This window comes from Coenobita brevimanus, chromosome 24, assembly GCF_032717465.1.
Source record: "Coenobita brevimanus isolate Jiangsu-jjx chromosome 24, ASM3271746v2, whole genome shotgun sequence".
Taxonomy (NCBI): Eukaryota; Metazoa; Arthropoda; class Malacostraca; order Decapoda; family Coenobitidae; genus Coenobita; species Coenobita brevimanus.
The window spans coordinates 2,719,566-2,834,642 of record NC_136977.1 but is presented as its reverse complement, the minus strand read 5'-3'; the positions used below and the strand labels follow the sequence as shown (position 1 = coordinate 2,834,642).

The following is a 115,077-nucleotide window of genomic DNA, read 5'->3' as shown; positions in this document are numbered from 1 at the left end:
AGATTTCATCGAGGCCCTATGCATCCCGTGCGGTGCCACAGGAAATGATTGCTTGATTGATGTATATATATATATCTTGGTAGATGGGGGCGCTCACCATCCACTCACTCGATGTAGTGCTGCTCTGGGTGTCTGCCCTTTCCTATCTTCCTTCCCTCCTTTTCTGTCTTTCATTCCTTCATTTTCCTCTTCCTTCTGCCTTCGGGTGACTTGACACTCCCTCTTCTGTCTTTGTTTCTTTCACTCTTTCCCCTTCCTTCTGCCTATGGATGACTCTACACTTAGTGACAAGCCAAATGGTTTCCTGTACACCAGGAAACCATTTACTATGCTGGGTGGTAACCATACAACCAATTTTGGTGCCTGGTGGTTTAGTGGATAATTAAGGCCCTCCAATCAGATTGGGCTGGTTAAGGTTTATATCCAAGGTGTGGTTGGGGTTTATTGCTCATGTAATGCCACTCAGGGGTGAGTGAATCTGGTCACTCTCATCTTAAGTGTCAGGATCAACTTTCCTTGCCCTGGACTCCTACAGTTCTCATGGGGCAGCATAGGATTGAATGATGGATGGATGGATGGATAGATAGAAAGGTAGGTAGGTAGACAGATAGATAATATAGAAAATCATGTCACAACTTACACAAGGGTTATGTTTCCAAGGCCTTGCTCAGTCTTTCAGCTATGTACAGTAGACATCAAAATACACAAGGAAATATCCAGTATAATGCTAGACACTAAGAAAACAATGCATAAACAGTAAAAATCCACAAATACCCTTCCTATATGTACAGAACCCCTCCTGATTGTGGCAGTGTTCGTCAGCCTTTCAGGTATGTAGATATCGAAACATACATGGGAATATCCAGTATACTGTAATGCTAGACACTAAGAAAACAATGCACAAGCAACAAAAATCCACAAAAAAAATCAATGAAGACAACGGTTCCAGGAAGAATTTTAATCCTCTTGGGAACAATATGTTTTCAGTAAGTTTCTGGGACACCTACAGAGCCGAGAACCCAGCTACGGCTGCTTCCGCACACATGAAGAAGAACATTTTCATGGCCAAATTTGCACCGGAAAATTGGTTTTATTGGTATAAATTGTATACCATCATCTTCGCGGGCATTGATACTATGAGATAAGCTCATAAAAACACACAAAACTGATGAGTAAAAGTACAGAAATGCAGTGAGAATAAACATGTTCAAGAGTAAAAATAGCTTCAATTACCTAAGCTGGTTTCTGCTGAGTGATGATGCAGTATCTATGGTTTCTGATGACTTTAAGGGATTAATTCAGGGAGTTAATCCCAGGTGTTGGAAACCACTCTTTCTTCACCTAGCCTCAGGACCTCTTTCCACAAGCCCATATTAGGTCTCTCTGTGATACATGTTTCTTTTATATTGTGTCCTTTTCATCAGTTTCTTTTAACCTAACCATGCCTATGTGTTTCTGATACTTATCATAACAGTATGTATGTGAGTACAGTACCAGTATGTATTTAATGGGCATAAATTATTGTAAAAGGCAAACTTTGGCTTCATGAGTGGGATGCCCAGTATCAATTTGGAAAAGTCCCATAGGCTCTGTGCTTTCCTTGTACAATTTCATTATCACACACACTAGGCTCAGTACCAGTTACTGTAGAAAGAAAAGTAATAAAAAGTGACAGGAAGTCATCATCATCATCATCATCATCCGGACCTCCTTTCCCACTCAAGGGCAGGGAGGTCCGGATGATGATGATGATGACTTCCTGTCACTTTTTATTACTCTTCTTTCTACAGTAACTGGTACCGAGCCTAGTGTGTGTGATAACGAAATTGCACAATGAAAGCACAGAGCCTATGGGAAGTATGGGAATAATGGGAAGAGAGGAGGGCAGACGCAGAGAAAGAATGACATATGCGAAAGGAGTAGACAGCACTATATCAAGTAAGTGGATGGTGGGCACCCCCATCTATGACCATGTCAGCATTAGTAAAAACAAAAATGAAGGAATGCTCAGTCCACAACACAGGGTGTACTCTGTATTTAACCCCTTCGGTCTAGTGATGATTTTTTTATTTTATTGTTATTTACAGATAATTTTATTCAGCTTAGGAAAAACAACAAGCTCATGAGGTTAGATATGGCCTTACATTATATTCTTCACTGCAAGACATCTATCTCTATGTTGAACTAAATACATTTGTCTGATGGTACTTTAAAACAAAATTACCTCCTCATTACTGCGAGAGTTGAGTAACAGAAATTCAGGCTTCTGAATGCAACCATATGCCTATATCTGTATATCAAGCTGCAATACTGGATTACTGCTCATTTATCTTTGACATTGCTAGTGTTCCCAATGCTTATAACATTACCATTGGTAACAGTCAGTTCATTTGTATGAATTACACTCATCAACATGTTTCTGGCCTCAAATGGACACATCTTTGAATGTGGTTTCCTGTTAAGTAAGACCTTGTTGTAGCTTACCAAGCACTGCATATCAAATTTTGTGTTAGAATTATGAATTTTTAGTCAGATTTGAAACAATTATGAATTTTTAGTCAAGTCTGGCACATTATTGTACACTGTAAGTACTAAATATCATAAGTGATGCAAACACTTGTACATTAATAAAATTTATTTGAGAATTTCCTACACTGCTGCATCAGCTGAAGTAAAATATATCTGGTATATAACCACATTTGCTGAGAACAGCTGGATGTGAGGTGGGATGTATCTCTGACAATGGATGATTCTTAGAATCACCAAACTATACAAGTGTACATCAGTATAATACACAATTTGTACATTCTACAGTGGTGAACCATTAATATCTGATCTTCTTCAGCTCGGTATCACAGGTGCTAAGATCAAAGACAACTGTGAACCTCAGCACTTAATTAAAACGATATACTCTTGCCACTGGTATCAGTGAATGAGTACTGTATAGCTAATTCATTTATAGAAATTAAACTCCTTTGCAATTATTGAAAAATAATATGCAGTACAGTACAGATAAGAATGCATATATATATATATATATATATATATATATATATAACTACAATGTATGCATAAACAAGTGAAAAATATTCTTGAAAGCCATGTTACAGTATCCTTTCTTGACCTACAATGTACAGAACAGACCAACACAAAATGCTGAACAACCGTAACTTATCATTCTGGCAAATCTGACAGTAGTGTAAAATTGCATCTCGTAGACAGAAATTTCACACCAGTATAGCCTGTTCCATGAAAATACAATACTGTATGCTGTTAACAATATCTATATAAATATTGACATAAAAGGAAAAAGTAATGGTTTTAGAAGACTTTGCATTTGCACTGTTGTCTGTATATAGTACTCAAAATATATATATATATATATATATATATATATATATATAGATATATATATATATATATATATATATATATATATAGATAGATAGATAGATAGATATATGTATATATATACAGTATATATACAGTATATACACACACATGCACACACATACACACACACACAGTACATACTGTATATCGTTGGCTCAAAAGTACAGAAATAACAATGATTTGGTGGATGTGTAGTGCTTGGGGAAGGTGGTGGCTCAATCGGTAGAGATGTGGCTTGCGGTCCTACCGAACCCAGGTTCAAATCCCCACTGGGGCAGGGACCAGTTTAAGGATTTGAATTTCATTACGGCAGACTTTACCGATCTACCAGAAGACCCGCCGACATGTCATAAAAATACCCCCGCTAATACCAATACACCAGTCCTGTATGAGACAGCCCTAGCATGTATGCAATATGGACGGTGGGTGTTAGCACCGAAGTGGTGAATTGTAGAGGTGTACGATATGTAGGAGGACTACTGGGCCTTGGGAGCAGGCCGAGAAGCCTATGCCCAGAGTTGACCACATTATTAAAAAAAAAAAAAAAAAAAAAAAAAAATCCATGGATGTGAGGCCCAGGGGGCTAAGATTGCAACTGAAGAGTTGAGTTGAAGGATGGGACTGTAGAACAATGGTATTGTGATGAGGAGGGGTAGCTTGAGATAGTTTGGGCATATTGAGAGGAAGGAGGATAATAACTGGGTGCAGAGGGTGAGAAGTGTGAATGTCAGACAGGGTTGTGGGAGGCAGACTGAAAAAGACCAGAGTGAAGGTCATAGAGTATGACCTCAGGGATAAGGGACTGAATAGGAAGGCTGCCAGAGACCAAGCAGGGTGGAGAACCACCATTAGGTGACCAAGGCTGACATATGCAAGCATGTTGGAGCCTTTGTATTGCAAATGATACAAACTGACTCTGTGTGTGTGGGTGTGTGTTTTAATGCGAGGAAGAAGGAACCAAAGGCCGTGGGCCCGCTATTATTGTTCCTTCCAAGAGAAAAACAAAAGACAAGAGACAGCCAAATTTAAGATCTGATCATTTTAAGAGGAAGAATGAAAAAGAACCACATGCCATTAAAGGAGAGCCATGAAAGGCAGAATTTACTTAATAGGGGAAAAAAAAAAAAAACATGGAATAATGATTTAGGTAAAATTAAGGTAAATTACTGCTAATAAAAAAATGTCTTCCATTAAATTTTTTGTAGTGTACGCCAGTGGTACAAAACAATGGCAAAAAACTCTTTTAGTAATTCATGAGTATGTACTGCTTGGTCATCCAATGTTGCTGTGTGTACTGTACTAATGAATCCAATATAAAATGCCCAGGATGAATAAGAAATATCAGTGTTCCACAAAGCAATAAAACTTAGAATTATTGGCTTTTATAATTTTGCAAATGCTAAGTAAATACAGTACAGTATTGTATAAAAAAGTGGAATGTGAAGAAAATGAAAAAGAAGGTTCTTGAAGAGTTAAGCAGACAATACAGCAGCCTAAAAGCCATTTTAATTTGCTATAGTGGAATTTTCTTCAGTATTATACAGTTCACTATCAAAATATGATGTTCACTTTAACTAAACACATTATTGGTTTTTGTATTTCATTTGAATAAATTATTATATTATGCTGTACTACACTGTTTTAGTTTTTTATAGAAAGTATGGTGAGTTACACTACAGAGCTCAACACAAGTTAATTACCTATACTGTTCACCTCTTCCGTTATTCATATAACCCTGTGTCTGGTGGAGGTTCATTCCTATGGGGTATGAAAGTAATTATAATAGACCCTCACTATAACAAACTAATTGGAGGGAAGTCAGGCTTAAAGCTGAAAGTTTGATAAATCTGAGGCCCCCCCCCCTCCCAGGTGGGAATTCAAGCACATGTTTGAAAATAAATGAATACAGTATCCTATCCTACAGTACTACTAAAAATGAAAACCATACTAACTTGCCCCATAATTTTGCCCTTTTGCAATTTATCGATATTTCACATCCATGTCATAACACAGCTTGCTGACTGGTACAGCATTACTATATATTATTACAACTCGGCAGTCACAATGGGGAGAGGGCAGTTGCAGGCCATGCTGAAGCAGAAAGAGTGGGAAACAAATGTACATTGTATCTGTTCACAATCACAATGGAAAAACATTTGGCAAAGTCAAGATGTGTGACGTGACTGCGGTTGTCTGATTGCAACAAAAGACGCGCAAGACTGAGACTAGTCACATGTGATACAGTGTGTCAACAGACTTATGCTCCCACCCAAGCCTACCCAAAGTAGCACCAGAATAATTCAACTCGTCACCTATTCCTACCAGCAGGTCTGCAACATAGCCCACGTGGATGGGGGAAACTGCTGCCAACCTTGGCAACTATGTTGTAAGCCACCCCGCACGTGAGTTGAGAAGGGTCGTGTAATGCACCCCATTTATTGACCATTATTCAGTATGGCCGAAAAACAGTTCAGTGGGCTCAAGGGGCATTTTGAGGGGATGCATGATGTGCTCTATTTATTGATCATTATTTGGTACAGCTGGCAATTGTCCAGTGGGCTCTGAGGTGTTTGATAAATCCAAAATCCATTATATCAAGGTTTGATATAATGAACGTCTAATGCACTGAATGAAAACATCAAAAATACTCATCCAAGGCAACTTGAATGGAAGAATTATGTCAAAATTAATATAACTTTCAGTTTTGTAACTGCTGCTGCACTGCACTTATCATTCACTAAATTTACAGCTTGTCAAATCCTGGTAGGCTACATTTTACACTTCAGGATGCAATAAAGCCATGCACCTGGATGTGAAGACAGCACATTGATTACAGGCTATATGTACAAGAGAAATGCTTCCACTCTGTTGTTACCTAATGACCTTAGCTGACATGACAAATAATTATTTTGGTCACTGTGCTGTGTTCATAATGTAAAATGATTCCTGTTGTGCATTGCAGATATACACCAGGTAAGGTGGGGTCAACCATCAGTCATGACTTTTTATGTCCATAACATATAAGGGTGATACATTTGCTTGATAGGTCACTAAATTTTAGACACATTGCTCACTCATGATTTTTGTTTCACCTCTGTACAGCTTACCGAGTTTTATTCCCCTGTGCTTATTTATGATAAACATTTCATGCCACAGTTTGGCCAAGAATCAATGCAACAAGAGGTTAACCCGGCTATTTGTTGTTACATGGGGAAAGAAAGACTTAATTTATCCAGCTTGAGCAGCTATTCGTAGTTCCATGGGGAAGGAAAGGCTTAGGTTATCCACCTTTGATCCTTTCACCAAGCATTCATTGCTTCTATGCCAGTTTTATTAATGTGTGCATCTCTGCATGCTGGAAATGCTTCGGCATTATATTTAATACTATTTTATGCCTCATGGGATGAACTGCTACCTGGGCTAGCTACATGCTGTACAGCTTCCCCAGAAGCTTACAAGATGTGTGTAGTGGAAGAAAAGCTTTCATGTTCACTGAGTGTTTTAAAGATGCTGACTTTTTAGACTCTTATGGTTTCCCATCATGATGTATTCTGAAGTGCATGAAGGCAACTACCCGCCAACCTGTACCACACAGGACATCCACAACACTGAGACACCCTTCTTAAGGCAGTGATGTGAACAAGAGAATCATCCTTCTATACACACATATCTGTACACTTAACAGGCATGAATCTTACACTCATCCAAATTGCAGGCCTTAACCAATCAGTCCCTTTAGAGAGAGATCCCAAAATGTTTGAACTCAAACTGGAAATGTATACTGTACGATCATTTCTCTGCAGTAATTCTCTGCTAACCATGATACCTGCAGCATATCATAAACCATAAGAACAAACCTAATAATTACAATTATAAGGTACTGTATTTAACACTACCCCAGGGTATGGTAAACAGTAACTTTTGTTACGTAAATATAAAGCCATAAGAGGTACCACAGGGCTAATAAATGTGTGTGTCACCTTTGGTTTAACAAGATGGAGAGCATCCAGTAAGACTACTCCTGATGACAGGATAGTTGTAGTTATAGGGTACAGTACCGTAATTCCCTCACCTTGGAGATAGATTTTCAACCCCTTCAATCCAGTGTTGTTGTTTTACTGGTTTATAGTTGCAGCTACCAGATGATTTCATTCAGTTTAGGAGCGCTCTCTTGAAGACAGAAAATTAATGAAGGCTATACCTAACTTCTCCAGTCTGAAAGAAAGTGAAGAATTTGTCAAGGGGTAGAACAAAATGAGCACTGTCACTGGACTGAAAGGGTTAGTGGTATTCCAGCAGAGCTCCATCACAAGGAACACCTTATATCTTGGGGTATCTAGCAGTGAACAGTCTGGATACTCAGTGAAATACAATTCTTCATGTAGAGTACCAAAGTGGTCTTTGCAATACTGAAGAATTAATGAGAAAGGCCAGTGCTATTTGTTCAAATACTGTGTTGCACTGAACAATATTAATGAACTTATAACAGTATCTCCCTATTTATGTGATAATAACGAGTGTAAATCACCATGCTACTTGATCAGCAATGTATAACAGTACTGGTACACGTATGTGTGTGCAGTGTGCAATATATTCATACCTACTGGTATATACATTATATTATACACACACAGTAGGTCATTATGTTAATACACACAATTTACAGTATAAGATCAAGGGGACTTTATAATTCCTGGTAAATCCCATCAACCATACTGTACTTGTAAATCCAAGATGTTAAATATATCTTGGGCCTGGACAGATAATATAACCAGTTCCAAATTTACACGGCATTTTCCCAGTGTTATCTAAGTAGAGGAATTTTTGCTGAATTAAATGTCATAAATTTCAGATTTTTCTTAATTTACCTACAACATATTACTGTGCTAGTTAATCTCCTATTCATATAAAGGGTACTAGCAGGGCAATGTTAACACCAGTAAAGATACAAAATACAATAAATGTAAGCACAACCAGTCAAGGTGGTTGGTGGTAATGACAATCATCCATTCACCTGATGTAGTGCTGCATACTTCTTCCCTCACCAATATCATTCTTTTTCTGTGTCTGCCCTCCTCTCTTTCTATCTATCCCATTTTTCCTGTCATTTTTTATTACTCTTCTTTCCTTTTGAGGTGGCTTTATATTGAGTGACAAGCCTAATGGTTTCCTGTAAGCCAGGAAGCCATTTACAGTGCACTGTGGTAACCATATGACCAACCTATAGGTGTTCCCTGCATGTGAATAAATGGGCTAGGGGAAGGTTAGTGCCCATCCCTGTAAAACAACAAACTCAAAAACAAATGGCCACTCCTTACAGGATTATGGCATCTGGCTATAAACAGACAGACAATCAGTTAAAAGGGAAAGAGTACACTGTTCCTATGTAGTAAGCATGAGTGAAATGACAATGACCAGCAGTACAGTAGTATGGAAGAAAAGTGCTGCCACCCTTCTGTGGCCCTTCCACTGTGTGAGAATAAAAATCTGACATGGCACTAACTACCAAGTCTGTTTAAGTAGGGTTAGGTTAGTTACATCACTTCCCAGTTAGCTGCAAATGTTAGGTTGTATTTATGTGGTTTATCTCTTAGCATTTTGGAGATTATGTGGATTTTGCACTAAATCTAGAAATCTCCAAAATGAGAAAAGATAGCTATTCAGACCCAGCCTAACAGATCTAACATAATCATGAAGCAGTGTGACTGTAACTTAACTTTGTTTAAATCTATATCTATTGTCTCTTAGTTTATTTCCACACATAATGGAAGGTCTGCAGATTCCCATCTTTTTCCATGGACAGATAGCAGAGTTATTGCTTCCATATAACAGAGCAAGACATTGACTCCTGTGAGGCTGACTGACAGAATAATACACTACAGAAACAAGGAGGGCATGCATGACAGGAAATGCTTGACACAAACCTGTATTAACCATGAGTGCAAAAGTGTTAGCATGCCTGACACATTTTATGAGCATTTACAAAACTCTTGTACCATAATTGTTACATGTGATCAGCCTGAGCCCATTACAAAGTGTAGTCAGCAAAGGTTTAGAAAGGATGGACATATTGTACCACAATCATATGTTTAAGAAATTATTGTTAAAAAACTGAGTTTGCTCACACTTTCATTGTTTTAATACCTGTAGTGAAACATGGCCCTTGAAACTAAAGGAGACAGATATATGATATTGCAGAAAAGAAATACTGAAAAAATAATGCTGGTAATGTAATGGCTAAAAGTGGAAGGAAGGTCTTTGTCACATAATGGAGTGTTGGAATATAAAGCATTATCCTATGTGAAAATTATATAAAGATGTACAGTATATTACAATGTTTGGATTAAATGTTTAGGAAACACTGACTAATGATTATTAATGATTATAAGGTATGTTGTTTTGTTCCTTTCTGTCATTAACCCATACACTGTGATGATGTACTTTATTTTTTATTCCTGTTACCAGACAATGGTACTCAAGTTATGAAGGTGCCCAAGTAGCAAAGGAGTATATATAGGCTTTATATAATTCCTTCACTCTATAGTGTCCATCCTATGGGAACTAAAATTGCTAACAAAGTTGCAGACATAAACTAGAAATATGTTATAAGATTCAAAGAGTTAAGTAGAAGGTATATATACTGTAGTGAAATTACTGTTCATTTTCATTGTCACCTATAGATTTCATCTGCAAGTTTCCCCCATTTCAGAATACCAGTTACAGTGTATGGAAAAAGTTTTAGTATTTTGAAATCCAACCATCACTTAAAATGAGGAATGCTAGTAGGGAAATTGAATGAAATCTTGAAGAACAGTAGTTTTACTCCAATCCTGGCATCACTGAAATGTCAGCCTCTTCAGTATGGTGATGTCTATCTATCTATCTATCTATCTATCTACTGTATAGCCCGACGCCCTAATCCCGCAAAGGGTGGCCGCAGACAAAACGCCTCCAAGTCACTCTGTCACCCACCATTTGACTCCCCTCCCCCCAACTCACCCCCCCCTCCCTCATATACCTCTCAACTCCATCCCTCCACCTCATCCTCGGTCTACCTCTCCCTCTCCCTCCCTCCACCTCACCTACATACACCCTCTTAGTCAGTCTTTCATTCTCCATTCTCTCCACATGTCCAAACCACCTCAGTGTATTTCTCCTAATCTTTTCAACCACATCCACATCTACCCCACAACGTTCCTTCACTTCTTCATTCGTCAACCTGTCCCTCCACATGCTCCTCTCAAGTAACTCATTTCCACTGCTCTCACTCTTGACTTGTTCCCCTCTTGCAAGGTCCACGCCTCGCTTCCATACGTCAGGGTAGGGATCACAATACCATCATGCAGTGACTTCTTAACTTCCATACTCACCTCCCTATTTCTCATCACTGCTTTCAGTGTACCAACAACCTTTCTTCCCTGCTGTACCCTTTCACGTACTTCATCCCCCAAAGTTCCATCCTTACTCATCACACTACCTAAGTACTTGAATGCACTCACATTCTCCATATCCTCACCATCCAATCTCACTGCACACTCTGTGACTTCATTCCTCTCAAACACCATAACTTTACTTTTGTTTACATTAACTTTCAGCTTCCTCCTCCTACACACTGTCCCAAATTCATTCACCAAACCTTGCAACTCCCATTCATCTTCACTCAACAATACTGTATCATCAGCAAACAGCAACACCGGAAGCTTCCAAATCTCACCCTCATTCATTAGGCCACCCCCACATCCACTGCCCTACCTTGCACCTCCTTTACAACCCCATCCATATATATATTAAACAGCCATGGAGACATCACACACCCCTGTTTCAGTCCCACATTGAGATCAAAGAACTCACTCAGCTCACCATCCACTCGCACCGTAGCCCTAGCTCCCTCGTACATGCTCTTCACAGCACTCAACAATTTCCCCTCCACTCCATATATTCTCAATACCTTCCACATACCTTGCCTATCTATTCTGTCATAAGCTTTCTCCAAGTCCACGAAGGCAGCATACACTTTCCTTCCCTTCTCTAGATACTTCTCCACTAAACATCTTAGAACAAATATCTGATCTACACACCCTTTTCCCTTCCTAAATCCCCCTTGTTCTTCTCCAACTAGCTCCTCTGTCATATGCCTAACCCTATCAATGAGTATTCTACCATATATTTTACCAGTCACACTAAGAAGGCAAATACCCCTGTGGTTACCACATACTTCTCTCTCCCTTTTTCCTTTGTACAGAGGAACAATTATACCTGATTTCCAGTCCTCTGGAACCCTTCCCTCTTCCCAAGCCAATCTACACAACTTCCATATCCACTCCACAACAATCTCACCCCCATACCTAAGCATTTCACCACACACTCCATCAATTCCTGAGGCCTTTCCCAGCTTAATCTTCTTGTATTTATTTATTTATTTATTCTTGCTCTCTTCTGCTATATTGCCTCATGGGCTATTCATCCATTATGCCTCATCCAAGTACTTTCAACAAAGGCTACAAGCAACCAGATAAGTGAAAATCTCTGATAATCAAAGAAAGGCTGTGAAACTCAAGCACTCTTGGGGATGTGGTGGTCAAGTGGTTAGAGACGTGTTTTGCTGTCTAAAAGGAATGTAAGATCAATCCCAGGCTGGAGGAAGAAATAGTAGTGATTACTTGAATTTCATGAAAACAGACACCTGATTTTTCACACAGCCAACCATGTCATAAAAACATCACTAATACCATTACACCAGTCCTGAAAGAGACAACCCTAACATGTACTGTTTTCAGTGTTAACAGTGAGTATTATTGCTAAAGTGGTAATATGTGAGGGTGTGTGGCATGTAAGAACACTGCTGGGCCTCTGGTAATGGACATACACACACACACACACAAATAAATTTTAACAATAAAAAATGGACAATTAAGGTGATATGGCACTGCAGAATAAGGTGAGAGACAGCTGGCTAGCAGTCCCACACATACACTACTGATAAATATGATCTATGAGGTCATTTCAGTTATTTTGAGGGATGACAGGTTGTCTTCTGCTACCTGGATAGGATTTTACATCAGTTAACACATACATACATAATTAATTGTAGTATGATGGCCTTCAACAGCTAGTAAATACCCAAAGGAAGGCAGTTCTGGAAGGTATTTGCTATGAGCAAATGTAGTTGTGGTGTATCACAAGATGGAATACAGTTATTTGTTGCAGTAATTACAATACTCTGGGATCCACAGGTGGAGGAGATTATGTCAGCTGCCTATGATTACTATATTTCAAGTTGGCAAGTGTACTGGCCAAATGGAATTGGCAGCCCTTAAGGCAATGCATTAACTGTCATCCCTCATGGCAGTGGTTCAGAGAGAAAGATGGAGTGGAAATTGACAGTATCAGCTACTGGGAGACAGTACCAAACACTTGCCAAAACAGAGTATAACAGCCAATGTGGCACCTCAGTGTAGGGGAAATTAAATGATTATGTGTAGGAATGGTAGTGGAAGTCAGAGTACAAGACAGGTACTTTTTTTTAAACGTGCCACCCATAAAATGGAAGTACAATACAAACAAGTATGTAGCTATCTATATTATGGTATAATCTCTTTGCATGGGAAGCAAAAGACAGCATGACCTCTTGAGAACAAATGTAATCACTAGGAAATTGATGTAGTAAAATGACAAGGGGATAATACAGTACCAATATGTAGTGCCAAATATACCATAATCATGTACTGATGAAAATGGGAAAGATATGAGAAGGGCACCAGGCAAGCCTGCAATTTAATTAACCAACACTTAGCACACTTAAAACCATCACTAAAGTTAATTATCAATAATAATAATAAATGAATAAATAAATAAATACTACTGTACAATATGTGTTACTGAAATTATCAATATCACATATTTGTTTCATGAGTTTGACAGCTACACCCAATTACATTTAAACTCATGTCAGAGAGAAGATGTGATAGCTTCCAGTGCTGTTAGCAGCTTCAGTGTGATGATGTATTTTTCATTCTATTATTGCTATCCCTACCTTCAGATACCAGTAATTTCATTTAGCTCGGGGGAGACTTTCCAGACTGGAGGAGTTTGCCAGAGCCTTCATTAACTCATTCAATATGAGACACTTTTACCAAGTTGAATAAAATCATCTGGGGGTTTTAAGAGTTAACAGACTGGGGGGCTGAGGGATTCCCAGGAAAACAGGATTTCTTTTTGAAATACAGTAGCTACTGTACAAGCCTTTCTAGCACAATATGGTACATGCCGTACATTCACTGATCTCTTCACAAACTTGTTAGCTACAGAGTACCTATAAATTTTATATGGTATTTTTTTTAGCCTAATTATCAAAACATTTTACTCAGTGCTGTTGCTGCCTTTAATTAAAACCTCTTTGATCAAGGGACATTTCCACTTTAGTCTTTCAAATCAGCCTACAGATGACATTATTAAGCTTTGGAGAGACTCCAGACTGGAGGAGTTAGGTACTAGAATAATCTTCGTTATGTCTCACTATAGGGGCTGTCTCCTAGACTGAATAAAGTCATCTGGAGATAGTGTGAATAAAGCTTAAAAATATGTCTGGGCTGAGTTAAAATACTGATACAGTACTACTGTAGTTTTTTTTTTTTCTATGTATTGTATGACAGACAGTACAGTATTCTAAAACCATCTTTTCACTTAAAAAATTAAGGCAATGTGACTTCTGAAACTATAATGGTATTAGCTACGTTACATTCGTTCCTCGAGCATCAGTAAGTAGCACTGCATAAAATCATTGTGACCTGAGGTTCATAAGATAGTCTAGTACAGCATTCACTGTTAATACAGTACCTCTATAAATAAAACATGGCTGGCACATTAAAAAATAAAAGTCAAACCTTCCAAAGCAATTACAGTACCTGAAACCAATGTCACAATGAATATGGTGTTGAAGCATTTTAAACATTTTTCCACTAATTGTTCTGTTAAGTAAATGTAACACTTTCACAAATGTCAACAAATTAACAGTTCACTATTTTGCTACCAGCAACCTATGAGTAGCTGCTGTCTAACAGGAAAGGAAAATAGGTATTTACAAGATATATCACCTTTCAGTATGATACAGTACTCCCTTTGTTTTAACCCACTGAGGTAAGGGACATCTCTTGTTTTTTCGTGGTACCTGACAATTTCCTTCAGCTCAAGATAAAATTTTTGAACTGGAGGGGTCAGATATAGCCCTATTTAAACCCTTTCATTCCTTTTGTCATATTTAATAAAGTTATTGACCAGCAGCAAGAATGAAATGAAAATTATGCCACAGGATTCAAGGGGTTAATACTGTAGTCTACAAGTCTCATTATATTCAGAGAGAAAATACGATACAATCAAAATACACAGCTTACAGATATCTTACATTACCGGTACGGTACTGGTACACAGTGGTAGCCTACATATACTACACACCACCATGCCACTCAGCTGTCAAATTCTCATATGATGGAAAAAACTAAGTCAGCTTCACCATGTCTACCCAGCTTCACAAAATTAGTTAAAGAAACATGCAATCAACTGGTGCAAAAAAAGCAGACACTATAATGCATGAAAGGTGTTACAGAAATTAGAAAATGATGCAGGGTAGACACAGGTTGAACTGACTGAGCTGTTCCCACAACATACAAGAATTCACCATACAAAAGACAAGGAAGGTGCAGTATATGTATTATGAACCACCATGTATATTGGACCCACCCAACTGCCTCCAAGGATGACATAGGAACTGAAAGTACTCTATTACAGCATTTCACTTCTTTTATTTTTAAAATCCTTGCAAATAAAACTGAAAATCTATTATTACACATATATCAAATACAGCAGCCAATTTATGACTCATTGTTGTACACTATCTAATCAGAATTAATTATCATACAATATTATGCATAAGGTATAGCATAACATGTGAAAATATATGGTATTAAAAGTAATTTTTAATGAAGTACAATAATTGACTAAACAGTACCTAAGCAGACTCAGTAGTTCAAATTAAATCTGGCAGGCTGTTCACTACCAATCTGTCAGTGTACAGTATACAGTACACTGCACATCAAATGGTAAAGTTTAAAAAGATAAAAAACATTAAAATAATTAGTGTCGAAAAAATATTTTGGAAAATATAGCCCTATTGGCCCAATACCAAACAAGCACTGTATACAGGTGTCCCAGGACTTTATTCTTCAGATAGCTACTTTGGGGGTAAAAAAAAAATCCTATATCAATATGCGTCCAAATCTAGTCCATTATGGAATTACTATACAATTAATGATGACCTGAGGGGAATAAATGGTCTCCCTCACAATTCAGCAAAAGGTCACTAGTAATTGTAGTTTTGTAAGGGCTGAGACTTGAACCCATGTTCCTATTTTTTTTTTTTTTTCCCCACTCAAAATTAGCTAAAGAATCATGTCTTAAGGTTAGTATCTCAAGGCCATATATAACGCTCCTCTTCCACTCCACTAGGTGATTTCTTGTACATTATCAGTGTCTATCCTGCTTCAATTATTCATTTCCTACTCCCACTCCTACACCCTGCCCACTCCAGCTGACAGAGCCATCCTCACAACACATAAATACCAGCAGATGAGTTTCTTATGGAGCACTATACACAAGCTGCCCTGTACACACTGTTTTATATATATATATATATATATATATATATATATATATATATTGGTATATATATTTATATATACATATGTACCGTATACTGTAAAGATGGTATTTGTGGTCATTATTCATGTTCACTGTACCGGTAAATTAAAATGATCTAATAAATTACTGTAACCCTCAAATCCCATGATGTATTCTAAGTTTGTTCTTGCTACCTCCAGGCAATTTTATTAATCTAAATGAATACCGTACTCTTTTGGTGAAAGGGTCAGTGAAAGCTATAACTAACCCACCAGTTCAAAAAGCCACTTTTACACACAATAAAATTTTCTTGAGGTACCGTATGAGAGCAAAAACTTAATAAAGAATCCATCACCAGACTGAAGAGGTAACAAAATGCTGCAATAAATCATCCAAGTACCTGTAAACTTCTTCAGAAGAAAACATAAAAACCTGCACTGACCAATAATTTCAAAACCTCAGCTATGACCAATAATTTTAACACCTCAGCTACAAGTTAAAATAACTACAGCGGTGAGAAATCTTGACAGGTTACCGGTATACATTTTCCCACAAAATATTCTCTCAAAACATGTAAAACATGAAATCACACCTTACAAAATTTATATTTGGCAAAAGAAGTACAATACCATAATGCTCATAAGATAAACCCCAACGGCTGTCTCAGGAAAAAATAATTTAACTACATTTAACATAGAGGATTGCACTTACTACCCTGAGTTTTTTAAAAGCCAACAAGATGTCATCAGTCATTCATATCGTCAACAAACACAGCAACAAGCAATAAACAATGAAGTAATCTTGGTAATACAATACTGTAACTCAAGCATTAAAATGACATACTTCCATAAAATAAATTACAAAAATCCATCCAGCATTATGGAGGACATGATTTTGATAATCCATGAGAGATTGGAGTTTGTCAATAAACAGCAGGGGGCTGGGGGGAAGTAAATGGGCTACAGTATATGTAAAATCCGTAAGAAATAACTACAAAATGAAATACAAAACAACAGTACAGTACCGGTATACTGTACTCTACTGACAGTAACAGCACTTCAAAAATTTACAATTAATATTATTGTATTAACTTTCAATAATCCATCATTACTGTATTGTAATACCAATATATACAAAGAAACTGACTACTGGAATTGATTTACATAAAATGAAAAATCTATAATCATTACAACTGCAAATTTCATGATCCTACATGCTAGAGTTATCACCGGGAAAAATATTATGCCAATGTTAGCACAGTACTGACTGTATCTGACTGAACTAAGTTTAATTAAAATTACTGTACAGTACTGCTTGTAAGTAAATGCATGAACCTCTTATTAAATGAAAAAGTATACAGATTAAGACACCAACATTTTTACAACAAATGATGTGCCTTACAATTAGGAATGTGCAACAGAATACTGATAAGTATTACGGTACAAAAAGGGGACACTACAGCCCACCATATTCTGGATGGTCAATTTAGAAACATACAGTATTTCCTTTAGAAACAAAGGAGTGGATTCCCGTCCTAAATGGAAATTACTGTTTTTAAAGATTTTCAACACTGTCTGATAAATGAATATAACATACTGAAATTTGTATTTCACTCATTTTACATGGCTAAAATTTCCAGTATCTGGACAAGTTCTACCTCTGCTATATATCCACATCTACATCACTGTTGTCTGGGTCACTGTTGGATGTTGATCTATCATCGTTGATGAGGAGATGCGCTGGTACTGAGGTGAGGGCCAGACTGACTGGTTTGACTGACAAACTAGCCACAGGGTTGACACCAAGGCCAGATGGCAATGGAGCCTGAACCATTCCACTGCTAAGACTTATCAACTGATGAACCCCTCCAGCAACAGCCTGGACATTGCTAACGCCATGCACAGCCTGTACGGCATGCATGGCCTGCATTGCTCGGATGGTTTGAGGTAACGTTGTGTTTGTGATTACAGTTGAGGATGTGGGTGGAGATGGCATGATGGTGGTGGTGCAGGTGGTGGTGGTGGTGGTGCCTGGGATAGCGGCAGAAGTGGTACGGCCATGGACTGGCTGCACCTGGTGGATTTGTATATTAGCCAGCTGGGGGATTACAGGTCGCACTTTTTTCCCTCCTGGACGGTGTGGGTTTCTACAGCCACGACACCGACACTCTATGCACGCTTTTGCCTCCACATAACACGGACATCTCTGCCCACAGCATGTTAGTTTCCCTGGGGTTGCTGTTGCATTGCCACACCGACAACCCTTACGCTTTGGCTTGGGTTTGGGTTTAGGCTTCGGCTTTCTTATTAATTCCTGATTGCCAGGGGGTACGGTTTCCGGTTCAATGGCAACTGACTTATTGGTATTATCACTTTCTGGTGGCTTTCTTTTGATGGTTATTTTTGTACTATCACCTTCTGCAAATAAAACAGAGTACATAGAAGAGCCATTGTTCACTGAGGAATTGTGCTTTGGGTATGGTACTTCTTTCACAACACTATGCTTAACTACATTTGTACTTGGGAATATTGTACCTGGGGGGAAAGTCAACCCAGATGTACCACCGACAGTTGTGGTAATGGTAGTTGTTGTCGCAGCAACTGTTTGTAGAGGAAAGTGATGAGTCGGCTGCATAATCGGTGGTGCTGTAGGTATAACAGGTTTTGTCGGACTCAACGAGGGGCCCGACTGACAGGAAACTGATGCTAACGTAGTAGTAGTGACTGGCTGCAGCAAGGAGGATACTTGTGCCACACTAAGAGTTATTGTCGATGGTGCACTAGCCTGAGGCGCTGGAGGAGCTGGAGCTGGAACTGAAGGAACCGGAACTGGAACTGCAACTGGAATTGGTGAAGCTGAAGCTGGAACCAGAGCTGAAGCTGGAACCGGAGCTGAAACCGAGACTACAGGAGCAGGAGGAGCCTGAGGAGAAGTCTGAGTCTGTATAGACCAACTCTGCTGTCTCACAGGGGACAGTGACATACCAACCGTTGTACCATGGATGCCTGACTCGGTACTATGAGGTACAGCAATCCCATCCTTGTCATCACTTTCATATTCCACCGGTACATGTATATTGTTTGTTTCGTCACATTTATTATTTTCTGCAGTACTCTCAATTGCCTCATTTATCATATCAACAAGACTGAACTGGCCTCCATTACTGTATATAGAGCACAGTTTACAATATATGGGTGTAAACTTAATATATTCACAAAGTTTTCTGTAGCACTGTAACACCAGTTTAATTTGAACATTGTCAACATACATGCTGTAGTCCTTACACCAACTGCAGGATGGCTTGAGGCGTTTTTTCCCACCGATACACTTTCTGCAGACATGATGCTGACAGCTGGTTTCTGTGGGTGTGTACGGCTCAGCAAGTAATTTTCCACACACGGTACAGGAAAGGGACTGGCGAAGGTAAGGCAACAACTTGTACAGCTCTGTCCAACTATCACGATTTTCCGGATCGGCCTGCATGACCAGCCGACAAGTGGTCACATAGAGGTTAGTGGCGTTCATGTTTCATCCACCATTAAAACTACCATGGTCCATTAATGACGCCAGTTTGCAATTCAAATCCAAATTCGAAGCATCTCCTAGAATGTCTCATCCTTGTAAACAAAACAAAGGTAAATACTCGATCTTATAGGTGGGGCGAAAAGGGTAGCGAACAAAAGAGGATCGTCTATAGTCACTTAACACTCCCGAATCCCTATAACTATCTGGGTGGGAAATATATGAATGGGTTTATATAAGACAGGACAATAGATGGGTGGCCGGGGTAAATATCAGGGTAGCTATAGCAAGCAGCAGCATCAGTGAGTGTGGTTGTGTGGGACACAAGGGTGTAGATGTGGTGGTGGAGCTCTTGCCTGTGAATCCCCTTGCCTCGGGTGCCTCGGCTGTGACAAGTACGGGGTATTGTCTTCTTATTGTCGTATTAAACCCTTAAACAAGATGACGTATTTTGTATTTTATTCTTGCTATTCCTTAAACTGTTGTATTCAACTTAGGGGTGACTTCCAACTGGAGAGGTAGTCTCCTTATTCCTCCACTGCTGGGTATTATTCCGAAGTTGGATAAGTATCGTAAAGGGTTGCTAGAATAAACCTAAATACGTCCTTGTTGTCAAGGGGTTAAACGTTTAATGATGATTAAATAACAGTGCTTGAGAATATTGACAGTTTGACGTTTGAGACAACTGCACATTATTTCTGTAATGAAGACTAGAATATTGGTAATTTTTACATCAGCAGACAGAAGCACAATATATGGATTGAAAAAAACGACTGTACAAACATAGTAAATCATCATTGTCATCCGGACCACCTTTCCCACCCTAGGGCAGGGAGAGGAGTAGCAATGTCCAGATAGCCCAAATTTGCCCAGTCCAATGGGCAACACTTCCATTCACTTATCATTCAAGCCCCCGGAATCTTGGCTTTGTCTCATATGCCAAAAACATTGACCATATTCTGTCGGTGCACATAAATGTATCCAATAGAGTCAGTTCAGACTCTGTCACATAAAAAAGGGATGCCAAATCTCGTATCATGCACTGCCTCTCACAACATTCATCCAGCCAGCACATCTCTTGTCAGTCCCCTAGCCTCACTGACTTCCATACCTCTTTTCCTAACACTCATCCACCATATCTTTCCACCTTCTTGGCCTACCTTGCCTCCTTCCTCCTTTGGATTTGCTCAGATATACCTTTTTCACCACTCTCTTGTTATCCATTCTCTCTACATGACTATACCATCTCAGTACACTGTCTTCGATTCTGGTGTCCACAGATTTCCTCACCCCACATATTTCACGAATCACATTATTTTGTATTCTGTCCACTCTCCGTAATCCACATACATTCCTAAGTAGTCCCATCTCCACTGCTCTCACTCTTGACTTTTCATTTACATGCCACACCATAGTCTCACATCCATACGTTAAAGTTGGCTCTAACACTTCTTCGTGTAAGCCTCGTGCAGCTGCAACACTTAAGCCTCTGTTTCTTATCAAGGCCTTCATAGCACCAGCTACCTTCCTTCCTTATGTCACTCTACTTTCCACTTGTTTTGCACATTTTCCTCTCATTTCTGTCACTGTACCCAGGTATTTGAACTCTCACCAATTCCAGTTGTTCTTCATTCACTGTAACATCACAATGAGATTCACCTTCTCTTTTGATTACCATTATTTTACTCATTTCTACATTTACTTGTAAGGCACGATGCACACAGACATTAGCAAAACTCTGCACTAGTCTACCAAGTTCTTTGCGGTATTTGCAAGTACAGTAGTACTGTACTGCATCATCAGCATACGACAAACTTGAGATATTCCCTCCATCACTATTCATTACCAATGCCATCCCTCTCTCTATTACTCATGTTTTTACTTCTCTCATCACCCCATCCATACTGTACAGTATATACTGTACATTGAACAACCACTGGGACATCACACAACCTTCTTGCACCCCGACACCGATCATGAACCTTTCACTTACATGCCCATTTACCCTTACACATGCTTCACTACCATTATAAAAACTCTTGATGGCACCTAGCAGCTTACCTTCAACACTGTACATGTGTAAAACCTTCCACAATCCTTCCTTGTCTACTTTGTCGTACGGTATGCTTTTTCCAGATCCATGAATGCCGTAAACACCTTATGATCCATCTCACAAGCCTTCTCCATTATCTGTCTCACTACAAATATTTGATCCACACATCCTTTACCACATTTACAGCCACCTTGTTCATCACTCACTAGGACTTCTGATAGCTCTCTTACCGTACTTTATAATAATTCTTCCATATACCGGTACCCTCCTTACCACATGCAGTAAACTTATGCCATGATAATTCTTGCACTCACTTCGCTCATCTTTATTTTTGTACAGGGGTACAATCACAGCCTTCTTCCACTCTGCAGACACAGTTTCACATATCCATGCCTTTTTACGTATCTCCAGCAGGCACTTCATTCTGTTCTTCCCACTAGCCATAATCATCTTTGTATACACCTCATCAACCCTAGCTGCTTTCCCGTTTTTCAGCCACTTCACAGCATTCTTCGCCTGTGCGAGTGCTACGTTTCCTGGCACTACATTGGTTCACTGCACACCCCCAAAACTGATCATGTTTACAGTGGCACTGCTCTCTCAGTTCCTATTCATCAGGCTTTCAAAATATTCTTTCCATCTGGTCCTTACTTCATCCCCATGGGTCACTGTCACTTATATATTTCTGCTCCTCTTTTCAGAATAACTTCCTATTTTTAGAGTAATTTGCATTCATTTTTCTTACTAAATCATCATTTACCTCCTTTTTCCTCTTCACTAGTCTGTTTCCATGCTCTCAGTATAGTCAGTTCTTACTGCAGTTGAACCCCTGTCCTGTAACCACTCTAGCCACTTCTTCCTCTTTTCCTCTGCTGCTCTCTTAATCTCTTCATCCCACCATGCTGTACCTTTCTTCTTTGTTGTTACTCTTTCAGCACCACACACCACTTACAGCATTCCTAACTAAGCAGTGTCAATATGTATTCCACATGCAGTCCAGATCCTTTTCATTCCAATTCATAGTAAATATTGTTTCATATCAAGAGACTATCAGAGAGGAGCATTGTAATTTATATAAACTTACAGAAATCAGTTTGGTGTTGCTGATCATCCAGTGAATATTAAACCATATTTGAATATGTCATCAGTTATATAACATAAATTTGATGAATCCATCCATTTATCATTTAAGCCTTTTCAACCCTGTCGGGAACATAAGGCCCGGGACTAGGCAACTCCATCTTGACATTTAAGATGAGTGACCAACCTCACTTGCCCTTGAATGGCATTATGTGAGCAGTAAACTCCAGCCATCCTTCAGATGTAAACCCTTCCGGTCTTAATCTGCTTAACCCCTAAAAGTTGGCCATCAGAATGTTTTGACATTGGCTACACTCAGGACGGTCATAATCGGCAGGTGCGATATGGTGGGGGGTTTGTGGGGGGAGGTGGTAGTGTGTGTACAGGGAGTGGGGGGTTGTGGGGTGGTATAGGGAGGGGGGGGCTGGGTGCTTGGGGGAGGTGAGGTGAGGGTGTGGGGGGGTGATGGGTGGGGATGGGAAGTGGGGGGTGGGGGGAAAAGGGTGGGGGTGGCAGTGGGCATTGGAGGGGTGGGGTGGTTTAGAGGTGAGGGGGGGTGGGGGATAGTAGGGGATGGGTGGTAGGGGTGGGAGATAGTAGGGGATGGGTGGTAGGGGTGGGGGAGTGGGAATGGTTAGGGGATGGGGGATTGTGGGGGGTGGGTGTGGGAAGGATGGGGTTGTTGGGAGGGTGGGGGTTAAGGGTGGTAGGGGGTGTTTGGGGGCAGTGGGAGTTTGGGGGTGGGGTGGTGGGTGTGGGGGGAGATGGCAGTGGGGCTGGGATGGGGTGGTGGGGTGACAGTGGGAGGGTGAGGGTGGGGATGAGTGGGGGTTGGTGTTTGGGTGGGAGGTGGGGGGCCATGACAGCATATGCGGACACCCATCTTTTAGGGGTTAAAGCACCTTAACCCACAAGACCACTAGGCTTCATACGGGTGTGGTCACCACCCAGTGTAGTAAATGGTGTTCTGGTTAACGGGAAACCATTTGGTTCATCATTCAGTGTAGAGTCACCCAAAGGCAGCACTACATCCAGTATTATAATACAGTATTTGCAGCAGGTGTTTCGCTAGTTTTTCAGGTGTCTGAGGTTTATTGACAACAGAATGAAGCTCAGATTTGAGCAGCTGGTCATTCATGCCTTACATGTCTGAGCTGAGTATTTGGGATAGGCTCCTATGCTGTTAATGGTGAAAACAAGAGTTCCCTGTAAAAAGAGTTAACAGGCTGCTTCATCTCTGTCCTCATTTAATATTTTCCTGAACTTTATGTCATTTTATTGTGCTGGATTTGAAATCATGTAAATACTACTGAAAGCTACGGACATCATTACCAAATGCTGTTTGCTTCAGATATAGGCTATATAGAGCATTGGTGATGTTGCCTGTGGTCTGAAGAAACATGTCAGCAGTTTTGAACCACTGCACAAAGTTATGATCAAGGAAATGTTAACCTTAGACATCACACCAGTTTATGTCTAGCTGTGTGTCAAAACAGGTCTGTGTACTGTACTTGGCCACTGGCTAGGAGTTGCATAAAACACTGGTCCACCTTCCCTCCTTTTTCTTTTATTACAGTTGCTTACATATATTCTTCTGTTGCATTCTGTTGTTTAAAGTTTCGTTTACTGTTAATGTCACTAAGAATATTCTCACATATTTTCATTTTCATCTTTCCTCTTAATTTTTCTGTATTCTGTTGAACATAATACTGATGGTAGAGGTTTATTTGCATTGTAATTACAACCTGATGCTTCTTCAGTAATGTAATCTTTTGTTAGCAGGGATAAAAGTTTCGTAAATGCAGCCATTAGGCTGAACCAATCTACTTGATAGTAATACATATGGGATAGCTGTACAGCTTTGTGCTACATTGGTTATTGTTATGCTCTTAAACTGTATGGGAAGCCAGTTGCATTGTTATTAACGAATACAACTATGTCATCAGTTGGTGTGAAAATTAATTGTGATCTGTTCTTTCAGATGTCATTCCCTTTCCAGCTGAAGTTATCCACATGAAGTGCTTCATAAGAAAAATGAGCTTCAGTCACCTCTAATGATGAGTCATTGTGCACGAAAGAATAGGTGGCATAGCCTAATGGGTAGGAGTAGCTAGTAGTACCATAAATACAGTTATATCTCTCAAGTTTTCTGCCAAGAGAAAACTAAATACTGTACCATATTGTGGTTAGCTGATGGCATTAACATAGCAACTAGAAATTGTTATATATAGCTAATGCTGGCAAGATCTTGAGTAATGTACTAACTGAAGAATTGTAAAGAAACCAAACTATAACTCCATTGCTGTATGTAACTGTATTAAAAAAAAAAGTTCAAAATGGCTGAAATTGACAAGGAATACATCAGAGGTTTAATTGCAAAAGGGAATAGATTTGAGGCTATGAATTTATTTATACAAAGTAAATTTGGAAAACCCAGCAGCTCTGTAGACAGTGTTAAGATCAAAAGAGAAAATGGTGAACCATTCCTCAAGGGTCGAAAAAGTAGGGGTACCGATAAGAACAAGGACAACAGTGAAAGCGACAGTGATGGGAGCAGTGACAGCGATAGCAGTCGCAGCAGTCATGGAAGTACAAATGTTCCTCGTAGTGAAGCCTTAGTACCAGAGGTGGAGCTTAAGGAGGATGAAAATTTGGACGTGGACATTGAAACCATCGACCCCCTCTGCGATGCTTTGTTGCCTAGACCTCATGTTGACCAACCTGGCCCAACTCACATGACCCATCCACAGCCAAATATGCAAGGTACCTGGTGCTGTATTGCCATTATATCACTGGGGGAAAAAATGTAAGTGGTTGTGCTAGGTTGGAATCTGCCTGCATGAGATGGCTAATTTCTTTCAGACAGGTTACAGTTTTCCCTACCCCTGCCTTTCAACCACTGCCTCTTGTCCTTCACTACTCCGCACCTTTTTTCTGCTGCCCCCTTCATATCCTCACCCTCTACTACCTCCTACCCTCCATAACTGACCTGTTCAGTTATTATAAAGAATCCAGTTAGTTAAGACAGATTTCAACACAGTGTAATTACTTCATTTCTCCACAAGTTCACAACTGTACCATCGTAGATGTGGAAGGATTCAGTACTTTATTAGTGTATGGTAAGCCCTCATTTCCTGCATGCTATTAAGTCCAATTAATAAAAGAAATTACCATAGTCATTAAAATTCTGTTGCTGCCTGTAAAGCTGGTTTATCATTTTCTCACAAGTTACAGTATCATTTATACAGAAAATATTGTATTATTTTGTAACACATCTCTGACAAGGACAGGCTACCTCTGTTTTTAAAAGTCATCCAAATTTTAAGCTCTGTTCCAGTAAGGAAAGACCTCAATGAAGTTCAGGTTTTTAGTTTGAGGCAATTCATCCACCCTCCTGGCCTGGAAGGCAGAGTATTTTAAGCAGGATTGACAGTACTCTAGATAAATTTAAGGGGTACCAGTATCTAGCAGGCAATAGATATGGTACGGTACTGTAATTAGTTTTTTGTCAGCTAGGAATTATTCTTCACAAGGATGGCAGTACCCCTGCCATGGTCATGTCTGCTGTAGTACCAGTATCTTATTTCAGGCAACACTAGATGCTTTTATTCAGCAGGAAGTTAGTCATAGGAGCCTGAGCCACTCTTAATCCTTTCTTGGTCAGGATAACTCTTGTACAGTATATTTTTCCATCTAATACCTTATAGTTCTATTTAGCTCAGTGTGTAGAATTAATGTAGTGTAGAGTTAATGTAAAGGAATCTGGCATACAGGCATAAGCCTTTCAGCCAGATAACTCAGTATGAAGGAGAGTCATATGAGCCTCAGAATGTTAATTTGTCTATGATTTCATTCCAGGTTATGGGCCCATGGGAGGAATGCCTCAATACTGTGGTCCTCCTGGTGGATCCTATGGTCCATACTGTGTTCAGATCCCACAATATGGACCAAGGGGGGATGGACCTCCGCAGAACAACTCCCTCTGGATAGACCCAAATTCCCAGCAGCAGCAGCAACACCCATCATTACATCAGCACCCACAGCTTCACCCACATCAGCACCAACAGCACCCACACCCTCATCACCACCAGCACCAAAACCATCATCCTCAGCAACAGCAACATCAACAACAGGAGCAGCAGCAACAACATCAGCAACAACTCCAAGAGCAGGACAGTTATGTAAGTGTTCAGAATATCATTACCGGGTATTCTCATTAGTATGAAAGGGAAGAGAATCGAGTGACTTTTTTATCATCATCATCTAATCCTGTGTTCCCCCATGAGGAGGGGCTAGGCAAGTTGCTCCTGACATTTAAGATGGGTGACCAGCCTCACTCATCACTGAGTGGCATTATATGAGCAATAAACCCCAACCACTCCTTGGATATAAACCGACACAGGCTTAATCTTGTTGGAGCGCCTTACCTGCCAAACCACCAGGTGCTATAGTTTGGTTTTATGGTTACCACTCAGCATAGTAAATGGTTTCCTGGTTTACAGGAAACCATTTGGCTTGTCACTTGGTGTAGTCATACGTACACAGAAAGGAAGAGGAAAAGGAAATTATTATTTATTTTAGCTATTATGGAAAAAAAGGGGACACTGCATTAAAAAAAAAAAAAAAAAAAAAATCATATTATTCATGGTAGTAAATACTTTTTGAACCGAAGAGGTCAGATGTAGCCCTCATTAACTCCAGTACAAGAGATCTCCTCTGAGTAAAATAAAATCATCAGGAGGAAATGGGTAAAGTTAAAAGGTTGAGGCAGATACAATGAGGCCCCGTAGGCCATGCTGCTTATCTCCATAATTTAGACCTTTGAGTTCGTGGTGGGTTATTCAACAACTGTTCTGTGATAGTCACATCATCATGCAGGTTGATCACAGTTAACTTCCCTCAGTCTTACAAGAGGTATTTCATTTACTTGCCAGCCTCCACAGTGGGTAGATGGATACTTGAGTCAAGTGGTGCCAGCTGCCCATACCAGGATTCAAACCTGAACACTATAAGGCTGGCCGCTTTGTGTTAACCACTGAGCAACTGCAGAGGTGGTGCATGCATATGATCTGCATCTTCATATCAGAGGAGGTTTTGAACTGGACCAAAAATATTGTCTTCCTACTATATAAACATTTTTATATGTGGATACATTTCTGTTATTATATATATTGTTCATTTTGCAGGTGCCAAGAATTCAGCGTGAAAAGCAGAATGTCCCAAATGATCTACACAAGAAGACACATCAGAAGTTCTTCAGAGACCAGGGCCGCCCATATATATCTCGTGCAACTGGCAAAGAGATAAGAGGCAGAGCAATGGGGCCTCCATGCAACTGCAAGAAGAAATGCTGGTCGAAAATAGAACATGGGGCAAATGAAATTTTCTCAGCCTTCTGGGATATGGGTAACTTTGACGACCAGAATGTTTATCTATATGGCAACATCTCAATCAAGCCTGTGAGCCGCCATTATGTGAAAGGCTCCAACAGAAGGACTTATACCTTTACCTATTGGTGTAAAGTCCGTGGCAAGCATGTAGAAGTTTGTAAAGAAATGTTTATGGGTGTGCATGGCCTTCAGAACAGCAGAGGAAGAATAGGCAACCTGATGAAACAAATGAAAGATGGTAACCTACTGCCAAAACCAGACCAGCGAGGAAAACATAACAATCGGCCCAACAAATACTCTGATCAGTCACTCCAGGCAGCTCGAAGACATATTGAAATGTATATAAACAGAAACATGACTCTGAAGAAAATGTACAGAGATTTCTATATCCCATGGTGTGATGAGCATAAAATTGTTCCAGTTAGTGAAGACAAATACAGAAGAATCTACTCTGAAGAATACAAAGTTTCTTAATGTGAGAAGTGTGTAGTAGAAGTTTTAATGATGTTACAAGGTACAAGATACTCATCATTCAAACATTGTTCATTAATGTAAATATTCATCCTTCATTTTGTAATTTTTTTTTAAGAGTTTATTAAATATTGTTTTATCATCCTTGAAGGTATTAGTTAATGTGAAGCCTGTGGTGAAGAAAAAAGAAGGCAGTTAACAAATTTTATCCTAACCATATTCTTAAAGAAGCAAAAGTTTTAAAGTTTTTTAATTCCTTCAGTCCAGTGATGTAATTTTTCATTATTTGGTACCTCAAACATTGAGATGGTTTTAATAAATTTATGGAGTACCTCCAGCTGTGGAAATGTTATGTAATGTATCTAACCTTTCCACTTTGGAAAGTCTCTCCTAAACTGTGTAAAATTGTCTGAAGGTAGGAGTGAAATGAAAAAGGAGTCATTGGATTGAGGTTATGTAATTTAAAGGGGATTTACTAGGGTAGTAATAAACCATAGTTAATTACCCTGTCACATTGTAGTAAGGACAGCTAATGTCATGCATATTACATTCCACTGACAGCTGTGTATCATGTAATTTGTTTATGGCTATCCATGTAAGAAGGATTTTTAAACAGCAAATTGTTCAAAAATCATAATATTTATGGAAAGTTAAGTTTGATTTCTACTGAAATACTCGCTGGTAGTACTTAATATTAGTTACTATAATTGTGAAGCAAATTCAGGCTGCAGCAGATAAAATATTTGAATTTGAAACTGATATATTTTTTCAAAATTATATATGAATAATCATGTGAAATCTCTCTTACCTCTTTACCCCATCACAAGGAATCACTGTAGATACAGGGATGCATAGATCCTAGTGCCCACCAATTGTAGTCCCAGAACCCATTTAAGCTTGTTAATTCAAGGGGAAGTTTTAGAACAAACTTATGCTCTTAGTCCTTCCCCCTACTTTGTGTACTGGTATCATAAAAGTTAAACTGTTGCACCTTTCAATTCAAAAGGAATGTTGAGGTCACAATCACATCACAGCACACACTTCTACTGCACTTTACTGTGTGTTTCCTTGGCACAGATTTGGTGTTGCAAGTCATTCAGTTCAGAATTGTTTCAGGCAGTTTAGGTCATTTCAGATTATTGTAGGTCCATCAGGTCAGTTTAGGTCAATAATAATTTTAGGTCATGTCTGTTAACGGATGTGCCAAAAATCAACCCTGTAGGTGTAACTTTTTGCAAGGTATGACTGTTCAAGTCTTTCATGTCTCAATGTCCATCAGAAAAACTTCCATAAAAACAGACCATTCCAGGTCATGCTTCGCAATACATGTGGCAGAAATCAGGCCAACTGGTGCTATGTATTTGAGGACTCAGTTTAAGTCTTTTCATCTTTGAGTGGCTAGGCAAAGACGAACAGGCAAGATGGGCTGGGATGTGGGTCGCTTCCCATAAAGTAAAAGCATGAATATGGGCATTACTGGTCAGCTGGTAGTCAAGTTTTGTGTGTGTGTGTGTGTAATTCACCGGGTCGGTCAGGATCACTTGATGGTTGTGATTGTCAGCTTTTACCCTCCCGGAAGGGAGCTGAGAGCTCATATAGTCCGATCTAAGGGCAAGGCTGTGCCCTTCACGCATGCACACACCCGTCCCCTTGCTCAAGGGGGACAGTAACCACCCACTTCGTCAGTGAAACTTTTCGCAACCTAAGCGAGGCTCGAACTCCCGTCCACCAGTTGGCAAGCGAGAACGTTACCACTGCACCAGCGAGTGGTGTGTGTGTGTGTGTGTGTGTGTGTGTGTGTGTGTGTGTGTGTGTGTGTGTGTGTGTGTGTGTGCGCGCGTGCGTGCGTGCGTGCGCGCGCGCATAGGCTTCACAGCCTGCTGTCAAGGCCCAGCAAATGATCCCACATACCATAGACCTCTACAGGTCACCACTTCGGTACTAACACCGACCGTCCATATTGAATACATGCTAGGGCTGTCTCATACAGGACAGGTGTATTGGTATTAGCCCTTTAACCGCGGGCATTGTTTTGCCCCGACTGGCCTCTCCCGCGGGGGTTCCAGCCAAATGTAAACAAACCTTTAAACCTTAATAACTCTGCACAGAATAAAGCTAGAGCAAAAAATAAGGTACCATTAGAAAGTACTAACCTTCAGCTTTGCAGTGATGTAGGTTTCAAGACTTTGTGGACTTTCACAGGACGGGCAGTGCCGTTAGAAGTGAGGGGTGTAAAATCACTATTTTACGCCCCACACACCAGTACCAAATGCCAACCACTCTCTGATAATAGTACTATAAACATATATGAACACTGCACATACGATAAACACCCACTCTGTGTTCACTGAGGTAGGTAAAAGGCACTTTAATTGCCCGCACGTCACTGCGGCATCACACGCTCACTGACGTTTGGTTAGCGGCGATGTTTTCAGTATTTCTAACTTCTATTACTATTTTACATATAATCTGGGCAATATACATTATATTTACACTGCACTTAATACTATATTGCGTCACTGTCGCACCACAGAAATACAGCAGTGCCGCAGATTTTCTTATTACCATATCACTTATATACTGGCCATATTTACATAATTTTCTAGGTAAAATATCTCTTATTACTATATTATACAATTATTGGTAAAGCACATCACTGTCGCATAACAGAATCACAGCAGTGCCGCAGATTTTCCTATTACCATATCACATATACTTGCCATATTTACATAATTTTCTAGGTAAAATATCTCTTTTTACTATATTATACAATTATTGGTAAAGCACGTCACTGTCGCATCACAGAATCACAGCAGTGCCGCAGATTTTCTTATTACAATATCACTTATTATACTGGTCAATATTTACATTGTTTTCTGGGCAAAATATCCCTTATTACTACATTATCCCTTATACAATTATTGGTAAAGCACGTCACTGTCGCATCACTATATCGCTGTCACTGTCACTATTTACTCAGAGAGTGGTACTCGGCAAAGCACGGAGTCACACAGAGAGCGACTTGGCATTCCTGGCACTGGTGTGTGCTTATTTTTCTCGCCCGAGGCCTCCGTGTGGTGTTATGACACACACTGCAGCGGCCCTGTGACAACCTGCCGCCTGCGGTGAGAGGCAATTTCACAAGCTGGTGCCGGCGGCACTCAAGACGGTCAGATTGTGTCAGAGTGTCGCCTCGGGACCAATGCCGTCACCTGACCAAATCGTGCAAGCAGCTGCTGCACGACAGTCTTGGAGAACTGTCTCATGGATGGTTGCCTAATGCCCCCGACTTGTGTCTTGTAGAGGAGGAAGGCGTTGAGCATGCACATATCGAGCATGTGGAGGCAAGCCTTCCTGTACCATCGGGTGTTTCTCCTGAGACACTCTATCTCGCCAATCATCATGTCAGACTTATCAACGAGTCTCATGTTGATATTATAGTCAATGACGGCATCGGGCTTCATGATTGGCTCTCCCGTCCTGTGGCTGACCTTCCCAGTTCTCTGCAATTCCCCTTTGTGGATGGTGCTGAGCATATTCACGACCTTCTTGTCGTGCCACCTGATCGCCAGAAGCTTGTCAGACTTCTTCAGGTGCACATCTCCCTTGGATGAGGATGATGCTTCAGGGAAACTTGGCCACTCTTTCCTGTGGCTCCGTACAGTGCCAACAGTGCCGATGCCGTGTTCAGCCAGGTATTTGGCGAGTTTCGGTGCTGTGTAGTACAGCACATGATTCCCACCAAAATACCTCTCCATCAGCACTTTTACTACGGAGCCAGAGAAGCCAAGTGGGTCTTTCCTGTCCACGTCCATTGTGCCTGCAGAGTAGATCACGAAATCAAGCATATACCCCGTCTCACAGTCACACAGCACAAAGAACTTTATCCCAAAGCGGTGGCGTTTGCTGGGGATGTACTGCATGAATTTGAGACGTCCTCTGAACAATACCAAGGATTCATCTATGACGACTTTTTGCATAGGACGGAAAAATCGCATAAATCGATCCCTAATCCTGTTGAGGAAATCCCTCACTTTCCACAAAGGGTCAGTTTGGGACGGGTTTTCATTGTCAGCGAAGTGCAGGTATCCTAGCAGCTGTCGGAACCGATCTCGTGACATGTATTTGCCGAATGTTGGGATTGAAGTGATGTCATCAACCAGCCAGTACTCCTCCAACTCATGTCTCTTGATATGGGGCATCAAGAACATGAGAGCAAAGAACACATACAGCTCTCTGATCCCGACAGGCAACCACGACACTTGTTTTGGTGAGCTAATAGGTCCCAGCCCTTCTGTTGCACACTGAGCTGCATACCTATTGGTCTCATCGCTGACAAATTGCACGATTTCGTCATCCATGAAGGCCAGGAAGTAGTCTACAAAGTCATCTCCTTCGTTGCATGGGAAGGCAGGCTGTATTCCCGCGTTTGTCATGTCAAACGGCGGATTGTGTGGCTGAAAATCAGCACCGTCAGACCAGACAAATGCATCCACTTTCCCGGTGCGTGGTTCAGTGGCAGTGGCAGGTCGCATTGCACTCTTTTTCCCGGTGAGGAGGAGTTGAGGTGGAGGCAATGGGTGAGGCAGGAGGTGAGCGGGAGTGGGGTAAGTTGGGGGGTGGTGAGTGGGGGGGTGGCAAGGGTGAGGGAGCTGGGCGGGGGGCAGGCGGGGGGGATACTGACCTGGTGTGTGGTGAAATCTGACCCTTTCTTCCCCGCTTATCACCCCGCTTTGCCCTCCTGCTGCCACGCATCCCCTTTGTTCTAGGCCGGCCTGCCCTGCTTACCCTGCCTGCACGGCCTGCCTTCCCTCGCTGTGCAGGCTCTGGGAATTCATATTCCTCAGATGATGTAGACTGAGGAGAGGGCACGGCAGAAGATGAAGATGATGTGAGGGCAATAGGGCTAGGGGAACAGGAAAGTGGTGGGAAATGCTTGCTAGGGCCGGGTGTAGGAGACGTAAGTTTCCACTTCACTCCCTTCCCACGTGCTACACCAATTTTCCCCATGGGCGCCTTCCCTTTCCCAGAGTAAGTTGTGGGCAGTGGGGGGGAGACCATGTTCACTTCATCACTGTCACTGTCAATCATAAACGGTTCACCACCAATAACTGCATAGTCATCACTACTACTTGCGGTAAGTGTATCACTCTCACTGCCACAATCCAGAGTTGTACGTACAGTTTTATCCAGCTCTCTCTAATTTCTGGGGTGCTCAACCCCTTCTGCTTCGCCGTTGGCAGTTCCTTCTTCGGTGTAGAGGTTGAAGGCACACTAGCACTAGGAATTTCCGAGGAGGAAGCAAGCGATGATGACTCGGGACGGAGCGCCATTATCAAGCACAGAGCTGTACAGATACTGACTGATGCATGTCAGGGCAGGGGTGGGGGGGGCCCCTGGGGGGTGGGAGGAGGGAGGTGTGGGAGGGCTGGCGTGAAAAAACTCAAAACCTACTCTTGCGTGAAACAATTTGCGCACAGGAAAAACGCGCGGTGTTCAAAATATTCACGAACATTCCAGAATGACACCCGCGGTTTGGTCCAGTTTTTTCAATGTCATTCTGGAATGACACCCGTGGTTAAAAGGTTAACGGCGGTATTTTTACGATATGTCGGCGGGTCTTCTGGTAGATCAGTAAAGCCTGATTTAATGAAATTCAAGTCCTTAAACTGTTCCCTGCCCCAGCCAGGATTTGAACCTGGGTCCATTTAGACTGCAGGCCACCTCTCTACTGATTGAGCTACCGCCTCTATCTATCTGTTGCCAGATGCCTTAATCCCGTAAGGGGTGGCCACAAACGAATCGACTCCTTGTCGCCCTGTCCCCTGCCATTTCATTGCCCTGCTCCCATCTCACCCCCCCTTCTCTCATATCTCTCTCCACTCCATCTCTCCATCTCATCCTTGGCCTCCCCCTCCCTCTCCCCCCCCCCTCCACCTCACTCACATACACTCTCCTTGTCAGTCTCTCGCTCTCCATCCTCTCCATATGTCCAAACCACCTCAGTGTGTTTCTCCTAACGTTTCCTATCACATCCACACCACAACTCTCCTTCACTTCCTTATTTGTCAGTCTGTCTCTCCAAGTGACTCCACATTCACATGCTCCTCTCAAATAACTCATTTCCACTGCTCTTACTCTTGACTTGTGTCCCTCCAACAAGGTCCAATCTTCACTTCCATACGTTAGAGTTGGTATCACAACCCTGTCATGTAGTAGCTTTTTCACTTCCATGCTCACTTCCCTGTTTCTTATCACTGCTTTCAGGGAACCAGCAACCTTTCTTCCCTGTTGCACCCTTTCAAGCACTTCATCCTCTAAACTTCCGTCCTTACTCATCACACTACCCAAGTACTTAAACGCACTCACATTTTCCATTTCCTCCTCATCCAGCCTCACTGTACATTCACTGACTTCCTTTCTCTCGAAGATCATAACTTTACTCTTCCCTACATTCACCTTTAGATTCCATTTCTTACTCTCCCAAACTCATGCACCAAGCCTTGCAGCTCCCCTTCATCTTCACTTAACAGCACAGTATCACCTGCAAACAACAGTACAGGTAGTTTCCAAACATTGCCCTCTCTTACTAGGGCCGCTCCAACAACCACTGCTCTACCTTGTATCTCTTTTATAACCCCATCCATATACAGATTGAACAACCATGGAGACATGACATTCTTGTTTCAATCCAACCTTCAAATAGAAAAATTCACTCAGTTCACTATTCACACGCACTGCAGCCATAGCACCCTCATGCATACTCTTCACGGCCATCAACAACTTCCCATCTACTCCAAATATTCTTAATACACTCCACAATCTTTGTCTATCTACCCTGTCATATGCTTTCTCCAAGTCCATGAAGGCTGCATACAACTTCTTTCCCTTCTTTAGAAACTTTTCCACTAAATATCTAAGAATGAATATCTGATCTACTGTACACAACCTCTTCCCTTCCTAAAATCTCCCTGTTCTTCTCAAACTATTTCCTCTGTTATTTCCCTAACTCTGTCAATAAGCATCCTACCATATACTTCTCCTGTTACACTAAGAAGACAAATGCTCCTGTGATTACCACACACTTCTTTTTCACCTTTTCCTTTGTACAGGGGAATAATTATACCTGACTTCCAATCCTCCGCGGCTCTACCTTCCTCCCAGGCCAATCTGCACATTATCCACATCCATTCTACTACTATCTCTCCCCCATGTTTCAGCAATTCACCACACACTCAATCAATTCCTGGAGCTTTCCCCATTTTAACTTTCTTCATTGCTTCCAGAACTTCCTCCCCACTAATTTCTTCCTCTTCTCACATCCCTCCTTCTCCCAGCCACTTATACTTGCATTACTTTCATTCTCTATGTTAAACAATTCCTTAAAGTGTTCTTTCCATCTGCTCACTTTTTCTCCCTTCTCCACTAGTAATCTACCATTTTTATCTTTCACTCCCCAGCTAATTTCTTCGGCACTCCGTCACTTAGGCCTATAATACTGTATTCACTACATTCAAGTGGGTAGATAGGCGTGGGAAGGGTGGACTGGAATGATGGTGGGTAGTTTGGCATACCATGGGAACTATGTGTTGCAAGAAATGCCACTGCAAGCAAGTTGTTAAGGAACAAGTCAAAGCATGGTATACCAAAAAGTTAATGAAATGTGCAGAAAGGATTGGGAGGCAGGGTGGGGGGGGGGGAATTGTTACTGGTAACAAAACACTAGATTCTGGGACCAGGGGACACCTGAAGAACTTACACATATTTAGTAAATATTCTTAACGATTACATATATATATATATATATATATATATATATATATATAATAATATATTGGTGGGGGCACTCACAGTCCACTCACTGGATGTGGTGCTGCCCTCGGGTGTCTGCCCTTTCCTCTCTTCCTTCTTTCCTTCCTTCCTCTTCTGTCTTTCCTTCATTCTTTCCTCTTCCTTTTGTCCATGGGTGACTCTACACTGAGTAACAAGTCAAATGGTTTCCTGTACTCCAGAAAACCATTTACTATGCTGGGTGGTCACCATATAACCAAATTATGGCACCTGGTGCTCTAGTGGGCAATTAAGGTGCTCCAATCAGATTGAGCTGGTGCAGGTTTATATCCAAGGGATGGTTGGGGTTTATTGCTCACATAATGTCGCTCAGGGATGAGTGAGGTTGGTCACTCTCATCTTTAAATGTCAAGACCAACCTGCCTAGCCCTGGGCTCCTACACTTCTCATGGGGCAACACTAGATTAGATGATGAATGAATGAATATAATATGCTTGACCATCTGTTCACACACACATGGAACACATTATATCATCAGAATGTACTCCCACCCTTTTCTAAATAATGGGGAGAAAATTAATATTGGTTGTGTGAAGCATATGAGAGGGTGGATAGACAAGGATTGTGGAAAGTATTAAGAAAATATGGAGTAGATGGGAAGTTGTTGAATGCTGTGAAAAGTATGTATGAGGGTGCTAAGGCTGCAGTGCATGTGGACAGTGAACTGAGTGAATTTTTCTACTTGAAGGTTGGATTGAAACAGGGATGTGTCATGTCTCCATGGTTGTTCATTCTGCACATGGATGGGGTTATAAAAGAGATAAAGGTAGGGCAGTGGATGTTGGAGTGGCCCTAATGAGAGAGGGCAGTGTTTGGAAACTCCCTGTACTCTTGTTTGCAGATGATACTGTGTTGTTAAATGAAGACGAAGGGGAACTGTGAGACTTGATGGATGAGTTTGGGAGTGTGTGTAAGAAACGGAATCTAAAGGTGAATGTTGGGAAGAGTAAAGTTATGGTCTTTGAGAGAAGTGAAGTCAGTGAATGTACAGTGAAGTTGGATGAGGAGGAAATGGAAAATGTGAGTGCATTTAAGTACTTGGGTAGTGTGATGAATAAGGATGAAAGTTTGGAGGGTGAAGTGCTTGAAAGGGTACAACAAGGAAGAAAGGTTGCTGGTTCCTTGAAAGCAGTGATAAGAAACAGGGCATAAGAGCATGGAAGTGAAAAAGTTATTTTATGACAGTATTGTGATACCAACTCTAACTTATGGAAGTGAAGCATGGACCTTGTTGGAGGGACAAAAGAGTGAGAGCAGTGGAAATGAGTCATTTGAGAGGAACATGTGGAATCACATGGAGAGAGAGATTGACAAATGAGGAAGTGAAGGATTGTTGTGGTGTGGATGTGGACTTGATAGGAAGCGTTAGGAAAAACACACTGAGGAGGTTTGACCACATGGAGAGGATGGAGAGTCAAAACTGACGAGGAGAGTGTAGGTGAGTGAAGTGAAAGGGGGGAGAGGGAGGGGGAGGCCAAGGATGAGATGGAGGGATGGAGTGGAGAGGTATATGAGAGAGGGGGGTGTGAGATGGGAGCAGGGCAGTGAAATGGCGGGGGACAGGGCGACATGGAGACAATTTGTTTGTAGCCACCCCTTACGAGATTAAGGCGTCTGGCAATAGATAGATAGACAGTGTGAAGACTCTGTGTGAAGAGGGCATTAGATGCAAGAGGGATGTCTGTAGAGAATGGAAGAATGACTGCACATAATAGGGATGACTGGAGAGAAACTGAATGAATTAATGGTGATGCAGCCCCGAGGGGGTATTCTCCTGCATTTGGTCTCATCAGCTAATAGTGTAAAGGGGTGAGTCCATTATGATGTGGCAGGGGTAAACCAGCTCTGCTGGCGGGCCCTGCTGCGGATTTCATTGACTGAACTGTGCACCCTCGTGTGATGTGGTGCGGTGAGGATCTGTCCCTTCTCCCCTTGGGGCTAAGTATGAATAAATGTGTGTGTGGATGAGTAAATTGGGAGTGTGCCATCCTGTCTTGGCTATCCTCCCTTCTTTTTGGGAAAGCAGGCTAGGTAAATAGATGGTGAAGGCTCAGGGACTCACAATTTTCAGTAGTGTCAGGGCCCCATGGTGTGATGGACTAAGAAGGTGGTTGGACTGGTTGGGCTGAACCAATCCCTGTAAAGAGGAATATTGTATGGGGGACAGTGTTAGTGATGACAAGATATCTTCAGAAATTTAGTGCGTTGGAACATGGAGTGGGGGGGGGGGGAATGAACAAGGATGGTGGTGGAACAAGACAGGGTATGACACCATGATGCTGGGCATTGTATGGCCAGTATGTGTGTGGGAATGGTTTTATTCAAACTTTTTTTACAACCAGAACAACAAGTGTGCACCACTCCCATATACCTGGCAACTAATGATGCAAGTTAAAATGCTTCATATATACTATACTGTACAAAACATAATTATATTCTGTTCTGCAGTTCTATGGGGATTAACTCTGAATATGAGTTATGACTTGGAAAACTGGGGTAACATCCATAACATGTCATTATACATCCACATATGTCAATAACAAAGCGTCTCAGTCTAGATGTTCATTGATATGATTTTGTTACCCCAGGCTCATCAGGATGTGAACCTGGTGGACTGCATACTGCCCTTCTGGAGTTCACCATCCTTCTTTTGGGCGTAAAGAAGGAGTTAAGGAATGTTTGTAAAGCCAGGCTGTGAAACTGCTCAGTTACATCCGTGCCACTATATGAAGGCTCCCTCTCCAGCACATGTACTGTTAATGACACAAGTATACACATATACTGTTAATGACACAAGTATAATCCAATCAGACAATACTAACAAACAACATACTGTACTACTGTATACAGTACTGGCAGTCAGTGAGATTGCTTAATATTTTAGTCAAATGACTACTGTACACAATATATTTTAGTCAAATGACTACTGTACACAATATATGCAACATCTTCATTTTATAAAGCACATCTGAGAGTTTTCATTATACCATTATGACTCTCTACCTATAATCCACACAGCACCTGCAAGACTGCCAATACATAAATACAGTATATACATTGCACATTTCAGCATAGACAAGTATTCTAATCTGTTAACCTGCAGTCTGGGACTAGATGCATTCTGTATTTAAAAAGCAATATATTGCACAAGTTCCTTGATTTAAAAAAAAAAAAAAAAAAAAAAAAAAAATTATACCATACTATACATGTCACAGGGATGTGGCATGTTCACTGCTCACCAACTACAGTGCAAGCAGCCTCATCACTTCAACAACACAAAACAGTTTGTCAGGGAGGAGCTGAAAGAACTGGAATACTTTTCTAAACATCAGAGCTTTGCTGCAGTTACAAACCTACTCCTTTATCATACAAACTACAAGGATACTTGCAACATATGTAGTGGATGATGGGAGTCACTATATCCCTTCACTAATATAAGGTGTAAAGTTGACTCACCTCCTGCTCCCATACTAGTAATTTTTAAAACATTAGGTATCCCCCAAAATTCTGATATGCATTATTCCTGTATTTTGTCCAATGGGGGGAACTTTGTACAAGAAATCAAGAAGCAGTCTGGGTTCAACTTTTCATATTTTTCACAAGTACCAATAATTTACACGGATTTTCTTCCCAGTCCCTGCAATGGCTTAATGCTTTTTGCTAGTTCATTAATCTCATGTAGAGAGCCAGCTTTCAGTACATACTAGTTTTTAAATAATAATGCAGTTTAACATGCCCTCCTGATTTAGCTTCATCTTAGTGATCAGGCATATGATTCATACAAATATAAAATGAACTTTCTATTTCTGAAGACAGTAACAAAAATGTCTTTCAAAGTACCATAGCTTACCATCTGAGTTACTATATCAGTGCAGTACTGTATATCGTTTTACTGTGACATCCCTGAAGTATAACGAGAATTATATAAGATACAGATGACCCTGAGCTGACGTGGCACTATGACTGCACAGCGATAGCAGACCTGTATACACATGAGCCCTGGATAAATTATGGAACACATATAGCATTAAACAACTGATAATCATATCAACCATCCAATCCTAGCTTCAATAATGCAATGAGGTAGGCAGATTCCAGAAACATTCCCAAGCGATGTTGTGACCTGTGGCTCGACTAGGTGTTCATGTACACCTGTGACCAAAGGTTCCTGCATCTCTCCCCCTGACTAAAAGGAGGTTGTAGTTAGTGCTTCACACACAACAAAGACCTGTTGTTGGTACTTTTTCAAGCTTTTCCAGACTGCATGGGATACAGTATGACCATGAACTGTTCTTGGTGTACTGCAGTCTACCAAGTCCTTGAATTACCTTTTGAACACTGGACAAAAGGTCTTTGGTGTGAAACCCTCGCTACAAATTCTTTTCACTTAGGTGTAGAATGGCTCAAGACAGCCCACTGAAAAGGATTATTCATTCAGACACAATTCGTCTTAAATTCTGGCCACCATCATACAGTTTATACCATCTATATCCACTGTATCTTCATATTACAGTAGGTAAATTTAGAGCCATTCTGTTTGGAATCTGGTGGTAGTGGTAGTAGCAGTAGCAGCAGTACAAGCAATACTACTAGTAGTAGCAGTGCTAGTAGCACTAGTAGTGGTACAGTAGCAGTAGTAGTAGTAGTAGTAGTAGTAGTAGCAGCAGCTGCAAAACATGTTCCCAGTGGACTACAGATTGAAGCTGCCCTCCTGCAGTCCATCCTCCCTCTCTTAATGGATAGGATAGGAGGTGATGGACATTTTTACAATCAGGCAGGGATGGCATCCCTCTCCAGCACAGCAATATCAGGTTAGAAAAAGATGAAACCTTTATCACACATTTCATGCTACATCCATTCTCTACTAATTTAAGTGATTCTCCATTTATCACCTCATTACATCCTGAGTTACCTTTCTCTTTATGAATAATCATTTTACTCATAAACAAATGCACTTTGCCATCACTGCTTTTAAACATCAACTAAACTCTGGACACTGAGCACACAAAAGAAAAACTGCAATATCTTTTATATATATATATATATATATATATATATATATATATATATATATAGTGTGTGCGTTTTGTACACAGGTGAGCCAGGGTTTGCGACCCGCCAGGGTAATAAACTTTGGGTGTGTTCACCCGGCCATGTACTGCATTGGCAGACACAAGGGGTGCTGTGGTTGAACCAGCAATGCTTACTATAAAGTACGCTTGCACCCAGTCGGCTTGCGTGGGTCGATTACACTTGGTTCACAGACTACACACACATCCAAAGTCACTCCAACACTATAATTACACTTACAAGCACGTCTCGCCCTACATACAATCTCTACCAGACAGCCGAAGCCACTTGGTAGAGATAAATTGGCTGCATCGTCCCGACTTCAGTCGGGATAGGCCGGTCCTGCAGTGGATACTCAAGCAGGTGACATATATATATATATATATATATACAGTATATATATTAATACTTCTACAATTTTCCAGAATATATACAGGGGTTGTAGGGATTTTATACTAAGTTTGTACAACATAGCAGGTGGTTGACTATCATCAATCCTGGGAGGTACAAGCACCATCAAAAGTTAAATAAACCTTTCCCTTCCGGATGAAGGAAGGAATAATGAACTAGCATCAAGCCAAAATATGGCTACTGTACGAGGTGCTACCCAAAAGTTCCAGTAATTTGAACAGAGTGAGCCAACTGTTTGCAGTTTTGCCTTTTGCTGCTAGGAGGAGTCAGCAGCACCCCTTGTGTGTCAGTGTGGCCCTGGCCGTGTCTGTAAGTGGACGTGTTGTTGAGCTACACTTACTATTGTAACGTGGTGTGTAGGTGGTTTGGCGGTTTTGCAATGGCAGACCTCACGGAACAAAGTACCTGCATCAAGTTCTGCTTCAAGATCAACAAGACAGGTGCAGAAACTCACCAGTTGCTTCAGCAAGCTTTTGGTGACAATGCCATGTCCCAAAGCAGAACATTTTTCTGGTACAAGCGGTTCAAGGAAGGACGAAAGTCTGTCGAAGACGATGACCATTCTGGACAACCATCAACGGCAACAACATCAGAAAACATTGGAAATGTTTGTCAGGCTATCCTTGCAGATCGCAAACGAATTATCCATGATGTTTGTGATATCATTGGACTGTCGTACGGAAGCGTGCAACGCATTTTGTCGGACATATAGGACATGAAACGCATTGCTGCAAAATTTGTGCCAAGACTGCTGAGTAACGAGCAGAAGGCACATCACTTTGCATTTTGCAGGGAGCTCAAGAATCAGGTCAGAGATGACGCCACCTTCATCTCCAGGGTCATAACTGGTGATGAATCATGGGTTTATGGTTATGACCCGGAGACAAAGCAGCAGTCACTGCAATGGAAGTCTCCTAATTCACCGTGGCCGAAAAAAGCACATCAAACTTGCAGCAATGTTGATGTTGATAGTTTTCTTCAATATCCAAGGGATTGTTCACCAGGAATTCGTCCCACCTGGTCAATCTGTCAGTGGAAAGTTTTACTGTGAAGTTTTGGAACGTCTGAGGGAGAACATCCGCCGCAAACGTCCAGAACAGTGGAAGAACAAGGACTGGGTCCTACATCATGACAACGCCCCTACCCACACATCAATTGTTGTCCGGCAGTTCCTGGCTCCCACTTACACAGTAGTCATTCCCCACCCACCCTATTTGCCTGACCTTGCCCCCTGCAGCTTTTTCCTGTTTCCCAAGCTGAAATTATGACTGAAAGGGAGTCGATTTGACTTGACTGATGAGATCCAAACAGAATCACAGGAGGTGCTCAAGACCATCACACCTGAAGCCTTCCAGGGATGCATGGACTTGTGGAAAAAACACTGGGACCACTGTATACATGCCCAGCTGTCTGGACGATGCTACTCCTCACCCTGCTCTAGGGTGGGAAAGGAGGTCTGGATGATGATCATGACTGTGCCTCCAATAATAATGGAGGAGGGAAGAGCTCAATTGAAATACTATTTTAGCGATGTTGGCTGGTAGTTGGTGGCGTCCTCGAGGAGGGATTGTGTCGCACTGAACTGAAAGGATCTGGTGATTCTGTTCTGGGAGAATGAGTTTGATGTCTTCAGTGCAGTCAGTGAAGTTTCTATTTCCAAAAGACTAGTAAGAAGAAAGTTGGACAGTGCCTGTTGCTGAATTAAATTGTACATCTGGAAAGACAGACTGGATTGCCTGATGGGTCAACTAAAGGTATGACTTTTTTTGCTTGAGCTGCATTTTGTACTTTTGAGGAGATGAGAGCCATTAGGTCATACAGAGAATGTAATATCGGAACCTACTTGTTGTAACAGTCAGACATGAAGTGAGAAGTCATTGTCTTGGGAACTGTTGTTAAAATATTGAGACCAGGTCTATGGTCCAAAAAGATAGGTGGTCAAGACAAGGTTAGTGAGTCGGGAAGCAGTATAAGGACAAGACGAAGAAGCCGAAGAAACAAGCAAGGGAGGAGAGGGTGGAGGGAGATAAGGTTCAAATGTTCCTATAGAAGATGAACTGGTACAAAGACTTGTACATGGAAGGGACTACAAGGCAGGAGATGGTGTAGTTAAGCAGGATGAAACAGGTAGAGAAACAGCGGAAAGAGCCAGAGAAGTACCTGGAAGAGAAGCCGGAGTTGCCATCAGCATAAAAAAATCAGCAGAACCAGTGGAGCGGGAACCAGAAACAATTTCCATAATTTCCTTTGGGAAGGAAACAGCTCACCATGACTGTTGAAAAGAAAGTATTATTTGGGCAGAAGCTGGAGTCCAGAGGCCTGGCCAATAACCTAAGTAGGGATTAAGCTCCAAGCATGTACTCCCTACTCTAGCCAAAAAAGGATAGCAACACTGTATGGGAGAGCAAAGTCTCCCACCTCAGTGATAGGCTACTGGCTATTGGACGAGAGTCCTACCACTAAGTAACAGCACCCCTGGATCTAAAAGCTGCAGCTCAGCAGCAGTTCCACTCTTGCAGATGTACACTTCTCCAAAGGTCCACACACTAGGGTGGTGCCGAACCACCATGATCCCTACAATTGGCAATACCAATCACCCACGGGCATACCCCAATCCTTCCTGTTGCACCTTACTAAAGGTCACTGATGAGAATTTTGATGAATGTGGAAATTTCCACTCTACTTAATGCCAACAACAGAATAGAAAGGACAGGAGAAAAGGAAGAAGCAACAATAGAAGAACAGAGCCTTACAAAATTAGCTGAGGCAGCAACAGGGACCCACAGGGAGGGGAGAGGGCAGAGCAGAGTGGAGATGCAAGTGCAGCATCCACCTAGCAACCAAACTTCCACACACACAGGAATTCATTAAGGTACCCTGCTATGGCCCTCCTACACATCAAGTCCCAATCGACGTCTCTGAAGGCCCCCACAACAACGAGCAAGGAAATGGGGGGGGGAGCCTCAGAAAGGGGGTTCCTTATGATGAAGAATAATATATATATACAGGTATATATATATATATATATATATATATATACAGTATATATATAAAATTTGCCTCAAATAAGTGATGATAAAGTATAAATGATACTCTCAAACATTCTTAGTTCCAATGGTGCAGATTAAAAGATTTGTACTGTAATAATTATAGTTGGCTAGCTTGCTGCTGCTGTTGTAGCCCCAAGCTCATCTAAAAATGAACCCAGTGGACTGCAAGGAACTGCCACTTCAACTGTGCACTCATAGAGATTTTTCTCTGAGGCTGTGTTGAAGGATTGTCTGTGTTGTAATAATGAAACTCACGAGGTGAGTAAGGATGCTATGGTGTGGTGGGGTTGCATTATAGTGAGGCCACAGTGCACAGCCTGTGAGTTGTATTTTGTGCTTGGCTTGGACAGCTATATCAAGTAAGCCTGATTTTCATTAGCCCACTGAGCCCCAAGACATCTACATAGTATTCTTGCTCTCTCCAAACAATTTCACTTCACTTACACAAGACCCTTTGCACAAAATGGGTTACATGTAGTCTTCATTAACCCCTTCATTAGGATATATCTTTCCAAAGTCAAATTAAATCACTGGGAAGTTGCAAGAATAACTAAACTAAAAAATACATCACCAGAGTCAGAGGGCTGGGGAAAAAAAAGAAAAAAAGACAGCTAATCACTGCCATCCTCTTATGGCTTCAGTGTGACTCTAAAAATAAACTCTGCACATTAATAGTAAAATAAACAAGTGCTTGTGGGCCCTTCGGGCCCATCACACTTGCTCCTTCAGAGGGCTCTCGTGCTGGTATTGTTTATTTTAGTTGTACCTATGGGCAAAAATTTCTAAGGAGATCCTATGCCGGGTGCCTGGAGTGCTGTTTTTCGATCAAAATGTGATCGCTCATTAAACACAGTAAAAGTTTTTCAATCGTGATGAGACTAAGTTTTTTCACATCAGCAAATTTTTTGTGACTTCTTGTGCCAATTTTGGTGCGATTTGAATGTGTAGTTTCGGCTGCCCAAAATACACACACACACACACACACACACACACACACACACACACACACACACACACACGGCTACTGCTACAGTATATTAGAAAAATGGATGCAGTGGTTGGTGGGGGCACTCACCATCCACTCACTTGATGCAGTGCTGCTTTCAAGTGCCTGCCCTTTGTTCTCTTCCTTCTTTCCATCCTTCCTCTTCTGTCTTTCTTTGCTTCATTCATTACTCTTCCTTCTGTCTACAGGTGACTCTACAGTGAGTGACAAGCAAAATCGTTTCCTGTACACCAGGAAACCATTTACTACTGTACACTGGGTGGTAACCATATAACCAAATTATGGCACCTGGTGGTTCAGTGGGCAGATAAGGCAGGCCAATTGGATTGAGCCAGTGCAGGTTTATCCCCAAGGGGTGGTTGTGGGTTATTGCTCATGTACTGTCACTCAGGGATAAGTAAGCCTGGTCACTCTCATCATAAATGTCAGGACCGACTTGCCTAGCCTCGGGCTTCTATGCTTCTTGTGGGGCAGCACTGGATTAAATGATGAATGAATGAATGAATAAGTAATATTTCAAAACATTAGCCTGGTTAACCCTCTCAAACTCTTTCACCACAACCTGCGGCCAACTGTTTCCGAGTATTGCATGAAGACCCTAAACACCACACATCCCTCACCCAGCAAGTGCACTTCAGAAAATGTTTCCATTCAGCTTGCTCCCCTGCTACATGTTATAAATGAATAAATGATCTTAATTAAAAAAATATATATATATATATTGTTCACTCATTTATTCAACGCTGATTTCTCAGATATATAAAAATTTCATCAATGCTTGTTGACAAAGTTGCAAAGCATTTACTTGTGATGATTTTCATTAAAAAATGACACATCTAGCTCTATTAGAAAGATTTTTGTGGCATATAGAACAGAAATGTCTTACGGTCTTTGACCACACCCAGCCACTCTAGTAGCAGCTGGCTCAACATCGTAAAATGTTTCCAATTATTTCATTCCCCTGCCCTTATTTGTAACTATATTGTTATGAAATTGCTACATGTTATAAATGAATAAATGATCTTCCTAATGAAAGAAGAAAATCCATCCATCATCTATTCCTGTGTTGCCCCATGAGAAGCACAGGAGCCCGGGACTAGGCACATTGGTCCCAACATCTAAGAAAAGAGTGGCCAGCCTCACTCATCCCTGAGTGACATTATGTGAGCAATAAACCCCAACCACCCCCTGGATATAAACCTACATAGGCTCAATCTGACTCGAGCATCTTAATTACCCACCAAACCACCAGGTGCCATAAAAGAAGAAAAAAGAAAAAAAAAAAGTACCACATTTTTTCTTTCACTCACTAATTCAACACCGATTCTTTAGAGATACAGAAATACCTCAACTTACTAACATAACTGGTTGCAAGAGGCTGTTTGCAAGTTGATTTTGTTCACAAAATGAAAATCCCTTACAGTACTACACATAGGCTACAAAATAAAATACAGTAATCACTCTAATATCCGGACGCCCAATAACCGAACATCCCCACTAACCGAACCTTATCGTCCTGGGATCAAACATTCCCAAAATGGTCCGAAAATCCAAAAAAATTTTTTAAAAATCGATTTTTTGCCGTCTGTAATTTGAACTTGCCGCGCGTGCCGCGTGAGCATTGTTTTGGTTCGTCATTCCTCCGACGTCCGATAGAGCGCCGCTGCATCCTCCCCACTTCCCGCCTGTCTCTCACCGCGACTGGACCTACGCTGTTCGCCATGGCTGCCCACGTGCTCGCTTTTGTGGTGGTGCCGTACTTGCTGCAAGGCCTCCTGCTGCTCTCTGCCCTACTTTTAGTGTGTGTGATGATGGCCCCGCCTCCTGAGAAAAGGAAGAGAGTGGTGTTGACTCTGGAGAAGAAACGGGAGATATTGGAGTAAGTTGATGCGGGATGGTCTTCTTCACGCATTCTCCGCGAGTTCAACCTGGCCCGGTCAACTTTGTTCGATATCAAGCATTCCCGAGACAAGCTCATGCAGTACACGGCTGACTTCTCGTCGAGATGCAAACGCAACGTGGAGAGGAAGGTTATGTTTACCCCCAAGTATGCAGAAATCGACCGTTCCACGTTGATTTGGTATCGACAGCAACGTGCAGCTGGTGTGATGGTACGTGGAACGGAGCTGAAGGCTGCTGCTGAGAAGTTTGCAAGGCTTCACGACGCCCTAGACTTCAAGGCATCCGAGGGTTGGCTCTTCGCGTTCAAGTTGCGACATAGCCTTACTAACCGTAAAGCACATGGCGAAGCATTGGACGCTAACGAGGATGGAGTGGACGAGTTTCGGCACAAGGTGAAAGGCTTGATCGACAGGGAGGGCCTCACTCTCGGTCAAGTCTATAACGCTGACGAAACTGGCCTATTCTATCGCTCGGTGCCAACGAACACTCTAGCCGATGAGACGGAGAAGCGTGTACCTGGCCGCAAGCTTTCTAAGGAACGGATATCTGCTTTGGGTTGTGCCAATGCTAACGGCATGCACCGGCTTAAGCCCGTTATTGTTGGCCGTGCAAAGCAGCCTCGGTGCCTTCGTGGGGTGATGGATGTCCTTCCTGTCGTATGGTACCATTCTTTGAAAGCATGGTTCACAGCTGTGATTTTCAAAGACTGGTTTCACCGTCACTTCGTCAAGGAGGTCATCCAGTACCAGACGAAGACACTGGGAATTCCTCGCGACCAGGTAAAGGCTCTCCTTCTCCTCGACAATGTACCTGCCCACCCGTGCGACAAGGACTTGGTTGCTGAGAATGGCCGTATTAGGTGCATGTTTCTGCCACCTAATACGACTGCTCTCATTCAACCAATGGACCAAGGAGTGATCGTGGCAACAAAGCGCCTGTACCGTCGGAAGTTCCTGGACGAGGTGATGGTTGTTCTCGAGGACGAGGACGAGCGCAGGGAAGGACGTGACACTCGAGGCAAGCGGACTTTGGAAAACCTTCGCCGCTACAACATCAAGTCTGCGCTATTCAACTGGGCTAGTGCATGGAAGGAAGTCCCTGTGAAAACTCTTGAAAATGGTTGGTCTCGTCTGCTTCTCAGAACAGATGTGGAGTACGATTTCCTAGGGTTTGACGTGGATGACTTCCATGCACGGCTGCGTACGCACGGCGACGATGTTGATGTGGACGATGTTCGTGAGTGGTTGGACGACGACGAGGGCGATCCTGGGTATCAGACGTTGTCTGATATCGAGATCGGGTCTTCGGTTGCTGGTGTCAGTCCCGAACTTGAAGATTCCGATGACGAAGGCGATGATAATGTGGACTCCTCTCAGCAGGACACTACTCCAGCCATCCCCAAGCTGAGCACACTCCGGGAACATCTAGAGTTTGTCCTAGACTACCTGGAACACCCGGACTGCGACAGGGAGATGGGGCCCTTGGGACTCGTGGAGGAAGTGCGTGCTTTCCGGCAGCGCATCATCAATCGCCAGAATCGTCGGTCCTTGCATCAGTCAACGATTGACAGTTTTTTCAGGCCTGTGACCCCAGCGTGCCAAGCCCTGATTCCACTCCGTTGCCTCCCCAAGACAGGCCCTCATGCTCCGAGCCACAGCCCAGCACATCAGCTACAGTGGAGTCACCGCTCGATGTGAGTTTGCAGCTATCTTCAGAGTCTTCTGTAGTCGGTACGCCATCACCACGACCCACCGATGCATCCCTCGGTCGCCTGCCAGTGATACTCTCGGACTCTGACAGCGAATAAACAGCAAGAACTTCTCCACTAGACCACACGGGAATTTTGAGTGTTGTGCAGTGAAAAAAACGGTGTGTTGTGTTAAGGTTTTCGAAATGAGAGAAAAGACTCAGTAGAAAAGAAATTTAACGTAACTAACCTTCTTTGTTTTGGCTTTGGAAAATGGAAAAAACTTGGGAAAAGTTAATGTGCAACACTTAAATTTAATGGAACATTATTTCGACTAAAGTGAACACTGTGAAGAGAACGGACTTCTGTGTGTTATTGACTAAGTTCAGTGCAAGACTTCAGGAAGAGTGTAGTGCAAGTGCTTCAGGAAATCGTTCTTACTGTCAGAGTCCGAGAGGAGGCGGTTATTCATCGAGGTGGCCAGGGACTTGCTGTAAGTAGCCAGAATGTTTCATATTGTACTATTTTCCATACTATACTTACCAGAATGTTTCATATTGTACTTTTTTCCATACTATACTTACCAGAATGTGTCATACTGTACTTTTTTCCATACTATACTTACCTCATGCATGTGCAGTAGGAATGTGTTTTTCAGAGTTGGGTTCGGTTAGAGTCCATAAGTACCAGAATGTTTATTAATGTATGAACATACTTCTAAACCCACATTTTATGTTTCTTTTGCATTTATTTCAGTCATTTATGTGCCTTATTGGTGTGAATTGGGTGTTAAATAGGTGCTATGCATGTCCGGAGGGAGTTGTATAGGTGTTTCTCTGAGTTAGGGTCCATAAGTACAAGTCCATAAGCTGGGGCCCAATATCCGGACGAAACCAATATCCGAACCTACCGATGGCTCTATTGATCCGGATATTGGAGGGGTTACTGTACACTGTACCGTTCACTGATCTGTCGGCAGGGTTTTAAATGTTCTTAGGAAGTTTATATTGTATTATGAAACAGAAATGCATAAATTAACACAAGAAATACACAAGAAAAATATACAGTTTAAGACACAACTCTGTTCCTGCTATTGTCCAATGTCTATTGACAACTGACGAAAGATGATGGTACGTTTACCACCTGCGAAGATATGGATGTGGCAAGCATTTCATTTTGTTTCATTAGTTGTAAATATACATCAGACATAAGTGATAACAGAGTTATTTCATAAACATTACTGTAGCTCATCTGAGGGCAAACATAGCAGGACTTGCAGGAAGTGAGAGGAGGCAGGTGGTGGAGTGTAGTTAGTTGGAAGATGCGGTGAGGAGAGAGCAGTGGGTGAGTTGGGATTTTCGGGAGAAGCAGGCTGAACACGCTTTAATATTTCGAGTTTTTGCTTTAATATTTTGAGTTTTTGTTCCACTGAGATGGCATGTCACTTCCTACATGAGCCAAAAGCACCACTATCAACACACTTGCATTTATCAGCCATATTAGATGGAGTGAAAGTACTACAAGCACAATGAGCAGTGATCCTCTCTGCTCCAGGTGAACAAAACAAAAACAACAGATGGCGGGTTAGCCGCCTGGTGACCCGCCTTGCAACTACAGTACTGTCACCTGCCACATTCAAAAGCAGTGGCAACGGGCCGCCACAAGCTAAATTAGTTTTTCATGGTTATGTTCGTACCTGTGAAATGTTCGTTATTTTTTTTGTGTTCGCATCTTTGAAATTTGTGGTAGGTGGTGGCAACCATCATCCTCTCACTTGATGTAGTGCCACCTACTTTCTTAGCTTTTATCATACTTTTTCTGTGCCTGCCCTCCTCTCTTCCTATTTCTCCTATCTTTCCTGTCACTTCTTATTCCTTTTCTTTCCTTTACAGGTGGCTTTACATTGAGTGACAAGCCAAATGGTTTCCTGTAAGCCAAGAAACCATTTACAATGCTGGGTGGTAACCATATAAGCAAACCATACATCCTCCCTACGTGTCAACAAGTGGGTTGGTGGAGGGTTGGTGCTCCTCTCTGTAAAACAACTAACTCAGTGTCAAATGGCCACCCTTTGCGGGATTAAGGTATCTGGCGATAGATAGATAGATCTTTGAAATGCTCAGATCTTGAATGTTTGTAAGTTGATGTATTTCTGTAAATAGTACTGTATTTCGTTAATGCTTGCTGAGAGAAAGGTGTAGAGCATTTATCTGCAATGATTTTCATTTAAAAATGACTCTTCTAGCTCTATTAGAAAGATTATTATGGCATACAGAATAGAAATATCTTACGCTTCTTCAATGCACACTTCCATCACCCAGCAGACTTGGCTCAATATCCACATGGCCCGGACCCGCGCTGTGTCCACGGCCCAGGTTAGGACACAACCGAAAATCATGGCGAAAAAATACCACAACCTATATGGATGGACGCAACCTACGATGAAAAAGTGAGAGTGGTTGGATTTCACTTGAAAGCAACCTGCATCGAAAAGGTGCAAGTGGTTGGATTTTTTACTGTGCCCCTGAGTATGAGAGGGTTAATAAACATACTGTACATAACGAACAGCATTTGTGCCATTCACTGCCTCTTGGTGAGAAGCTAAGGCATCGTCTGTATTTAGAGGACTTTACTGAAACATGTAACACGTTGCAAATGGGGGCTGTATCATACATGGCATAGGAAGCTTCTTAGAACATCTTTCTCAGTTATTTATTTTGTATATTACACCTCAATACTCTTGTAGGCGATCTGATATACTGCTGTAATGATGAAAGGGTTTGCATCAATAATAAGCATGAGGATAACAAGTTGCAGTTTAGATTAATCACTTACACTGATGTGTTAAGAGATCTCCATGGCCATTTATACAACCTTCGGTGGCCTTCTTGACATCGATCAATGGCCCTTGGGTGGGATCAATCACTCAACCCTTTGATAAACAGTACTCTAACCAATCAGACCATTGTTGCTAAAAGAATATACATAATAGAACCTCTCACATATGATGGCATTATGACAACACACAGGCAGTCCTTCCCAGAAGTCAGGGATATGTTTCATATATCACATCTTTCATACAAATGGTTTGGCCAATCAGGGGGAACTGGCAAACCAACTTTATAGGTACCAATGAAACTTTAAGAGGTAATTTCTCTGTAACTTACAATTATGTAAAAAAAAAAAAAAAAAAAAAAAAAAAAAAAAAAAAAAAAAGTGACTTATAACAAGGACCTACTGTAAATATAAAAATTATTCCTTGAAGGGACTGTAATAAATAATTCAATGAGATGTTAAATAAATGCAGACACAGGCAACAACTCAAATACAACCTGAATATGTATAGCTACACTTGACAGGACGTAAGTTACACTAGTACCCAGTATTAGAATAAAAGATGAATAAATGTACTCATTCTGAGGTGTAGAAGTAAAGGACAATCTATATTACTCACTCTGAGGAGTCTGAAGTGTAGGAACTGAGGTTCAGCTACCAAGGTACAGTACATTTAAGGAAAGATGACTAGCCTACTCCCCAGGGTGGCTTTACTTAATTCACCTCTTGGGGACAGAACCTATGTAAGGCTGGCACTCCAACAGGTGTTCTAACCACTAGACCACAAGAGTTACAGGTGAAAAGAATAAAAACCACTTAACCTTCCATACCTCAACCACTTTTCTATCTGATTACCTGCTAATCCATCTTCTGTTTCAAAACTGATTGCAGAAAGCTTTATAAAACTTCATACAAATTGGAATTGCAATGTATCTGCCTGAAGAAACATCCACATACTGTATACCCTTATTAAGACACAGTGCAATAACTTTCAGACATCTGCTTGTAATAAATTCGCTCATTAATACTGAAGGTATGGTCTGCTATATATGGCCATATTCTACATGGCACAGAAATCTTAGTTGCAACTTTTCCTTAACAATGTATTTTGCATACTACAGCATTTTTTTTTTTATATATACTTTTAATATCAACAAGTTTTGCATTAACCCCTTGCTTGCTGCAAGCATCTGATAAGGACCGGTCGACACATTGCTAATAACCTCTCAGAAGGCTCTTAACGAATGTTAACGGAAAATAGCAGCACCAGGGCATGACTTAGCTCAGAGCTCTCAGCAGCCTAGGGGTTAAGAACATATGGTGTACAGTGCGGAAGTGCAACGAAGTCTTCTATACCACCTAGCTACCTGAAATACTACCCAAAGTGTATTAGTGACATGATGCAAACAGGGTAAACAAGATAGTTCAATCATGCCAATAAGAAGTCAAATGGATGAGGAGGATTATGGATATGAATGTTGAAAGCAGAGTACCAAACAGCAGACCTCAGACAAAGACCTCAGGATAAAAGGCCTAACCTGAGATGCTGCAAAAGACTGAGCAATCAGGAAAGCAGCCATTAAGGAACCAAGGTATTTGATCCCTTCAATCCAATTATTTTCATTATATTCTTCTTATTAACAGATGATTTTACTCGGCATAGGAGAGGATATTGCAATACATAAGTTAAATACTGTTTTTCACCTATTCTTTTGCTACAACTCTTTAGCCTGAACAGAATCATCTGACAGCTGCTAGTATACACTATAAAATACATTACTGGACTGAGTTAAAACATGTAAATGTATGTTGGTGTTTAATCTGCAGATGTACAGTATTCAATTGGTTATTGTGCAAAACTGGTATCGTGCCTACTGTGTGATAACAATACTGCATGATAATAAAAGCACATAACTTATGGGATTTATCCTAACTGGTACGTGAGTTCGTTTAAGTACTTGGGTAGTGTGATGAGTAAGGATGGAGGTTTGGAGGGTGAAGTGCTTCAAAGGGTACAGCAGGGAAGAAAGGTTGCTGGTTCTTTGAAAGCAGTGATAAGAAACAGGGAAGTGAGCATGGAAGTGAAAAAGTTACTACATGTTGGTATTGTGATACCAACTCTAAGGTACAGATGTGAAGCTTGGACGTTGTTGGAAGGACACGAGTCAAGAGTGAGAGCAGTGGAAATGAGTTATTTAAGAGGAGCCTGTGGAGTCACATGGAGAGACAGGCTGACGAATAAGGATATAAAGAAGCGTTGTGGTGTGGATGTGGATGTGATAGGAAGCGTTATGAACAAACTGAGGTGGTTTGGCCATGTGGAGAGGATGGAGGGTGAAAGACTGACGAAGAGAGTGTATGTGAGTGAGGTGGAGGGGGGAAGAGGGAAGGGGAGGCCGAGGATGAGATGGAGGGATGGGGTGGAGAGGTATATGAAAGAAGGGGGTGTGAGTTGGGAGCAGGGCAGTGAAATGGCGGGGGACAGGTCGACTTGGAGGCGATTTGTTTGTGGCCACCCCAAACAGGATTGAGGCGTCTGGCAATAGATAGATAGGTACTAGGCACCCCATTCCTTAAACCTAAATTTTCCCATATACTACAATTAATACCTTTTAATCCCTGCCATGCTCATCTCCTCATATGAGGCAATGTGCAGGCCTCCCCTGGCCGTGCTGATCACCTCATACGAGGCGATGGGTCTCGGCACCATAATTTCAAGCATGAAGAGGCGTCAGTGCTTTCCACGGGAACGTTGAGTCTCCCTCTACACCATCAGAGCTGTTGCCAAGCCCTGCCAAACCCCAACTGTCAAATACTGCATATTTAATAATTCAGATATGCAGGCCACCCCTGGCCACGCTGATCGCCTCATATGAGGCAATGGGTCTCGGTGCCATAATTTCATGCATGAGGAAGCGTCAGTGGTTTCCATGGGAACATTGAGTCTCCCTCTACAGCATCAGGGCTGTTGCCAAACCCTGCCACACCATAGTTGCCAAATACCGCATATTTAGTAATGCACTTCTCGTTTGTAGCCCGACAATGGCAGATTCGCACCCATCTACCTCCCATGGTGCTGGCGACTTATTGCCACCCTCATACCCACCCAAGAGGTGTTAATTACAAAAAGACGCGGGTGACGAAGACTTCAAGCTCAGAAACACGACCTGATGACAAAAAATCTACTTAATATTAAAATAAAAAGTCCAAAAAAATGACTCAGGGAAGGTAATCAGGTTGATAAGAATCAGCACGACGGGTTATATACAGTACATTCATACTGTTATGGTAGGTATCAGAAACACACATACGCATAGTTAGGTTGACAAAATAAAATGGGCACAATAAGCAGGAAACAAATGCAGTACCACAGAGAAACCTGAGACAGGCTTGAGGTAAGGAGTTCTGGGGCCAGGGGATGGAGAGAGAGTGGCCTCCGCTACCAATGATTAACTCCTCAAGTTGGGCCTCATCTTTGAATCCCAAGAAGCCATAAGAAATCACAGATACTACACCATCATTGTCAGCAGAAACCAGCTCAGGTGTGCAATAACGATGCTTTTTTGCTGAAAAATGCATGATAACAGAAGGCGCGCTGATTTTCATCTTGCAGTGATAACGAAAGTCGCAATAACCAACTGTTTGATATGCAAGGGATCACTGTACACAGGTCATTTTCAGCCTTAAAACATGATTATGTTTGGCTAAGGAGTGATTGACCATAGACCAGTAAACAAGACCCAATATGATTAGGGCAGCTTCTATTTTATTTTATTTTATTTTTTTTAGAGAGAGAGAAACTGCTTTATACAGGTCATCATGACAAAACAAGTACAACACTGTATTTCACTACTGTAATTCTGATAATTATGTAATACGAAAAGGGCTGAACCTCAAAATGAGTCAAATTATGTTAAGTTCAGTGCACAGCCTAAAACATATCAAGGAAAGAATTTTCAAATGCAGCACTTTACAAAACAGTACTGAAAATAGTTACCAGTGGGGCAACAAGTTAGCAAACTGCATAACATTTCCCAAAATTTGCTTTTGGTATAGTATGCCCATATTGGCTAACTCAAGATCCATTTTTCTCCCACACATTTATAACAGGCAAGAGGGAAAGTTCAAATAAACCTGCCCTGTACAATAATCATAATCTAAGCAAGCTAAACAAAACACATACTTTTACTGGGATGGTTGTTTTAGTGTCTGGCAGTTTCATGCCATTCTGTTAACTTTCTGAGCTATGAAATAATTTTAAAGGCCTAAATCAGATATGAAAACAGAGAGAACACCAACACCAAGGAAAAAAAAATACAGGGTACACATTTCTCTTTGCGAGATTAAATAAAACTGAGTATAACTGTCATTTATGATGAATTCAAAAATAAAATTCCCAGGTAATCCTTTGTGCAGTAAAAAGAAAAATATTAAACTTACCAGAATTATATTTACAACTAAATGAAGTACCATCAACTGAAATTTTTAACCCATTCAATTCAGGTAACCTTTTTTTTTTTCCTGCCACCTGAAGATTTTTTTTTTTAATGGATGGGGAAGGTACAAATTTAATGATCCCCTTAGAAAACAAAAGGCCTTCCGTAAGGTGAGTAAAATAATCTGATAGCAGCAAGAATAAACTAAGAACAACATCAAATGGAAGCATATAGCAAACCTCTTGAATCCAGTGACAGGTTGTTTTTTTAGTTTATTCTTTCTCTCAAGATTACATTTAGCTTAGGAGGGATTTTTCAAACTGGAGTGGTTAGATATAGCCTTCACTAACCTCTTCACCACAAGAGGTCTGTCCAGTTGAATAAACTAATCACCTGGTATATAGCACCTCACAACAGGAATTCAGTTTTGCACTTGTCCGCAATCATCTTGGCAATGGATAGAGAAGAGGTAGCCCCAGGGGAGGGAGCATTGCGGCAGTGAAGGATGCGTGACCCTAGGGGTGTATTGGTCTCCCTATGAAACACAAAGTCATCCTCCAATGACCCATCTACATTCATAGCCTGAGCTCTCACACCAGCGGGTCCTCGGGTAATGTCTGCAGCAGTGATCTCAGGGATGTATTTGCGCAGTGTTGCCACCTGTCAAAAAAAAAAAAAAAAAAAAAAAAGTAAATTGGTATATAATCATGATACCTGTAATACTGTAGTAAGTAACCCTATCATACTCTATGGATGAGTTTAAATTTACTTAACTCAGGTAGCCAGTGCTATAGCAGAATGCATTCACAAGGTTACATCAACACAGCCAGGTGACTGCTGCCATTCATACAAATTTCCCTCAACTCACTCCCTATCCCCTTGAAGCAGCATGGTGACCCAAACTGCAGTCCACCAGGTTCATGTCCTGGGGCCACAACAATAAAAAAAAATCATGTTACATAATGACTGCTCAGCTGAGGATATTTCTTGGTTGTCCAAGGGTTTTAAACTATCTTAAACAACTTTTGGATTTCTAGACATTCCCTCATCTGAACAAAATGGTCTGGGCGTGGCCTGAACAAAATACCTAAGTGCATCTAACACGATATGACCTGAAGAAAATACTCAGGTGCATCCACTGCATCTGAATGGTAAACAAAGAGATGGGAAATCTTCCTTAGTTTTCAATCATATGAAAACTACTTACTTATCTCTGATAAAGCTATTTTCAAACTTTTTCTTTTTTTAGCCAGTGTTCTTAATTAAGAAAAGCACTAATATCACTACTCTATACACCAGTACAGTATTATAATTAGTACTACACTACCACAACTAACGTGCAACTGGTTTCCTGATGACTGCTAAAACTATCATTACACAACCCTAACTACCACTATTACACATGCACTGAGAACACTACCACAACTACCCCTACCACTATCATCAGTAATACAACTACTGCAACTCTTATCATCAGACTCTTGGAATAAACTGTGCTTTTTCCTTTGCCGATCTTCACCAGCAGTACAACTGAGGTCCTGGATGTAGCATGAACTATTGCAGATAGTATTCAACAGGAAGATTGGGAAAACAAAAATTGACTGCATTAATGAACCTATCATGGTCAACAAGCATTAACCCTAATCCACAGGTAAGTAACTGATTTTGTGTGACCATCCTACAGACACAGTGTAGTACATACACCAAGCAGGGATCTGGCACCCTACTGTGGTAGACAGTACCTCACCAGAAATGGATCAGGGTTCTTCCCACACTGATGTGCAGAGAAATATGAGAAGATATGGCTCATGGATGGAAGCCACAACTGCCCCACCTAGGGTGCACAATGCCTTCATGTGTAGGCTCCTCCTTGTTGCAAACAACAGCAGCAATCCAAGGATGGCAATGTTTTAACATCAAGCTTACTCCATAGGTAATTCCTATTTACTATGTTAACCAGAAAGTGGTACAGTTAAATTATTTACTTTTTATTACTATTCATCATTCAATGTTATAGTTGATAACCATGTCTGACTATGGTCAAATACCAACTGACAGTTAGTCCATGTTACTTTCTTCTCTGATGCATCATATTGCCACCTTCCTCTCTGATGCATCATATAAAACAAAATTAACCCTGGGCAAAGAAACACATCAAAACTCTCTCAACTTAGGAATATTAGCCAGGAGAGAAAAGTGAAAAGCAGGAGAGGTGAAACAGAAGGCAAACTTTTGTTCCTGACTGCACATGCAGATGAATTTAATTTAGCTCAGTATTGTAACCAGCAGTACCTGACTCATGATCTAGAGTTATTTAAGTTTTCAATGGGGTAACTGACTTTGGACACAGTGGGTCATCTCCTGCATATACCACCTCTCTAGCCAATCCATCTTACACTAGCATCGTAAGGTATGGCTTACTCGATCTGAAAGTAGAGGCCCAGTTCTGAAATGAACCACTTACCAAGTAACCATGATGATTATGATTAACAGTTCATAAATCCATCAGGCAGTCTGTTAGGAGGTTATTTTTGAACAGAAGGGATTGAAGGAAAGAGTTCTGATGCATCCAAGTGCTGCCCCATATTCAGTGCAAGACTATATCCATGGTAAAATACTTCAAGTTCAAAATAATTTGGTAATACATCACCTTTCTCCTAAATTAAGGCACACTTATAACCTTTTTCCAGTCATCTGGCACCCCTCTTCCTTGTTCCCATGATTCCTGAAATTTCAGACTTCAAAAATTCACCAAGAGCCTTCCCCAACTTGGGCTTCTTCAAAGTTGCCATTACTTGCTCACATCTACTTGCACTCTCGCCATTTCTTCCTTCCACAACTGTCATTCTGAAAAGTTCCTCTGGCAACAGAATGACTGACTACTCAAAGTATATCATACACTACTTCAGGACAGCATGATGAATATTTGAAAAGAATACAAATTTTTTTTGTTAAACCATATCCCTCAGCTTTCCCTGCATATAACAAATATGATATGGATATCATGGGTAAACGAAATATAAATTTACATGATTTTAAAGATAAAAGGATGCTTAACTAGCTGAGAAGATGCTGGTAAGTTGAGTGACTGATTAAATTAGGTTTGGAAGTTCAGACTATAAAAAGTTACAAATGAAAGAAGCTGCACAGAAAAAAGTGTTCTTGAAATGGAAGATGGCTGCTGACTTAACCACACCATGAAGTGGATGTGGGAATTTGGAGGGAATACACTTCATACAACTCTCTTCTTTACAAGTCAAAGCCACATCAGCCTATCCCTATGTAATACCTTGATAAAAACTCTCTATACCTATGCCTTAACTCAACATTTCAGTGACACAATAAATCCATCTAGCCATTTTAATTTTCATTGCACTGATGTCTCTATTTGTCGTTCCTCCTGAGTACCCTTTCAGTACTGAACATCACATTTCTTAACCCACCCCGTCCCGACGACGTATGGGTACGTCACCACGATTTGCATTTGCCAGTCCCGGCGACGTACCAGTACGTCGTGCAATTGCAATGTGCATAATTTCGACAATTTTCAAATTTCGCGCTTGATTTGCGGTACATACCCTCGCCTGACCTTCCCCTACCTGCCACCAGGCGGGGACACTCGGCGACCCCGCACGACCCGCGCTAGCCCGCCGCTCGTCCACTCACCTGGTAGCCACGGTCCTGCTCAGACATGGCTAAGAGAGGTCTCTCAGAGAGCGAAATTCAAGTCGCCCTGGACACCTTTACCGGCGACAGTGATTCCCCACTGGATGACGAGGAGATGGACAAAGATTATGTGCAGCCAGACGAGGAAGAAACCACCAGCAGTGACGAGAAGTTCCGTCACCAAGGAAAACGGCAGTACGTGACTTACCGTGCTGCTAGAGAGGGCAGGAGGCAAAGAAGGCACGTGGTATGTCATATCCCTATCCCCAGCGTGCCTTGGAAGCCGTCGAGGTCGAGGACGAGGACGAGTACGAGGACGGAGAGACGTGGGACGTGCTGCCACGTGGTATGGGCGGGGAGGTGATTACGCATCGTGGCCCAGAGCGCACACCACGTCGTCTAAGCAGGTATGGGCCAAGCATTCTGTTTGGGGCGGTAGGAAGTGAAGTGGAGGGAGTGGGGAGTGAAATGGACATTCCTGGGATTAGGGAAAGTGAGAGTGAGGTGGGTGAGTCATTGCTCTCCCTACGCAGTGTGAGGCAGCAGAGTGGATCACGTGGGCCAGTGCGGGTGCGTTCCTTATCACGTGGGGTTGTGAGGGAGGGGGAAGGTGGGGAGGAACCACTCCAAAGCACGTCTTATGCTCCCCAATATCCCCTAACACGTGGTCGAGCAAGGTTGCGTGAGAGAGCACGTGGTGTGGTAATGGAGGGGAAGGTGGGAGGAACCACTCCCCAGCACGTCTTCTGCTCCCCAATATCAAACTATTTCATCCCCACAGCCCCCTAATGTTCCTCAAGGCCGTAAGGGTAAGGGAAAGGGAAAGGGTAAAGGCAGAGGGAAGAGGAGTGACAGTGGGGAAGCCCTCCGTACTCCTTCTCCCCAACCTCCCCAACCAGGATCTCCTCCCCACCCAGACGAAGGCGGTGATGGGGACGAGGGATTTGTGTCGTGGGATTGGGAGGATGGGAGTGATTTTTCTCCCTCATTCACCCCTTCACTGAGCAGGGGCGATCTGGCTGCATTGCACCAGGTATTCACTGTAATTCAAGCAGGTTGGATTTTTTCCACCTGTTTTTCAGTGAGGCCTTCGTTGATCAGATCGTGCTTCAAACAAACCTGTTTGCAAGCGGCCAGCGGCTAGAAAGTGAAAGATTGGGAACAAGGAGTAGGCATTCAATGATTTATGATTACCCTGTCTCCATTCCAGAAATGTTCTTATTTTTGCCCTTGTCCTTTTGATGGGTATAATAAGAAAAAATAGAATTCCTGCTTACTGGACTAGGGACCCTGTTATGTTTACCCCCATATTTGGTCAAGTGATGAGCCGTAATCGGTTTCAACAAATTCTAAGTCGCCTCCATTTTTATGATGCTAATGACCCTGCAAATACAAACAACACGGACAAAATGAGGCGAATTAGGCTGGTCTTTGATCACCTCAGGCAAACCTTTCGATCCTCATTCTATCCCTATAGAGATCTCGTCATGAGACGAGAGTCTCGTGTTGTGGAGAGAGGCAATATTTCATTCAGACAGTATATACCCAGCAAAAGGCACCGTTTTGGGTTCAAGATCTTTGTTATGTGTGACTGTAGGACTGGATACGTGCAAGACATAGTCTTGTACACCGGTGCACAGACAGGCATAATAGAAGATCGAAGTATAGGACTTTCTGGAGCAGTGGTAAAGACGATGATACAAGACTACCTTCATCGTGGTCACGTTCTCTACCTCGACAACTGGTACACTAGCCCTCTTCTCGCTCGTTATCTTCACAGACATGAAACGGGAGTATGTGGAACCGTAAAGGTGAACCGGCGTCACATGGTCAAGGTAGGGCGGAAACTTGCAAGGAGTGAGGTTGTCTTCTTCAAAGCAAACAACATCCTTGCAACAATGTGGAACCACAACAGAGAAGTAAGCCTCTTGTCCACGGTTCACCGCCCCTTGATGCACCGTACTGATTCTGTTGATTACCATAGCGAGAGCAGGCGTCGTGTTTGGAAACCTGAATGTGTCATGGACTATAATATAAACATGCGCCTCGTGGACCAGTCAGACTCCATGATATCGACGGTAGAGTGTGCCAGGACCACGATGAAGTGGTATAAGAAACTGTTCTTTCACTTGCTAGATATCACTGCTCTGAATTGCCACCACCTTCACGCCATGACCACAGGAGTTCAGGAAACCTTTGAAGGGTTTGTGAGGGAGCTCACACGAGAAATCTTTGCAAAATATGCGGTTGAAAGGCCCCAACAGCGCCCCGCACTGCCCCTATTACCCACACTCCCCAGAGAATATCCGCCCGCCATTTCCCCACTCCTATCCCGCCCCAGCCCAACAGACCTAGGCCCCAGCGCAGGTGTCACGTGTGCAGTAATTCCCAGGTGCGACTCACGACACAGAGGAAGGACACCCGCTATGAGTGCGTGCAGTGTGACGTGGGTCTGTGTATTCACCCATGTTTTAGTGAATACCACACGTTGCTGCAATTTTAGCATGGTGTGATTGCGAAAAGGACGCAGAAATTATGATGTAAATGCGACAGACAGACGCTCTGTGAAAAAATCAGTCATGTGGATCGCCAAATATTAGTATAAAGTGCCTACGGGTAGAACATAAGTGCAAACATTGGGTGTAAGTATATAAATCTGCCCTAAGTTGAAACTTACATAGAGAGGGTTGTTTGATGCGATATTCTGTCGCTCAGTGCAATAAATACGGCCCCTTATTATATATTTTCTATTATGTGACATTCTTACTGGTATAATATAAGTTCAAATTATTGTATATGATGATGTATTTCCTAAGTCAAATATTCATAGCGTGTCTATAAAGATAAGATTTCCTGACGCCTAGTCGAATGAATAAGGCACGTATTAGTCAAAATAAAAGTCAGCAAGTGATAAAGTGAATAATTAGTATATAAGTGTGTGCGTGAATTAGTATATAAGTGTGTGAGTATTATGTATGACGTAACATTCCTTGCGAGGGTATTTTCAGGCGATATTCTCACGCTCACTTGAATAAATAATGGCAGTAAGTATGTACAGTGCATTGGAGGGTGTAAACGTGTGTAATGTAAGTGGGAAAATATAATTGGAGTGAATAAATAAAGTAGATGATGAAACACGAGTGTTTGAGATCGTGGTTGCTACGTGAATAGGCGCTAGCATATCGCTAAATGCCCTCGTAATGAATGAAAATAATTGAAAACCTTCACAGTGGTGGGGGAAAGGTTCTATGTAAATGGGAAAATAATTAGAAAGTGATAAAACAATTTGGTATGTTGAAATACGAGACATAGCGAGTGCGCTTACTAAGCTGATGTGCGCTAAACTTATGCTGCATGTCATCAAAATGAATGAAAACATCTGAAATCACTTACAAACAGTTGTAATTAGTAAATTGTCATTGAAACAGAAGTATACAAGTAGAAAAAATGATCGGTAGACTCATAACAGAAAATTAGCAGATAGCATGATACGACTCGGACCCTAACTCGCTATGCTCGCGCGATGGTACAATGCTTATTTTTCCTATATATGTGTCTGAAATCCATTATATTGTTACTGTTATTGTTTATTAGTACAAATTCAATAAATGTAGAGGTGTTGTGTGTTGTTTGTCCCATTACTCCTTACCATAGAAAACGTTTACGCATATCCAGCCCATTACAGAATATGATACCTGCGGGGGGAAACCGCACCTGTATAGACCACTTATAGACTGCAGAGACAACTTTCTTCAAGATTTTCCATAGTTTCTCGACCTAAGCGGAAGTTTCATAAGAAAAAATTTTTTTCCAAAAAGGCTCGGGACTGGGGGATGTCATAGGTGCGGAAAGGCTCGGGACGTGACGGGTTAAGAAAGCTGCATTTCCCTAAACTTTTGCCAAATACTCTGAATTCTTGCTAGGTTGGAAGTTTTGGTACTTACACCAGCACTAAGTCTGTTTCAAAGATACGGAAAGAAAATATATCCATAATCTTGTCTATCGATCCTAACAGGGTGTTGAAAACACTGTATCTCCAGGCAGTAACATCTCACAGTCTATACCTAATGCCACTGCACCTCTTGATTACCCACTTGTTATAATATTCACAAAGTACAGCAAGTCCTTCACATATATAAGGGACACATTCCAAAATACAATTTATTTATTTATTTTTTTTCACACAAACAGTACTGTAAATTAGGGGACCTGATACAGCACATACGTTTTACAGGTTGTAATGGAACTTTACTAATCAATCTTTCATTTACTGTGGCCTTAACTCCAAAGTGGTCATTGAAAAAAGGTAATGTATTAAGATGGCTTACTGTACTGAATCCATAACGCTTCTTCATGTAACTGTTGCAACAATGGTACTACGAGGGTCTTGATACATAACAGATGACCAAGTACTGAGGCTACAAGATAACTGCATGGTGTGTTATTGCCCTTGTTCAGAGTCTCAACCTGAATATGTGTTTTTCTCTTGTTATTGCAAAAAGACAGAGCAATTATATGCAACTTAGGAAAGACCTGTAGCACTGAATGGAAAAATGAAGGCTGCATCTAACCCCTCCAGTTCAGAAAGTTCCCTCTAAGCTAAATAGAACTACTCCATTTGTGGTAGCACAAATAAAATACAAAATACACCACCTAGCTGAAGAGGTCAATATATGGTAGCAAGATTATGGTATGGTCTGAGTTTGAAAAATTCAAGTGAGAACTACGGAAATGTGATTGTTCACAAATGTGAGCTGAATAGGCAGGACAGGATAAGCTATACAGATGCGTGTGAACTAAACAATAAGAGAGTTTATTAATTAAATGGTAGCAGAGAGTAGTTATTCATATATACAATATGGATATGAACAGGGTGGTGAAAAAAACTATTGGTGAGTAAGTTTGCCGGTGTAAGATGGGGCAGATCAGGAAAAAATGGCTGAAGATACTAAACATATGGGTGTAAGAAAGTACGGCACGTAAACTGAAAAGAAATAAGGGAGGGGGGTGACTACAAAATGATAAATGACTTATAAAAGGAAATGCATATGCCAATGGGATGTACTGGTACCCTTTTCAAAATATTTAGCAATGAAAAAGAAAAGCGTGACTGGTTTGTCTGTGAGATGTAGGAAAGAATTCTGAAGGCCTGAATGATAAAAAGATGTCATATCATTTATAAGGGCTCCAACATGCTTGTGTCCATCAGTCTCAGTCACCTAACAGGGGTTCTCCATGCTGCTAGAACTCTGATAGCCTCTTATCCTGAGGTCACAGTCTATGACCTTGTCCCAGGACTTTCTCTGTTCACCTTTTGCAGCAATATCCCCGACATTCACAGTTCTCACATTCCGTACCCAACTGTCATCCTCCATTCCCTCCACACGCCCAAACCATCTCCATCACAATACCAATATATTCCAATCCCATCCTTCCTCTCAACTCTTCAATCATAAACCTAGCCCCCCCCCCCAAGACCTTGCATTCAAGGATGCATCACATCATCATCATCATCATCTAGAACTCCTTTCTCACCCTAGGGCAGGGTGAGGAGTAGCACGTCCAGACAGCCCAAGTCTGCCCAGTCCAATGGGCCACATTTCCATTCACTCATCATTAAAGCCCCAGGAATCCTGGCCCTATCTGATACGCCAAAAACATTCACCACGTTCTGTAGCTTCACATAAACATATCCGATAAAGTCAATCCAGATGCTGTCACGTTAAAAAGGGGTGCCAAATCCCTGATCATGCACTGCTTCTCACACATTCATCCAGCCAGCTCAATCTCTTGTCAGTCCCCTAGCCTCACCAACTTCCATACTTTTCTTCCTCACACACTCATCCACCATATCCTTCCACCTTCTCCTTGGCCTACCTTGCCTCCTTCCTCCTTCAAATTTGCTCAGATATACCTTTTTCACCACTCTATTGTTATCCATTCTCTCCACATGACCATACCATCTCGGTATACTCTCTTCGATTCCGGTGTCCACAGACTTCCTCACTCCACACCTTTCACAAATCATATTCTTTTGTTATCCTATCCACTCTCTGTACTCCACATACATTCCTCAGCAGTCTCATCTCCACTGCTCTCACTCTTGACTTTTCATTTTCATGTCACACCATAGTATCACATCCATACGTTAAAGTTGTCACTAACACTCCTTCATGTAAGCCTTGTGCAGCTGCAACACTCAAGCCTCTGTTTCTTATCAGGGCCATCATAGCACCAGCTACTTTCCTTCCTTGTGTCACTCTACTTTCCATTTCTCTTGCACATTTTCCTCTCTTTTCTATCACTGTACCCAGGTATTTGAACTCTCTCACCAATTCAAGTCTCTCTCCATTCACTGTAACATCATACTGGGATTCACCTTCTCTCTCAATAGCCATCACTTTACTCTTTTCTACATTTACTCTCAAGACATGATGCTAAGACATTAGCAGAACTCTGCACTAGTCTACCAAGATCTTGTGTGGTATTTGCAAGCAGTACTGCAACATCTGCATACAATAAAGTTTAGATACTCCATCCATTACCATTCCTTACCAATGCCATCCCTCTCTCCATTACTCATGTTTTTAGTTCTCTCAACACCCCATCCATACATATATTGAACAACCATGGGGATATCACACAACCTTGTCACACATCCACGCCAATCAAGAACCATTCACTTAGATGTCCATTTACCCTTACACATGCTTCACTATCATCATAAAAACTCCTCACGGCACCTTTCAGCTTACCATCTATACCATACATGCACAAAACCTTCCACAATCATTCTCTGCCTACTTTGTCGTACGCCTTATCCAGATCCATGAATGCCATAAGCACATTATGGTCCTTCTCACAAGCCTTCTCCACTATCTGTCTTACCACAAATATTTGATCCACACATCCTCTACCACTCCTAAAGCCACTCTGTTCATCACTCATTAAGACTTCTGATATCTCTCTTACTTTCTCAATAATAATTCTTCCATATACCTTCCCTACCACACTCAATAAACTTATGCCATGATAATTCTTGCACACACTTCGCTCACCTTTATTTTTGTACAGGGGTAGAATCACAGCCTTTTTCCACTCTGCTGGCACAGTTTCACTCATCCATATGTTTTTACATATCTCCAACAAGCACTTCGTTCTGCTCTCTCCCCTAGCCTTAATGATCTCTGCATACACCTCATCAACCCCAGCTGCTTTCCCATTTTTCAGCCACTTCACAGCCTTCTTCACCTGTGCGAGTGTTATGTTTCCTGGCACTGCACTGTTTCTCTGCACACCCCCAAAACCAATCGTGTTTACAGCCGCTCTGCTCTCTCTATTCCCATTCATCAGGCTTTCAAAATATTCTTTCCATCTGGTCCTTACTTCATCCCCATGGGTTAATAATCAACGACTTACATTCATTACACATCCATCTAAATCACCGTTATTTCTGTATGTTTGAGCCTACAAATATCCTCTTCCTTTACAGTCCTGGTCTCACTACCATACCGCATTACACTCCTAACACACACCGGACATTGACAGTGGAAGAGCTCTGTGCTGATCATGGGGAAATAATGCTAAACCAACAGTGAAAAGAAGGCCTGTCTATTGTGATTACCCTGTATGTGAACTGAATGCGTGTGGTGATCCCGTCTGAATTTTGTATTTAAAAAAAAAAAAAAAAAAAAAAAAAAAAAAAAAAGAGGAGGAGGAATCGGTCACATAGGAGTACAACAGAGTGACGGTTTAAGTTTTTGTACGTTACCGATTTGCATCATGACGGAAGGAAACATCATTGTTTACATCTAAAAAAAGCAAATTCACAGGATTCTATAATGAAGACCAGGGCAAAAGGTGCATTAAACTGAACCAAACAAGAGTAGGTGTGGGGAAAGTGGCTGAGAGAAATGCTCAGGAATTACAACAGGTATAGGCAGTAATTAACCCTTTCAATGCGGATTGTCGCAAAAGCGACGATCGCCAAAAAGGACATAACATCAGATTGTTGCGTTTGCGATTCGAGTTAATTTTGAATAAACGTGGGCAAGGATGTTCCAGCTGGTATTGTCTATCAGTACCGCCACCCTTTAGCTACAATTAGCATACTTGACCTTTGTACTACTGACCTCCGTTGTTGCCAAGTATCGCGTTTATCCCCCCCCCCCCACCACGGCCTGGCCAGCCTGGCTGTGATATATGGCAGTGCGCTGACTGCTCAGAACTGTAAATCTGCGCTCTCCTCTCACAAGCAGTTTATGCTAATAGGAAACGCTTGTTTCCCCAGTTGTCACACTAGCTTTTTTTCGCGCGGTTTTCCCCTGTTTAGCGTCAGTTTACCACAGGCTTTCAAAGTGACATTATGGCGAGTTCTAGCTCTTCTGAGTCAGTGCGAGCAGCCGACAGGAACGAGAATAAAGTGACGGGCGTAAGGCAGTATAAAAGCGCGCCGCGGTGGGTTTTTGGGAAGTACTATGATTGAAAATAATGTAGTATATGTGTTTTTAGCTGTGAAAATGGAAATGTTTGTTGGGTGACGGGAAGACCGTCGCCGCGCGGCATGTCGGCTGTACACTCTGATGATTTTAGCCTTATTTTCAGTGCTTATTGTACAAATACGGATTCCAAACTACCTGTACGTTGTAGTATAAAGTTTACTGTGACAGAATGAGGCTGTGGTAGAGGGGAAACCGGGTTGCTGGAGGTGTGAAAGTGAAGATTTTGTTACCCAACTTTGCAAGTCTCCACATGTTCTTGGGTAGTCCATGAAGGCTCAACACCTGTCTCTGGAGAAAGCTGAATGTAAGTACTATCTGCCATACCAAGTATAATGTTCTAAGGTTAATCTATGGTTTTTGGCTAATATTTTCCTACAGGTACTCAGATTGCGATCCAACCCCGCCACCCGAGGGGGGGGGTCGGCTGTCCATGGCCGTGTTTTAGGGGTTAAAGAGTTACAGGAATGGACCTCAGAACACGGGAGGGAGATGAAGGTGTTGAAAAATGAGTTGGAGAGAGTCTGCTCAGGAAGTGCTGACCAAGAGAGAAAGAGAGAGAGAGAGAGGTAACAGAGTTAAAAGTGAGAACCGAATCAGCCACAAATAAAATAAAACAGCTCAAGAGGAAGAATAAGCAGCTGGATGAGGAAAGGGACAGGATGAAAATTAAACTTGATGAGTATGAATAAAAACAAGGATGCATGATGAACACATCAGGGAAATCAAAGAAGAGCACATGGGGTGGAAGAAAATTCAGGAGGAAGAAAAAATAAACCTAAAGGAGATTTTAGAACAGGAGAGAAAGGAAAACCAGGAAAAGGTGGAGAAGGGAGTGGTTAAGGTACTGAAAAAAGGAGAATCTCTAGTCAGATGTGTAGCAAATAAGAAAAAAATGTGTGATAATTTCAGGACTGAAAGAAAAACCTATGTCAGTAAGATCAGAAAGGCCAAAGTAAATGAGATCATTAACAGGACATGGAAACTTGCTGACAAGGAAGGGTTCAAGAATGTTTGGATAAGGAGAGATGCAAATGAGGAAGAAAGAGCTAAAATAAAGGAGCTGATCAACGAAGCCAGGGAAAAAAAACGACCAGAGAATGGATGAACAGAAGACGGAGTTCTAGTGGAGAGGTATGGATCAGAAATTGAGAAACTGGTACTGATGGACAGAGGAAGGAAGAAGGACGGAATAAAAAAACAATGTATAAAGACTGAAAGTGGCATAGGCTAAGACAGATGGCTTAATCTCAGCAAGGGTAGAAATCAATGATTTCTTGAGGATGAATGAGCCAGGTATTATATGCTTTGTAAAGGCCACGTTAAGAGAGGATAATGATATCCAGGTGAGAGATGGCAAAGACAAACTACGGAGAAGGGATAGAAAAGAAAAAAATGGGAGAAGTGATGTTAGCAGTGAAGAACATCATAAATGTAGATAATGCAGAACTGTAGGGCAGAAGTGATAAATATGAAACTAGAAGCCCAGGGGAATGGCAAGAGACATTGCAGTAGCATATGTTCCCCCTAAGACAAGGGCAAGGCATGAGGCTGAATACCAGGAGATGTTGTCAGACATGGTTAGACACCTACAGAAAGTGACTGAGAAATCCATCCATCATCCAATGCTACATTGCCCCATGAGGAGCATAGGAGCCCGGGGCTAGGCAGTTGGTCTCGACATTTAAGATGAGAGTGACCAGCCGCACTCATCCCTGAGTGGTATTACATGAGCAATCAACCCCAACCACCCCTTGGATATAAACTTTCACCGGCTCAATCCGATTGGAGCGCAATAATTACCCACTGAAACCATCAGGCGCCAAAATCTGGGTATATGGTTACCACCCAGCGTACTAAATCGTTTCCTGGTGTACAGGAAACCATTTGGCTTGTCACTCAGTGTACAGTAGAGTCACCCACAGGCTGAAGGATGAGGAAAGAATGAAGGAAAGAAAGACAGAAGAGGGAGTGCAACAATATAATCCTGGTGGGTGACTATAACTGTAAAGAGGTGAACTGGGAGGAGTGAAACTCAGGAGGTAGTGATGCTTCGTGGGTCAGTTCGTTTCGTTTCGTTTTTAAAGGCTCCAACATGCTTGCGTGCATCAGCCTTGGTCACCTAATGGCGGCTTTCCACGCTGAACGATCCATTGCAGCCTCCCTGTTCAGTCCCTTAACCCTGAGGTCACACTTAATGACCTTGTCCCATGTCTTTCTCGGTCTACCCCTAACCCCACCCCCAATATTAACATTTCTCACCTTCCTCACCCAATTATCATCCCCCATCCTCTCCACATGTCCAAACCATCTCAATCAACCTCTCCTCATCACAACATCAATACACTCCAGTCTCATCCTGCCTCTCAACTCTTCCATCGTAAACCCAGTAAAAGCTCGATTAACCGGAATGCATGGGGACTCTTCCATTCCGGATATGGAATTTTTTGGATAACCGAATGTTACCCTTACAAATTTTCAAACAAATGAAATAGGATCAAACTTGGGACTTTATTTCATAAAGTACATAATCCAGTATTACTGTAAATACAGTACTGGTACACTACAATACTGTACACAAAAAAGACAGCAAGAGAAACTGTACAGGACTGAACACAAGCAGTACTGCATTACCAAAAATTATTTAAAGAAAAATTTAGCAAATGTTCCAGGCCAAAATAATTTTGAAAACTTAGCTGCATACATTACTTTATCCTGTACTGTACAGAACTAATCAAGAATTATAGGGGGATCATCAGGATCATGAGATGAGGATTCAGACAGTGGAGAAAGAGAAGTGGAAGGAACAAGGTCAGAAGCTGAAGAAGAGGAAGGAACTGGGTCAGGAGCTGAAGAAGTGGAAGGAACAGGATCAGGAGATGAAGACGTAGAAGGAACAGGGTCAGATAAACGGTATCCGGAATATTTTCAACTACATGCCAGATCAAATATGTGTTTTGGTTATACGGATGTGCCGATGCATTGGATGCCGGTTAACTGAGCTTTTACTGTATAGAGCAATGAATAATGTAATGACCCAGTGGGTCAAAGAAGAGACATGATTTGGAGATGACACACCAATAAGACTAGATTTACTAATAACCAAAGAACCTGACGTAACTGAATCTCTGAAATACTGTATCTGTGTCCTATAGGAAAAATTGATCAAGTAGTTACTGAGTTCCAACTGATGGAAGGGAATGTGGCACTAAGAGATGAACTATACAGGCATGGATGATGCAACTTTGGGAAAGCAAACTTTACAGGACTGGAGACATTTTTCGAAGAAGCAGTGTGGAGAGAATTCAGAGAACCAAGCGAGATGCAGAAGAAGTGGGATATCTTTCTAGGCTTTTACAACTCGGGTGTGGAAAAATATGTGCCAAGAGTATGTAGGAGAGAGAACTGGAAAAAGGATTGGTACAACAGAAGAAGTATGATAGCAAAAAGAGAAAGGGATGTGGCATGGAACAAATGGAGAAAGAGAGGTAACAATAGAACAAAGGAAGAATACAAACGAACAAGATATGAATATACAAGAATCCGAAGAGAGGTAGAAAGAAACTTTGAGAGATATGACTGGCAAATGTACGAAGGAACCTAAATTGTTTTATAGGTTTGTCTAAGGCGAACTGAAACACAAAGAAGGAATCAATAAACTGAACGTAGAAGGAAAGGTCTACAAAGATGTGGTAATGCAAGCTGAAATAATGAACAAAACTTTCCAATCAGTTTTCACTAAGGAAAGTAATTTTGTGGAGGGGGAGGGAGTGACTAGAAATATAATGTTAAAAGATAACGTGGAAGTGCACGAAGTGTATAAATTACTGGAAACTCAAGATGTAAGGAAGGCCCCAGGGCCTGATGGGATCTCTAATTGGATACAAAAGGAATGCAGTGAACAACTGGCAGATAAGATTCACAGTTTAATTATGTGTCTCTGGAAGAAGGGAGTGTGCCTCAGGAATGGAACAGGGCCAATGTGTTACCAATTTACAAAGAAGGGTAAATACATGTGTAAAAACTGTTTAAGTTCATTATGTAGAGGTAAACATTAGTATAAGAAAAATTTAATGAAAATAAACATTTAAAAAATCAAAACTAATAAAGTTTTAAAAATTTAAAAATAACACCTTGAACCCTTGAATCCAGCCATATCTATATACTGTAGATATTTTTAAATTCTTGCTGCTGCCAAACCAATTTATGCAGTTCTGGGGAGCCTATCTGAAGAGGAAGGTTGAAGATAACCTTAACTAGCCCCTTATCTACTATAAATCATTCCCATGCTATATAAAACTGTCTGTCAATTGCAAGATTTTAGAAAAATTTGTCAACACATTCAAGGGGTTAAGTAGCATACCTGAAGCTGTGGGATAGCTGATCGCATGACCTCCTTAAAGCCAAAGCCGACATACTTAAGAGCAAGTTTTTGGAAGCCTCGATATGTAACAGACTCCCATAATTCCTTGGCATCTATATCAATCCATCTGTAACAGTGGGTGGCAGATAATATATGGTATCTTATATCCATAAATTAATAGATACAGCATAAATATGCAACAGAGACAGAATTTACAGTTCAAATAGCAATATTACTTGTCTATATATTCTTCTAGTACTACATGTTTATCTTACTTTATGATACTGGAAATTAAGATAGCATGATGTTATCATTATATGGGTAAAGGTAAAGGTGAGGGCAGACGACATGAGTCACTTAGCAGCAGTGTTCATCACTGCAACATAGGCCTACGGCAGGTTATTAACCCACTATCCTGGGATACAAGACCATTACCTCATCATGGTTACCACACTTATTTCCCTTAGATGCTATACTAGGTACTCTTTTTACCTGCCAACCCATAAATCATAAGTTAATTCTTTACTGCAATACTAACAGGCAGCTGTATGTGAAGAACATGTTACAAAAAAATAAATTAAAATAAAAAACAGAATCACACAGATGGTTAGGTCTGTGAGGGAGCTAGGATTCCAGGGACTTAAATGGAGTGCAGTGGAGTGTTTAGCCAATTTCACAAGGCATGCTGTTGAAAGTTTTCCCACTTTTGCACTTTATCTTTCCTTGTCTTCTGGGGACTATCCCACCCCATCCTTTTTGGGAAAAACTGATGATGATGATGATGGTGATGACTGATGACGACGACGATAATGATGATGAAAAAAAGAGCTGGAAAACTGTTAAGAACCAATAACTGACCTATATCCTTCGCGCTTGAGGGCAAATATTGCGTTAGGTCCCAGCCATATGTCACCGTTCATTCTGGGAGTGAAGTGGACTCCCAGGAAAGGGAAGCGAGGGTCAGGTACCTACAACATGGATGTATAATTACCATCAGAACTGCGATATGTCTGGTTCCTCTCTCTAAAACAGTTTTCCCAAGGGCCACATGTAATACAAATTACACAGACTCAACATCTTACGATACTGTATACACAATATGGAAGACAAAATACTTGTAATATATATATATATATATATATATATATATATATATATATATATATATATATATATATATATATATATATATATATATATATATATATATATATATATATATATATATATATATATATATATATATATATATATATATATATAGATATATATAAATATATATATATATATATATATATATATATATATATATATATAGATATAGATATAGATATATAAAATATATATAAAATATATATATATATATATATATATATATATATATATATATATATATATATAGATAGATAGATATATAAAATATATATAAAATATATATATATATATATATATATATATATATATATATATATATATATATATATATACACACACATATATGTGGTAGATGGGGACGTTCACCATCCACTCACTCAATGTAGTGCTGCTCTCGGGTGTCTGCCCTTTCCTCTCCATCCTTCTTTCCTTCCATTCTCTTCTCTCTTTCTTTCCTTCATTCTTTCCTTGTCCTTCTGCCTATGGGTGACTTTACACTCCCTCTTCTGTCTTTCTTTCCTTCATTCTTTCCTCTCCCTTCAGCCTGTGGGTATCTCTACACTGAGTGACAAGCCAAATGGTTTCCTGTACACCAGGAAACCATTTACTATGCTGGGTGGTAACCATATAACCAAATTTTGGCGCCTGGTGGTTTAGTGGGTAATTATTGCATTCCAATCGGATTGAGCCGGTGAAGCTTTATATCCAAGGGATGGTTGGGGTTGACTGCTCATGTAGTGCCACTCAGGGATGAGTGAGGCTGGTCACTCTCATCTTAAACGTCAAGACCAACTTCCTAGCCCCGGGCTCCTACGCTCCTCATGGGGCAATGTAGGATTGGATGATGGATATATATATATACAGTATACTGTATATACATATAATATATATATATATATATATATATGGTGTATATATATATACAGTATATACTGTATATATATACACAATAATAACTCACGTATCCAAACCTGCATTACAGGTATACGAACCTCAACATTTTCCACACCTCCATACTGAATAATTAAACTTAATAAATAACAAATACAGTAATCCCTCGATTTTCCAGACGTCCATTATCCAAGTAAGCCATTACCCAGACGCTGTGATCTAGCTGTTCAACACGACTACTCGTACGTATTTCTGATTTATCTGGACAAAATGCTTGCATCAGGGTGGAAATTATGGCCACACAAACATTTTCGTCCGGCCGGGCAGGAATAGCCTGGTGGCGCTGCATTGTCTGGCTAGGTAGTCCACCAAGTGTCTGCCAGAGACCCCCTTGGTCATTCCCAGTTCCCGTGCAGCAACCACGTAGTGAACAGCTCCTCTCGAAGTTGTTTCAGCGGCGCACATGGTGGCTTTTGTGGATGTTCCCTATCTGCTTCAGGCATTGCCATTCCTTTATGCCTCTTCCAAGGGTGTGTGATGATGGCCCCTCCACCAGGGAAAAGGAAGAGGGTAGTCCTGACACTAGAAATGAAGCAGGAGATCCTGGGTAAGACTGAAGTAGGATGGTTGACTTCCCGCATCTTAAAGGAGTACAGAATTATTTTCCATGTTTGTCCATGGTAGTTGCTTGGCTGTGTTTTACAGTTCTGCTTGACCAGATAGAGTAGTGTTAAACAACAGGAACAAGCATTGTATGATGTACTGTAGTGACCTTTTACACAGGCTTTCAAAGTTAGGTTATGCACAAAGGCGGGCCAGGGGGGAAGTCCATTATCTGGATGGATCCACTTTCCAGATATGCCTTTGGCTCTGTTACATCGAATGATCGAGGGATTACTGGACACAAAAGAAAGAAATTTTAATTTCACACACCATGCAGCCAACCATCCACCTCAACAGCACCTCATCCAACCACAATACCCATAAGTGACGATGACAGAGAGGATGGGACTGAGGAGCCAGGCTTGTAAATTAGTGAGTACTATAATGTACCTTAATGCATCTATACTGTACAGACAGTTGTGTCTAAAACACTATATTTGTTATTATCCAAATTGTTTGCATTATCTGACCCTCCTCTGGCCACTACACAAGGTGTAATGCAGCACTATCTACCAAATATTAACCCCCTTATGTCATGCCCTGAATAAAAGAAAACTGAAAAATTATGTGACCACCACTTCACATTTCATTTTCCCTCTCCTACCTACCCTCCCTCACTTCGCCCCTGCACAATCACTCATCCCCTCACCCACCTTCCCTTCTCTCTCTGGTCCCTCCCTCTCAGCCCCTCTTACTCCAGTGTGACTTGCCACGCATAAAGGAGCCAGCCTGAGGCACAGGGTACGGGAAGATAGGTGATTACTTACGGCCATGACAGTACACATATACAGTACATATCATCATTCATTCATCATCGAATCTTACACTGCCCCATGAGAAGCATAGGAGCCCAGGGCTAGGCAAGTAGGTCCTGACATTTAAGATGAGAGTGACCAGCCACAATCATCCCTGAGTGGCATTACGTGAGCAATAAACCCCAACCACTCCTTGGACAAAAACCTTCACCAGCTCAATCTGACTGGAGTGCCATAATTAATCACCAAACCACCAGGCGCCAAATTTGGTTATATGATTACCACCCAGCATAGTAAATGATTTGCTGGTGTACAGGAAACCATTTGGCTTGTCACTCAGTGTAGAGTCACCCACAGGCAGAAGGAAGAGGAAAGAATGAAGGAAAGAAAGACAGAAGAGGGAGTGTAAAGTCACCCATAGGCTGAAGGATGAGGAAAGAATGAAGGAAAGAAAGACAGAAGAGGATGGAAGGAAAGAAGGATGGAGAAGAGGAAAGGGCAGACACCCGAGAGCAGCACTACATCAAGTGAGTGGATGGTAAGCACCCCCACCTACCACATATATATATATATATATATACTGTACTGTATATATATATATATATATATATATATATATATATATATATATATATATACTGTATATATGGAGCCTCTGTGGTACAGTGTGCGTTTTGCACACTGGTGAGCATGGGTTCGCCTCCCGCCAGAGTTTTAACTTTGGGAAGCATTCACCAAGCCACTTGCTACTTTGGCGGACACAAGGGGTGCTGTGGTTGAACCAGTGTCGCATACTAGTATGCTTGCACCCAATCGGCTTAAGGCGGGCCGATTACACTTGGTTCACAGACTACACACACATCCAAAGCCACTACAATCACACTCACAAGCACTTCTCACCCTACATATAGTCTCTACCATACAGCCTAAGCCACTAGGTAGAGATACATTGGCTGTATCGTCCCTGCTTCGGTAGGGATAGGCCGATCCTGCAGTGGACCTCAACAGCTGATGATGATGATGATGAGAGGTGGCCTGCAATCCTACCAGACCCAGGTTCAAATCCCGGCTGGGGCAGGGAACAGTTTAAGGATTTGAATTTCTTAAAATCAGACTTTACTGATAAACCAGAAGACCCATGGACATGTCGTAAAAATACCCCTGCTAATATCAATACACCAGTCCTGTGTGAGACAGCCCTAGTATGTATGCAATATGGACGGTGGGTGTTAACGCCGACCTGGTGACATGTAGAGGTGTATGGTATGTAGGAGGACTACTGGGCCTTGGGAGCAGGCTGTGAAGCCTATGCCCAGAGTTGGACACATAAAAATATATATATATATATATATATATATATATATATATATATATATCACTTCTTATTGCTTTTCTTTCCTTTACAGGTGGCTTTACATTGAGTGACAAGCCAAATGGTTTCCTGTAAGCCAGGAAACCATTTACAACGCTGAGTGGCAACCATATAACCAAACCATACATGTTCTCTACGTGTCAACAAGTGGGTTGGTGGAGGGTTAGTGCCCCTCCCCGTAAAACAACTAACTCAAAGTCAAATGGCCACCTCTTACAGGATTATGGCGTCTGGCAATAGATAAATAGATATATATATGTGTGTGTGTGTGTAAAACACATGTTCATTCTTTCTATGGACACATCATTTTATTTAGGATACAATAAGGCAATTTTGCTTGTAAAGAAAATTATGCTCATAAATGGATTAAAAACACACTCAGTTAGACTTCGGAATACTCAGATTTTCCTTCCCTCCATAAAATAATACAGATTAAACCTGATTATAATATCCACTGGCAATCACATTACCTAAACGGCTAACTTTATACTTGAAATATGACCCATTACTGTACTACTTACTGGATAAATATTCCCTCGAACCAAATGAGTTTTTTCTTTCTTCAGTAGCAAATACTCTCCACGGAAGGGCACAATCCTGGGGTCCTCACAGCACCCAGACATCTTGGCCAGCTTGTCCGACTGCAGCCCACCGCACGTTAGCACATATTTGCACCGTACACCCTATAGAGTAAGTCACTAGAAAGGAGGACTAAAACCGCAATATGAATGTCAGTATGAATTATTCTTTTCCATCAACAAATTTCTTACATGTGACACAGCAGGAAGCCTTACCATCAGGTTTATATGAAATTTATGTAAACAGTGCAACATGCAAAAAATTATACAAAAAGCCCTTTATATATTGATTGCTATGAAGGGGATGGGAAAAAAAGACAATCTAAATATCACACAATCAGCTTCATAGTACTGCATAATACTGTACAGGGCTGAAAGCCATGGCTCAGCAAACCAAGTAACACAGTCCTTATAAACTACCATCTTGGCAATAAAACACTAATCTTCTGAGGGGAAAAAAAAAAAAAAAAAGGTACATCATTCTTGAAACCCCTGTCCTGAGACTGAACATCACATTACACAGACATACTGCAACCTATCCTGTAACCACCAAAGCAGCTTTACTTACCTTACCATCACTGACCACTCTGACAGGGTACTCTGAGCCTGTCTCCCCATCCTTCTTAGCTTCCCCCACCAGCTGGAAATCAGTGACATTGAAATCGAGGTAGATACTGCCACCCATGTCCCTGAAGTTCTTTCCATAGTGCTCCGTCACAAGACCCCAGTCCACAATGCCCGTGTGTGGGGACCAAATTGCCTTAACACCCTGAGACAACATTCATATTTTTTTAGGTTTTGTCCTTTCTTGAGCAGTAGTGAAATATTTATGGTTACAAAAGACTTCACAGCCTTAACACTCTGAGGAACATTTCTACTTTTTCAGCTTCTGTCCATCCTTGAGCAACAGGGAAATATTTACAGCTAGAAAAGACTTGATAGTCCTAAAATCCTGTGGAATATTCAGATATTTTCAGTTTCTGTCCTTTCTTAAGCAGTAGTGAAATTACAAAAGACCAGATAGGCTTGAAATCCTGAAACTCACTGGTATATTTCCATCCTCTTTTTCATAAGCAGTATTGGATAATCTGCCATTAACAAGCATCCACATGACAAAATCCTAAACCATATTTGTATTTTTTCAGCTCTCAACTACTCCACAATGCCCATGTTTGGTGACTGGATTGCTTTAACACAATGGTAACTGCCTTTTTTCAGCTCTCATCCTCTCTTCATAAGGAAAAATGGATATGGGGAGTTGATGCTCCAGTGATTAAAGAATTATCACTGTTCTACAAGATGCAAGTTCAATCCCATACTGGGGCAGGCAAAAGTTTGACAATTTCTATTTCATTAACCAACACTTTACTGATCTTCCGCATGACCTACTGACATCATAAAAACACCCAAGCTACTAATACATCAACCAAGGATGAGAGAGCCCCAGCAGGTTTTCCTTACAGACAGGGGATGTTATGATAGATCTGAAAATTTAACATAAGAACATGATGGTGTATAATACACAGGACAACTCCAGAGAACCAACTCTCAAATCACTGCTATGAGTTAGATTACATGTAAATTCCTCACATTGGGTTACATCAATTCAGTTATTATTTTATTAACCTGCTGAAAGATTACCACCTGTCTCTCACATGAAATTAATTATAAAGTTGCTCTGAAGTTAAAATTACTGCTTTCTGATGCCCTGAACCTCTCATACATGAATCAGAAGCATGTCTCCACTAAAGCAGCTTCTCTTACTGTAGCATTTTGCCTACACAAATACTGGACTTTAACTTCTTCACCCTGAACTTTTTTTTTTAAATCATATTTTTGCTGTTTCTAGGCAATTTTCACTTATCTTAAGGGAGCACTCTAACACGGAAGGAATTACCTAACACTTCCAGTTCCAAGGACCTCTCCAAATTTCAATAAAATGGTCTGGTGGTTGCAATATAATATGAAACAAATCTTAAGTGAACTGGTTAAGCAAGGATTGGCTATATCTAATCAGCAACAAGATATCACCAAGCCATAAACTTCTTATGTAAGTTAGCTTTCCTTCAATTCACGTTCTTTTCATACGCAGTAATGAAGTACACTTGCTCTAAAAAGTATAGGTGCACACTTCCCACAAGACAATCTGCCACCACAGGCAATGGCTCCTGCAAAATGCCCAATGACTCTCCTCCATTATACTGCATGCTTGAAATGTTTTTTATTCAGTATTGTTATCACATAAATATTCAGAAGATAATAGATTAATCTGCTTGGGACATCAAGAACCATACTGTTCAGTTAGGATATCATCGCCATCCTTCTACATGGTACTTTTTGGAGCTTGAGTAATTTTTGAAAAACATACATACTTTCTTCCAAAAGGGGGGCTGAATTCTAATCCTTTTACAATGTTCACATATAAATATAGGCTGACAGCTGTAGATATAGAAATACAGATAAAAATAATATAGATATATTGTATATCTATATTATTTCTGGAAAGAGGTAAAGAGTCAAAAAGGGTGGCAATGAAGTTAGTAGGGGAGTGAAAGATAAAAATGGTAGATTACTAGCTGGGAAGGGAGAAAAAGTGAACAGATGGAGAGAATACTTTAACCCCTAAACAGTGGGGTTGTTTTGGCTTGAGCTTGACTTGCGTGTCTCGCGGGCATATTCACACTCAGACAGACCCTCTAAAAATATTTGCCAAAAATCATTCATTAGTCCTAGAATATTAAAATTACATATGCATAAGGCACATACCTTCAGCTTTCTCCTGGGATGTTTGTTGAGCCTTCGTCGAGTACCGTAGGACTTGTGGAGACCTCTGAAGTTGGGTAATGAAGTCTCCACTTTACACTTCCCGACAACCCGTAATATACCACAGCCTGATATTATCACTAGAAACATTATTCTATGATCTTTAAATAGTTTGGAATCCATACTCCAAAAAAAAATAAAACACTGTGAAAGCAATGAAAATTACGAAAGCGTATGACCTTCCCTCTTGCGCTCGTTAGCTGCTGGTGTTCTGTCATTTGTTATTCATAAAAACACTCACACTTTATATTTCTGTTACTATATAACACTTATATATATCTGCAGTCTTTATCCATAAGTTTCCTTCAGTAATAGTAGTTTGTCACTGTAGGCATTCAATTTCTCTTTCAATAAAATAAGTAGCTTTCACTTTCTCGTCCTGTTTACTAGCGTTGAGAGCGAATCTGTCACTTTCACTTTTATAACTCATAGTATTCATACATGCTAGAGTGAAACTTTCACTTTCATTACTCCTAGTATATATACAGTGCTCGTCAGAAGTATTGAGTGCCCAGCGTCCCTCCTACGAAACAAACCTTTCAACATTGAAAAAAACATATAAATAATGCATTTTGTTTACCTTTAGTGCTTTGTAGGGTATCCTTTACGCTTCTTCACGGACCTGAGATGTCTTGGAAGTGAAAGGGCGAGGCTCCTGAGGTGCTGGAGGGGTACTTTGTCCCAGGAGTCACGAATGGCGGCTTCCAGCTTAGGCAGAGAGATCACATCCTTCCCTTGGAGACTCTTCTTTACGAGGTACCAGAGGTTTTCAATCGGGTTGAGGTCTGGGCTATTTCCTGGCCAGTCTTTCATAAATGATACCTCGCAGTCACGAAGCCAATTGGTAACCGATTTGGCCTTGTGAGCAGGTGCACCGTCCTGCTGAAACACTCGTGCACCTGTGAGCTCGAAGGAGTCTGGTAAATGATCAAACAGAAGCTCCAGCTAAACATCCTGATTCACTCTAATGTTCTTGGGAAGCACAACAAGCTTCCCCAAACCTTGACCAGAAAAACAACCCCATACCATGAGTAAATCAGGATGTTTAACTGTGCTTTCAACATACCATGGGTCAAGTGGGTCACTACCTTTGTGCCGGTACACACGTGCTCCTCTGTTACAGGTGACACTAAACACTGCCTCATCAGACCACAGCACTGACAACCACTGCTCCTCACCCCAGTTAAGATATTTATTAGCAAAGGCAAGCCTACGAAGTCGCTGGTTTTTTGTGAGAAGAGGCTTCTTCACAGGCCTGTGACTTGTGTAACAAAGTTCATGGACCCTACAGGACACTGTTCTCACAGACACCTCACCAAACACTTCCGGGTTGTTCTCCTTTATTTTCCTTGCACTCACAAGAGGATTAAACTCCGGCCTACCAGACCGCGGTTTCTTTGTGGGAACTTCACCACTGTTTTCCACTTGAAACCACACGCACCACCGACGCACTGTCGATCGAGCCACACCAACCAATTCACTAATTTCCTTTGTCTGGTGGCCTGCCTCCTTTAGAGCAATGATCTGGGATATGATTTCACTCGATAGTTCACGGGTAGGTGCCATAACAAAGTGACGAAAGCCAAAACACTGCGGGACACTTGGTAAAAAATGGCGCAAAAAGAGAGGGAGACTCGGCGGAGTTCCCCTCTCTCAGGCAGCCCGTGGGCAACTGAAGCGGGAACCAACCAGCGCGTCGGAAGGCCTCAGGCTACCGTGATGTCATGCTAGCGCCGCAAACTTGTGGCTCAATTTTTACCACCAAAAATGGGTGATTCTTTTTTGGCCATAAGTATTGCGTGCCCAGTGGTAGGCGCTTGATAATTTTGACGAGCACTGTACTCGTATTCTTATATTACTACTCATTTACATTTCTATTTACATTCTCTATTTTATTTACATTATTTACATTTCTATTTTATTTACACTGTGTTATATACTGTCACTTGCAGTAACTTATAAAACTATTTTCCACTGTTCATTTATATTTACATTCACTGCTTTCACTTGCTGTTTACACATTACTTACACATTACAGTATTTACATTTCCACTTGCACAGTTTTACTCACCAGAAAGATCGTAATCACTGTCCATCATTTTCATTGATAAATTAGCCAGTTCACGTTCCACAGCAGTCACTTAGCCCTTTACCCCTTTCCAAGCGAGGTTTAGTAGGGGATAGAGGTCACAGGGCCCTTTGCATGGGGCTAAAAAGCGCGAAATTGGACAGGCGCGAATCCGACATGGTTTCACCTTGAAAGACGAAGGTAAACTGAATACAGTGTGGTAGCCTAAGGGGAGTGCAATGCTGCCAATGTCAGCGTGCTGACAGCTGCTAATATATAAGCTATGAAATGATTGGCAGGAAATCTAGACAATACATAATAAATTAGTTAGTTCCACGTGAATGTAAATATCACTTAGGCTTCTCCCTTCCTTTCTTATATATATTTTTATTACGAGAATAGATTATACGGCATATTTCAAGGGGAAATAAACAGCGAAAATTAGGGAATGAGTGCACGTGAGGTGTTGTCAGGTGATAATTAGCCAATTCCAGGTGTATGGCACTATCACTTACCTTGTTTCTTTTTTGCATATATTATTTGGTATAAGAATAGGGCATAGGGCTTATTTCAATGGATGAAATCAGTGGAAAATTCCAGGGAAGATTTACTTAGTGCAGCACGGCCGGGCAGGCGAGAGGAGAGGGTAATGGAGGGGAGGTAGGGAGGGGAGTCAAGAACGGGGAGAAATGGCTAAATTGTCAACAATGGATGGGAGTACAGATGAGATTAGGAGTGCTGACTAGTGTTGGACATTGGCAGTACTGATAGATGATACAAGCCACCACTTGAAAGCCCGGGCGAATTCAAAATAACACAGAATCACAAAAGTGACGCCCCGCGGTATGATCCATTGCTCCCATGCGTCACGAAAGTGACGCCCCGCGGTTAAGGGGTTAATGAATTGCTGAACATAGAGAATGAAAGCAATGCGAGTATAAGTGGCTGGGGAATGGCTGGGGGGAGGAGGGAGGTGAGAAGACAGGAAGAAATCAGTAGGATGGAAGTTGTGGAAGCAATGAAGAAAGTCAAAATGGGGAAAGCCCCAGTAATTGATGGTGTGTGTGATGAAATGCTGAAGCATGGGGGAGATAGTAGTAGAATGGATGTGGAAGATGTGCAGATTGGCCTGGGAGGAAGGTAGAGTTCTGGAGGATTGGAAGTCAGATGTAATTATTCCCTTGTATAAAGGGAAAAGGGAAAAAGAAGTGTGTGGTAATCATACGGGCATTTGTCTTCTTAGTATAATAGGAAATGTATGCGGTAGGATACTTATTGACAGAGTTGGGGAAATAACAGAGGCATTAGTTGGAGAAGAACAGGGAGCCTTTAGGAAGGGCAGAGGTTGTGTAGATCAGATATTCATTCTTAGATCTTTAGTGGAAATGTTTCTAAAGAAGGGAAAGATGTATGCGGCCTTCATGGATTTGGAGAAATCATATAACAGGGTGGATAGACAAGGATTGTGGAAAGTATTAAGAATATATGGAATAGATGGGAAGTTGTTGAATGCTGTGAAGAGTATGTATGAGGATGCTAAGGCTACAGTGCATGTGGATAGTGAACTGAGTGAGTTTTTCTATTTGAAGGTTGGGTTGAAACAGGGATGTGTCATGCTTCCATGGTTATTCAATCTGTATATGGATGGGGTTATAAAAGAGATACAAGGTAGGGCACTGGATGTTGGAGTGGCCCTAATGAGAGAGGGCAGTGTTTGGAAACTCCCTGTACTCTTGTTTGCAGATGATACTGTATTGTTGAGTGAAGACGAAGGGAGCTGCAAGGTTTGGTGGATGAGTTTGGGAGTGTGTGTAAGAAATGGAATCTAAAGGTGAATGTACGGAAGAGTAAAGTTATGGTCCTCAAGAGAGGTGAAGTCAGTGAATGAACAGTGAGGTTGGATGAGGAGGAAATGGAAAATGTGAGCACGTTTAAGTACTTGGGTAGTGTGATGAGTGAGGATGGAAGTTTGGAGGGTGAAGTGCTTGAAAGGGTACAACAAGGAAGAAAGGTTGCTGGTTCCTTGAAGGCAGTGATAAGAAACAGGGAAGGGAGCATGGAAGTGAAAAAGTTATTGCATGACAGTATTATGATACCAACTCTAACGTATGGAAGTGAAGCTTGGACGTTTCCTCTGCTCTCACTCTTGACACAAGCCAAGAGTGAGAGCAGAGGAAATGAGTTATTTGAGAGGAGCATGTGGAGTCACATGGAGAGAGAGACTGACAAATGAGGATGTGAAGAAGCATTGTGGTGTGGATGTGGATTTGATAGGAATCGTTAGGAGAAACGAATTGCGGTGGTTTGGCCATGTGGAGAGGATGGAGAGTAAGAAAGTGTATGTGAGTGAGGTTGAGGGGAGGGAGGGAGAGGAAGGCCGAGGATGAGATGGAGGGATGGAGTGGAGAGGTATATGAGAGAGGGGGGTGTGAATTGGGAGCAGGGCAGTGAAATGGCCGGGGACAGGGTGATGTGGAGGTGATTTGTTTGTGCCCAACCCATATAAGGGATTAGGGCATCTGGCAATAGATAGATAGTACATTCATAACAGCAATACAGTTTCCTATTCTCTGCAATATACTTTTAATATAATGTCTTCATGTAACTTTGCGATCAGTACACCCACACTCTGTACTCACACCATTTCTATCCTATCTTATCTTCAAAAAATCAAGGCATCCTCCTTAAATCCCCTTGTAAATAATCATAACAGTGTGATTACAACAGACACAACCATAAAGACATATAGTGTGTGTGTCTGTGTGTGTGTGTGTGTGTGTGTGTGTGTTTGTTTGTTTACCTGTTTGTATTTACCTATTTGTAGTATACAGGAATTGAGCAATGCTCGTGTTGTCCTGTCTCCATATCCACATTTATCTAGTCTACTTTTACACACATGAATGTTTTTTCTCCTGCACCACCTTTTCGTCTAAGTCGTTACAAATATTTATGCATTTACCTAATATACCTAATTGTGATATACAAGAAATGTGCTATGCTCGTGGGTTCCCGTCGCTGTTTCTCAGTAAGTCAAATTTAGCTTTAAACTTGTTTAAGTTTTCAGACTGGACGATCTCTTTATCCAGGCTATTCCGTAAGTCTATACTTCTGTAAGGAAAGCTATATTTCTTAATATCCTTCAAGCAGATTGACTTTTTCAATTTCATTCCGTGTCCTCTTGTTACTCTCTTATCCCATACAAACAGATCTTCTCGGTCAATTTTATCTACTCCTATCATGGTCCTAAATACTGCAATCATGTCTCCCTTTTTCTCCTTTCCCCTAAGGAAGACAAATCCAGCTTTTCCAGCCTCTCTCTGTATGACAGATCTGCCAGACTGGGGACCATCTTGGTTGCTGTTCTTTGTATTCTCTCAATCTTGTTTATATCTTTCTTTTTGTGTGGGGACCACACTACCGCTGCATATTCTAACCTGGGGCTGATCATGGCCACTATCATTTTTTTCATCATCTCCTCATCCATATAATGAAATGCTACTCTTATGTTAGTCAAGAGTTTATACGTCTCTGTAACTATCTTGTTAATGTGTTTTTCAGGTGACAAACTACCTTGGACCAGCACTCCCAAATCTTTCTCTTCTCTCATTTTTGTGATTAATTCATTACCCAACAAATAATTCAGTGATGGCCTTCTGGTACTTTTACCCATTTCCAATATTTTACATTTTTTTACATTAAATTTCATTTCCCACGTTAGGCTCCAATCATGTATCCTATCCAGATCCTCCTGCAGCATTTTACAATCCTCCTCAACCTCTACCTTAATCAAGATCTTTACATCATCAGCAAACAGACTTGCATAACTGTTCACTCCATCTACCATATCATTTATGTAAATCAGGAACATTACTGGCACCAACACCAAGCCTTGAGGGACTCCACTTGTTACTTCCCTCCATCCAGACATCCTATCCTTTATTACCGTCCTCATTTGTCTGTCTCTTAAAATGTCTCTCATCAATTCCAGGAGTTTCCCATTCAGTCCTCCTATATATTCTAGTTTCCACATTAGTCTCTTATGAGGTACCTTGTCGAAGGCCTTCTCTAAGTCTAAGTACACACAATCCACCCAACCATCTCTCTCCTGTACCACGGCAATCGCTCTTGAATATAAGCTCAACAAGTTGGAAACACATGACCTTCCACTTCTGAATCCAAACTGACATTCAGCCAAAATATTCATATCTTCTAGATATTTTATCCATCAATCTTTCAGGATTCTCTCACACAATTTTGTGACCATGCTGGTTAGAGACACTGGTCTATAATTCAGGGGTACTTCCCTGTCTCCCTTATAAATTGGTACCACATTTGCCCTCTTCCATTCTTGTGGAACTTTCCCCTCTTCCAGAGAACACACGATTAGACTGTGAATTTTATCCACCAATTGTTCTCTGCATTCCTTCAGTACCCAATTAGAAATTCCATCAGGTCATGGGGCTTTCCTTACATCTTGAGTTTCCAGTAATTTATACCCTTCCTGTACCTTCACTTTTATATCTTTTATCACCGGTACATTTCTAATCACTCCCTCCCCTTCCACAAACTCTTTTTCATTAGTGAAAACCGATTGGAAACATTTGTTCGTTATTTCAGCTTGCATTGCTGCATCTTTATAGGCCTCTCCTTTTACTCTGAGTTTGGTGATTCCTTCCTTTTGTTTCAGTTTGCCATTAACAAATCTATAAAACAGTTTGGGTTCATCCTTGCATTAGTTTATTAAACCTTTCTCAAAATTCCTTTCTTCTTCTCTACGTATTCTTGTGTATTCATTTCTAGTTCTTTTATATTCTTCCTTTGTTCTGTTGTTATATCTCTTTGTCCAATTGTTCCATGCCTTATCTCTCTCTTTTTTTTTACTATCATACATCTTCTATTAATCTATCTATCTATCTATTGCCAGACACCTCAATCCCGTTTGGGGTGGCCACAAACAAATCGCCTCCACGTCACCCTGTCCCCCGCCATTTCACTGCCCTGCTCCCAACTCACACCCCCCTCTCTCATATACCTCTCCACCCCATCCCTCCATCTCATCTTTGGCCTCCCTCTCCCTCTTTAGCCCTCCACCTCACTCATATACACTCTCTTCGTCAGTCTTTCACCCTCCATCCTTTCCACATGGCTAAACCAACTCAGTGTGTTCCTCATAACGCTTCCTATCACATCCACATCCACACCACAACGCTCCTTCATGTCCTCATTTGTCAGCCTGTCTCTCCATGTGACTCCACAGGCTCCTCTTAAATAACTCATTTCCACTGCTCTCACTCCTGACTTGTGTCCTTCCAACAACGTCCAAGCTTCACTTCCATACGTTAGAGTTAGTATCACAATACTGTCAAGTAGTAACTTTTTCACTTCCATGCTCACTTCCCCGTTTCTTATCACTGCTTTCTAGGAACCAGCAACCGTTCTTCCCTGCTGTACCCTTTCAAGCACTTCATCCTCCAAACCTCCATCCTTACTCGTCACACTACCCAAGTACTTAAACGTACTCACATTTTCCAATTCCTCACCATCCAACCTCGCTGTACATTCACTGGTTTCACCTCTCTCAAAGACCATCACTTTACTCTTCCCTACATTCACCTTTAGATTCCGTTTCTTACACACTCCCAAACTCATCCACCAAGCCTTGCAGCTCCCCTTCGTCTTCACTCAACAACACAGTATCATCTGCAAACATGAGTACAGGGAGTTTCCAAACACTATCCTCTCTCACCAGGGCCACTCCAACATCCACTACCCTACCTTGTACCTCTTTTATTACCCCATCCATGTACAGATTGAACAACCATGGAGACATGACACATCCCTGTTTCAACCCAACCTTCAAAGACAAAAATTCACTTAGTTCACCATCCACATGCACTGCAGCCTTAGCACCATCATACATACTCTTCACAGCATTCAACAACTTCCCATCTACTCCATATATTCTTAATACTTTCCACAATCCTTGCCTATCCACCCTGTCATATGCTTTCTCCAAATCCATGAAAGCCACATACAACTTCTTTCCCTTCTCTAAAAAATTTTCCACTAAAGATCTAAGAATGAATATCTGATCTACACAACCTCTTCCCTTCCTAAAGCCTCCCTGTTCTTCTCCAACTAATTCCTCTGTTCTTTCTCTAACTCTGTCAATAAGTATCCTACCATACACTTTTCCTATTATATTAAGAAGACAAATGCCCATATGATTACCACACACTTCTTTTTCCCCTTTTCCTATGTACAAGGGAACAATTATACCTGACTTCCAATCCTCCGGGACTCTACTTTCCTCCCAGGCCAATCTGCACATCTTCCACATCCATTCTACTACTATCTCTCCCCCATGCTTCAGCATTTCACCAAACACTCCATCAATTCCTGGGGCTTTCCCCAGTTTAACTTTCTTCATCCATATGATTTCCCTAATGACTCTGTTTTTGTATCTTGCCTTGTTGGTGCAAAAGGCTCGGTTGCACTGCTGATCAGCCATTTTATCCATGGCATGTCCAACAGGCAAAGTGTTATAATTACCTCTCGGAAGAAGTGATGGTAAGTCTGGTTGATGGTAGATGAGTAGTTCTTCCATTTGGTGTTTATATCACTGATAGTCAATACTTCCGTCCATGGATAACGCACCATCCACCGACCAAACTGCCTCATACATGAGTTAGGTTTAGGCCTGTACTGCCTGGTGGTGGGAGGTGGGGGGTTGGTGGTAAGTGGTGGTGGCAGTGGGGGTCCACACAGTGGAAAGTTGCATTCTCTTTCCCATGGGAGGCAGAGGTTGAGCGGGAGGTGCTGATCTGACAGGTCAGTGATGATTTTGTCGAGGACACTCTAGTTGTGGGTTGGGAAATCGACAACTTGGGTGAGGGAGAGCTCATCCTGAAATACTTTTGTGCTGATTTCATTAAAGTCCCCACATATAGCACCTTCTGTTGACTCATACCTGGTCCACAGAGCACTGCAGGTGTTGATGATATGATCAATCAGCACTGCCTGAGATGCTGCAAGTGGTGGGTAACCAGGCAGTAGATAATGAAGTGAGTCGAGGGTGGGAGGGAGGCGTTAATCTGATGACCTCAATACCCTTGGGGACATCCACATTTCGATGTTGGGGGCGGTACTCATCCCAAGCAAACAACACTAACCTGCTGCTTTTTTATCTATTCTAAAGTGGCAGAACAGAGTAAAATTTTCTATTTGCCATGTTTCTGTGACACACACAACATCAACACCAACAGATTTAAATTCAACACTAGTTCGTCTACCTTGCTGCACAGTGAGGTCATGTTCAATAGGAATAAGGTGGGCAAATCAAACCACAAGGAAGGTCCATTAATGAAGCTCTGTGGTTTCACAGTAAGTGTTTCTGTTTTCTAGTTGTGGTGAGCACTTGAAATGGTCTTTGTTTATTATCGTCCACCTTTAACAAGGTGGAGCAATAATGTTTTTTGCCTGTGTGTGTGTGTGTGTGTGTGTGTGTGTGTGTGTGTGTGTGTGTGTGTGTGTGTGTGCGCGCGTGCGTGCGAGTGCGCGTGCGTATCATTTTAATGACAGACAAACTTTCAGTTTTTCTAGATTGTCAGCCAAAATTACAGATAAGTTTATTTACTGTACTTTCTAATTACAGAAGCTTAAGAACAGGGTACATGTACCAGAAGTTTAAAACATAAATAATCAGGTCAAGACTTAAGTGGCAAACAAGAATATCTTATTCTAATGTAAACTCACAATCTGAAGGGAAAGACTATCATGTACAGTATAGCAAGCAGGGCTAACATATGACTCACTTGGCAGTAAGGCTCATATTTCTTGATGTATTTACTCTCTATGATTTCGACATCTGGAACTCCATTGTGGATGGCTCGGTCATACAGGTCCAGTAGTGGCTTAATTTCCCTCTCCTCTACTGCAACAATCAACTTTCCACATTTCTTGTATGGAATCCCTGCAAATACCTACAGTGGAGTAAACTATCAACAGTAACCCAGTACTGTACAGTACAGTATATGGCAATGACCAGCTCAGCTACATTCCTTCAACGTAAGTTGGTAATATGGTAGTCTAGCAATAAAGAACTGGAGTCAGTGTTCTTGAAACTATTTTCTGATCTCCTACAAATAACTGGAGGTTTCTGCATCTTTAAATGTTGCCAGGGATGACTATTCCCTTCAGTAACAAGAGGTATCCTCTAAAAGCTGAGTAAAATCATCTCAAGAAAACATACCTTTAATAAAACTGACACTATTGATCTGACTTTTGTCTGATACAGTGAAGCCACTGTGTAACAGTTACTAGAAATGAAAAATTACCAATACACTTTAAAAGGGTGGTCCCCATATGCACCAAAGCAAACTTACTGTAATGATTCAAAATATCTCTCACATCTCCTCTCCACAACCAACTTTGCCTCCCTATTACTTTCATTCCCATCATTTCCAATCCTTATATCCTTTGTCAGTGTCATCATCCACTGCCTCTGCATGGTCACATCATTTTAACACACTCTGAGCATCCCTTTCCATCGTTTCGTTTCGTTTTTAAAGGCTCCAACATGCTTGCATGTGTCGGCCTTGGTCACCTAATGGCGGCTTTCCACGCTGCATGATCCATTGCAGCCTCCCTGTTCAGTCTCTTAACCCTAAGGTCACACTTAACGACCTCGTCCCATGTCTTTCTCGGTCTACCCCTCATAACCCCACCCCCAATATTAACACTTCTCACCTTCCTCACCCAATTATCATCCCCCATCCTCTCCACATGTCCAAACCACCTCAATCTACCTCTCCTCATCACAACACCAATACACTCCAGTCCCATCCTACCTCTCAACTCTTCCATTGTAAACCCAGCCCCTCCAGGCCTTGGACGCAGGGACGCACTGCACATCCACCTAATCATTGTCATTTCTGTACGTCTGAGCCGGCGAATATCTTCCTCCTTCACTGCCCAGGTCTCACTGCCATACAGCATTACACTCCTAACACATGCTGCATACAAAGACCCCTTAGCACGTAGGGAGAGCCCTCTCAATGTCAGGAGAGGCAAGAGCTCCCTGAACTTCTTCCAACCACTTCTCACCCTAGCCACAGAGCTAGCTCCAGCCCCACATCCAGCACACAACATGTCTCCCAAATAACAAAACTCTTCCACACACTCAAGAGATTCACCAGCAAGTTCAATCCTTTCACGTCTGACAATCTCCACCTGCTCACCCCGGCACGCCGTACACATAAAATCAGCATTATCTCACAGTCTACCTCTGATACCACTACATCTCTTATGCACCCATTTATCACACACACCGCACAAGATGGAATTACTTCCCACGCCCTTGTGGCAAACTGCACATGGCCACTCTCCCTCGTCTTTGACAGTACCGCCACCAACCCTAGATATCATCACTTTTGTTTTATCTGCATTTACCCTTAAACCCTTTTGCCCCATACCATCTCTCCACTTCCTAAACCTTTCCTCCGCCTCCCTTTCATTCTCTGCAATCAACACCAAATCATCAGCATACAACAACTCCCACAGGAGTCCGTTTCTAAAGTCACGTGAAAGGGCTTCAAGTACCATGATAAACAACATTACATTGAATTTGGTTCTCTGTATTTAGTTTTTAATTTTTCTTGGAGGAACAACTGTGGGCTTCTGGCCTTTGGTTCCACCTCCCTTGTAGGAAAAAAAAAAAAATCTCATACACTGTCAATCTTACTCTATCAAAGTTCTGAACCCAAAAACTGTCTTCCAGATTTAATCCCTTGTTTTCCATTTCTTATTATTCCTTTGCATTTATGTTTACGTCTTGCATCCATACAGTACTGCTAGCACAACTAATTGAACACATCCATACACTCTGCATACACACAGTACTGTGCAGTACTACTGTACAGTATATCACTAAAATTCACAGTGAACACAAACTTCTGTCACTTTACGTTGGGACTGAAATGATTTGCAAAATACTTCAGAGCATCATTCTTTCACATACAAGGGGATTTCCTGTATACAAGGATAACAAAGTATTGTATTGTATTGTTCACAAAATAAAATGTATCATACAGGAGGGGTCTATCCTTTATGATTAATATCACTATAGCTGAAGATATCTAACAAAGATTAATAAATTTTCAAGGTGGTATGCATAAAATAACTATCAATAAATTCTTATGGACAAGACAGCAAATGTCACTGGCAACATGTGAGCATGTCATGAAAGCAGGGTTAGGAATGCCAGACATAACTGCAATTTCCATCATCTGCATCATCAGACTGTTTGGCAAGGAATAGGCACCAACACCCTTTTTATTGGGTATATTATCACATTCAAAAGCTCTGTGACACTTTCCTACTGGTTATGTTAACTGAGGGAGTTCCAAGAAATATCTGAATAACAATATGAAGCATAAAACAAGAGTATGAGAAGGATGGATACTCTCTAATATTCAAGTACGAATTAGAAATATGGAAGGCAGAACATAATGCTAGCAGAAAACTGCAGGCCAACTTCTGCTCATAAAAGTACAAGTGTATCTACTTCTCTAGCAATGTACTGCACCTTCTTCCTCAAAGTATTTGTAGGAGAGATGCAGACCCTCAACACACAGCTTTGCCTTAAGAGAGCCTGGTTTGTAGTAGATCCCAGCATGTATCACACCACTGTTGTGTCCACTTTGGTGAAAAGCTGCAAAAATGAAGCACATATGAAATATTTAAAGACAGGTGAATTATCTTTTATGATGTCATACATACAGTTACAAAGCTATGAAATTTATATTTTTATTATTATGGTCCAACTGCCTTATAAATGCTTGGTTTAACTCTCTTATCTGGAATCAAGACATATGGTAACCAGCTTGTGTCTGTGGTTCAAAAAAGCTGGATTTTGTTGGAGAACTTGGCACCAGTCTCAGAAAACCTAGCAGGCCACATTTTGCCAGATAACTGAACATCCCATAGAGCTGTTCTCATTTCATTCTTGTGACTATGACTGTTCTTGAATGCCCTAACTCCTGCAGTATGATTTGCTACTTTGTCTTAAAGCACAAAGGAAGCTTAGCAGCACACGTCCCTTTTGAAGCCGAGGCATCTGCATCAAGAATGGGATGGACCTGCAGTCTTTAGCTCTCGTCACTAATGTGTGCATCTACCGATCCTACTCCTATGACCTCATTTCTACCCAAAGCAGATTTCTGAGAATGCAGTAGCATGTCCTTTCATGTGCTTCACATGTTTGCACACTGTCAAGGTTCATTCAGTGATATACAGCATAGGTTCTTTTGCTCACACGAACAGCCACCAATGCATTTCTCCCCAGGCAAATCTCAACTTACACTCCAAACCTTCCATACTTGGGCATGATGCACAAAGACAGAGAGAGGTATTCTTTGGCCCTATGAATCCTTTGCCCTTCAGCTTGAATATGTATAATAGAGATGTCCACCCTGACTATTTGTTACAATACATACGGGATGGATTTTTTTTTTTTTTCTTGTTACACATATGCCAGGTTCTGCCCAATTTTTGACTTTTTCACTGTTGTGCATAATTTGAGCAAGCTGGTTCTTACTTGCTTGTAGTCTATACAGGCAATGATATTCAACTAATCCTGGCCTACAGACCATGGTAAAATCTGGGCCAAATCTGTGATCAAACTTGTTGAACCTGATAGGAATGACAATTTTCAGCCTTCCCATCAACTCTTAAAACAATGAACTTCAAATATTGAAAGTTTAATGGAGTGTGCCTGAAGGTATTCTGATTTCAGCAACCTAAACTCATGCTTAACATGGAGTCTAATGTCTGTGCATAATCATCTTGAAGGGTGCCCCAGGAATAAGAGAATAGGTACAAGAGAACCAGAATGAGTTTCTTTTCCTTCTGAATTTTTCATGTTTCTAATGATGACAAAAGACAAGATAACATTCTCACTGGGGGAGGATTCTTACATGAAATCCTTTTGTCATTTTTTAATTGAATGAGATGAGAAATTTGAGCAATGATCCACCACACACAAAGGATACTTTTATTAGTATTCACAAGGGTATGTTCTCCTTTTACATCTCATCTCACATGCTTTGGTCACTCCAAGGGGCAGTCACTTACAACTTTTGAAAGTCTGCCATTAATGGTTATTCTTCCCTTCTTCAGACCATTAGAGGTGGGCCTGTAACAAGCTCCTCCTCTCTTCCCTCAAAAGAGTTGTGGTAAGTGCAGCCTAAAACTCAGAGTGGCAGAGGCATAACAACTGCCTGAGCACCTGGGATTTCTTTTATTCCTTTAAAAGACCCCTTGGTAGTGGAGTACTATTAAGTCAAATTACCTGTTAAGCTTTTGTGAGAGAGAGAGAGAGAGAGAGAGAGAGAGAGAGAGAGAGAGAGAGTAAAACCTCACTATAATGGACTAATTCTGGAAAAAAAAAAAAAAAAAAAAAAAAAAAAGTGACATCCGGACTTCCCCCTGCTAACCTGGACTTTTTCCAATATATCAGACATTAGTCCAGATCGCACCAATGGTTTTTTAACTGTTTTCTCTACCACTGCACTACTGGACTGTATTATACATTCACTAAAATAATCACATGGTATAATATATACAATAATACTGTACTGTACAATGATAAACATGCCTTTTATTTACCTTACTGTGGTGAACAAAGCTGAAGTGGTCAGGCAGTTCAGACTGCTTCTGGCTTTATCGGACTTTTCCGACATATAAGAATTTAGTCTGGTGGCTCCTCAATCTTGATAAAAGCGAATTCCAGTCTATTGAAGTCCGTTATACTGAGGTTTTACTGGTAAATTTATGGTATATGCTGCTTTTTTTTTTTTTTTTTCAATTAAAGCTCACAAACTAAGCATTGTGTACATTTTTCATTAATGCATGCTAAAACTATGTGAATATGAGAGGCATTTAACTTACCTAACTGATTTTCCTTTTCCACAACACTAAGCTTCAACTCCGGGTGTCTCATTGCAAGCTCTCTTGCAGTGGCCATACCCACAATGCCTCCACCAACCACCACAACATCATACTCTGGTTCATGTCTGGGAGAGTGGGAAAAAAATCATCATCATTATAAACTTTTTTTCCATCTAAGGACAGGGTGAGGTAGTATCCGAAAACAAGGAATGAGAAAGCACAAAGTACTGATTGTGAGAAAAAAATAAAATAAATAAATAAATGAGAGACACTCAGTCACATATCATTCAAGTCCCCAGAATTCTGGCTCCACCTTACACACTGAATCATTTGCATATATTTTGAGCATACATTATTATTCTTTACAATGTGTGATAAGGAATCTAGATGTGGTAGCACCGTGCACCCTGGGTTAAGCAAATCAGGTACAGCGCTCACTAGGGGGAATAACATCTCATATTGCCTGACATCTCACTGTGAGGAAGGACCCTGGTCTAACCCTGGTGAGGCACCGTCTACCACAAAGAGGTGATTGTTTCCTACACTATGTGTATACTGTGCTGTACCTGTGGAACAACCTCCACTGAAGCAGTTGTTTATTTGTGGTCAACAGGTCTGCGTAGCCATAAGGTTAAGCAATAACAACAGTTGTGCTTCATCATCAAAATACTGAACTTAACTCATGTGATCAGTTACATTAAGCTACATACTGTCATTCACAACAATCATTACATAGTAAGATATTCCTTAATTTAACTTCTTAAACCTGATTAATTTTTCATTTTATTTTTTATACTACCATGTGATTATTAGGTTAAGGAAAGACTTCAACTCAAGGAGTTACATACAGCCTTCATTAATCTCTTCAGTTCAAAAAGTCTTTTTCAAGCTAAATAAGATCATCTGGGGGTAGTAAGAAGAAATTAAGTCATCACACTACAGCAGTAACCACAAACTACACAGAACACTTGCAAACAGTCACTGAGTTGCTCAGTGTCATCAGCTGTATTATTTTCAATCCATTCATGGAGTACGAGAAAGCACCACGCAAACATATAATTTCTTTTTAATAAACAGTATTTGCCTATGCTCTTTGTTATTCCATGATGATATTATTAGTAAATGTCTTGAAAATATGTCACACATAACTGAACACAGAGCACAGACTGCAATGGATCACTCAACTCTTAGTTCATTAATCCATCATACAAATGCGATGTGTGTTTTTACCTTCCCCACTACATCTTGCACATGAAAGTCACTGGATGCATTACTGATGTTTTCACCTCTAACACAAAAATATCCCTCTATCCACATGGGACCATTCAAAAGTAATGTGACACAGATGGGGTGTGCAGTGATGGGGTATGCAAGATGTTAATAGGCATTAGGAGGTTTCACCTGTGACAAGTACTGTACCCCAGTACTCAATACTGGCATTGTAATTAAAGTCATATGTGAGATAATAGGCCTGTATAGTACTATAACACCAATAACATTAGAGTCTGTGAGGAAAAAAACGAGAGTAACATAATGTGTGTGACCCCTTAAGGTATTTCACATTCACAGGTGCACAACACTGCCTTTTACGTCAATTAATTTTACTCCGTCCATTACCTTACATTAACACAGCAAAAACAATGGAAATATAAAAATGGCACTGTCCACAGCAGGCACAAAGCCAAGAGTTGTGAAACATTCTTCTTTGAGTGTCCCATGTGAATATATGGACGTGCAGATCCATCATCCAGGGTTTTTTTTTTTTTTTTTTTTTTTTTTTTTTTTTTGCCATCCGGAATGTAGGGCCCTGATGCTAAGCTACCCAGTCCAGACACTGAAGGTGACAGTGATCTGGTACTTGTCCCTGGCAGCAGCATGTGAACAATAAATAAAATGCAAATATCTCAGACTTAAAACCCTTATGGGCCAGAATCAGCTGAGACACCAAAACCTACTAGACAAGATGCACTCTGGGTTAAAGCACTCATATTGGATGTGGATAACTGAACTCACCCACTTGGGAAACATTACAAGTTCACCCGGCACTAATAAGGATCCTATGTTTGGTGGCACTGTGCACCCTGTGTGAAGCAGCAGTGTCCACCCAGAAGCCAAACCTTCTCATATAGCCCAGTACCTTACTGCAGGAAGGACCTGGTCCAACCCTGGTGAACTTCTGCTTACCAAAATGGGGTACTGGATCCCTACATGGTACATGTACTGTACAGTACCTGTATGAAGGCCCCACAAAAGAAGTTGCTCATCTCTGGTCAATGGAACTGCTTGGCAAAGCAGACACGGGTTAAGCAACAACAACATTACCAAGGTCGTGCAAAGGATGCAAGCACAGCATGGACATAATTATCACAAGCATGCTGCTTGCCAAAGAGCATGACAAGCTCTCATATCATTTAGCCCAAAATGAGAAACTGAAGAACGCATGAAATGTGGCACAGGTGTCAATAAGCTACCTAGAAAAACAAATAAATACATAAACAAATAAAATAAAATAAAACTGAACACTAGGCCTTGTACAGTACTATAAGTGAGGAAATAAAAATAAAAGCACAAAATGAATATGAACAGTGAAAGAAGTTGTTAGAAGCTCTAAATTCATTGTTACTGTACTCTTCAGTGAAGTGCAGTCATTATGATGAAGGAAAGACAGCACGATGAAAACAGGAGAACTTGTAACCTCCACCAATAAATTAATAAAAGAGGTTTCAATTAACATTTTGATGGCACTGTCCTTCAGCATGTCCCTACTCATCATTGTGGGTATGTTAATACGAGTCCCTCATTTTACTGAACTTATGCATGTCAAGAGTTTAAGGTGGTTTTTCCCTTCTCCTAGGGTACTGAAATGACTTACAGGAGCACAAAATAAGAAATTACAGTAATCCCTGTACTATCCGGACACCCACTTTCCGGACATTGTGGGCCTGGACCTTCGAAGCCCAAAAATGACCAAAAAAAGAAAAAAAATCCCTCCAAAAAACCAATCTTTTTCCCCAACCGTAATTTGAAATTGCCGCGCGGCGCCAAACACGCCAGCTGTGTTTACATACGGCCCCTTCACCCCTTCCTTCCTCCCCCCTCACCAGTTACCACCTAACTGCCATCACGAGTAGATGCTCATCACAATGGATGCCGCATGTGCTCGTTTTTGTGAACAAACATCGAATAAGCTCCAATACCTCGCCACTAGACCACATGGGAATTTACAGTGTTGTGTAGTGTTAAGAGAGTAGAATTCAGAGTGCAAAGAATTAACTGTGGAGTGCAAACTGGCAGCTGAAACTGGAGTGGTGCAATTAAGAACAGAATGTGCAGTGTTAAACTATTATAACTCACAGTGCAAAGAATTAAGCGCAGTACAACACTGGATTACTGTACATATTTCAAGAGTATTTTCACCACTGCCAAAGCCTTAGAGAAGGCAGCCAGAGATGTGCTGTAAGTACCCTGTACACTGCTAAATATTTTCCATAACCACTTCTAATTCTTCATTCTCTGGTTCTTTTTCATTTATTTCATGCTTTATGTCCATTATTGGTGTGAACAGGGTCTTAAATGGGTGAAATGCATGTCCAGTAGGGAGTTATTTAGGTGGCGTTCAAAGTTAGGCTGGGTTAGGCTCCTTAAGTACCAGTCCAGCAGGCTGGGGCCCACTTTCCGGACGGGACAACTATCCGGACATGCCTTTGGCTCTATTACATCGGATAGTGCAGGGATTACTGTATATTTAAAAGTGATTTTTGCAGTAATCCAAGAAACCATTTACAACGCCGAGTGGTAACCATATAACCAAACCATACGTGCTCCCTACCGTGTCAACAACTGGGTTGGTGGAGGGTTAAGGCCCCTCCCCGTAAAACAAATAACTCAAAGTCAAATGGCCACCCCTTACGGGATTATGGCGTCTGGCAATAGACAGATATTTGTATTTACTCACATTGCATTTTGTTGGATTATAACTACCAAATATAGCAGTTATCCCTTTAGAATGCTTTGTCTGCCTCTGGGAAATGCCAGTCTGTTCCCAGAGGACATAAAGTTTAGTTTTCACTGCATACCAAACAGTGCAGTACTAGGTGCCCTTCATGCCACACTTCAGGCACTGCTTGTCCTCTCCTGAGATAGGGGAAACTTATACAATACAGCATACTGTCAAAAGTCAACAGCTAGTGGAGCCTTCAATAGGGTTATGTGTGAGCACATTTTACTGTGGGACTATGATACATGTACCAGTACAGTAAATTCCCAGTTATCTATCATCACAATATTCAGCCCAACACAACAGCCAGCACTGCTTGCTCGGCTCTATTAATGCAATATCCTGTGAAATGCTGCACTATCCAGCGGTGAAATGGGACATAACCAGCAGTTCTATGCAATATCTGGCATCGAGGTGTATCAACCAGCTTGTAAACGGTAGCCAACCAGCACTATATTACTATATTTTATCATTTCTTTATTGTATTTTATGATTAATTTTCATGTTTTACTCATGGGAAAGTTTTTAGGAATGAAAGTTGAGGCAGATAATAAAGCAATATTTGGGTCAGTGCTGAATATTGAGCCAATGAGGGGTACTAATGCAATATCCAACGTAGGGTTTGGCTGAATTTTGCTGGATAATTAAGAGTTTACTGTATTTGTACTATGTATGTTGTGAAATAAACTTTTTACAATACAAAGATACAACTCTGATATCTACTGAAAATTAAAGTTGCTATTTATGCACAGTACCAAAACCAAAAGGCAGAGTATAAGAGAGAAGTGGAGGAACAATTGGGCAAATATGAATTGGAGCAGATGAGAGATGTGGAAGGTGTGTGCAGGATATTTACGGAAGAAATATGTGCAGCATGTATGTGGTGTGTGAGATGAAGAGAAGACGGAGGGGTGCGCAAGGAACAGCGTGGTGGAATGAAGAGGTGAGACAGGCTGTGGCACAAAAGAAGAAAGCATGCAATGAATGGATGAGAAATAGGGGCGTGGAAGAAGTTGAGAGGTGGAAGAGAGTTATATGTAGAAAGAAAGAGAGAGGTGAAAAAATTAGTAAGAGAGAGTAAGAAGAGAGTGGATGAGGAATTTGGAAGGAACTTGAGTGTAAAATGGAGGGACTGTAAGAAAATGTTCTGGAAAGAGGTGAAAAGAGTAAGACAGGGTGGAAGTGAAGTTAGCAGGGGAGTGAAAGATAAAAATGGTAGATTACTAGTGGAGAAGGGAGAAAAAGTGAGCAGATGGAGAGAACACTTTAAGGAATTGTTGAATATAGAAGATGGAAGTAATGTGAGTATAAGTGGCTGGGGAATGGCTGGGAGAAGGAGGGAGGTGAGAAGACAGGAAGAAATCAGTAGGATAGAAGTTGTGGAAGCAATGAAGAGAGTTAAATCGGGGAAAGCCCCAGGAATTGATGGAGTGTGTGGTGTAATGCTGAAGTATGGGGGAGAGACAGTAGTAGAATGGATGTGGAAAATGTGCAGATTGGCCTGGGAGGAAGGTAGAGTCCCGGAGGATTGGAAGTCGGTATATTTATTCCCTTGTACAAATGGAAAGGGGAAAAAGAAGTGTGTGGTAATCATAGGGGCATCTGTCTTCTTAGTACAGTACCCTCGCGTCCAACATGCGTTTGTCCAGCACAATTTGCGTCCAGCACGGAGACCAAAAAATTGGTACGATTTAATACGATTTACGTACTGTAAAACGGGTGCATAAGCATAACACGGACAGAGCTCCGAGAATGGGCGAAATCCGCCGAGTTCGCCTCTAGCACGATCACCTCTGGTCCAACACGGTCATACTGGACGTTCCCGTGATGCTGACAGCCAATCAAAACTTCCGATCAAATTGCCTCCCCCGCCCGCTATCGTGATGTGATCGTGACGTCACCCAATGAAAAACGCCTCTGCTCTCACGTGATGTTTTGTTTAAATTTTTCCCACCACAGCACCACTCAGTCGCATAATTTGCATTGGATGGTGCTTTTTTTCTCGCTGCATTTTCTGCCCTTGCTACCGCATTTTACTCAGCTCATGATGCCTAGGAAGCCTTCTGAGAACCCCAAGAAGTGGCGGCACCTCCCTCAGGCCACCAAGCTAGAATTCATCGAGAGGCAGAAGAAAGAGGAGAGTAATTTCGAAGGATTTATGAGGGAGGTTGAGGAGGAGCAGCAGCCATTACCTGCTAGTGATGCCAGCGGCCATCCTCCAGGGACCCAGTAGGACTACCTACAGCCTCGGATACCACCTACCATTCCCAGCAAGCCCACCAACACTATCTCAAAAGGTTATTTATCATTCATAGTACAGTATCATTTATTATAATTACAGTAGTACTAATATATGTATAGGTATATGGTAGGTATATAGGGTGACTTTTCCTAGGGTTGCTGACATAATTCATTTTTCCCCTTAAGCTCTGTTGTTTGTCCAACACGTTTTTGGTCCAACACGGGACCCATGCATGACAATATTACCATGTTGGACGCGAGGGTACTGTATAACAGGAAAAGTGTATGGTAGGATACTTATTGACAAGAGTTAGAGAAAGAACAGAGGAATTAGTTGGAGAAGAACAGGGAGGCTTTAGGAAGGGAAGAGGTTGTGTAGATCAGACATTCATTCTTAGATCTTTAGTGGAAAAGTTTCTAGAGAAGGGAAAGAAGTTGTATGCAGCTTTCATGGATTTGGAGAAAGCATATGACAGGGTGGATAGACAAGGATTGTGGAAAGTTTTAAGAATATATGGAGTAGATGGGAAGTTGCTGAATGCTGTGAAGAGTATGTATGATGGTGCTAAGGCTGCAGTGCGTGTGGATGGTGAACTGAGTATATTTTTCTCTTTGAAGGTCGCGTTGAAACAGGGATGTGTCATGTCTCCATGGTTGTTCAATCTGTACATGGATGGGGTATTACAAGAGGTACAAGGTAGGGTAGTGGATGTTGGAGTGACCCTAATGAGAGAGGGTAGTGTTTGGAAACTCCCTGTACTCGTTTGCAGATGATACTGTGTTGTTAAGTGAAGACGAAGGGGAGCTGCAAGGCTTGGTGGATGAGTTTGGGAGAGTGTAAGAAACGGAATCTAAAGGTGAATGTAGGGAAGAGTACAGTAAAGTGATGGTCTTTGAGAGAGGTGATGTCAGTGAATGTACAGCGAGGTTGGATGGTGAGGAACTGGAAAGTGTGAGTACGTTTAAGTACTTGGGTAGTGTGATGAGTAAGGGTGGAGGTTTGGAGGGTGAAGTGCTTGAAAGGGTACAGCAGGGAAGAACGGTTGCTGGTTCTTTGAAAGCAGTGATAAAAAAACAGGGAAGTGAGCATGGAAGTGAAAAAGTTACTACATGACAGTATTGTGATACCAACTCTAACCTATGGAAGTGAAGCTTGGACATTGCTAGAAGGACACAAGTTAAGAGTGAGAGCAGTGGAAATGAGTTATTTAAGAGGAGCCTGTGGAGGCACATGGAGAGACAGGCTGACAAATGAGGATATAAAGAAGCGTTGTGGTGTGGATGTGCATGTGATAGGAAGCGTTATGAGGAATACACTGAGGTGGTTTGGCCATGTGGAGAGGATGGAGGGTGAAAGACTGATGAGGAGAGTGTATGTGAGTGAGGTGGAGGGGGGAAGAGGGAGGGGAAGGCCGAGGATGAGATGGAGGGATGGGGTGGAGAGGTATGTGAGAGAGAGGGGTGTGAGTTGGGAGCGGGGCAGTGAAATGGCGGAGGACAGGGCGACGTGGAGGCGACTTGTTTGTGGCCACCCCAAACGGGATTGAGGCGTCTGGCAATAGATAGATAGATAGACCAAAACGAAAGATTAAAAACAGGGCACTTCCAATGAAGTGAACAACTGAACAACTCAGCAGTATCCTATTCTGAAAGGTCAGATGGTGAATCAGAAAGTTAACAAAATACAAATTACACTTCTGCTTCAAGTATCTCACATGGATGAATATTTATACAATTTGCCATGGGAAATCCGTTTTTGATAAAAAAAACGTACAACTGAGATTTAACCACTTAATTCAGGTGATTTTTTTTTTTTTAATTCTTGCTAGCCAGGAAATCATTTATTACACTGGGTGCTACTCGTATAACCAAACCACACATGCTACCAACATGACAATAATATGGATTGAAGGGAGGGTAATGTGCCACCCTGAAAAATTAGCTGACTAAAAATAAAATAAAAGCGTGCTTCTCAAATTTCAATATAACCCCAATTCACTTAAACATGCAGAGCTAACTGGGAAAAAATCTATTACATTCTGTTGGCCCATAATGGAGCCTTGGTTACACTCATAAACAATTAATAAAACACACTGTACAGTACATTCCAGTAGGTGACTTTCCATTCTTTCAATAATTTGCAGATAAATGTACTATATGACACAGATCACAGTGGCAAATAATATAAAAATCACACTAACCAATCAGAGACAACTGTTGGGTGGGAGCATGGCTTAACAATCACATTCAGTGGTACCAGGTACCTATAATACTGTATTATAGGTACCTCCCCTTCAGTATTAAGACATTATTGTACATTATTTTCTCCTTTCTCCAGACAATTTTATTCAGCTTAACAGTGCCTCATGGTGGGGAAAGAGTTAATGAAGCCTGTATCTACCATAACCCCTTTCCTTCAAAAAGGCTTGCAAAGCTGAAAAGAATTGTCCAGAGATAACAAGAACAATAGAAATTACATCACTAAGCTGAAAAGATTAACCTACAGATGAAATGACAAGCTAGGTTTGATGTGGCAACCCTGCCTACCAGCCATATCTGGTCATTTCTACTGAACTTTAAAAATCTTTATCTCCTAGCCAGACTCCTTATCCCAAGTGGGATAGCCACAAACAAACTTATTAATGCAATCCTCAAACAGATACTGTGCAGTATACAGCTTCAGGCACAAACAACGCACTATCCTTCAGCATCAAGACACCTGTGAGTTGAGGTCACTAAGTTGCCTGTGGGAAGGCAAGCTGAATGAAGGTACTTTTTACTTGTGCTTTGGCAATAAAGCACAGTTGGCTAAGACCATTTGTTATTGCTTTCCCTTTCATTCCCTTCCCCCACATTCATGCATTTTTGCCATGTCTATCTACTACTGGACGCCTCAATCCCATAAGGGGTGGCCACAAACAAAGGTCCTTCATGTCACCCTGTCCCCTGCCATTTCACTGCCCTCCCCCAAGCTCACACCCACCACTCATACCTCTCCACTCCCTATTTCTTATCACTGCTTTCAAAGAACCAGCAACTTTTCTTCCTTGTTGCACTGTTTCAAGCACTTCATCCTCCAAACTTCCATCCTTACTCATCACATTACTCAACTGCAGTACTTAAATGCACTCACATTTTCTATTTCCTCATCATCCAACCTCACTGTAAAATCAGTGACTTCATTTCTCTCAATTACTAAAACATTACTCTACCCTACATTCACCTTTAGATTCCGCTTCGTACACACTCTCCCAAACTCATTCACTACTTAACAGCATTACACATTTGCATATGGAACCACCATATTTACATGTGATTCATTTATCTATTCTTGGCAGTTGGAATAACCAGTTACTGCAAGCTTGCTGCTTCCTTTCACTGGTAAGCATCGATTAAAATTTTAGCATTTAAACCAATGATAACTGACACAAGGTACCAAAATGCCTTTGATACATGACGTAGCCTAAAGGGATTGAGCATTTTACTTCACCTAGTAACACTGACCTGTTGAGAATCTCTAATAGTCAAGGTGTTAAAACTTCATCAGGGTTTCACTGGCACTGCCACTAAGTATTTGTTCTGCCAATCAGCAGTAGCTACTTGTACTCTTTTCATCTAGAGGAGATCTCTATAGCAGTCAAGAGGTTACGTAACAAGAACCCTTCCTCCATCCTAAAAGCATTAACTAATGGAAACTGTGTAAATATGACAGAAAATAGGCGTTCCATGAACAATATAATGTAATTCTCATAAATATCCTACCCTATACACTATCACTGGCCTATTGCAACGATAACATTGCACTTTGACTTACAGCACGATATTCAATTTGAATGAGTTCTAGGATGGATTACATAAATTATTATTGGTGCCGCTAACGTGATGCTTGACACGAGGGTTGGCAAGTGTCATCTGGCACACTTGACAGTGACCTTCAAGTTCTCGCGGCTTAGCTATGAAAGTCAGTTCCCTATAATTTATTTGCACTTCCGTGTGCATGACCATACTTATTTATTTAAATACTGAAAAAACGTGTACTCTTACTGGAGATTCGAGTAGTATTTGTACAATGCTGTAGCTGGTATGCAAGGCTGCCGGAGACGAAGGCATGGGAGTTGAGCAAACTTGAGGACCCGAGACATCTTCCCCCTCCGCTACGCCAGTTTGTTGTGGGCAAGGGGTCTATCAGCTGAGCTCAAGCGGTGTGTCTGAGCGTCTCAGCCGCAACTCTCGTACAGCAAAAAAACGTGTAAGTTCGTCCACAAATTCATTATTCCAATTAATGGTAACCTATTTATGGCAAAGCTGTATTACACAATTGCTATAAATCATTTTCGTGATACTCTAAACGGGTATTTTACCATATTTATTCTTGCATAACAATAAGCATATGAGATCGCTTTATATAACTAGTATTTGTAAATTATGAGACAAAGAAAACCGTGAAAATAGAGGTAAACAAAAATCTTGCATCAATATTATTATAGTGATTAACTTCAGGACTGCCTCAACTTCAGACTACAATTTCATTTACGAAATAGGCGAAGAAAAATGGCATTGTCCTACGGTTGGCAACGGCATACTCAAAGCTGCCACTGAGGTCAGTCCGCGATGAGGCTGGCAAGTTTAATGCCTGTGATCCAGAATTGGATTAAACATTATCTACGGGTACGTCCTGTCAGGATGTTTACAAAATACAAGTTTGTGAGCACACCATCCCATTTATTTTTAATAATTCACTATGAAAAAGTTTGTGGGTACACCATGTCATTTAGTTGTATTAGCAACTCTGTACCTTTTACAACAATAAATATTTCAATTCCAATTCAAATCCCATTTATATTTGATACTTCACTATGAAAAAAAAAAATTACCAAACGGGCGCGGCGATTCCACCTATGTGACACACGATCTCAAGGTAAGTAATTTCGGTACATAAGCATCACGGATAGTTATCTGTTCTACTGAGTGCAAGAACTGATTGGAAAAAGACAAAATATACATTTTGGGAGGTATTTAAGGAGTCGGCCAGGCAATGCTTTACCGACGATCTCTCCGACTGGCCGCGTTCTTTACGAACCATCTCTCCGACTGGATGCGCTACTGTATTCCGTGTCAAAGCAATGGGAAAATTATTTAACCAAACCTAACCTAACCAAACCAAACCTGATCCAATGCAACCTTACTTGCGTTTGACAGCCAGCTTTCAAATTTAAAAATGCTCGTTAGGAACGTTAAATATGACCGGCTATTGGCAGACGTCGGCGGAATCTTTACGCACCCTAAATCCTCATTTATAGCTTTCAGAGGTAAATTTATAAATATCTCCAGTAGCTGTGGTACCCCACGAACAATAACAAGTAACCTATACAAGACTCGTTTCAATAGAAAATATGGAAAAGCCGCGTCCGTTTGGTAAATAATTAAAGGAAGTTTTTATGGAGACGTTACGCTGGTAGATGCCGGTCGCGACACAGGGTATTGTTATGCTGAGTGTTTTTAGGCCGACTCCTCGTACTAAAGACACTAGCTACTGAACGGGGTCCTTTTTCCGGACCGGACGTAATGCACTAACAAGGGAACAGGACATAAAAACTAGGCAGTCCACCTTTAACACATATATTACCTTAATTACAACGCCTTAACAATATCACATAAAATGGTATTATAAACAGAGGATACAAACATACAGAGTTACGTTATTGTAATTGGGATATTCACACACTCCTTAATTATGGTTTATAACAGGTTAAGAGTCCGTAGGGGGGATGGGATTCACTTGTATCAAAGTCCAAATGGTCTTAGCGTGTCGGGGCAATGGAGATGTCGGGGCTTGAGGAGCCGAGGAGGGATTATTACTATAAATTAACAAGGGAGGTAGAGCACTAGAGTTCACTGTTTATGCTCGGCGCGGCGACTCTCGCCCGCGCATACACTGGAAAGCGGAGGGGAGACTACTCTAGATTGGACTTTGGGAGTGCACTGTTCGGATGAACCCAGAACTTATAGACTTTGTTGGGGGATGGTATTTACGGACACTCTTTGGTATAATCCCACTGGTTCACTCTGTCACTGGATCACTACAGGGAAGAGGAAGTCACTATTCTTGCCCGAGTTTCTGGGGCGATATCACTTTGTCACTGTAAGGTGTAGGTCCTCACTCTGGTCACGGTGCAGGGAGACCCTCTTGCCTGGGGTCTCGACCTGTTGTAGGTCCTCCTCTGGTCACGGTGCAAGGAGGCCTGTCTGCGTCGGCCCTAGGGACTGGGGCCAAACAGGTGTAGCAGACGGGCCTGACGTCGTAGGGTCTGCGGCAGGGGGAGGTCGGCGTTGACGGGTTGCCGGGCTCGCCTAGGGGTCCGAGGACTGTGGAAGTCTACCGGGGAACGCGCCGTCAGGTGTGGGCTGCGGCCTCGTCTCCCGTTGGTACCTGGGGAAGACAAGAATTTCCCGGGGGTAGGAGGTAGGTCCCGACTGGGACCAGGCCTCTGTTCAGGTGACACTTTAGAGGTAACTCCCCTGGGTGGTGTCCGGCTACTCCTGCAGGAGTTAGCTGGCTCGAGAGGACACACGGAGGCCGTGGTCTCCTTTACACTTATGGAGGGTAGCACAGAGGCGACTCTCCCTCTTGTCTTTGTGATTGCCGTGGCACCAGGTTGATCGGTCCTGGGACCCACTTGTGGCGGTGTGGGAGGGTCTCTTACCCTTAGAGTGGCTAGGGGCGTGAGCCCCGTACAATCCACTATTGGGCCTCCTGCCCTATTTGTTATAGAGGGCTCTCTTCCCTCGTCAAAGGACCTCCTGTCCTGGTAGTGGCAGAGGGTATTACGCCCTCGTGGCTCACTGTGGCAGAGGAGACAAGCCCCTCGTGGCTCACCTGAGTTACTGCGGCAGAGGAAGGGACTTCCTCGTGGCTCGCGGTGGCAGTAGGTGGAAACACCCCGTGGCTCACCTAGGGACCTCCTGTCCCGTTGGGGTGAAGTTGTGGTCGTCACCACAAGACTACTAGGGACTGACGTATCAGTCCCACCCCACTGCTGTCGATGGTTAACCCGCCTTGTAATTTGTTGCGGGTCTAGGCTCACCTGGTGTTGAGGTTGTTGCGGGAAGAAGGGGCACAGGTCAGTGGTGGTTGGATGACCCTTTTGTCCCGGGTCACTAACCTGACCGTTATCTCCTCCTCGGGTGGTGGGGTGGTGGTGGCCCGGTGGTGGTGTGGGGGGTGGCGGGGCGGAAGGTCCGGTCGCGGGCATTTTACCACCGTCGCTCGTGAAAAAGTCACGACCCCGTGACTGCAGGTGGTAGGTGATGGTGGTTAATGTCTTATGGACCGGGGTGAGGTGTTGCAGGAGGTTCGTCCAATGGTTGGTCATGGTGTTTGGCTCTCGGTGGGGGTTGAAAGAGAGACGGATGGAGGATTGGCGGTTTGTCTGGCGTAGGAGGCGGAGAAGCTGGGGTGTCCGTCGGATCCTGGTGGGTGGGCGGTCGTGGAGGCGCCATAGCACGCTCTCAATTTTGCTTGTTGGTAGTTTCCACGATGCCTGAGATGGAGGTGTAGTGGTGTATGTAGATGGTGGGCGGAAGATGCGTCGTGATCTGATGGTCGTGGTGGTGAGGGTGGGCGTCGGCGGTGATGGTGGTTGGGCACGTGGGGAGTTGGTGGGTGATGTGTTGCATGGGGCGGTGCGTGGTGGGGTGCGGGTGGGGTGTGGTGGGAGTTGTGGTGGTACGGTGGTGGTGGTTGTTTCCGCGGCGGTGACGGTGGGAGTTGGTGATGGGTGGTGTGGTGCGGTGTTGGTGGTGGTCGTAGCGGGCGGTGATTGGGAGTGGTGGGTTGGAGGAGGTGGGGTAGCCGGAGGAGATGCAGGGAGAGGTGAGGCTGAGGGGGAGGATGGTGTGATAGGGAAAGCGAATGAGTTGGCTGTGTTGGCGGGGAAAATGAGTGGCGGGGAAGTGATGGTGGTGGGTGGTGAGGGGTTGTAGGTGGGAGGGAGTAGACAGGAGGAGGCGGTTTTGGGAAGTGGGTTAGGGGAAGATGAGGTAAAGGTTCTAGGAGGTCTGTGAAGGGGGAGGCAGGCTTTGTGTTGGGGAGGAATAGGCAGGGGGGAGGCGGTAGTAGTGGAGAAAGTGGTGTGTGAGGTGGGAAGGTTAGGAATAGGGGTAGGAATAGGGGAGGGCAAAATAGAAGAGGCAGTGAGAGGAGAGGAAAAGGAAAGATGATGTTTTTCCCTGTCATAGACTGGGAGAGATGTGAGGTGGCCCCCGTCATTACGGCGGGACACGGGGGCAGTGAAGGAGCGCCTTCTGTGCTTTCCTCGTCCCGCGTTCCTGCTGTGAGGCTTGGGGCGATCGGCGCATGGTGGGGAGGCCTGTAGGCGCTCTTGTGTTGCTGTGCTGTGCCTGGCGGCTTTTAGCTGTTCACGAATGTCGTGGATTGGGCACTCCGGGCAGCAAGGAGAAAATTCCCACGGATTTACAGGGATGAGGTCCTTGGGGAATTGTGTGATGTCGCCGATGCGTTTGGGGGAGGAGTGGACGGCTAGAAGGCGCCTTATTTGGTTGATTTCTTTATCCAGGTCTCCTGTCGGTTCATGTATTGTAAAGTGGTCTTTAATGAAACTGGGGAGGATCCTGAGGAGTTTGTGGAATATGAGTTGTTCCCGGGTTTTTGCGTCTGTGCCTGGGTACGCGGCGGTGACGAGCCGCCTAGCCTGGATGAAGGTGTCATCGAGGCTTCTGTCGTATGTGAGGGCGTCTAGTTGCGATAAGGCTACAACTGTGCCCAGAGATGGCGTCACTGCCTGTTTCACAATTTGTGTGAACTGGTCCCATGACAGTTCTGGGACTACTTTTGGTATGACATTGGTGATAATTTTCCCCAGATTCGGTAGTGTGACTGCAATTTTCTCCTTATCTGAGTCGAACCCTATGTCTAAAAGGGGCTTGATCATGTCCAAATAAACATCCATGTCACATTGGTCCGGGTTGAATTTTGGTAATTGAATGTGCGGCTTAGCTGCCATTGTGCAAGGTTTCCTTTAACGTTCCCCCGTGCGTTACTCGGATCCAGAACCACCGCTTGCCACCAGTGTTATGCTGAGTGTTTTTAGGCCGACTCCTCGTACTAAAGACACTAGCTACTGAACGGGGTCCTTTTTCCGGACCGGACGTAATGCACTAACAAGGGAACAGGACATAAAAACTAGGCAGTCCACCTTTAACACATATATTACCTTAATTACAACGCCTTAACAATATCACATAAAATGGTATTATAAACAGAGGATACAAACATACAGAGTTACGTTATTGTAATTGGGATATTCACACACTCCTTAATTATGGTTTATAACAGGTTAAGAGTCCGTAGGGGGGATGGGATTCACTTGTATCAAAGTCCAAATGGTCTTAGCGTGTCGGGGCAATGGAGATGTCGGGGCTTGAGGAGCCGAGGAGGGATTATTACTATAAATTAACAAGGGAGGTAGAGCACTAGAGTTCACTGTTTATGCTCGGCGCGGCGACTCTCGCCCGCGCATACACTGGCAAGGGGAGGGGAGACTACTCTAGATTGGACTTTGGGAGTGCACTGTTCGGATGAACCCAGAACTTATAGACTTTGTTGGGGGATGGTATTTACGGACACTCTTTGGTATAATCCCACTGGTTCACTCTGTCACTGGATCACTACAGGGAAGAGGAAGTCACTATTCTTGCCCGAGTTTCTGGGGCGATATCACTTTGTCACTGTAAGGTGTAGGTCCTCACTCTGGTCACGGTGCAGGGAGACCCTCTTGCCTGGGGTCTCGACCTGTTGTAGGTCCTCCTCTGGTCACGGTGCAGGGAGGCCTGTCTGCGTCGGCCCTAGGGACTGGGGCCAAACAGGTGTAGCAGACGGGCCTGACGTCGTAGGGTCTGCGGCAGGGGGAGGTCGGCGTTGACGGGTTGCCGGGCTCGCCTAGGGGTCCGAGGACTGTGGAAGTCTACCGGGGAACGCGCCGTCAGGTGTGGCCTCGTCTCCCGTTGGTACCTGGGGAAGACAAGAATTTCCCGGGGGTAGGAGGTAGGTCCCGACTGGGACCAGGCCTCTGTTCAGGTGACACTTTAGAGGTAACTCCCCCGGGTGGTGTCCGGCTACTCCTGCAGGAGTTAGCTGGCTCGAGAGGACACACGGAGGCCGTGGTCTCCTTTACACTTATGGAGGGTAGCACAGAGGCGACTCTCCCTCTTGTCTTTGTGATTGCCGTGGCACCAGGTTGATCGGTCCTGGGACCCACTTGTGGCGGTGTGGGAGGGTCTCTTACCCTTAGAGTGGCTAGGGGCGTGAGCCCCGTACAATCCACTATTGGGCCTCCTGCCCTATTTGTTATAGAGGGCTCTCTTCCCTCGTCAAAGGACCTCCTGTCCTGGTAGTGGCAGAGGGTATTACGCCCTCGTGGCTCACTGTGGCAGAGGAGACAAGCCCCTCGTGGCTCACCTGAGTTACTGCGGCAGAGGAAGGGACTTCCTCGTGGCTCGCGGTGGCAGTAGGTGGAAACACCTCGTGGCTCGCGGTGGCAGTAGGTGGAAACACCCCGTGGCTCACCTAGGGACCTCCTGTCCCGTTGGGGTGAAGTTGTGGTCGTCACCACAAGACTACTAGGGACTGACGTATCAGTCCCACCCCACTGCTGTCGATGGTTAACCCGCCTTGCAATTTGTTGCGGGTCTAGGCTCACCTGGTGTTGAGGTTGTTGCGGGAAGAAGGGGCACAGGTCAGTGGTGGTTGGATGACCCTTTTGTCCCGGGTCACTAACCTGACCGTTATCTCCTCCTCGGGTGGTGGGGTGGTGGTGGCCCGGTGGTGGTGTGGGGGGTGGCGGGGCGGAAGGTCCGGTCGCGGGCATTTTAGGTATTATTTACATCGACATATGGCGTTTATAGGTTAACTTTACATTTCCAGACGCACTGACATGCGACAAATTCATCTACCTGTAGACTTTCATCCAATATCCACTTCTCTATTGCGATCAGGAGCCCCTGTTAGTCCATACACAGTCATTTACGCGATGAGGCCAGTCACTCATCCCTGAGCGGCAACTGCGAGCAATAACCTCCTGACGACCTGAATAATTATGTATATCAGGCTAGAAGGAAGGAAAAATGGAAAATTAGTACTAAACCATAATATGCCTACTATATATGGCACTGTAGGAGTAGAGGGAAAATAATAGCTGGAAGAAACACTGAAATATTAAGAGCAGTAGGACAGAAGGGCAGAAAAGGACAATATTGAGAGACTGGAGACAAAAAGGCCCGTTTAAGTTGCCTTTTATGAGTAGCAGGAATAATGGAATGGGGAGGCGTTCTTTCCCCCTTCCCCAGGGGGTACATTTGGCAGAATGCCTTAAGCCACTGGATTACCAAGCATCTACTGTATACAGTATCTGTAGGTTACATGGTTACCACTGAGCGCAGTAAATGCTTTTATGGAGTGCAAGATATGGTTTTATGTTTCGGTGCACAGTTACCTGAAGGCAGCACTAAAGTTACTGGATGGTAAGCAGAGAGAGAGAGAGAGAGTCGGTGGTCATACCGATTACCTTATCATCCAGGGCCGGGGAGGAAACCAATTTGTGCATCTGGGACTGGCACACGATACACCTGGCACCTCCCAACGATGCAATCCGAGAACCGCAATTTATTATCTTGGAGACCGACCCTTTCCTCCCCACCAAACTTCCCCCTCTCTCTACCGATCACAGTTACACTGTGCTGCCGATCCTCCCCTCCCTACACACACACACACACACACACACACACACACAGCCCACGCTATGTTGTTAACCTTACCATCATTAACACGCATTCAGTTCTTTTATTTACAGTAGGAATGATGTGCACTGTTTACCTGTTATTAGGATATAATTTAGAATTCACCAGAAATTAGCTGTCACCACCACCACTAGCAGCAGCATCCCAACCCATATTCCCACCTAAAAAAAAAAAAAAAAAAAAAAAAAAACGAGTAAGGCAGGATCCAGAAAAAGAGAAGCATAAATTTATGATGGGGGACCTGCCAACATGCCCACTGCAGCAAGCCACACAGACATTTCACACATTCAAGTCTCGGGAACCCTCCACCTCAAAAGAACAAGGAATCTTGGCTACACTTCACAAGCACGATCTTCTTTTACTAATAAAAACATACCCATGACCTGCCATGACTCAAAGTCAGCATACTGTACTTA

At 42.1% G+C, this 115,077-nt stretch overlaps 3 protein-coding genes across 4 annotated transcripts; 1 reads left to right on the top strand and 2 right to left on the bottom strand.

The window, feature by feature from the left end:
* Nucleotides 1-17,727: 17,727 nt before the first annotated feature.
* msl-2 (male-specific lethal 2) lies at nt 17,728-19,590 on the bottom strand. Its single transcript, XM_080267505.1, has 2 exons — nt 19,054-19,590; nt 17,728-19,005 (listed from the first exon to the last, which is right to left on the bottom strand). Exons 1-2 carry the CDS (start codon nt 19,588-19,590, stop codon nt 17,728-17,730), a joined length of 1,815 nt encoding a protein of 604 aa, XP_080123631.1.
* Nucleotides 19,591-19,904: 314 nt separating this feature from the next.
* On the top strand, nt 19,905-29,300 carry LOC145393471 (uncharacterized). 2 transcript variants are annotated; one of them, XM_080267576.1, is made up of 4 exons: nt 19,905-19,982; nt 24,702-25,483; nt 26,579-26,901; nt 27,907-29,300. In XM_080267576.1, the coding sequence occupies exons 2-4, from the start codon at nt 25,057-25,059 to the stop codon at nt 28,582-28,584; spliced, it is 1,428 nt and encodes a 475-aa protein (XP_080123702.1). In that variant the 5' UTR covers nt 19,905-19,982; nt 24,702-25,056; the 3' UTR covers nt 28,585-29,300. The 2 variants fall into 2 exon arrangements, with proteins under 2 accessions (XP_080123702.1, XP_080123703.1); XM_080267577.1 differs by lacking the exon at nt 19,905-19,982 and having other exon boundaries at nt 24,280-25,483.
* A 26,697-nt stretch (nt 29,301-55,997) lies between these two features.
* Nucleotides 55,998-106,995, bottom strand: L2HGDH (L-2-hydroxyglutarate dehydrogenase). The gene is made up of 9 exons (XM_080267578.1): nt 106,892-106,995; nt 96,610-96,734; nt 94,247-94,372; nt 91,476-91,633; nt 79,339-79,539; nt 78,714-78,875; nt 74,215-74,324; nt 73,357-73,483; nt 55,998-57,489 (listed from the first exon to the last, which is right to left on the bottom strand). The coding sequence occupies exons 1-9, from the start codon at nt 106,987-106,989 to the stop codon at nt 57,238-57,240; spliced, it is 1,359 nt and encodes a 452-aa protein (XP_080123704.1). The 5' UTR covers nt 106,990-106,995; the 3' UTR covers nt 55,998-57,237.
* Nucleotides 106,996-115,077: the final 8,082 nt, after the last annotated feature.

Bases quoted from the DNA above. Each gene is read 5' to 3' on its own strand.
- L2HGDH (XM_080267578.1), bottom strand. From the start codon at position 106,989: ATGTCTCGGGTCCTCAAGTTTGCTCAACTCCCATGCCTTCGTCTCCGG. The intron at 74,325-78,713 runs GTAAGTAGTACA...TCCATGTTGTAG, and splicing joins TTCGAGGGAATATTTATCCA to GTACCTGACCCTCGCTTCCC. The intron at 57,490-73,356 runs GTATGCTACTTA...TTTTTTTGACAG, and splicing joins CAGCTATCCCACAGCTTCAG to GTGGCAACACTGCGCAAATA.
- LOC145393471 (XM_080267576.1), top strand. From the start codon at position 25,057: ATGGCTGAAATTGACAAGGAATACATCAGAGGTTTAATTGCAAAAGGG. The intron at 25,484-26,578 runs GTACCTGGTGCT...ATTTCATTCCAG, and splicing joins TCCACAGCCAAATATGCAAG to GTTATGGGCCCATGGGAGGA. The intron at 26,902-27,906 runs GTAAGTGTTCAG...TTCATTTTGCAG, and splicing joins TCCAAGAGCAGGACAGTTAT to GTGCCAAGAATTCAGCGTGA.
- msl-2 (XM_080267505.1), bottom strand. From the start codon at position 19,590: ATGAACGCCACTAACCTCTATGTGACCACTTGTCGGCTGGTCATGCAG. The intron at 19,006-19,053 runs GTTGGTATGTCA...TGGTCTATACAG, and splicing joins CAGGCATCCATGGTACAACG to ACTCAGACTTCTCCTCAGGC.